General features: G+C 35.8%; 1 protein-coding gene and 1 non-coding gene across 3 annotated transcripts; one reads left to right on the top strand and one right to left on the bottom strand.

Annotated features, from left to right (window-relative positions):
• The first annotated feature begins 4,852 nt into the window (after positions 1 to 4,852).
• LOC145669128 (trypsin alpha-like) lies at positions 4,853 to 105,243 on the top strand. Of its 2 annotated transcripts, none has more exons than XM_081737474.1 (7): positions 4,853 to 5,024; positions 17,622 to 17,710; positions 29,886 to 29,974; positions 32,817 to 32,985; positions 58,534 to 58,653; positions 91,059 to 91,217; positions 104,850 to 105,243. In XM_081737474.1, exons 1-7 carry the CDS (start codon positions 4,946 to 4,948, stop codon positions 105,147 to 105,149), a joined length of 1,005 nt encoding a protein of 334 aa, XP_081593600.1. In that variant the 5' UTR covers positions 4,853 to 4,945; the 3' UTR covers positions 105,150 to 105,243. The 2 variants fall into 2 exon arrangements, with proteins under 2 accessions (XP_081593600.1, XP_081593599.1); XM_081737473.1 differs by having other exon boundaries at positions 4,853 to 5,033.
• On the bottom strand, positions 78,910 to 78,981 carry TRNAP-UGG (transfer RNA proline (anticodon UGG)). Its single transcript has one exon. It is a non-coding gene; the product is annotated as a tRNA-Pro (tRNA).
• Positions 105,244 to 121,942: the final 16,699 nt, after the last annotated feature.

Raw genomic sequence — 121,942 nt, 5'->3', positions numbered from 1 at the left:
CGGTTAGAGATGTTAGTTCTTTTAGTTTTATAATCAGGATAGCTATTATTATAGATATGACAACAATCTTCGACTTCATTTATAACCTGATGCTTTTCACCTATGTGTATAGCTAATCCTCTGGAATTCACATGTTTTCCACAGTGAGGACATGGTAACACATTCTTAGAGTTAGTAGACAAACGGCCATTACTAGGCCTGCTAATGTTGGCAACTGAATCAATCTTAGGTATATTAGATTCACCTGATTCGGCTGATTCAACCGATGGAACACTTGAATCGTACTTTGATGATTCCATTAGTTCATTTTGCATTTTTTGTATTCAATTAAGATGTGTATTAGAAAGAAAGTTGATTTTAAATTTTAAATTTTAAATAACAATGTACAATGACGATGAAAAAGAGAAATGTTGTAGATAGTTTATGATATATACACAGGGTGTCTCCAAAGTCACCTGACCTAGGGCAACTGTTATTATCAGAGTTACAATAAAATGTAAGAGGGAAAACCGTCTCCAAATATGATGCTTTCAATCTAAGGTGAAGGATTTTTTAATTTTTAAATCGGACGAGCCGTTTGTACTGTACACTCTTTATGTGCCCAATGTTAAATGAAAATGAAACGTTGTCATTTACATGGACGCGCAACATAAGTGAATCAAGTAACTATCTTTTGCACTAACGTGTCGATGACCAGCCCCAATTTCAAACCTACTTCAATGTTTATGTATACGAGGGTTGGGGCAAAAGTCGTGGAAACTATTTTTTTCTTGCAGATATGTGAGCGGATCACAAACTTCTATGTATCATGTGGAAGTTATGCATTCATAGTGTGTATGCAGAACAACAGATGGCTCTGTGATAGCTGGTAGTATCACAGCGAGGGCTGTGAAATCAGTCAGTTGGTGAGTGTCGTGCGAGATGGAAGCAACCCGTGTTGAGCAATGCGCTTACATCAAAATAGCCGTTCTCCGAGGGAGAAATACGATGGAATGTCACAGTGAATTAGTGGAAGCCCTTGGGAATAATGCCTAACATACCGGACAGTAGCACGGTGTGTAGGAAAGTTTCAGCAAGGACGTGTGTCAACCAGTGATGAGCGACGTTCGAGACGGCCTGTCAGTGTGCGGACCGACGTGGCACGTGCCGTCATCGAGCAGCTCCTTGATGAAGACAGACTACGGACGCTACTGGAGTTGACGGAGGCAAGTGGCATCGAGAAACGCGCCGTCCACAGGATATTGCGTAATGAGCTGCAACTACGCAAAACCGCATCGCGGTGGGTACCGCATGCACTGACGGAAGTTCAAAGGTGGATGCGCTATGCAATATGCTCCGACCACCTTGCACGCTGGCAACAGGACGGCGATCAATTCTTGTCACGAATGATCGCCATTGATAAATTTTGGGCCAGGGCATACGAACCAGAACTGAAACGTCAATCCGCGGAGTGGCGACATGCTGGATGGCCAAGGAGGCAGAAGTTCCGTCAGAATCCTTCCCCAGTCAAATTAATGGTGATCGTCGCATATGACGTCAGGGGTGTCATTGTTTGCCACTTTGTTCCACATGGCAGAACAGTGACCACACAGTACTACAGGGACTTCCTGGTGCGACAGGTACGACGTGGCATTCGGGAGAAACGTCCGGATCTTGTGGACAGTGCAATAATCCTGCACGACAATGCAAAACCACATAAAGGAGAGTGTGTAGGGCAGCTACTGCGACGTTGGGGATGGGAAGAATCGGAGCACCCTCCGATATATGTATGTATGTATGTATGTATAATATATATATGTATGTATTATAATTTCAATATTTATTCGGGACGCAAATTGGGGAGGCAAAAATGTCATTATTTTTTTTAGGTAGTCGGTTATTTTATTTTACAGTCATTGTCAGGGGCACGGTTTCTCAGTGGTAAGCCCTCTCCCGCTGTTCTAGTAGCTAGTGCGTGCGCCTTTGGTGTACGTGGTCCCGAGATCGATTCCCGGTGGGAGAGCCTTTGGGATTTGAACCGTTCTCTAAGTTTCTGTGTTCGTGTCCCTGTCGAGTCTAATAGTCCTGAACAGCGGTAGAAAGGGAAAATAAGGGCCAGCAAGTTTTTTTTAATGTGATAGAGCGCTTATCTCTGGTGCATGAAGTCCCTGGTTTTATTCCCGGCCAAGTAAATTTGTGATAGACAGCATCGTGTTTATGCGTTTTTCGGTGGACTCCCGTTTCCTTCCACTTGTTCTTTTCATCTATTCTTTCATCATCATTCATTTGCCTTAATCATCATTCATCATCATCATTCATTTGTCGAAAGGGCATTACCGTTGGACGTTAAACTGAAATCGAACACGAGCAAAGTAATTATTTTTCTCAGACAGAACTTCCAAGATTCATTGCTAACACGTATGATCTAAATAATCGGATATATATACATTCAATACAAAAGCATTAAATTAAAAAAAAAAAAGAGAAACAGAAATACAATAACTACTTTGTTTCGTAAAGAAAATCAGGAAACAAAGAAAGCAAGTCATTGTTTATTATATTTATATAAAATGATAATACTTCAGAGGGTTGAACGAAAACTGTAAGTAACCTTCAGTGCCTATTTCTCAAAGCACTAGTCTTGTAATACCTTTTCATAAGTTGTAAAATATAACGAAGCAAAAATCATAGAAGTCATTTCGAAATACTAATGCTGATATCTCTAATTCGTCATCATTTTATGGCAAGTATGTATCACTGCAATTGTAAAATGTTTGAGTTGACTTGATTTTGAGTTTATCGTCACGTTCAGCAGTGAGGCTATATGAGACGTAGACCTACTGATTAACGTGGAATCCGAACCACAGGATTTCGTGAAGGGCGTGACATGAAATACTGTGGTCATCACAACAGGGGTCCAATCATTCTAAACTATTTTACTGGAACATATATTGGTTCGTTCAGCCAGGATTTCGTAACGGGGGGGGGGGGGGAGGCATGACATGAAATTCTGAATGCCCAGAAGCTCGATCAATCTAAACTACTTTACTATCAGCATATATTTGTTTGTTAGCACAGTAAAATGACGATATGTTGGTAAGTATTTTAATAAACTATGAGAAATCTCGAGTAAAATAATAATAATAGTAAAAACGTACTGAAAAAAGATTTTACAATATCTACATCCTTCCTCTGTTCATTCAAATATAACAATTTTCCTTTCATTATGACCCCAACTACAGTATTATAAAAAGTACATATTCAAAATATTTTACAATATCTGCGTTCCTTTCTATGTTGAATCAAATGTTAACAGAACTTTCTTTTCATATAAATTTTTGTTTTTATTATTCTGTCAACTACTGTCTGTTCCAATGACATTTTGAAGGAACAGTAGAAAATTGTTTTTGAAATAACATGTTTAATACTGCAAGGATGCGATGACGAAAACTTACGATAAAAAATGTCCACGTTGTTACAGAACGGTACTATACTTTCGGAAGCTTGAAATCTCCCTTGAAATCTCTCTGACTAGTAGCAGAAATTCTGATAATTCCGTAACTTTTCTAGAAGTATCAAATTCCCTGACTCTTCCAGGATATCTCGCTCATCTCGTCACCATGTATTTCAAGTAATACAAATCTCCTCGTAAGAAAGAGTAACCAAAAGCTTCCTGATTAAAAAAAAAAAAAAATTAACGCGATCCTTCTTTTTCTCATTTCATTTTTTCATTTTTCCTTATTTTTTTCATTTCTGGTCTCGAAGGGGGGCCCCATTGGCTACGTGCTTGGTTACAAGTTTCGAGTTTTGAGAAATGAACACTTGTTCGAAGTCAGGGGCAACCCTAGGCAATTTGCCGCTCCATACAATGACATTACTGGCCGCCTCCCTTTCTTAAGAAAGAACAAATCTTAAAATCCAGGATTTCAAGTAGGCCTATGCTATCCCATCATGAACAACAAAGGGGAGGAAAGCGTACTCGCACTCACAAAGGCATAAACACTACAAATACAATCCGGTTGTTTCTGTTTTTTAACTTTTAGATCTAATAATAATTTATTGTCAGTGAAAGATAAAACAAATACACCTGTAGAGAAAAGATCGTAATCCCTTCTATAGAACTCAATATCGAGCTTCGATCTCAATATAGCAGTTTGCAATTTCAGTTCAACTAGCTCTTTTATCTTATTTCTTGATTTTCCTTCTACATCTATTATTTTTTTAAGAAAATGTTTCCACCTTCAATGACAAAGAACTTGTTTGTGACAAAAACTAGTTTGCATATTAAAACTGTGATAACTAACTAAATGGAACAGGTCTTCGCTACTGTTCAAGAAATGAGTTTTTGTATTTGACAACAATCAAACAATTCATGCTAGAAGATTTGTTTGACCATTTCTTTTAGCGTTGTCTATGTAACCTTAACCAAATGGAACTGTAGCATGATTTATGAATGTAGTATTCAAATAGAAGGTCAACTTAGTAAATCTAATTACTATCATCATGAAGTCTGTTTCCAACAAGAAATATTCATTTTAAATAATATAGTCATGACAGATTTTGCCGCCAGTCAAAACTTGCCTCCTCGTGCAAATGCACGTGTTGCACACACAGAGGCCCTGTTTGCAGTACACGAGGCCAAGTTTCTCTCTAAAGTAAATTGATAATAATTATCATGTATTCTTTACTACCTAGCATTCAGGTGGAAAGTTTTAGAAAAATTTTCCGTTTTCACGCTCTGAAAATATGGTACCCTTAGATATAGGCGACTTGGACGAATGTCTACGCCTTGAAAGATATAAACTTCGATAAAAAGTAGAGAAGAACTGATAAGAAGAAAGATAGAAATATTCTGTTACGCGGAAATAATTTTTACTCTTGAATGAATATTGATATTCTGAAGGAATATTTAATCACCTTTATGTAAATATTTGAAATGACAAAGAATTACAGATTAATATGATAAATGGGAACGTTTTGGAGAATTTTGTTTATAATATCATACGTAGCAACAGAAAACGGTGAAGATTATGACTACATAACTGGTAATTCAAGTAAATACTAAAGTAAATATTCGTGCAGATGAAAAAGAATGTTTCAGATAAAAATAGCTCTGGGAGTTTTTCATTTGCCAATGCCTTGTGAACTTTATTCTATAAGCAACACTATTTTGTTTATTAGCTGCCAATTTCAAATTAACAATAATGTAGAAAGGTACTGACTATAGCCTACATTCCTTCACAAAGTCGCCTCTTAATGCCTTTAACACACCCTTTATTTGCTACTTTTCTTTTTACTAGGTATTATTAAATGATGAAATGGTTATAGTTAAGGAGCCGTACTTCCCGTTTACGGAAGGACGAGGAACGTCATACTTTCAGGAATTATTCATTGACTATCTAGGATGTTAAAAAGTAGGTAATAGAGTGAATTCTTGCCCTTGTACTTAGGGTGTTTTTTCTAGGAATATCTGCTTTTTATATCGTATGGGAATGATAATGTGCCCTTGTTAGTGTATGATTATGTGTGTGGGGGTACGCCTGTGGGGGGGGGGGGATTTGAAAACTTATATCGCATGTTCTGTGCACGTGGATACTTCTTACTGTTGCACTACGTAGAATAATGATTCTATTTGGTGTACAAATGGTAATAGAACTCATATGAAACGCAAATCACTCTGTATTCTCACTCCATGTTGGAGTGTGAATACAACATGATCTGGGTTTGTTGTGTGTTCTATTACCACTTATACATGATATAGAATCATTTCTGTAGGTAGCGCAACAGTAAGATGTATCCTCGTGCACGGGAGATGAGAAGTAGCTGTTCTTAACTATTACCGATGAAATTTATTTCGTAAGACACTAAGGAGAGAGAGATCACGGTAGCCCTGTGGTGAAATGTTCGGGTTAAGGTCCAAAGTGGACGTCCGCTTCCAGGAAAATTTATAAAATTTACAGGGAAAATATGGATAATTTGATCGTTTGTGTGCTTGATAATATATAAGAATCTCAAGAAATCTGTTTATTTGTTATATATAAGCGGTTATAAACATGGGACTATTCGGCGAGCGGAGGGGACAACTTCGCGCAAAGTAACGGAATAGTTGTATTGTGGGAAAGAAATGAGCATTTATATTATCAACATGGCGTGTAATAAGTCTAAGGGTACCTCTGTTCTAGATCCTAACCTAACCTTTCCCCCACCTCGCGATGTAACGAAAGGAAGCCTAAAGTCAGTTAAGAACGTAGAAATTCAAAATTATAAATTTTAATAGCTTTTGTTAAGATTTTGGTAGAAAACTATCGGACGTCCAACTTCGGAATAAATGCCAAATGTTCACATTTGGTGTGAGGGATCCCTGTTTCTATTCCCGACTTACAAGAATTTCTCTCGATTCTCCTACATTCTCATTCCACCAATCCTTTATCATTAATCACTCATGTCCTTTAGCCTAAAGAGCATGACTGTGGAACATAAAACTATACATTTCATTTCATTTCCATTACGGAGATTGGGAGTTTGAGAAAGCGAAGCAAGTGAATATTAGAGGATTAGGGATCGAAGGTGCAGAGTTAGATCTTATTTTGCCAAATAATATAATACGTGCACGATGTTAAAATGAATGGGTGTTTCTAGTCTGGTAAATTGAGGGAGATGACAGGAACGTATAGTACAGAGTGATCACAAAGTCCCGTTAGCCGTATCGCATGTCCACATATTCATTCGCATTGGATTATGTGTAGGATCACGGCAGAGGACAACTTGGAAGTAGTGTGTCTATTCTTTACTATTTATTCCAGAGTGTCTGTGTGTACACCATCGTTTTCGTAACAGAGTATGATTCTTCTCCATGCACGATGTGAAATTCTCGTGAACATTGTTGGTGTGATGGCAGTAAATGCACGTCGAACAGCTTCCTTAAGTTTGTCAACTGTCTCGTAACGTGTGACAGCAACCTTTTATTTTATGAGCCCCATAATGCATTGTCGCAAGTTGTCAGATCAGGATTTCGGGGTGGCCACTGCAAGGTTGCAGCAAATGGACAGAGCCACCTAAAATCCATTTCTCAGGAAGTACTTCATTGACATATTCTCTAATGGCAATAGCATAATGGGCTGGTGCTTTATCTTCCTGGAACCAAACACGACCGAGCAGTACCTGATCTTGCAGATATGGAATAAACCAATCACGTAACATTGTGAGATACGCAGTGTGATTCACAGCACCGTCAAAGAAACATGGACCTACCAAGTAGGCTGCAGACATTGCAGCCCAGATCATGACATGTGATGGGTTGTATTCAAGTTCTTCATAAAAATGTGGATTTTATTTACCCTAGAAATAGATGTTTGTAGTTTTTGCACTGCAATATATTGCATACTTCACTCTTCCGAGAGAAACACTTTCCTCCTTGAAGGAAGAGTTGTAAAGATATCAAGCATTCGCCAAAAAGGCTGCTGACTTTTTTTCATGACACTATTGCTCAATTCGTTTCACAGATGAAGGGTTAAATGCCTTTAATTGCAAATCCTTCGCCTTTTTTTTGTGTGTGTGTGTGTAATGTCGAGTATGGAACACTCAATTCCTGTGACCGCTTACAAAACGACTATTTTGACAAACGTCCTCCACATACGTTTCCAGTCGTGCTGGCGGCCGTCCTGAGGAGGGTTTATCTTTTATGCAACCAGTTTCAAACAACTTTTTCTCCCATCGGAAAATTGTTGGTTTTGGTGGAGTCAAATCATGTTGAATATCTCTCATTGATTTTCTTGTATGGAATGGTACGTGAGCCCATGTGCTCATTCCTATCCGTTCCTCACTGGTGTAAGTAGACTGATCAGCCATGATTTAGATGTATATCAGCACCTGTAACAATAAGAAACAACAATTCATTAACATCTATGTAATACATAGTGAGAAACGGACTTTGTGACTATTCTGTACTTGTAGGATTGATTAAATTTTTCAAAATCCGGTTGCCATTAAGATACAACTTGGATTCTAAAAGTTAGCGGACTCCAATTTATATCTCTTCGTATACAATTCAACATAATCATGTCCAACTCTAGTAGGTCTTTATACAATACGATCTTCGTCTTTACATTAGAATTATCCGCTTTCATATTAGTAGTAGTTTCTATTCTCTTCCTTCATTGCCTTCCTGACACCTACCGCGTTGCTTAGAACACAATTTCTTTAGCAACAATGTCCACTTCTGAATTACAACTGACCACTTTTCTCCTTAATTATTTTCATTTCGAGTGATTGGTTTATCTATCATTCACGCAACTGAATCCATCGATTCTACTTCACACATATTTAGAGAGTTGTGATAGTTTATTATTACAATTCGTAATGTTCACGTTTCTGCTTATAGCCTCTATTGCGAGTTCGAGATAAACAGCTAGCCGAGAGCACATTCACGGGTTAACCAAGCCTTTAGCTTCGGGTATTATATAGCTGACTAGCAGCGTTCACCCCGCTTCGCTGCGGTCACCCCGGAACGCAATAAACTTTGTTACTTAGATAATTTTTACTTTTTCGCTTTCAAGTGATATGATAAAAACCATAGAAGATTGCAGTAAATGTTAACATTATATCGCCTGTCATTTATGTTAACCCGCCCCGCTTCGCTGCGGTCACCTCGGAACGCAATAAACTTTGTTACTTAGATAATTTTTACTTTTTCGCTTTCAAGTGATATGATAAAAACCATAGTAGATTGCAGTAAATGTTAACATTATATCGCCTGTCATTTATGTTAACCCGCCGAGTGACACGGTCATGCGGGTTGCATATAAATACGTTTATTTTTATACCTATGATGAACTAACAAAGGATTTGTACGTTATGGACACTTGAATGGTCAATTATCTCAAGACACTGGTAATTAAAAATTAAAGTGATATGATAAAAACCATCTAGGGTCCAAATCCTAATAACCCCCCAAAAATGAAAGAAATTGGTTCAGCCGTATTAGCGTGATGAGCTAACAAAGGATTTGTGCGTTCTCTTTTATATAATAGATATCCCCACTGCCGCCCATTCATCTGATTCTCGGAAGACTGTTGTTCTACAAATAGTCGCTGGTTGGAACAAGTTCTTCTTCTTGTTTATTGCACTTCGGCGTCCAGTTTCAGCACCGAGGCTACATGAGACGTGAATCTACAGTTCAACGTGGAATCCGAACCACTGTAATACTTTGAATCTTTTATGCTCACACACCGAGAACCGAGCCCAGTACCACGTGTCTCAAAGGTACATACAGCAGCCTCTAGACGAGCGGGGAACATTTGGAAGGACTTGGGATTTACTACCATGAATCAGGACAAATCTTCCACCATTTCTGAACAAAGAAAAGGAAACTCTGATTTTCTTAACCAGTTTGTTCCATTTTACTTTACATACTGAGAACAGGAGCATCGGAGAACTAGTTTTCTTCAACGTTTGGCAATTTTGACGAATATTGCACGATACCTAAATAAATTGAACTTAAAACTATAAGGAAGAGTAAATTTGTCTGATATTATGGAACATACCAATGAATTCAGGAAGAAGCTGAAGCTTTCCCCTTGTGTCTTAGAAAAAAAATAGCTCTTTCCAAATTCAGTCGTTTGACATTAGATTTGACCCATTATTTGATTAATTCTGACACTTCAGTAGTAACAAATTTATAACTATGAACATACTGTAAATTTTCAGGGAGTGTATCGTTTGCTTAGTCTAGAAAAGTTGGTTAATCTATAAGCTAACAGAATTCTTAGCTTTCTAAAACTATCATTATTATTCAAAGTTTATGCGATACTTTTCTGTGAATGGGGCTTTAAATAATTTAGAAATAACTAACTTTACAAAGGAAGTTTGAGCATTATTTAGATACAATTGATACTTGATAAAAATGTTGAAGTTCATTTTTAGATGAACCCGCAATTCGATAAAATCAAAATTCATATACAAGAATCAGATTCCACTTTGGGTTCATACAAGTCATGATAGTTACCTCCATTAAAATTTAAAATATAGCATCACATGAAAGTTACTAGTGTTGTATAGAGGAGAGCAACTTCATTCAAATTCAAAATGAGCAAAATTGCAATTGTACATATTTTGACCAACGTAGTTGATTCAGAGATAAATATATTCGAATTGTGTATAGGTGGGTAGTTTCTAAGTTAATATACCAACGATTTAAACTGTTACGTAATATGAAATAGTGTAATATGAAAAATTATATTACATAAAAATAGCTGTCTAAAGGCTTCCAGAATTGTTAAACGTACATGGAGACTCACAATGTTCATTAGAATTACTTCCAACTACTTAAATGGCGAAAACTTTAGGGGAGCTTGCCCCAGTACCGTACGCCTAACAAGGGACATCACCCAAATGTCCGGCTCCGATTTCAATGACTTTTTTTCTGATAGAGGGCATGCATGCATTATTTGTGATGCATGTTTTCTATTTTTTTAAAAAAAATAATTTTTAAGAGTTGTGATGTGGTTATTAGAAATTACTGCATAAGTCAATTACTATTCTTTGTAAACGAAGTGTTAATGAAAGAACAACCATGTAGATACATATAAGGCCTAGAGGAAGTCGTATGGTAGGTAGGCTATGACATTGACGGCAGTCATCTTGAAATCCGCCATTTTGAATTAAGGTCAAGTGTTTTAAATGGGAATAGGTTAATATGATACACAATTTCGGACTCGAATTTAATCAGGAAGACAATGGTGAAGTTAGTTTTAAGATACGCACATTTGGGGAAAAGTTACAGGCATATTAATTGTTTATACTTACTATGTGCGTAAGTCCCTTACCTCCGCTTGTAACCCGCGTATTAATGATAATAAGTGGATAAAAGATTCGGTAATACATATTATGCCTAGAGGGAAGTGATACGGTAAGAGTATCCTTGACGGCAACCATCTTGAAATCCATCCATTTTGAATTAAAGTGAAGTTTTGAAGAATTAAAACCATAGCATATGACACCTCATTTTAATAGTACATTTTCCCAAAAAGCCAATGGTATGCTTATTTTTGTTCTATAGTTAACCAGTATGAAGTTATGATTGCTTCTAATGTGCACCAAACGTCCATTATTCGATCTCTCAAATTGACAATACTCCTAATTTTCACCACAAGTTTTAAGATTCCAACTGGCACTTTGCAATTGTTGCCATGGCTCATGTTTTCTAAATTTATTACATTTTTTAAGAGGTGCGATTTGCCAGTTCATGAATAGTATTGGAATAAGCATCCAACAATCTTTCTGAATTTTGAAGACTTGCAATGTAATTATTTATTTCCTATACCTGGCGTTCAAAACTCGTTTACTGACATGAACCATCTCAGAACGAAACAACTCCAACTTTGAATTCAGGAAAACCGAAAACTCCTAATGGATAGTAGATGAGACGAAACACCAAATGAAAATTCATGTCAAAAAGGAAAACGAAATAAGATTGTTGTATAATTCAATGGTCTTTTGTTTTGTTATATATTTAATTCTTTACTGTTTATTTATTTATTTTCTGTGGCAATGTTTTAGCTAGTCAGACAAAAATGTCATTCGTTTTCTAGCGATTGTTGTCGAAGGTTCATATTTGTGAGATTTATAATCAGTTTTGATTGGGAACTCGATTAAGTTACACATCTTTATAAACAAATTATCTGTTTTCATATTATGTTCATGGTACAAACAGCGTGTTGGGAACAGTCATATTATGCCTATTTGATATTTTCTATCATTCCTGCTATTCCTTTAAAGTTGTATTTATAAAAATATTTTATTGTTTGTCGTTTACGCATTTTCTGGTAATTTTGTGTTCATATAACAACAATTTCATTTGTATTTCTTTACTTCACATAGATCCATAGGCTTCTCATGTATTCTGGTTTAAAATAAATAATTACATTGCAAGTCTTCAAAATTCAGAAAGTTTGCTGAATGTTTATTCCAACACTGTTCATGAACTGAAAATCGCAACTCTTAAAAAATGTAATAAATTTAGAAAACATGAGCCATGGCAACAATTGCAAAGTGCCAGTTGGAATCTTAAAACTTGTGGTGAATATTAGGAGTATTATCAATTTGAGAGATCGAATAATGGACGTTTGGTGCACATTAGAAGCAGTCCTAAATTCCTACTGGTTAACTATAGAACAAAAATAAGCATACCATTGGCTTTTTGGGAAAATGTACTATTAAAATGAGGTGTCATATGCTATGGTTTTATTTTTCGAAATTTCACTTTAATTCAAAATGGATGGATTTCAAGATGGTTGCCGTCAAGGATACCCTTACCGTATCACTTCCCTCTAGGCATATGCATTACCGAATCTTTTATCCACTTATTATCATTAATACGCGGGTTACAAGCGGAGGTAAGGGACTTATGTACATAGTAAGTATAAACAATTAATATGCCTGTAACTTTTTCCCAAATGTATGTGTCTTAAACCTAACTTCACCATTGTCTTCCTGATTAAATTCTAGCCCGAACCGGACAGATTACTACAAATATCAAAGGGAGGAGTGGTTGTGAATATGCAAACAAATATTATATTGTAGTTGTCAAATACAATTTATTTCCTATGTTAATAGTATTACATTATCCAAATCTTACCATGTTAGGTGACAGGATGAGCTATACTAGTGCTTTCAGTTGAATTTGTCCAGCAGCTCTCCGAACACTACAGTTTCCCGCTAGCAGACTATCTACAGCTTTCTTCACACTTTTTTCGTCCCATTTTCCTTTCTTGTATGTAGCCATCCTTGTGCCAAGTCCCTGAGAATAAATTTCACACTAAATATCTTCTCAACTAAGACTAATTAGGTAATTTCTTCTGTCCGGTACTGTGAACATTCGGAGTATCCGGTGCTGGGACCACACGATCGATTAGAAAAATATTACCAACTAACTACTATGGAATTTTGGGGTTCATTCCCGTTCTGCCTTAAGGCCTTCAGGGACTTTGTAGAAAATATTTTAAATAATCTCTTTTTTAGGCACTGCCTAATTCCCATTCTGCCTAATCTTTGGACACGGGGAAGGGATTTATTCTAGAGAATTTCTCTTTAGTAACTGTAACAGATTCAGGATTTAAAAAATGTTATTTCGATAAAGTTAAGAATTACAGATAACATTTTAGATGCAGGGCAGTTGAAGAAAAAATAACCATCCTTTTATTAGGCTGCGCCTCTGATTCTGCCTCTTGATTTTAATCCAATTGGTCAGAATTTTTCTTCAGTTTTGTTCTCTTGGATTTTGTCCTGCATTCATGATAATGTTTAGTAATACTAGCAGTCTGTAAGAAAAGTTTGGTCAGTTGTTTAGTCTGTAAGAAAAATAACTATATCTTCAAAAAATGAAATGAAATGTAAGTTTACGTCAACGGTTTGAAAACTACGCTTAAAGGTGACGGTGATGATTAGAAATTAATGAAATGGTGGAGTAAAGAAAGTAGGAGGAAACGGGAGAATCCCGAGAAAACCCACGCACATGGTGTTTGTTCACCACAAAGCTCACTTTGCCCAAGCTAGGATCAAACCCAGGCACCATACACCAGAGCTGAACGCCCGACCACTGAAACTATATCTTCAAGTTTCATCATAAATTTTAGATGTTCTACTTGTTCTCAGAAAAATGACTAGGATCCAATTCTGTTATTAACAGTATTATTCACGTCTACTTTAATAAAGATGAAAGTGATTTTTTTTTTAATACCTGCAAGGGAATGGAGAATTATTTGACTGAGTTGCAAGAAAGCCATTGTAACTGAAACAAACATAAAACAACATTTCTTTGGTCTAACATCAAGTCATTTCACAACAAATTTTTACTTAGTTTTCCAGTACAATGGAGTCTAGTTAATCCGAACTAATTTGGACCAAACCCGATTAGCCGGAATAACAGTAAAATCGAGGCTTGAAGCGGGTGAACGGGTCTATTGCATTGTAATACATAGCGTATAGTATTTCAAAATACGTTCTCGACTACAGTATATGTACTGTACTGGAGAAATGTTTAAAAATTTGAAGAAACTTGATGCCTTTATTTTTCCACGTACAGTAGTTACAAATCTTTCCGTTAGGAGTATTATTATCTTTGTATAGTTCACTCTGCAGCTTTACTTTGTTTTCTACGAAAACATGCACTCATTTTCATCTTTTTAGTTATTAATTTCCTAAAACTGCGTATTTTTGCCACAAAAAATCCTCCCGGACCTGTTTGAATTAACCGGATGTTCGGATTAAACATGTTCAGATTACGAGACTCCACTGTAGTTAATCTCCAACATGTTAAGGCTCACAGTACGTAAAAGTTGCCAGAGTTCACATCCTTAAGACATGTTTGGCCATATATTAAGTAAACAATGCAAACGATGCGTAAAGAGTCCTAGTCTTCTACTTCACAACTCCTTTTTCGGCATCAACTTGTCAGCTGATTTGTCTTCTATACGTAATTCTATATTATATGCAATAGTACGCCTATGATACATCCTTCTATTTTCATATTTATATTACCAATATAAATAGAAGCAATACAAAAATTATCAATATCACATATTGAAAGATTTGTATGTTTTTTGTAGAGTTCCCATGAAATCAAAAGCTCAGTTCGCGATAAGGACCGTCTTATGATATTGGATCGAATTAAGTTTGTTTTATGTTTGTTTCAGTTACAATAGCAAACAGCTTTCTTGCAAATGAATCAATCAATTTTCCATTTCTCTGTAGGTCTTTTTTTAAAAATCACATTCATTTTTACTAAAGTAGATTTGAATAACATTGCTAATAACAGAACTGCATATAGTCATTTTTCCAAGAAGAACAAGTAGAATAACATATAAAATTTATGATGAAACTTGAAGAAATAGTTTCAGCAGTCGAGCGTTCACCTCTGGTGCATGGGGCCCTGGGTTTGATACCAGCTTGTGCAAAGTGACCCCATGTCGTAAGCGTCGGTGGACCACCGATGGGCAACTAGCGATATCTTGCCAAAAATTGGCGGCCTCGCAGCGACGATCCACGGTGGCCCCTCTTCCGTTTTGAAAATTATACCACCAGGGGCAGAGACGCGACAAAACGCCAACGAACCACAAAACTACTTCCCCAAAATATGTTAAATCACCTATATGTGTGATTTGTTTACATTAAGGTGAGTCTAAAAACATTTCAAGAAAGTACCCCGGATGGGGCTCGAAGCAGCAACCTTATGATGACTAGGCGGGTGTTCTTCCGACTTCACCACGGAGGCGGTGAAGGCAGCGTCGTTTGTAAAAGGATAAATCGTTGAGATATTTTTAATTTGGTCAATCAGAGTGCTCCTTTAACCATGTATATTAGACGATAACTGTTTGTGATAAGACAAAAATGCGTTCGCCATGTAATTTTATAGCAAAATTACGCGTGTCTATTTACTTTATTTCATAGTTCTCCCATACTCACTTTCTAATGATCGACGACAGTTGCCATCTAAATTCATACAATTATCCCACTTATCTCAAGATTTTTCACTTCATGATGTTGAGGCAGGGGTTATTCTTGACCCCGGAGCTCACTTTAGGAACAGTTCGTCAGGAAAAAAATAATATATAATAATTACAGCATGCACATGACTGGCGATAGTTTGTGTTGGTCCCTTCGTGATTCTCCGCGACAAATCGAAGGAGCGCGGACCAAAACAAAGTCCTCGCTGCTACGCAGTGGTAACTTCAACACCCCGACTCGAGATATCTGTTTCTATTCGATCGTTTCGTTTCGATCGGTGGGACACTAGCAGCAATCCTTCGACACGTCGCTATATCGACGATCGACATTTACCCGCAAGTGGGCCACTGGGTGTTGACGACGTTTACGGCATGAGGTGAGCTTTGTAGTGGACAAACACCATGTGCGTAGGTTTCCTTGGGGTTGTCCCGTTTCCTCCTAGTTTCTTTATTCCACCATTTCGTTAATTTCTAATCATCACCGTTTAATTTAGCCTAGCTTTCATAACCGTGGATGTAAAACTTACATTTCATTTCATTTTTTGAAGATATAGTTATTTTTCTTACAGACTAAATAACTGACCAAACTTTTCTTACAAACTGTTAGAATTACTAAACCGATTATTATGAATGCAGGAAAAAATCCAAGAGAACAAAACCTAAGGAAAATTCTGACCAAATGGATTAAAATCATGAGACAGAATCATAGGCGGAGCCTAATAAAAATGAAATGAAATGAAATTTTGAGTTTTACGTCCCACGGTTATGCCGGTTAAGCTAAAGGAGACGCTGATGATGAGTAATGAATGAAATGGTGGAATGAAGAAAGTGGGAGGAAACGGGAGAACCCCGAGAAAACCCATGCACACGGTTTTTGTCCACCACAAAGTTCACTTGGCGGGAGAAGGGTTTGAACCCGAGACCCCTAGCACCAGAGGTGAACGCTCTACCACTGAGCCACAGCGGCCCCAGCCTAATAAAAGGATGATTATTTTCTTCTTCAAATGTCCTGCATCAAAATGTTATCTGTAATTCTTCACTTTATTGAAATAACATTTTTTTAAATACTGAATACAATTACTAAAGAGAAATTCCCTAGAAGAAATTCCTTCTCCACAGAATTCCCCGTCTCCAAAGACTAGGCTAAACGGGAATTAGGCAGAACGGGAAAACACCAACATTTTAGTTAATGCTTCCACACTATACACTTCTTTATTAAGAAAAATATTTTATTATGAGAATAAAATAAATTTTCTTCACTTAGCAGAAGAGGGTGAAAATCTTCTGTAAAAGTTATATGCATAATGCAAGACAGCAGGGAGGATCAATTTTCAGCGATTTACTTGAGACTGGCGCGCATGACAAGCAAGAGGCGCCAAACACATACCCCCATTGATAAATGCTACAGATGCATGTAGAACAGCTACTGCCTTGCAGCGCCCGAATGCTAAAACTACTACTGTCCGGCACTGGGAACAGTACGATACTGGGGCAAGCTCCCCTCTATACAAAGACTATTTATTTAAATATTGGACTGATGCAGCAAAAATTTTTCTGTTAGTGTTCTTCAGCTAGTTTAGAAGTTGTACAATTACTTCGTTGACATATTTAGAATCAGTCATGAACACTTGAAAGCTTACTGTTAGTAGTAAACCACCTAAGAGGTTAGGTTTGAATCATTTCTCTTTAAAAATTACAAAGGGTGGGAGAAACTTTCTAGTTACGTTGAAACAGGCAATCGCTTTCATATTTTCACTACTTTCTTTCGATGTATCGGAGCCACGTCACGTTGCTCTCTGGTGGCTAACTTCGTTCCCGCAGCTTCATTATTTAGGAGGGAAACTGCTTTTATCAACGTTAAGAATTCTTTCACTTTTATCTTTTTATATTAATCTTTCAATAAAATACCTATTGATATTCGAGTTACTTGCAACTCTTTGAAAAAATAATGAATTTTTCCAGAGCGATAAATTTGTTTTTATTTTAAAAGTACAAGTTCATGAGTAGATCCTGTTTGAACAACGCTATCTAATTGATATCGCCTTATATATGTATATATCTTGATGTCCTTAGTATCTATTGAACATAAAATTGTAGAATTTATAAATAATATTAACACTGGAGTTTTTATTCCTTTTACAGATGAAAATATGGAAACGGAGGAAGCTGTTGATTCTGGTATTAGAATTATAGCCGGTACAGAAGCCAAAGAGGGCGAGTTTCCCTTTTTGGTAGGTATATTCCTTTCTACAAAATTAATTCCATTATCAACTCATCCTATAAACAATTAACTTTCTACTAATGGATAAAGAAAGGACTCCATACTCATAATATAATTTAATTGTTATTATAAGTTACCAATACATATTGTAATGTACCTAAAGCCTGTGGTTGTTTGACATCCTTCTTGAACAAAAACAGATAATATACTGTAGTGCCGCATCAAGACCAGTCAAACTGAACATATGACTTGATACTGTTTCTGGAACAATTAAACTTAACACATTCGAATCGGAGCCCATTCCTGCGTTGTTTCTCCCTGAAGTCGGCAGGTATTGCGACACTTTTCGACTTTTATTAAAAATAGTGTAAAAATGTTAGAGCAAGGAAATATTTATTTTCTTGAAATATGAATCTAGTACTACAGAATACAACATTATCAAACTGTTTTCTCATTTTTGTGTATTTTTTATATTGTTTTATAAACGTACCTTTTTCAGTCATGAAAAAATTCCGACATGCAATATGATTGATTGTAAGTATGCATATATGAACTTTTTTGGCGCATTACAGCCTTTCAAATGTTACAAACTATCAATACAATCATTAGATACTTTGAAATGGCAGAAAGGTATGAGTATGAAGTAAAAATATAGTGCAAGATCGATTATTTCTATTTTTCGCCTGGAGTCGCCCTTTTGTCGTTCGTTCTTTTTGCATTCGCTCTTCTGTCGTGCTACCATTGCCAGGATATGTATAACAATATAAATAAATAAATAAATACGATTCTTGTACCTAAGAAAATATCACAAAGAGATGTTTCCCACCCACTCACATAAATGCATATGCTACAGTCATCCTTATTGGTCACTCGCTACAAGCTAAAAGGAAAGAACTCAACGTCCCTGCTACAGGAGCGCCACCAACATAATCTGGGTCAATATTTGAATCATCAATTTCAGATCCAGAATGAACAGCAAACTCATCAAGCATATTCCATATTTCTTCTTCGGGTAAATCTCACGTTTTGAATCAAACATGCATATAAAGATGCGAGAAACGTATGCCATTTGCACCGAATGCACCTATACCTGGATTTTTTTTTGCAAGTACTAAAAGGATCACAAATATATTAGAAGTCGAAAGTCGTCTACGGATAGCCATCCAATGTTCAGATTAACGGAAATTTCATCACGTCGAGGGAGACGTGATCCGTCCATTCAGGAAAATGAAATCATCTCGGCTATGTGACGTGCTAAGGCTCGAATGTGTTAATTTGCCCCAAAACAAGGCTACAAATCTTAAAAAGAAATAACTGGATATTTATTTAAAAAATAAATAAGAGATTATCAACACTATTACTCAAAGGTTAGTTAATATCAATATATTAACTAGTCAGACAAATTGAAAAAGCAAAAATATTCGGTCAAGTATTTTATTACAATAATAGTGTAAATAGACTTGTAAACGAGAATAATATAACAATTTCAAAAATGTTTTCAATCTTATTTAACAGCAATAAAAAAACAGTAACAATTATATTAATGAAGTTTGATTTACTAATATATTGCGAATATACTAAGAAAATGATAAGCTTAAAACCTTTGTTGTGATGAAATCTTTGTTTTGATGAAACCTTAGTCGACCAAATTATTCCAGGGAAATTTTGAGGGAACACAGTGCACAGGTATTAGGAACAGTTACAAAAATGTAAAGTGTAAACAACAGAAAACTAAGTATTTCTGCTATTATCATACAATCCACACTTCACGCACAGTTCTAATATGCAAAATCAATCGATATCTTCAGTTTAAATTACTGAAAAAGACAGAAAATGACTACTTAAAACTCCAAGTGTGAACCTGTGCTTCGAGTGATCTATTAGAAATATTAAAACGCATTGTTGCACAAGTTGCCTTCGTGGTCAAACGGATTTAGTAATGCAGTAGAAAGTAAGTGTAGAATTAAAAGGCGGTAGTTCGAGCCTGATTACGGAAAGTTTTCTTTCAATATAGGGAACGTTTTTTGAAAAAAAAATCAGATGAACCGTCACGTTTCTAAACTCAATCACATTTACCCGCGATGTCCATCATTTATATACGAAGACGCTAAAATGAGGAACATTAACACTGTTATAATGAGAACAGATTTCTAAATTGAACACCAACCTAAAACCACACGTCAATATGAAAACTATTTATGTCCTGATATGTATTTCTAAATACAGGTATAGCTATCTATCTATCTATCGATATATATATATATATAGTATTGTCGTCCTTAAATAAGTGAAAAAATTGTTTTCATTCTTTGGGTCACTCTGCCATTTTGATCTATCAAATAAAAAAGAGTTACTGTAATTTTTTTAATTTTTAAACTAAGTTTTAGGGGTCACTACTACCTTGTAAAATTTTCATTATTATTAAAACTAGGAATGAGTTAATAATAAAATTTAGTTACAAGGAAATGATATTTAATAAACATCTAAATACATTGCTACTATATAAGAAGAATTAAAAGAAAAACTTAATAAAATACACTCAGTTTTTGCTTCATCTTAAAACATCAAAGTTGATTTCGAGTCCAGATACTTGCATCTAAATTGCTTAACTAACAAGAGTGCTTTTGTTCTTCCCCTTTTGTATGAAGTTTGCTGTACTCTTCAATCAGCGCAACCCCACGCTTAGCTGCGTCATTAATAATCTTTAAGTGAACTATCTATTACCTTGCTTTTCTTCTAAGATTCGTTGTCTTTCCAGGCAGTTACATCTGTTTGTAAAAATTCTGATGGTAGATCCAGGATTTTGAAACACCTCATGGTGTTACTGTATACAAAATCTTGCATGTCCTTTGTAAGAATGACATCAGGATCAATTTGGGCATATTTCAAGGGTTCGTCATTGTCTTCAATTTTTAAAACATCCAACATTTTCCATTAAGTTTCCTCAGGAACATCGTCACTATAAAGGCAAACACAACAAGCTCTTCTGATAGGTACCAAAAATGTCGGAGAAACTTTTTCATTACACACTTTGAAATTTCCTCATTGACACCTTCATAGTCCTTTAAATTTCTCAGAAGTTACAACAGAAGAAACACTGACCAAAGCTTCAACACACACACTGCATTTTAAACTACAATATAAAACGGTTTCGAATATCTAACATTTCCTTCCCCAGACACTATAGAATGGAATAGAGTTATGTTCTATAGTGTCTGATTAAGGATATGTTAGATATCCGAAACCGTTAAATATTATAGTTTAAAATACAGTGTGTGTTAAAGCTTTGGCCAGTGTTTCTTCTGTTACAATATTCAATTCAAAGCCATGGATATTTTCAGAAGTTGCAAGTCATTTCTGGGGTCAGTACAATCAGATGGTGCTTGAAGCCAGCTGTTAACGTGAACTTTCACATCAAATGAGCAAATGTTATGAATTCCTGTTTTTTCTTTGGAAAGCTTGAACTGATCTCTAAATAAGTATATCTTTACCGAGTAAATTGCCTTTGTCATCCATCGGGCTCGATGCATCCCCCTGGAGCTCTAAAATGTATACATCTTTCTGGAACTTTCCCAAGGAATATGATTGTGCTCTAAAAGTTCTTTGTAATCTTCTCGTGGTTGAAACTCCTGAAGTGTTTTTTTGCTTTTTTTTGTTTTAGCAAACTCATTGATATTGGATGCAGTGTTGGTAACATTTTTATGAAGTAAACCGTCAGATATGCTGGGTTTGAAATTATTCTGGCCAATCGAGTTCCACAAACCATTAAATTGCTTAAACAGCAAGATGTCAGACCCTGTTGAAGCTCCAATTGACTTACTAACAACTTCCCCAAGCATAATTTTGAGGATATGATGTCGGCAAGCCAAGTAAAGCATTTTGCTTTATCTTTTGCTCTAGAAGTACACATGATCCACTACGTAACCAAATATTTGGTGATGTTGTATGAAAACACATACATTTCACTTAGTCTGTAACTCTCCAGATTCCAATGTTTCATTAACAGCACAAGCTATTGTTTCCTCTGTTCCTGATTGAACTTTTGGAACAGCTAGTAACGACACAATGCCGTTTCCTAAAACAATAATTTCTAATCTATCAATATTTTCACTCCCTGAAATGTCTTCTAATAGTTTTCCGTCCCAATGAACAGTCTAACGCACACTAACTGAAAATTCACTCTTGAAGTCTTGAGCTCTCTTTTCTCTGCTTTTGATTCTAAGACGGCGAATAGAAGATTTGTTCACAATATACTTGGAAGGGTTGCATACCATCCTTTTAAGTGTACTAGGCAAAACAACGACTGATTTTCTGTCACTTAACTTTGGATTGGAGCTACGTTACTCTCTAAAATATTCTTTCTACCTCTTTTCTTTGGGAGTGGATCACAAGATGAAACCATTTCCTCATTTTCGAACTACATTCCGTTTCAGCTGAACTGTTTCGTTCACATGCATCTGGAGAAAGAGATTGCCTCACTTGCCATAGGCAGCACCCCAATGTATATTTGCTATAGAACTTATACACTGAGGCAGTATAAGGTCTATAGAGAATATACGAATATTTGGTGAGTGAGCTTGGCTCAGTTGGCTGTGTTGTAGACACGTAAAAATGGTCTCCCCCCGACCGAAGTCAACCCGGATCGCATACGAAGTATCTGGTCCAAAAAATGTACGAGTAACTACTCGTTCACAGGCGGGGCCATTATGCATCGATGAGTAACGATTGAGCATTTAACGGGACTAACTTGCTGTCGTGGCACACGTGCAGAACATGGAGCATGGGCGTGGCCGCTCGGGGCAGTTCCGAGGGCGCGCGACCATGAGTCGCTATCATCGACAGAGGTCAAACCCCGCATATCCGGAAGGCACCGAGGAAGCTTCGCGGTCAACGATTGTGCTCTCATCATCAAACATGCATTGTGCTAATTGTAATAAACGTATTGATAAGCTAAAACGTGCACAAAAGCGAATTTTGAATGGACAGTGGTTCTGTAATTCGTGTGCTACGAAAATGTATAGAAGAGACAATGTTCGAAGCCGATCGAGATCAGCTTCCAAATCAGGTTCAAGTGCAAGTTCGGAAATAGAACCCAGTTCGGAGTCAGGCACTGGATCGGACACAGATTGGAATAGTGACTATGTGGTTAGTGCGGATGAAAAGGAAGAAGAGAAAACTCTGAAGCTACCATTCTCTAGAACATCAAAGACGAAATCGAAGTGCTTACTAGGGTGTAAGGGAAAACCGCTACGAAACGTGACAAAAGAGGCAATAACCCAAGTGTTGGTTGAAAAGGCCATAGTCGTTCCTATCGGTACAAGGTTCTGTTGTGATCACTTCGAAAAAGATAACAATTTCAAGCAAGAAGCACTTGAAAAAGTGGTTCAACACAAGATGAGTGAGGACTCAGAGCTGCCAGTAAATGAATGGGTAAACCTCATCACAGGACTAAGAATCGGTAGTTCAGAACATGAGAAGGCAAATGATCCCTTCTAAAAATGTCAGATGTGGAAATGTCACTAGCTACAGGTAGAACTAAAGCTCAGTTTGATGACTTAGTTAGACAATCAAAATTCAATAAGATAGAACTTGGAGTATATCTGAAAATGCTATACACTGGTGAATCCCAAAGATCACTTGGACTAAGATATAAAATGGATAAGACTCGTGTATATAGATGTATTCAGAATGCTCGTCAGTAAATGTGGATGAACTTCGTTCCAAAACATATCAGTGTAAAAATAGAAACACAAGAAGATGCAGATGCTCTTCGAGCTAATCTCAAAAATAACCAATCAATCTTCGCAAATACATTGTACGGAACTAACGATGAATCGATAATAACGGTGTGGGATGGTATGTACTTGTACTTGAATAAGAGCCAAAGAATGTCATACTCTGGACATAAAAAGCGAAACTGTGTAAAGCCAATGGTGATATGTGCTCCGAACGGATACATACAGTTCGTACTAGGAAAATCGGACGATGACTTCTGTAATGGAAACTCGTCAGATGGAGCAGTTTTCCGCATGATAATGAATCAAACCTAGTTCAAGATGTTGTACAAAACAGGTGATGTGTTCGTACTAGACCGAGGATTTTCCCATGTAGCAAATGAGCTTGAAGGATAGGGATTTGTAGTTAAAATACCTGTATCTCACCAAGGAAATAAACAGTTGGATGACATTCAGGCAAATAAATCAAGAGAATGCACAGCTGTCCGTTGGGTAATCGAAAACACGAATCAACACCTTAAAAATATAAGTACTTGGCTAAACAGTTAAGGAGTAGAATGATACGAAGTCTACTTAGAGACACGCCATGCATAACGCGTACGGTAAGAGAAGATACAGAAAGAACGAAGCTCAGGCGGCTCAGAAGCTACTCAGCTTGATCAATGAACGCAACTGGCTAGCTCCGTTAGTTCAGCCGATGAACAAAGTGAGAGCAGCGTTCCAAAAGATGACAGCTGATGAAATACCAGAATTCCCAGAGTTGAGTGAACGAGACATGAACTAGGCTCGAATACATCAAAAGTAGCCAAGTCATACTACTTCGACCACGCGTTCAATGGAGAATATGAGTTCTCGATAGTAAAAGATAATAATCATCCTGACTATGCCGAACATATGCCAGCAATTCCAATGCTTGTAAGAGGCAAAATGCAATCGCGTCATTTGAGCAGTAAGCAATACATGCTGTACATTCTGTGTGACTTGGCTTAGATGGACACAAAGCCATCAAAGCACACTACTGTACTTGCAACAACGGTGCAAGAACTGCAGGTTGCTGCGCACATATAATGGCAGTAATATGGTATCTCGGGTACTATAGACACACTGACGAAACGATACACGTTCCTTCAGACTTCCTAAATAGGCACTTCGACGGAAGTGCAATGCCACCATACGAATCTGACAATAAACCTAGGATGTAAATAGTGTAGATAAAGAAAAACAAACCAAAAAACGACAAAAAATACGACAATCCACACTAAAGTAATAAACTACGAAAATAAAAAAAACATAAAATATAAAAATAAAAAAAACAAAATAAGAAAATAAAAAAAGAAATAAAATAAAAAACTCCAATAAAGTCATACAACTATAAAAAATGTGTAAATATAAAAAAAACAACTGTACATATACATTTTTTCGGCTACCGATTTTCATGTCATGTGATTTTCTCCAGATAATAAGATATACATTTTCAGAAAGCTCTTTGTCCATAGTTTCTTATTTTTAGTTTTTGTTAAACATTTCCGATGTTCACGTACCTAATATCCTAAAAAAATCTATTTTTTTCGCTCCTCCCATAGACCGCCATGTTAATTCAAACCGATTTTTAGGTATGATCCAGATGGTCATCGTACTTACATTTGGTATTAACGTACGCAGAATTGATCGCGCTACAACATATATCAATATCATTATTGTTCGCAATAGGGTGCTACAGCATTACACGGGAGGCAATCTCTTTATGTTCTTTCAAAAAGTAATCTTTTATTATTTTCTTCACGCTCTTTTATTTTTCCCAAACGTGCTCTTCTTTCTTGAATTTGCTTCTTTCTTTACAAATTTCATATCAACATTCCCTTTTTTACAGGGTCGTCTTTTTTTGTCTCTGAAAATCTTTGTCTTCTATTTTCATCATATTGAGAACATTAGCGTGGGTAATATCAAAAATATCTTCCAGAGCCATCTTCCAATCATCTTTCTATTTCAAACTTTCTGAGTGCTTGGCTTTGTTTTCTTTGTTCTTTTTCAGCTGTTGCCACTCTTTGAACATATTTTAAATTTTATCAACCACATGTTTTATTAAAAACTTGTAGAAGTATTAGCCTTTTCCCAATCCTGAATCACATCACTGGCAGCACAGTGGGCTGAGTCCCTTTCCTTTTGTAATGAAGGAAAACACTAAGAACTTCTATATTAGATGGTAACTTTGTATCATTCAGTGATGTGGAGATTTTACCAGCAAGCCAAATATTTGTAGATGTTCTCGTTGCAATGGTTTTCTAACTACTACTTGCCATTATTAAATATCTCAAAGTCCAAACACCAAACAACATGAAATAATTCCGAACTTACTTACTTAACAAAAGAGATAATGGACTTTTGTCCTAAAACATACAACTCTCTTGGGCTGATAAGTTATCTTTTATTAAACTTTAGTGCACTAAGCTAGGCTAAAGTAATGAGACAAAGCAGACTTTATCAAGTTACTGTAAATTAGAATAATATGGTTTTGCAAACAATTTAATATATAGTCTGTAGGAATAGCGTAGAAGAGAACATTTTTCTTCTAAACACACACACACACACACACAACCGCACAAACATTCCAATCCTGCTTCCACTCTCAGCTTGATCCAACAGAGGTGCTCCCATCTGGCTCCCAGGTTTTATCAATTTGGTTGCCAGCTGGTGCGCTCTGATTTTTTTAGAGTAGCCGGAGGACCGAGCCGAAAGCTTGTGAGACCCCATCAGCTTTATTATTTTCAGAGTTTACATGTACAAGTAGAAAATTATCTAGCAAATACACAATACGAGCAATAGGTAACAGATAGTGAGCACGACAGATTTTTTGAGTAAAACAGTATACCATTGCCATATTATCCTAGTAAATGGTGACATTTTGAGAATAGTATAGCATTACAGCAAAGGTCACGGCAAAAAATTCTTGACAAAAATAGGTAAATCCGTCATATTAGTCCATTGGAAAACAATCTCACCAGAAACATCAACCACTGAAAACGATGTTGGCGTAGCATCAACGCAACATTGATGAGTGAAAGTTATTGTACGCCAGATTGGTTGGGATTGTGATTTGGCATGAATGATAATACTTCAAATAAAGTGAAGAAACTTTTTGTGTAACACTCCGTAAGCAATTGAATAAATTAATTACGTTACAAATGAATACCACATAATATATCCTGCCAAAACTTGACGAATACGTTGTGAATGGAAAACCAAAGTAAAAGGGCAGGATTTAACAATATGTAAATAAAGTTCGTCAATGGAAAGTTGAATATTATCAAAATCCACCCAAATACCCAGAAGTAACAACTTTAGAACAGGGGTAAATACTGACTTTTGGACATTGATAGCCCAAGTTGCTTGTGATAGCACTTACAAAGCACGTTGAAGAGAATCTGTAGAATCCAGAAGCAAAATATCGTCATAGTAGACTAAACAGGTCACAAGGTCCCCAATATATTTACGAAGTTTCATTGTGACGAACCGCTGCATAATTTATGGACTGAGACCCCATCCCATGAAAAGACGGGTGAAACGATATGTTGGCACTCTAAAGACATTTCACTCGAAAGAAACGACGAGTATAAAGATCTATGGACACTTGATAAAAACCTTGAGATAAGTCGATCTTGAGCATGTACATATCCGGGATGGCCACTTTGGCAGTATCACGCATTTGGGTAGTGACACATGAAATACATTTTTGAAAAAAAAAAATGTTCATTCCGAACAATCGTAAATCATCCTGACACGGTGTCCTTTCTGAGTGCAATAGAGTGGAAAGGTGTTAACCACTAAGCTGGATTTCTTCGAGTTCCTGTAACACTGGAAGATAGTGGGCACGATTACGATGTATAGCGTTGGGAGTTTGTAAGGGAGGGATGAGATTCACTTCGGCAACACAACAAAAGTCCCTGGTGTGTCAAAATGCACACTAGAAGGCACAATACGCTACACTGTATAATAAGCAATATTAGACTCACTGGAATGTCTTCACTTATAGTGGATCCCTCACTAACACTTTGATTATCACTTCCTGGATCCTGAGGGGTATCTTGCCGGAGCATACCGCTAAATTGTTCAATAAGGTCCCTTCCAAACAGTCTTCTAGGAGATAAAATCATGATTCCTATATCGTCAGGTCATTGACAGCATCAATATTACGTTCCTGCGCAATATATAGAAATAGGGAGCGATGGTCTTCCGGGGACCAGCGCACATCTTCCGGTTGAAGATCCAAATCGACGATCAATTGAGACAATGGATTATGAAGTTCCCAGGGATGATGTGGGATCAAGAGGAGTTCTGGGGGCACTTTCCACCGGGAGAGGGGTCCAAAATTCCACCACATTATTTCTCGGGTTTAGTTGAATTCGATGTCTTCTTTTCCGGTTGCCGAGGACGAGGTCCGAAAGGGCTGAGGCAGCATGGTAAATGTGAGTCTGGAAATGGAGGCCACTGTGGAATTGGCGGCTGGAATTCCCCAGTTGTTTTGTAGGGCAATACAAAAGAGACGGATCCTTTCAATAAGGAAGGCACGGTCCTCTTCAGAGAGCTAATTGACGTAAGTGAAGGCAATATGGATGTGACGCAACTCAATGGCGTTCCTCCGTGCCACCGTAGGATCGTTGAGTCGAGATAGGAGGTACACCATCGCCACGTCGACGTCAAATGTACCACCATAGTTTCGAGGTGGCTGTTCTTGATGCTAATTAAGGAGCTGCTGGTGTGTTTGGGACATTTGCTCGATGTGACAAGTAAGTGCTCGTAAAGAGTCCAGGAGAGAAGTACTGGGATCCGGGGTCTACGGACGTGAAGGTTCACCATCTTGCATTTGCGTTTGAGAAGAAATTGCGTGAGTGTAGGCTGATAAAGCTTCTTAGTTGTAGGTGTGGTGATACCTCACTGCCTCAGTTTTCTTTTGTGACTTTAATTTAAGTAGAATTACAGAGCAAAAGTATACTGAAACATAGAATTATAGGTTACGTTCGAATTATTGCAGGCTGTAAAGTATTACAAAACTAAACAGGCACACATGTATTTTGCACCCGTGCGTACTTACGTTTTTGTTCCTTGGATTTATTTAAATAACAAAATATTCGTTAATAGGTGCTGTTCTGATGTTTGCGCAATTCCTTTGCACCCCACTCCCTTAGGAATGTGACCTGTACGCTCCATGGGTGGCTGCTGCTTAGTTGAGATGAAAGTAGAGGGCAATGTACTGTCTTATTTTAGTAATTTCATTGATAATCAATGTCATTTTCATGTTTACTAGTGTGATTAATTTTAATAGAAAGTTCATTTTAAAAAACTCGGTTACGTTGAAATTTCAAAACATGGTAGTGAACTCTAATTTTTTTTTTTTAAATCTGAAAATTTTATGGAATTCTTGTTCTATAAGAGGGTGACCAGGTAAATTTTAAAAGTTAGGTTTTAAGGACCACCTTAATATATATATATATATATATATATATGGTGTGTGTGTGTGTGTGTGTGTGTGTATGTATACTATTTTCAACTAAATACCCTCGTATTTATCATTAAAAAGTCAGTGTAATTCATAATCCGAATTCTTAAGCGATTTGAACAATCATATAGAAAGCATATTCTGCTTAAAATTAAATTAAATTGAAATTCCTGTAATCTTTAACATCTTAAGTTTCTAATTTATTTACATCGGAAATTTTTCTTGTTTTTACTTTATAGCACGAGTGTTAGCTGCTATGTAAGATACAATTATCTATAAGTAGAATTCAATTAAGAAATCGATATATTTAGAAATTGATATAGTTGCTATAAGATGAAGTTTATGATAACGAAGTGTATAATAATGGTTTTATTTAAAATAGAGTTCGTGTAATGGTGTAACTATTTGCCACGTCAGCCTTGCAATAGTAGGCAGTTCAAACTGTCAATCTTGTCATATTACTTATTTCGCTTCGGTGTTCATGGAATTTAGTATAAAATTAAGAAACATTCATCAACTGATCTGGCAGTGATAACTAGTCAGAAACATATTTTATAAGATTATCTTGAAGCTCGTCTCTGTGGCACACTAAGTTCCATGCTAGCTTCCCGTTGAAACAGGTTTGAATGCATTACGAAAGGTTTGGAACCTTCTTTAAAATATAAGTCGAGGTCTCTTATAGCTGATTACGTAATTCCATAGCATTTGTAGATTTCTGATAGCACAACAAAAATAAAATTAATTTACAAATAGACTTCGTTCAACTTAGAAAATAAGAAAAGAAAAATTTATATGAAGAAAATAAAAACTTCATTTTTTCTAAAGTCTTTGACAAGACATTAGTTACATGACGTGTACTGGATTACTTAATATATTATATATGCTCTGTCTCTTGTGTACACTTTCATTATTGTTCTTATTTCCAAAATTATTATTTTATGGATCATTTTTCATAGGTCAGTTTGTCTTATAACAACAGCCATTATTGTGGAGGAACAATAATAGAAGTCAACTGGGTGCTAACAGCAGCGCACTGCTTTTTCACGTAAGATTTTACATTCCATAATTCCATTCAATTTGAATAAATGAATTTAAAATTTCAATTTTAGACAGTGTGCAAAATACTTTAAATTAAATGCTAAATATATTTAAGATGTTTTCGTTTTCTTAGTTCTATAAAAATATTCATAATTTGTGCTCAAAATTCTATTCTATTAAGTATCCTAGTAAGGTCTGTGGGATTTGATTCAAATGAAAGGCGAAAATGTTAATAAAACGTGACAGATAAATTAGGAGTGATCCTGAACGAAACCAATAACTTGTCTCTATTGCTCGGTTCCTTGGCTCTAAATTTCAAAAGATGATAAACCAAAGACGCCATTCAGTGTCTTAGTTACCTTGTTGAGACATTCTTGTTACAAGGTTACCTAGTGACTGGAACAAATGGCAATATCCGGAGTATATGGAGGATACATTAATGTTTCCCAATAAAACCTGTTAGTGGTATCACGATTATGGAGGCTATGCAGTGTAGCAGTAATTAGAATGTTGGACTACGGTCATCTGCTCCTGAGTTCGACTTCCAAAAGCAGTACCCCGATTTTCTATGTGCTTCTTTTGCGAATCGAATAATGAAGCAAACTGTGGAGTCATGTGAATAAAAACTTGACGGTCACTAGATTCAGAAAGCTCCTGATACGTATGTTGGAGGCAGGGCGATGAGTCACACTGACTACGTGCTCGTGACTAGGTTGGATGTAGTTCTATTGGTCACTTACAGATGGAATTGGAGTAACTTTAGTACTGCGAATGGCTGTAAGGCTAGTATTTTATCATCACAATAACTTTAACAATGTATGACTTTGCGGTGTCCTGAACTAGAAAGAATACACACCAGTTATAGAAGTATTAGTCCCACGATTTAAACAGTTTTAAGAAAAGATTTCAGTTTCTACGAGTATACAGTTATATTGATTATGTGAATAAGTGACATTAATTTGCGATACATTTTGTCCATTTTATTTATTTGCGAAACTGGTGGTGATGCCGAATGGTTTCAGTACTGTTATTAAGCGTTTCCAGAAATGTATCAGATTTTTAAAAAAATAATTTTCGAGTTGAATTGCCATCTTTGGTACCTCGTAGTAAATACTTTGTCGGGATGCGTCCTAGATAGATTCATTTCCGTTTTTAAATTATTTAAGCCGTCGCTGCACTTTCTGTTCGTATAGTACTTTTTTCAGATTTCCTTGTGTATTTTCTTTCCATTTTACTAGCGTTTGTTCCTCATTTAAAGTAGTAAAACACACGGAGATAACTATGCTTGGGGTTTTCACTTTGGGTCAATATTCACTGACGTCCCTGTGTAAAAGTGCCGACCACAATCAACAGGATACAAGATGAAACAGTCATTAACACAGTAATGCCCTAATAGCATGTTGCTTTGCAGCAAGTCTTTCACTATATTTGATTTTAACTTGCTAGATTTTCCGTGCACTGTACACCTGTTGCAGGCGTTTTGAAAGAGTTATCCACAAATGTCATTATTTGATTTTCACTTGCTAGATTTTACTTGCCTCGCAGACTTGCTGCAACTTTGTAGCAAGTGTGTCAGTTCTAGTTTCTACCAACAGGTGGCACAAAGGTCTAATCTTAGAAATCACACCACCAGGTAGCAATTTGTAGTAGGTGCAAAGTATGTGAAGCATTAAAACAAGTGGATAATTAAGATAATTACGTAAGTATCCAGTATGTAGAAATAATTTATATTTTAAAGGTGTATTGTTTGACAAAATTGTTGAGAAAAATATACTGTGTGATTGTTCGTATACAGTAAATGTTTGGTTTGTAAAAGGCATGCAATGCAATGCAAGTGTATACCTGAAGAAAACTAACTACACTCACTTGCTGAAGACCTGTTGTAGACTTTCAATCCAAGTATATACTTGCAGAGAATTACTACAGACTTGCTGTAGACTTGCAGTACAAGTGGTATCCTTGCAAAGACTTGCGTCGAACCTGCACTAACTTGCTGTGCATTTACAGTGCAAGTGGAAACTTGAAGTAGGCTTGCTGTGTAAGTAAACCCCTTGCAGAAACTTGCTTTACAAACTTACCATACAGTTGCACTGCAGGAGTGCTGCAAGTTCGAAGAGTGTCAACTAGGAAGTTTGCATTACACTTGCATCAAACTTGCAGACTTGCATCACATGTCTGTTGCAAGTTTGTCAGATTTGAATTGAAAATCTGCTGCAAGTCATTTTTGCTATCTGGGTGCCCTCGTTTTCTTTTCCACCTGGAAAGAAGAGATGTGCAGAGCATGCTGGCCACCATATGAAACATATATAATATTTTATTTGTATTAATATATGTTTGCTTCTCTAATTTTCGTTTATTCCATTCTCACTAGTTTTTTATATGTTTCTGCCCTGTCATTCTGTATATCTATTTCTGAATATCTATATACAGATCTGGTTTGGTGAAAACGTATTTAAGAACATCCGAAGAATTTATGGATCTGTTTCAAGGTTCTAGATTTTTTTTTAAAAAATGGTAGGAGATTCTGGGACATTATAAACATACTATGAATTTTGTTAAAATAATAGCACTTGTAATAGCCCCGAGTGCCCACACAAGCAGCTGTTAGGGCAGGTAGCCGGTTGCACAGATGCTGGTTGTGGGCTATGGAATCTCACGATTGCCGTAAATTTTGGCGTAGCTGGGCAATGATCGTTCCAGTGGCCAGCTGGCTGAAAATTTTTGTCTAATCATATCCTACACATCTTCAATATAGATTAGGTTCTGGAACCTAGCAAGTGAAAAAGTAAAAGGTTCTAACTGTATGTGTAGCTTCTGATTTTAATTTGTGTATTTTTGGTAATTTTCAGGCCTGGTGAAAGGGTAATTTTAAGCAGAGAATACTTCACGGTGACTGCAGGTATCAGTACCTTGGATGAAAACAGCGTGTTATTTAAACAGGTCAAAGAAGTGGAGGCTTTGTATCCGCATTATAACTATACACCATCCGCAAATGATAATGATGTAGGCTTAGTAAAGGTATTGGGAATTTTATAGCATTTAAGTGAAGTACCAAAACACTAGTAAAATGTTGGGTTTGTTTGCTCATAGAGCTATCCAATTAATTAGTATTTATTTAGTGCTTAAGAATGTTCTAATAGTTAATGTGGAATATTTTATGTATTTTCGTAGAGTATTAGATAGTTATCGCACGATCATCTAGGTATTCATCTGCTCACCTCCATTTCTTTAGGTAGAAATCAAAGGTAAATGTCTTTCCGCAATTTTGCAGAAAATACAATATCCTATTTACTCATATCATACAAATTATATCAGTCTGTAGGTAACGTTAATTCCTAGTAGTACGCAATAAAGCTAACAGGCATCACCACATGCACTTGTGCTACCTGCTTGCTTGAATCTGATTTGTTTATTGTAAAAGGTATTAATATGTAACAGTCTCGCCAACTATCCACTAAAGGTGGATATTTTTTTTACAATAAACGTATTGCTTTGGTCAACGAGTAGTTTCAATCAGATTTAAGTCTGTTAAAATCAAAGCTTGTATACACAATGGAAAATACGTATTACTACCTGCTTGATGATGGTGCTAGTCTGAAGGGAACTTACAGAGTTAAAACTTCTGTAACGATTTAATTCCACCTTCAAAACAACATTGTTTCAATTTAGCTATTTGAACGTGGATAATGACGATACTGAACATGAATGTGCATTCAGGGACTTCGTTTTTTGTTAAGGCAAGTAAAGATTTAGATCTTTCAGTATGCTACAATCTTGACTTATAATGTAGAGAGGTCCGAAGGCTTGGAAGCAACAGCAAGTAATACTTTACCAACTAAGCTATTTGTAGAGTTACTTTTTATACTTGCTATTTTGTCGTTTGATCCTATGACGTCATAATCAACTTCAATACGCATTCTTTCACAAACAGAACATATTATGAAATTTATCATGAGTTCAAATTCTATTATTAAAGCGGGCGAGCTTTATCCAATACTATTTTAACATCTAACCCTTGTAATTAAGACAATAAAACAAGTAATAATAGAGTATAGCGAATAATGATAATATCAACTAAGCTAACAAAATATGAGAAAAATTGTATATAAAAATAAATACGTGGGTAGTTCCAAAAGTACCCGAACTGACGTATAGCTGGCGGTTGTTTGAATAGCATTGTTTTGGTAGAAAGTAGGATCCTTATAAAGCTTAAATTTGAAGTTTGAAGACGTTATGTTGTTTAGCATTTTTTTGTCAGCCATCAATAGTGAACACTCTCAGTGAATTTGTAAACATAGGAAAAAGTGGGTCATAGTTATGTGATACTTTGATATCAAAGCTCTCAATCTAAATAATATTAAAGCTGACCTAGATATTACTTTGGGAGAGTTAGCTCCTTCGTTTACAACAATAAAATATTAGGTGGCAGAGTTTTAACTAGGACATACGATGTGCAAAGGGGAACATCCCAGTCATTGATCTAATGAGTTAACGTCGCCAAATATAATGAAGAAAATCCACAAAATGGTATTGCATAACCGTCTACTGAAAGTGTGCTAGCTAGCAGACATGGTAGACATATCAAAAGGTGCTGTACATTGCATATTGACTGAAAATTAAGACACGATGAAGTTGTGCGCGAGATGGATGTAGCGTTTGGTCACAATGGAACAAAATCATCGTCGTGAGGATGTTTCAATCGAGTATTAGGCGATGTGCACAGCAATAAAGACGAGTTTTGGTGTCAATTCATACCAATGGATGAAACATCGGGTCTTCCCTTTACACCTGAGGCAAAAGAACAATAAATTATCCAGATATAATGGCTGAGAAGCGGTAATGCGAGATCATATAATCTTGCCCTTAGGGCAGAGAAATGACCAATGATGCTGTGAAATTCAATTTCGTCATACGTCAGGTAATTTGGATTTGGTAATTTAATCTGATATGGAAGGCGAATGACATAGCATTCCAGAACTGGATGTCTTTCGCATAGCACAGCTGAGTCATGACACCAGGCGATATGACTGAAAGTTAATACAGGAATGCTTAATAAGTTTTGGGTAGCAATTTAGCATCTAACACCCATGTTGTGCCAGGAAAACGCGTAGGAGATTTAACCTGCGACTTGCTTGCATTGCTAGGTTCTTGAAATGAGTTTCAGGGGAGTTTCGAGTCAAAGTATCTCTCCCAGACTTGTTGCAGGAACGGCTTCTACTAATATGTGAAAATATTCAGAATTTCAGTGTACTTTACAGCATCGTTTCGAGGGGAGGAAAACAAGAGCTTATGTTCTACCAGTATTAACAGTTAATTTTCATTTATTGCAGCAAGTAAGAAAGTTGTTAAGGGTTATTTGTAAGTTTCTGCTGACTTGAAGGATTGTAGTCCGAAGCGACAATAAACAGTGTCATTTGCTTGTTGAAAGAAATACATATAGGCGGTGGGCTCAGCATGTCGGAAGTGTTAAATATATACAGTAATGGGCTTAGAGACGAACACGGAGGTACACGTGTATGAGGAAAGATGAGCCTGGGTAGCATATATTGAAACATATACGATGCGTTTACTTAGAGAGGAATACATGAGGTGAAGGTACAAAGTAGACAAGTGGAGCAACTGTAGTTTACGTAGTAGACAATAATGGCACATTTTATTGAAAGATTTTGTTAAGATCATAAAAACGACAGGATGGAACTCTTGTACTGTTTTGTGATGAATTTATTAGGCGGAGCAGTTGCTTACTGATAGAGAATTTGGGCCGAAAGTCTGATTAGTGTATTGATAATGAATCATAGGCTATACCCTAAGATGTCCATGCAATTGATTTACTAGGCCCTTTTCGAATAACTTCCTAAAGACGGAAGTTAACTGAATCGGCCGATATGAACTGACGTCATGACTGGCCTTATTTGGTTTGAAGAACATGCAGACTTTGGAAACTTTCCACTGTCATGGGTAGCACCCTGTTGTGAGGATGAAATTTTAAATAAAAATAAGTAAGTGATAAATTAGGCCAGTGATTCTGTAAGGGTTGCCGGCCATACCTGGTGCTGTGTTTCGTTTTCTTCTGGGAGCTAAATGAAACTCAATTGGAGTTGTGGGGTTTGTAAGAGGATAATTGCGATCCGTGTGATGTGATACAGATAATTATAAAGAATAGATGAAATGGTACACCATTAAGTTGAAGCGGATATGTAGTTATTGTTTTACCCGTTAGTTGGTGAAATTTCTTCCAATTTCAGGTTTGATGTACTTTGTGTCTCCGCTTTTGGTAAGTGATAATTCAGTACTTTCGTTTGTATGCAGTAAGGTAGTTCTTAATTGCTCTGTGCCATTGCCTGTGGTAAAGTAGCTCTTCCCCATTGCCAGTTTAGTAATATTCTGATATGTGTATAAGATATATAGGTAGCAATTTTGGTTTGTATGGATATATGTTGTCTTCAGGAATGCTTGCATGAGTGGTTACTGTTAAGGTGCGATTAAGATGAGTACGAATATCATATAATTGATATTTAGTATTCGGTACAGCAATATGTGTAATATGCCTGTTAATATTCTGCCTATATGTGTTTCAGTTTACTTGATTATTTCGTTTAATAGTATGGAACTCAGTTGTAGGCCATGGATAACAACCCGTATTCAACGACGTCTAAATTTGAGCATGATCACTGCCTATAGCATCAAGGATTTGTATAGTATAGTCAATGACTATGTTAAGTGATGACATCACATCAGGTGCTGTTTGACTAATGGGTTTGAAATGACTAGGTAATCAGTGTGCGTGTAGATTTAGATGATGAGTTACAGTCAGAAAGGGGGTTGTTCCTCTCGGTTACTGCGACTATGGATGTTCATACCGGCCAAGATTATGACGCATCAGAAGTTCTGTGCTATGCAATTGAAAAAACATCATATGGGATCGGATGCCGCGGTCGTATATAAATTATAGCATCACTGAGAACAATATAGGCTAATATATTGACAAGAGATGTTCCGCATAATTGTTGAATATCTGTGGATGATATTGACGAAATTAAGTAATTTAGAGAAAAACTCAACTGTAATCGCAACCTGTGCTCTTGCGCCAATTTTTGAGTAGTCATGATAATATATTTGATTACCTGGTAGGCGTATTGTTTTAGTGCGGTTTCATTTAATGGAAAGAGACCAATGTGTTCCTTTAATAGTAGCTGTGCTAGTAGAAGTCTGTGTTGTAGGAATGAAAATATTATGTAAAAGCATAATCATAACACCCAAACTGGCAAACACAACTGCTATGGTTTTATATGGTTGTTTCAGGTGGTGTGATTTTAAAATGTCGTGAGTAGGTAGGATGGAGATGGAATTGAAAAAGTGATTTGTTTGTGTCACTAATATTGCGAAGGATATTATTACATTGAAAAGGAAGTATGTTTTGAAGCACTATAGTCAAACAGCGGAGGTCTTCAATACTGATAGGATGTAAGATTGATTGTGCTGGGGCGCCATTTGTTAGAACTCCGGAGAGGTGCTATAAAAGTTCGCCGAGTAGATTCAGCTTGGAGCTTTACATTGCAGTGGTAGCTGTAAGTGGTGTGTGCGTCTTCGCACGCACATGTACGAGATTGTTATTGTAGGTTTTTACATAACCTTGTGTCTTGTTGGTCACAACAGCGGCCACATTTAGGTTGATTAGGGTAAGGGCTTATAAAATGAGAGTTTTAAACTTGACTTGACATCTCTCACATTTGAGAGGTACCGGTCTGGGAGTTTTAGATGGTTCCACCTTATTAATATTCTTGTAAATGTGTACAGCATAAGCTAATAAATGATCAATAGCTTCCTAATATTGTGATAATGCAGAAACCATATAGATAGGGAAGAATTGTTTTTGATACAAATGCATTTATCAACATTGATACCCTTTTGAAGAAGTTCTTGACGAACTTCGTTATCTGTAAATTCTAGTAGGATGCCACGAGTGACCATGGAAAACATTGATATCTTCTTGAAATTTGGATGCTGCTTAATCGTAGAGTTGGTTTTCATCTTGTTTGGAATTTGTTCAATTTGGAGTTTTGAATTTTTTCAAAAGATCTCGTAAGACGCCTTATTTCTCAAGTAGGTGCTAACTAGGATCTTTTGATTTGATGATATAGGAGTTTTGATTATGTATGATATCGATAATGGAACATATTTAATGATTTGAAGGAAGATCATCTTTGGATGCATGTGCTTTGCGTCAAAATCGGTATCCAAGAAGTTGTAAATCAGGTGTGGAGCCTTGCTACCAGGTGCTGTGGATGCTCGAGAACTTGATGAATAGTGTCCATTTGGTTATCATCAACAGGAGTTGGCTGATCATTAAATTGTATTTCACCCCAAAGTACTAAACCAGTTGACCTCCCAATAAAAAGTGTCTAGTGTGACCGGGTTTGCTAGTCCCAGCAATGATTGAAGCCATTGAAAATTGGGAGTGTCAAATTGCTGAGGAAGATTTATGTGCATTTGGTCGCAAGGACTGACAAGCAAAGACGACCCGATTGGATGGCCGTCTGAGTGCTTATAAAGTAAATCAGGAGATCTACTTAACAATAACATCGATGTTCTAGATCAGTCCGGTTGCTACTGCAAAGCCTCCTTCTTGTCTTGAACAGGAAAGGAGATACCCGAACGAATCGGGGGAAAAGATGTTCCTTTATACAATTACTACAGCTCTATGTAGCAGTATTTGGAATATCTGTTCACAAGTTTGAATGGTTACGAGTGAAATATAATTGGTAAAACTATATTTTCACTATCTTATTTAACACTTTAACTACAAATATCAATTCCTTTTGTATTTCATCATCCCATATTTGGAACATCCTTACCCAATATTATTGTACTATTTTTCAGCTGCTCTCAGCTGTTGACTAATTTTGTCTTTTATGATGTTACTTACATATAATCAATTACTGTACACCGAACACCAATAATTATTAAAGTAAACTGCAATGCACCAATACGCAATGCTTGACAAAAGTTTATCTTCATTTTCGTCTCCAAAGATAGACATAGTCTTATTTATTCGATATTCAGTTACTTTATCCTAATCGCTGGTCGCTGAATTTAATTTGCTTTTACAAATGCCGAATTACTGGTAATCTTCAGTTGCTTTAGGTAAAGCATTCCATCTCTTGGCCCTGATCTGTCACAAACTATTTTACTAATGCAGAGTGTTCAAAAAGTCTCTATACACCTGAATCGTGGCAAGTCAAAGTCGCATTCAAAGTCACATTAAATAAAATTTTATGCGAAGGTTTGCAATACTACTATATTATCGCCTTGCGTGAAGTTCCTTTTTTAGATTCCAGTCGGCAAAGTGACGTTGAAGTGATTGTTGCATCTAGTTAGCGGTCTCTGAAGCAATGGTGTTACTTTGGAACAACGAATATTCCTGGTTGAACATCTGTTCCGTGAACAAGGTGAGTACAAACAGACAGTCAAAGATAAGTTTGCAGCTAGGTTTCCGAATACACCTGTTCCGAATCGTCACACTGTAAGGGCACTGATTTAGATAAATTTAGAGACATTGGAATGGTAATGGACTATGATCGAAGTGGTAGACCGTCAGTGCTCGATGAATTAAAAATGCTTCTTCATATCGGATTTATATAGGGGCTACACATATCGGATGCAATGCAACGTAGCCCCCATAAACCACTTCAAAAACTTGCCCAGGAAGAAGCAATGAGTGTTGGTACGGCACAAAAGGCGTTTCGTAAGAAACTGCGTCTTATCCCGTATAAGGTGAGAGCGGTGCAGCAGATACTTCGTCCCGACAGTGTAAAACGAATGTAGTATTGTGAATGGTTTACACGGTTTGTTATGGACAAGTCTGACGATGTTTTGGATATTTTTTTTTTTTTTTTTTTTTTTTTTACTGATGAGGCCTGGTTCCATTTATCAGGTTACGTCAATGCCCAGAACTCACGTTTGTGGTGTGCAGAAAACCCACGTGTTGTCCACATGAATAACTTGTGAGAGTATTTGAGAACAAGAAGAAACGTGTGCAAGCATGTTTGGAGGCTCATGGAAGACATTTCCAACATTTGCTGGGAAAATGTGTGTGTATATGCTACGCCCTGTACATAGTGCTTTTATGCCATAAAATATAATAAATTTTAAGTAAAATAATTTTCTCGCTGCTTTGAATATGTGACAATTCAGGTGTATAAAGACTTTTTGAACGCTCTGTATGTTATAATAGTAAAGTAATTAAGTAGAGAAATTTTAATATTATTCTTTTCTTCGTAATATTTTTAAAAGTGTTCAAGAATTGACGCAGAATTGATGATCACCTTATAAGCAATGGGTAAGCGAATTATTTGCAGCTAAGGATTTGCTTAATATGGGTTCAATTAAGTATAAAATAATTTTATTTCGTTTACTTTTAATTTAGCTCCGTTTTCTAGTTTAAAAGAATTTTAGATATTCATGAGCTAAAGATATTTTATGTAAATCTAATTTCTTGTTCTATACTTATTTTGAAATTCTGTTGATCATAATCATTGGTCATTATTGACATAATGAAGCTGTAGGAAATCATGAAAATTTCAGTGTTCAATATGTCTAAAAAATGAATATTTACTTTCTACATTAGTTGTGGTGTTTTATTAAAATCGTATGATTGTGCAGTATATTTATTGTTTATCCTAATCAAGTCTTCCCTATGAGCCTATTAATCACACCTTATTCATGATTGAAAACCTTAAGAGATTTAGTATATTTATTTCTCGTAATATGACAATTGCTGTATTCTTAAGCAAAATTAAAGTAGTTTCTAGCTTTAAACTCATCTATATTCTAAGAAAAAGATATCTAACGTTGGTTATATTAGCAATAAATAATTACATTACGTTTTGTACTGGTGCCCAGGTTCTTATTGATTTTTCTTCGTGGTAAGATACATGACGCCTCGAACACAAACAAAAGGGAAGATCATTGTTATATGTTGGAAAGAGCACACATCTATTATATCACAAACGGAAATGTATGTTTTTCGAGGGATAGTATCTTACGTCTCTTACCATGAGAATGAAATCGGAGCGCATCCCTTTCTACCACCTCGCGATTCAATTGAACTTTTTAAAGGTCAAACCCCTAAAACTCAATAAATGTATTATAGTTCCCTTTGCAGTTCACACAAGGCACTATAGAAATATTATAAAACTTAACAAAAAGAAAAAAATAAAAGTAGGTTCTTTCACAAATTGAAGAGAATCAAGTACAATTTTACAAACATAAAAGCCATTTTGAATTTTTCTATTAATGAAAATTATGAATATGTTTACAACTGAAAATTAAATTGAGTTATCTTCAATTATAGTCCATAAACAGCTATGGTCAACGAGATTAAAGTTATTTTGTGCGTAGTTAGCATGTTAGCTTCTGTCATTTTTATTTCTGGAACTAAATGTAATTAAAATAACTTTTCTTTACAAATAAAATACCCATCTTTAGTTCTGAACAAAAGAGGGACCATAGTTCAAAATGTTACTATGCCATTACATTTCGTTACGTAAATAAATAAATAAAAAAAACAATACATTTACATTTGAAAATGTCGAAGACAAGTGACCAACATTATGAACAATTCCGTAAAAAATCAAGCAATTTTTTTATACTAAAACAAATTACAATGAAGTTCAAGATGCTGGAAGTTAGCAAAAATATTTGTCCTTATATGCTGAAATACAAGTTTCTTGAATAGATAAAAGTGAAATCTTTAAGTTTTAAGTCCCACGGTTTCGCCGGCTTGACTAAAGGAGACAGTTATGATGAGAAACGAATGAAATGGAGGAATTAATGAAATGGGAGAACCCACTTGCATGGTGTTTATCCACCACACAGCTTAATTGGTGCGAGCTAGGATCGAACCAAGGACCACATGCACCAGAGGTGAACGTTCTACCACTGAGCCACTACGGTCTCTTGATTAGGTAAGAAAGTTCACTTTGAAATATATATGTTGAATTCGATTCTCGACAGAATCTGAAATATGTTAAGAACTTTAAACCTCGAGGAACTCAACAGAAGCTTGACGTTCCATACAAAGTGACTAAACTAGCGATAACTGCGGAGAGTAGCTCACTTAACCTGTCCCTGTTTCCTGCTCGTATAAATCAATCTAATTGCATTATAAGTAATGCTGGATTTTAGGTCAAAATATATTTTTAATTTTTTTCATTAGCAAGTGAAGCAACTGATCAAATTTAATGATGCCAAACATAACCTACTTTGCTTGTTAAAACGGAAGCCTCTGCATCAATTTTTTTTAAAAAAGATTTTTGAATATTTCTGAAGGATGACAGAATGTTTGTTGTGATACATACATATTACACAACAAGCGATACGAATAAAATTTGATTATGAAGCAAATAGTCTGCAGAGCCCTTTCTAGAAAATCCGCTATTAGTTTAGCGCCGCGTTCAGCAACGAGGCTTATGAAATAAGGACCTACAGCTTAGCGTGGGATCCGAACCATGGAGCTTACGCTGAGAATTGAACTTCGTTTATAGAATAAAAAGTATTTGACCATAGTTAGTTCTTACCCGTTGGGGTTGCAAAGAACATTGGATTATACTTCGTATTAAGAAGTAGTGTATAAAACTGGTTACGAATTTCGTGACATGGAAGCAGTCAGACCGGTAACCTGGTATGACCGAACAGACCTGGGTAGAACGAAAGATACACATGGAAAATTTGTATGAGTCTATTAATGTAGTTGTGACTCTTAGTGCTTGTCTAGTGATTAGCGCATGAGCCTTTGGTGCATATAATCACGGATGGGATTGCTGCTAGGAGATCACTAAAACCTTACTTTAAGTAGCATGCATGTTCATTAATAATCCGTCTCCTTTAACCTAAAGGGCTTAACTGTGGGAAATTAAACTAATTTTTCATTAATATTCATTTCATTTTTAAATGTAACTGAAGCAAACACGATTCTGCTTGTTCTTCTCACTAAATCTGTAATTGTCTTTCTCTTTTAATGTGTGTATCAAAACATTACACTGGAAGATAACTGCAAGGTATAAATGCATGAGAAGCACAGAAAAGATAAATTATATGATTTTCTTTTAAGAGATCGCCAACATTTAATCAATCGAGGTCGTAAAATTTGTCATGTAGAATATAAGTGCTGAGTCCAAACAGTGTTTTGTTATATCTTTTTGTGTAGTGCGTGTTCAAAAGCGTTGTATTACTTTTAGTATAAGAAAACGAATAAACGTAAAATTAGATTTGAAGTGGTGAAGACGTTGTAGATCAAGACATGAAATAAAATAAAATGAATTCTTTCAAATTTACGTCCCACAGTCTTGCCGCTTAGACTAAAGGAGACGGTGATGATGAGAGATGAATGAATATGGTGGAACGAAGAAAGTGGGAGGAAACGCGAAAACCCCAAGAAAACCCAGGCACGCGGTGTTTGTCCACAAAGTTCACTTGGCGGGAGCAGGGTTTGAACCCAGGACCGCAAGCACCAGAGGTGAACGTTCTACCAATGAGCCACCGCGGCCACTACACATGTCCCACGGGAAAACAAACATGTGAATATTCGATCTAGAATAATGGAAACATCGTTAATCCTATAAAATGCTGCAGATTTGATATTTCGGTTACTTCCAGACCATCAGGTTTGTCTGTTTTCTTTTCTTTTTTGGGTTACCGGATCTATCAGAATGAGGGCGGGAGTGAAAGCAATGCCCGACTAGGGTGACGTGGATAATATCCGTGCATGTGCCAAAATCTGTTTCTTATTGAGTTTTAATGCTAAACTTCACTTCAAGCTCCATAACGTTCCCCGTGTGCAGCCACCTCAAATTTTGTATTTCGACATACTTGACCATTCTCTAAATGGTCTCGAAGTTTGGGAGCGTGCGCTAGCTGAGTATTTGTTAATTATCTCGGGTTCGGCTTTTAGCATGTTATTTCATTACATTGTACCAAATTTCACAATAATAAATCCCCACGTTAAGCGAATTTTCATATCCAGGCTCCTAACTATGAAAACATTTACGATCACTCCAACCCCAATCATTTCACAGATTCAACCTGTTGCATATAAGTTATTAGGACGTAAAATTGAATGTAGTTTATACGAAAAAGACTTTTATGCATTGCAAAACCTATAACGCCCAAATATTCACCACAAACTTATAGTTGTATCGACATAAACAAAAAGTGTGGAGCAGGAAACTAATTTACACAAAACTCTAAAGAGGCTAAATGAAGAGGTACGAACTGGTCGAGCGGTTTGGGTCAATAGTCTATCAATCATAAGTTTATGTGTTCAAACCCAGTAGGAAGTATCGGTTTCGTTTTTTCCCCTTAAAAGTGCATTCCTATTTTCATCAGAGGACTGAAAACATTTCTTTGAATAAATCTTTGGCAACTACTTTTCTCTCAAATTCGATTATATGAATTGCAAATCTAAAATCCAAAACTGAAAACAAAATATTAAGTATGTTCAATATTTCATTATTATCCTTTGATTTGTAATGAAAAATTAATTATAAGCATTGATGATTTCAGAAGATTCTTCCCGGGTAATGGTCAATATATGAATGAGAGGAAATTGATAGAACATTATTAGTCCACTTTGAGCATGATCGAAGATATGGCCACGAATTTATGATGACAGGGTCTCAAATTCTCCCACAGGTCATGCCCTGAAGTCATCACTGTTTTAAAGGTTTCCTTAACAAATACCTAGGTAGAATATTACATTTATTTCTCGTTTTACGTTTTGAAATGACAAAATCATAATTTTAAAGATAATTATAATACGATAAGCGTAAAGGTTTATAGAACTAATGAAATAAATAGTATTGCGTAAGTTATCGGTTTCTAATCGGATTAAAACTAGAATATTAGTTTGCATCGCACTTTAAAGTAAATCCTGTCTGTATATAATTCTTACTGGAAAGCATGTTTAACTCCAATTACTTAATCAATATTTTTAATAATATATTTTTATTGTAATATTTATGCTATTCGATGTCATATACTCTTCATTTCCCAAAGCGAAACCTCGCAAATGTATAGTGGGCTAGTGAATATTATCAAAAAAAAATATCATTTAGTTTACTTAAATACTGCATTGCCTGATTTGAAATTCGTATTTTTAACTAATAATAATAATAATAATAATAATAATAATAATAATAATAATAATAATAATAATAATAATAATAATAATAATAATAATAATAATAATAATAATAATAAAATCATAGCCATATCTTATAAGTATTTGAGGCTCACTCAAAAAATGAATTCAACGTGGTCTCTATTCGAAGTTCTATTTATTCGAATCCGATAGAAATACAAAGAGAAACTTCAAGAATAGGTAAAAGAAAAATGTTACTTTGGTGGGAATGGAACTAACCTCTAAGAGTTCCTTTCAAGTTACAAATGCCTTAGACACTTTGTTTCTTGTCTTTAAATTAACTGATTCACTGAACGTATCTGAGTAAGTTGTCTTTATTTTCTACTCGGTTAGACACGTTTTACAATCATTTCCTTTAAGCTTGAACGACAGGAACACAAATGCAAAAACATTTAGGTAAATTTAAATTTCCCCCGCCGGTAATTGAACCGGGAACCCCGTACACCAATGGCACACGTACTAACCACTATACCAGCGATAAGAACAAATGAAATATGTTTTGAAGTGTCTGAAATTTATGCCTATTTCGCCCTAATGTAATATGTCTAGTGATGTTTTTATGTTTGCCGTATTCGTTACTTTGAGGAATGATATATGTTATTTATATAGGTTCTATTACGTATTCGTCCATAAATACTATATAAATTATCAGAATTATTCATGATCTTTCATGGAAATTCGCTGGTGCATGCACAGTAGACGGACAGTGTACTTGAAAGGTGAGTTCAACAGAGATTATGCGGGAGATCCGGGTTCGATTCCCGGCGGTAGCTCATGTGGTTCGGATACCACGTTAATCAGTAGGTCCACGTCTCATATAGCCACGCTGCTGAACGGAACGTAAAACTCAAAAATCAATCAATCAATCAACAGAGATTATGTATTTCGCCGACATTATTTAATAGCTATATAGAAGAGATAGCGAAAACAAGTGTACCTAATGAAGATGGAATTTCGGTAGGAGATGAAATGATGATATGTATACGGTTTGGAGTTGATATAGTTGTTGCAGAATCTAAAAAGAAAATTAATAAGATGTAGAAAACTTAAGAAAGGCTTCTGAAGGATATATAGGATGAAAATAAATGTTAGAAGGACAAAATCCATCGTGATTGAAACGAAGCGATCGGTGTCAAATATAGAAATAGGAGCGGGAGGAAAGAGCAAATGACTAGTTTCCGATTCTGAGTAGTATTATTAGTGATGATATGACATGCGAACGTGAAATAAAAGCAAGGATAGAAATGGCCAATGAAGCCTTTAGGATGGAAAATACTATTTTGTGGGACCTTGAATAGAGTTGAAAAAAGACTCATGAAATGCTTCGTGTACTGTATTTTACTGTATTTTATAAGGCAGATTCATGGACATTATGCAAAAATGATGATAAGCAACTGAAGGCTTTCGAAATATGTGCGTGGAGAAGAATGGAGAGAAATAGCTGGGTCGAGAGGAAAACGAATGAGAGGATGTTAGAAATGGAAGGAGAAAAATATTATTAAGAAGAGGAAGAAAAACTGGTTGGGATATTGGTTAAGAAGGAACTGTATCATGAGGGATGTGCTAGAGGGTATGGTGGCAGGAAGGAGAGGGAGGGGATTAATTAGACTATATAGAAATAGAATTAGGCTATTGGCGATATCAAAACAGAAAAATCGTATGTGACGATGGAAAGGTTAATAGATGGTCGTGGAGCATGGCAGTTTCTCAGTCGGGGTAAATGACCCGCTGGTAATGGCGGAATACTTCCGATATAATTATGTCGATGATGCACAGTAGAAACAGAAAAAATCCACTTTACTGTCATTGCTAATACGAATTACAATGCAAATTTCTATAGGCTGGCTGTCAAACGGAAGCAGTGGTTCCCAACCTGATGACGCGCAGCTTCCTCCTGGTTAAGCATGAAGAGGGAGTAAGGGGCGAAAGCTACTGGCAGAAATGAATTGTAAAATAAGTAAATAAAGCACCACTTATAATGACCGTTTAAAAAATAATACTGTACTAGGAAGGTATGCTAAAGACTTGCTTTAAATAAATATAAATACCTGACTATTATTATTATTATTATTATTATTATTATTATTATTATTATTATTATTATTATTATTATTATTATTATTATTATTATTATTATTATTATTATTATTATTATTATTGGTCTCCCACTTCTTGGCCGAGATGTGAAATAACCACCACCTTCTTCATATCACTACTTCAATTTCTTCACTGTTTTCTTGTCACAGCCCATATCCCTAGCTATCTGAATGGCCGTTTGTCCCATAGTTACACGACCTATGATTTCCCGCTCTCACAGTAAGAGATAGTTCTCTACAGCCTTTAGAGCAAGGCGTTTTGACAGCCTATAGAAATTCGAATTGTGATTCGTATTAACAATGACAGTAAAGTGGATTTTTCTGTTTCTACTGTGCATCATCGGCATCATTATATCAAGTATTGCGACATTACCAGCGGGTCACTTACCGCGGCTGAGAAACTGCCATGCTCCACGATCTTCTACTAACCTTTCCATCTTCACATACGATTTTTCTGTTTTGATATCGCCAATAGCCTAATCCTGTTTCTATATAGTCTAATTAATCCCCTCCCTCTCTTTCCTGCCACCATACCCTCTAGGACATCCCTCATGATACAGTTCCTTCTTAACCAATATCCCAACCAGTTTTTCTTCCTCTTCTTAATAATATTTTTCTCTTTCCATTTCTAACACCATCTCATTCGTTTCCCTCTCGACCCAGCTTTTTCTCTCCATTCTTCTCCACGCACATATTTCGAAAGCCTTCAGTTGCTTATCATCATTTTTGCATAATGTCCATGAATCTGCCTTATAAATACAGTAAAATACAGTACACGAAGCATTTCATGAGTCTTTTTTCAACTCCATTCAAGGTCCCACAAAATAGTATTTTCTTCATCCTAAAGGCTTCTTTGTCCATTTCTATCCTTGCTTTTATTTCACGTTCGCATGTCATATCATCACTAATAATACTACTCAGAATCGGAAACTAGTCATTTGCTCTTTCCTCCCGCTCCTATTTCTATATTTGACACCGATCGCTTCGTTTCAATCACGATGGATTTTGTTTTTCTAACATTTATTTTTATCCCATATTCTTCAGAAGCCTTTCTTAAGTTTTCTACATGTTATTAATTTTCTTTTTAGATTCTGTAACAACAACTATATCAACCCCAAACCGTATACACCTCATCATTTCATCTCCTAGCGAAATTCCATCTTCATTAGGTAGATTCGTTTTCGCTATCTTTTCTATATATCTATTAAATAATGTCGGCGAAATACATAAACTCTGTTGAACTCACATTCCAATTACACCGTCCGTCTACTATGCATGCACCAGCGAATTTCCATGAAAAATCATGAATAATTCTGATAATTTATATAGTATTTATGGACGAATACGTAATAGAACCTATATAAATAACATATATCATTCCTCAAAGTAACGAATACGGCAGACATAAAAACATCACTAGACATATTACATCAGGGCGAAATAGGCATAAATTTCAGACACTTCAAAACATATTTCATTTGTTCTTATCGCTGGTATAGTGATTAGTACGTGTGCCATTGGTGTACGGGGTTCCCGGTTCAATTACCGGCGGGGGAAATTTAAATTTACCTAAATGTTTTTGCATTTGTGTTCCTGTCGTTCAAGCTTAAAGGAAATGATTGTAAAACGTGTCTAACCGAGTAGAAAATAAAGACAACTTACTCAGATACGTTCAGTGAATCAGTTAATTTAAAGACAAGAAACAAAGTGTCTAAGGCATTTGTAACTTGAAAGGAACTCTTAGAGGTTAGTTCCATTCCCACCAAAGTAACATTTTTCTTTTACCTATTCTTGAAGTTTCTCTTTGTATTTCTATCGGATTCGAATAAATAGAACTTCGAATAGAGACCACGTTGAATTCATTTTTTGAGTGAGCCTCAAATACTTATAAGATATGGCTATGATTTTATTATTATTATTATTATTATTATTATTATTATTATTATTATTATTATTATTATTATTATTATTAGTTAAAAATACGAATTTCAAATCAGGCAATGCAGTATTTACGTAAACTAAATGATAATTTTTTTTGATAATATTCACTAGCCCACTATACATTTGCGAGGTTTCGCTTTGGGAAATGAAGTGTATATGACATCGAATAGCATAAATATTACAATAAAAATATATTATTAAAAATATTGATTAAGTAATTGGAGTTAAACATGCTTTCCAGTAAGAATTATATACAGACAGGATTTACTTTAAAGTGCGATGCAAACGAATATTCTAGTTTTAATCCGATTAGAAACCGATAACTTACGCAATACTATTTACTTCATTAGTTCTATAAACCTTTACGCTTATCGTATTATAATTATCTTTAAAATTATGATTTTGTCATTTCAAAACGTAGAACGAGAAATAAATGTAATATTCTACCTAGGTATTTGTTAAGGAAACCTTTAAAACAGTGATGACTTCAGGGCATGACCTGTGGGAGAATTTAAGACCCTGTCATCATAAATTCGTGGCCATATCTTCGATCATGCTCAAAGTGGACTAATAATGTTCTATCAATTTCCTCTCATTCAGATATTGACCATTACCCGGGAAGAATCTTCTGAAATCATCAATGCTTATAATTAATTTTTCATTACAAATCAAAGGATAATAATGAAATATTGAACATACTTAATATTTTGTTTTCAGTTTTGGATTTTAGATTTGCAATTCATATAATCGAATTAGAGAGAAAAGTAGTTGCCAAAGATTTATTCAAAGAAATGTTTTCAGTCCTCTGATGAAAATAGGAACACACTTTTAAGGGGAAAGAAACGAAACCGATACTTCCTACGGGGTTTGAACACATAAACTTATGATTGATAGACTATTGACCCAAACCGCCCGACCAGTTCGTACGTCTTCATTTAGCTTCTTTAGACTTTTGTGTAAATTAGTTTCCTGCTCCAACTTTTTTTCTTTTCTTTTTCTTTTTTTTTTTCGTTTATGGTGAAACAATTATAAGTTTGTGGTGAATATTTGGGCGTTACAGGTCTTGCAATGCATAAAGATCTTTTTCGTATAAACTACATTCAATTTTACGTCCTAATAACTTATATGCAACAGGTTGAATCTGTGAAATGATTGGGGTTGGAGTGATCGTAAATGTTTTCATAGTTAGGAGCCTGGATATGCAAACCCGCTTAACTTGGGGATTTACTATTTTGAAATTTGGTACATCCTAAGCGTGGAAAGGATGATTAAAAATATGCGCGAAAAATAGTGCATCCAACGTTTCTCTTATCATAGGAAGATGAAACTCGGCGTATATTAACTCTTCATTAAACATGTGTAACCACATGCTCCACCATTTTCGAAAATTCCCCCTCTAAGAGAAAAGAAGGGAATATTCATTTTTGTAATCATAAATTATCCAAAGCGAGTAAACGTTTAACTGTTTAAAGTGAATCTTGAAGATAATTTGGAGTTGGATTCCCTTGATTCTTTATCATTTCTTTGTGGTTGAAATGCTATTCTATTAGGAATGGGTTTCAATATTCCGCAAATAATATTTCCCATAACTTATTGTTTTCGTTCGAAGAACGGGGATTTCAACTAGATGGTCTCTGTCTTTTAAAGATTTCCCCAGCCAATATTTTAAAAGGTATCGTGTACTCAATTTTTTTTTATTTTGAGAATATAAATTTAACGGCCTCTTAAGCTCATTTAGGATCCTAAAACCAAACCTTATGCATGATAGAAATCCAAAGATTTATTATGGGTCGCAACGGTTCAGCGAGAGATCAACTTTTATACCCGATTTGTGAGTTGGATCTATTTTTGGATTAGCGTGGAAATTGCTCCATACATGGTATTTAAGTTAATTGGGACCCTCCACAGATCACAAACCAATCATCTTTCCAAAACTTTGAGCTATAAGATTGATGGGTTGGTTGATTGAGAGTTTTGGATTCCTTTCAGCAGGGAGATTATATGACATATGAACCAACAGCTTAGCTTGATATCCTAAACCAAATCAGCTTCCACCAAGAATTAATCTGCCGGTTGGGGTGATTCCATAAAATGTTACATTTCTTTTCAATCTCACGTAAGTATTCCCAAATAGAATATGAAGTTTCAGTATACATACTGTCTTTCCACTCATTAAGAACACTAGGTTATTAATCATACCCTTATTATATAATGGAATTTCTTTCTCAACATTCTGAAAAATCTAGTAATGAGAATAGAATATACTAATATGTTTTCTTTTATTTTTTATACACACTATTATTTCATTGATCAAAATTTTGTTATAAAAGTGTTTTCACTTCACAGTTAAGCAGGGGCGTCGTTAAGGGGGTGTAAGGGGGGAGCCTCCTCCCAAAGTTACCAATTTCTTGGCAAGTTGGCAAATTAAAATACCTAGTTGGCAATTTGAAGAATGCCGTTCTGTTCAATTGACTTATCTGGTTTAACATTTTCTAAGCTACCCAATTGCTGTAAATTATTATCAGTTCTTTTATAGACTTGGTATAAATTTTGTATGGTTTCCTATCTTGAAATGAATTGATATATTCGTTTATAGCTTTTTTACTTGTTCCAAGTGATCACACTTTACTTTTGTTCATTTGATATTCCTAAACATTTTGAAGAATCTTTAATAAAAAATCGAGAAATTGTACCACTGACAAAAGTAGAATAGAGAAGGTGTGCAAAATTAAAGCAAAGACAGAAGAGGAATTTCGGTGGTCGGTACGTTGGACGCAAAAACATTTGATACAAGAGCTTATACAAGACAACAGGCAGATTGTGGAGAAGAGAATAATAAGAATTGATATTAATAAAACAAGAACAAGACAGTGATTGGTTAGTATAAACTTACTTATAGTATGTTAATTTGACAAACTTAAGAGTTTTCTTTCTAATAGTAAAATGTCAAAGAGGAGTAGATTTTGATACCAGAGTGAATATATTGTGTAACCGTGTCTGCTTTGTGTGTAAATTAACCTTTCGCTTCGAAACAAAAGGTGATCACTTTAATATAGAGGATAACAATAGCTTATTTCTAGGGATGGGCACGAGCGAGTTCGAGCGAGTTTTCTTTGAAACTCGACTCCACTCGAAATAGACATCTTTGAGCTCGACTCGAGAACTCAGCTCGAAAATTTTTTTCCAACTGGACTCGAATGCGGATCGGGTTTCGAGTTGAGCCAAAACGAACCAATTCGAGCTAAAGCCTCTGTGTGGTTCCAAGTACTCTCTTCAAGTATCCTACGTAGACAATATAATTATTATCAATGGTACTACTACTACAACTTACTATTATTATTATTATTATTATTATTATTATTATTATTATTATTATTATTATTATTATTATTATTATTATTATTATTATTATTATTATTATTATTATTACAACGCCGTGTATAACCATGAAAGGTAGGCTGCTTCTATCTTAATACTGAAAATTGGTTGACTGTCGATCTCGGTTATCGAGAAATCTTTAGGAGGCAAGGACATCGGTCATGAGGTTTTGGGTTTGAGTTCTGGAGGAGCAAGTATTCGGGGTCAAGCCAAAAATTGTTAAAAGTAATAGGGCGCCGGCCAAACATGTTCAAAACTGATCGGCCCGGGTTTAGGTCTCCTCAACGGCTCGAGCGGTTCGTCTCACAGCTCATTCACTATCGAGCCGAACCGAGAAATGACTCGAGCCAAAAGCTCACCCAACTAAACTGGCTCGAACCTATGACTCATCCGAGCGGAACCGAACTGAGCTGATTGCTCTCCCAACTGAGCCGGTTCGAGTCATCGACTCAGTTGAGCTGAGTCGAACCGAGTCGATGGACTAGTTTCAACAAAACTGGCTCAAGAGGATGGTTCACATGAGCCGAGTTAGTGGCTCATCCCAACCGAGCAGGCTCGAGTCATCGGCTCAATTGAGCCGAGTCAGTGGCTTGTCCCAACCAAGCCGATAGCTCATCCCAATCAAGCCAGCTCGAGCCGTTCGTTCAAGTTGGAACAGATCCGAGCCAGTTGATATCACTTCCCGGGTTGGGCTTCTGCTTGGGCTAAAACATTCGACCGTGCAGGTCTCAGCTTTGATGGTAAGTACTACATACTTATATTGGCCCTCACGACATTTGAGGCTGTTTCGTTATAAAAATGTATTGTCTTCTCGTTATCGAGACGAGATGAGACACAATAAAAGTACCCCACAAGATGCATTAAAAGTACGAGACAAGATGCACCCCTGTCGTGAGCAACACTAAAAGTATTAAACATTACTGTTTACATTTCTCATGGTTTTCACTTCCAGTCTAATCAGGCCATGATTTCAAAACGAATTAAAATGAGCTGAACAAGCGAGCCATTTATCTAACTCGACTTGACTCGAAACTCGACTTCAAAACAGTGACTCGACTCGAGAAAATTTCCTAGCTCGACTCGTGCCCATCCGTACTTATTTCAGTTCTGTTTTGTAGTAAGGCTTTCTATTTACAGGGCTTTTCGAGTAGGAAGAACTGAACAAAAGTGTGTCTTGGGAATGGTATCACCAGTGTTTTGTGTAAGGGGGCGACGACCCCGGGAGAAGAAGTAAAGGGGGCGCAAAGAGAACGAAAGAAAAAGAAAGAAAGAAAAAAAATACTTGAAATATTACTACTATGTACTTAAATCCTCTTTCTGCTTTAGGAAGTGGTCCAATAATGTTACTCATGTTAGGAAAATATATGTGCACATATATAAAATGGAAGGAAAAAGTAATAAAAAGTGTTTAAAATCAAGGAAAAGCAGGGTTTATTTTTGATTTTTTTTTTTGCGCTTCGCGATTCGTCTGTCGACCTCACTCATATATGCGGGGTCGCCGTCGTATACTCTCGCTCCGGGCACTGATTTTCCAAGTTATGGAACTGGGACACAATAGTTTTCTGGAGGGGGTTGTTTGATGGGGGCAAGCTACAATGGATGAGTCAAGTCATCTTGTCGCTTACCCTGTGAACCTAAGTACATGATTCCAAAAGTCACATTTTGGGAGCCAAACAATACTTCTGCTGGGTAAAAGCATGGACCGGTGTGTGTTTCACTTCATTTTCATGCAAATGTGTAGCCTTTTTTACTTTATTTTTAATCCCGTAGTTGCTTCTTTCGGAATGTTAAACAAAATTTGCAGTTGTTCTTTTCTTTATAGTATTTATAAGTCAAAGCATTACGTAACCATTGTATGTCACTTATGTAGCTCATAGAGCCGCAACTGTGGGGGAGCAAGCGAGGCACGTGCCCCAGGCGCGTGGTTGGAGGGGCGCCTAAAAGGGAAGTTACATATTATTATTTTTCTTGCTACCTCTGATGCATGGGGTCCCGGGTTCAAACCCTGCTCTCGCCAAGTGAACTTTGTGGTGGACAAACACCGTGTGCTTGTGTTTCCTCAGGGATCTCCCGGTTTCTCTCACTTTCTTCATTCCACCATTTCATTCATTTCTCATCATCACCGTCTCCTTTAGCCTAGCCGGCATAAATGTGGGACGTAAAACTCAAAGATAAAAAAAAACAAAGATATTTTTCTTGCTGGTATCTAATACTTTTCATCAGAGTGCGAAATCATAAGATCGAAGTGGGAGAGACTGGAGAACAGAAGAAAGAAAGCTCTGCTCACTTCTCGTGAGGATTGACTGGCGGGGATCAGCTAAACTAGCCGTGAGTTGTCAAATTAACAGTTATGCATCGTAGGCGATGATAATGATCCTGAGTTGAGGTGTGAAGTTGGACTCGAAACCGAAGGGTGTTCGACGACTGTTCGTATTCGTATATCAGATGGGGCATGAAATGGCACGAATATGAAAATAAGGTTGCTGTAAAGTTTTCCACAGGGTTGGTAAAAGTGAGACTAAGAGTTTCGAAACACTTGGCAATTTTTTATCAAGACTTGGTAATTTCAAGTTTCATGCCCCCTCCCCCTCAATCTTGTAATACTCGCTACGCCGCGGCAGTTAAGACGGGAATTTCAAAGAACGCCTGAGGTAACATTGGTTTTCCCTTTCGCCCTATAGCGTTCAATGGTGACTCACTGAGCAAGTGGTTGTATGTTACTACACCTAAAAGAATTCACGCTTGTCATATTAGTTTTTTTTTTCAAAAAGGAAAACATAAAATTATATTTGTAAATGTAAACAGTAATTTGGTTCTTTACGAAAATAAAACTAACAGCACTGACAATAATGAAACATTATTTTTTTTAAAAAAAGCCAATACAAAATCTTATTCTGATGTTTAATACACGGTCTCATATTCATTCATTCAGTGAGATATTTCGTCTGTGGTTTTATAGTCAGCAAAGGTTTCTGAAACTAGAGGCTCTTTTATAGTGACCAGAATTTTAACTTGTAAGAATGGAACGCATATAAATAGAGGGGAGGTCTGTCAACCTCTGATTTCCAAATTGCATTGGGAGCCAGCAGTTTTTCAGTTACAAAATACACATGTAACGCATTAAAAAGTTTAAATCTCTCAAAGACGTTTAAAAGTTACAGATGGGATCTAACATGAAATGAAATGAAACTTTTGATTTAAAGTCATACTATCTACTAAAGTCAAGGGCGCCGATCCTGGGGACGAGGGGCCCCGGGCCCCCTCAGAGCTCATGTAGGCCCCCTCATTGTATTTGTAAATTTACAATATTTTGCATAATTTGAATGGAATTTGTCTTAAAATTCTCATATATGCTTTCTGCATCTGAAAGCCCCCCCTCCCCAATTTACAGAGAAATAGGCGCCCTTGACTAAAGTCATACTGAAGTCATAAAGACTTTATATTATTACCTTAGAAAAAATAAGAAATAATCAAACAAAATGAATTTATATCTAAAGCTCTAATTCTACATTAAATAGCTATTCCGTCGACGAAAAGAAAAAATATATTTGATGAAAATTCGAACATGGATCAGGTGATTTCTAGGTGAGAACGTTACATACTACGCCATTTACTCACCCAGTGCATTCCTGTTGTAAACTTTAACCATGCAAGTCACTTTTATGTTTTTATGTGGAACTTACTATGTAACAGTTTTTCTGTTTTCCCTGCTTGCTTCACTATTTGTGTTATGTATTGTGTAAACTGCATTGACAAACGTAATATATTTTGTTATTTTACAAGGATCCCTGTTTTAAAAGTTCTTATAAGGTCAATTACATTATTAAGCGAACAGATTTTCTCCTATCTTCAAGGGGAAAAAGACTATCTAGCGAAAACATGGATTGTCTTTTGTGTCAAATAATAGCACCAATAGTATTCCGAGTGTACAAAGAAATAAATGAAACGTGATAAATGAAATTGATGAAATACAAATTTTAACGTTATGAAATCAGCAGACATTACAAGGAACATACACTATGTGATCAAGACTATCCGGACACCTGGCTGAAAATGACTTACAAGTTCGTGGCGCCCTCCATCGGTACTGCTGGAATTCAATATGGTGTTGACCCACACTTAGCGTTGATGACAGCTTCCACTCTCGCAGGTATACTTTCAATCAGGTGCTGGAAGGATTCTTGGAGAATGGCAGCTCATTCTTCACGGAGTGCTGAACTGAGGAGAGATATCGATGTAGGTCGGTGAGGCCTGGCACAAAGTTGGTGTTCCAAAACATCCCAAAGATGTTCTAGAGGATTTAAGTCAGGACTCTGTGCAGGCCAGTCGTGTAACCACTCCGCCACAGCCATGCAGTATGAACAGGTGCTCGATCTGTTGAAAGATACAATCGCCATCCCCGAATTGCTCTTCAACAGTGGGAAGCAAGAAAGTGCTTAAAACATCAATGTAGGCCTGCGCTGTGAGAATCCCACGCAAAATAACAAGGAATGCAAGCCCCCTCCAAGAAAAACGCGACCACACCATAACACTGCCACCTCCGAATTTTACTGTTGGCACTGCACATTCTGACAGATGACGTTCACCGGGCATTCGCCATACCCACACCCTGCCATCGGATCGCCACATTGTGTACTGTGATTCTTCATTCCACACGTTTTTCCACTGTTCAATCGTCCAAAGTTTACGCTCCTTACACCAAGCGAGACGTCGTTTGGCATTCGCCTGCGTGATGTGTGGCTTATGAGCAGCCGCTCGATCATGAAATCCAAGTTTTCTGACCTCACGCCTAACTGTCATAGTACTTTGAGTGGATCCTGATACAGTTTGGAATTCCTGTGTGATGGTCTGGATAGATGTCTACCTATTACATTTTACGACCCTCTTCAACTGTCAGCGGTCTCTGTCAGTCAACAGACGAGGTCGGCCTATACACTTTTGTGCTGTACGTGTCCCTTCAGATTTCCACTTCACTATCAACATCAGGCACAGTATACCTAGGGATGTTTAGGAGTGAGGAAATCTCGCGTACAGACTTATGACACAAGTGACACCCAATCACCTGACCCCGTTCGAAGTCCGTGAGTTCCGCGGAGCACCTCATTCTGCTTTCTCACGATGTCTAATGACTATTGAGGTCGCTGATAATGAGTACCTGACAGTAGGTGGCAGCAGAATGCACCTAATATGGAAAACGTATGTTTTTTGGGGGTCTCTGGATACTTTTGATCACATAGTGTAGTAATTTCCAGTTGAACATTTTAGTTGAAGAAAAATAAAATGAAATATTTAAGTTTTGCGTTCCACTATTATACCGGCTAGACTAAAGGAGACGATGATGATAAGAAATGAATGAAATAGTGAAATGAGGAAATAGGAGAACACCGAGAATAAAACACACACACGATGTTTCTTCACCACAAAACTCGCTTCGCGCGAGCTGGGCTCGAACCAAGGGCCGAATGCTGCAGAGGTAAACGCTCTAGCACTGAGCCACAGCGTCCCCTAGTTAATCAAAAACTTCTTAGTGCGAAAACCAGACACATGTGCATAAACCTAGACAAACAATACTGGAAATTTGAAGAATACTGGTACTAAGGCGACTTCTACGGAAAATTCAGAGAAGTGATCATACGAACTAAAGTAAATATCAAGAGAAAGCTAAAAAAAAAAAAAAAAAAAAAAAAGTAGAAACAGCAAAGATTTGGCCTTAGCAACAATACAACTACAAATTTTAATACTTAAACCTCTGAAAATGTTAACAAATTCATACGAACAACACGAGAAATTTATACGAGCAATCAATAGTGATCTTTTCAAATAATGACTTGTATATGTGTGTGTCTTTACGTAAAATAATTTATATTAAATTGCGATTCGTTCCCAAATAGTATAAGTGTTCAAAGGTTATAGTAAGAATGATTAATTTTAATGTTTCTCCGTTGTTTTCAGATTAAAAATGGTTTTATATTTAGTCAGAAAGTATCGGCTGCTTCTTTACCTAATGAGAACACAGATGACATTTGTATGCCTGGTGAAAATTGTGTGGCCATGGGTTGGGGAGTTTCAGTAGTAAGTATTTGAGTAAACTCGACTTGTATATGTGTGTGTCTTTACGTAAAATAATTTATATTAAATTGCGATTCGTGTCTTGCACAAGTGTAATTACACTTGTTAAACCGAACTTAAATTAACGAAATCACTTAATGTATTACTTGTTAGCCTTGCAAACTATGTCATGCGTAAGTGTCGGAAGTCCTAGAGAACGGCTTTGTCCGTCTGTCCACGGTTACCATAGCGAAAACAATAAGAGACATCGAGAAATAGTTTTTAACAATCGATTCAGTGTCCCAAGAGAGTTTTATCCGCACCGTTAATACTCTATATTAACCAAAACTGGTATAAAATTAACCGTTTTTGCTTTCAGTGTTGATCACTATAGATCAAAAACGGTAGCAAATAATGACAAGCTGTTTTCTTTCTTTTTTCCCTTCTTTCTTTTTCGAATCAATTCACCATCTGTATAAGGAATGCCCCACAATTGCCCATAACATGAGGCCAAAACCAGTAGTTTATGGAAATTTCCGTTATTTTTGGTTTTGATATTGACTTCATAGAGCAAAAAGAGTAAGAGATATGGAAGAGTGGTTATTTGAAATCGATTCAGTGTACCAAGAATAGGTTTCGTCTACTCCATTACTACACTATTGAAACTGAAAGAGGTAGAAATCAATCGTTTACGGTTTCAAAATTGGAGGCGCTGTGGCTCAGTGGTAGAGAGTTCACCTCCGGTGCTTGTTGTCCCTGGTTTGATCCCAGTTCGCGCCTTGTGGACTTTGTGGTGCACAAACGCCGTGTTCATGGGTTTTCTCGGGGTTCTCCCGTTTCCGCCCACTTTCTTAATTCCAGCATTTCATTCATTTCTCATCTTCACGGTCTCCTTTAGCCAACCGGCATAACGTGGGACGTGAAACTCAAAAACTTCATTTCATTTTTTCCGGTCTCAAAATTGATCACCATAGAACAAAAAGTATTTTTTTGAATTGATTCAACGTCTAAAGAAAAGATACCATTTCCGTCCATATTATTCTACTGAAATCGGGAGTGGTAAAAATTTACTACCACTTTCAATTTCAACGTTGATTACCACACACGTTAACCGGTAATATATAGCAACAACCAGTTTTCTTTTCGGGGTCGAATTAGCATTTCAAGTAAAGATACTGTCTCCACCTGTAGAACTCGACTAAAAATTTATATGTACGTGGTAAAAAAAAAAAAAAAAAAAAAAAACTACCACATCCAGTTTCAACGTCGATCACCATAGAACAAAACGTAAAAAATAACTAAAACGTTTTGTGGAATCGATTCAGCCTCTCAAGCCCATACAGTTTCCATTTGTAATACTATACAAACCCGAAAGTTGTAGAAATTTACTAGTACTTCGTGATCTTATATTGATCTCTATACAGAAAGAACAATTTGAGACTCACTGTCAGAAGCAAAGGGTACCGTACCGCATATTACTGTACTAAAACTTTCATAGTACTATCGATTTTAACATTGATCGCCATACAACAAACAAGAGCTTTCTTGAAATCAACCCAGCATCTCAGGAAAACGTACCATCTCCTCCCGTAGTACTATACGTAAAGTGAAAGCAGTCGAAATTTACTGAAAACGGAGAGAGATATGCAGAGGTTTTCTTGGAATCCATTCAGTCCCAAGAATATGTTCCATCTGCTCTATTAATCCTCTATTCAAAATGGAAGTGACAGAAATAAACTATTTCGGTTTCAACGTTGATCGTCATAAAACAAAAACGGCAATACATAATTTCAAATGTGTATTTTCGGAATCGATTCAGCATCTCAGTAAAAGATTTGTTCTCTAGGCGCATTATTGTACTAAAATCGGAAGTGATAAAATATTTACTTGTAATTTCGGTATCAATGTTGATCTTTACTGAACAGAAACGATAATAGATATCGAGAAGCGGTTGTTCGGAATACATTCAGCGTCAGAAGACTAGGCCCCATCTCCTTTGGCAACCATTTATTCAAACTGGAAATGATAGAAACACGACCGGCCCAGAAGCAAAATGTTGTATGTGCAAGAATGAGTTTTAGCGCCCCTTATAATGAAAATGTGTATAGAAAATCCTCCAATGCTTTCAAGCAACATTTGTATTTGTTCAACAAAAATTAACATATTCAAATGACTAAAATTTAAATTTTTACCATATTACCTTTTGGATCAAAAGATCCTATATATTTCAGGCAAAAATTTTCTTGTACTCCTTATATCTGCAGAATATATTTAGTGTAGCCAAACCCAAACTATCACTTAACTCAGGATGATGTGCTCATTCCGTAAAAAATACGAAAACTCGATTTACAGACCGTTCAAAAATTTTGTGCCCCTGATCCTAAATCGCATCAAAAGATCCAATATATTTGAATCAAAATTTTGTTGCACGCCTTATATCTGGAGAACTAGACATAGTGTAGCCAAACCTAAACTATTACTTAACATACGATGTCACTTAGTCACTTAATCACTATTACTTAACTCACTTAGTCAGTATGATGTGCTTATTTTGTAAAAATACGAAAACTCGATTTAGGGTCCTTTCAAAAATTTTGTGGCCCTTGATCCAAAAACTAATTTGGCCAAGATCGCAATCTTTTGATCCATTTTTGAACCATTCCTAAAATTCTTGGCCAAGATCACAATCTTTTATCCATTTTTTAGGATCATTCCTGAAATTCTTGTTATATTTTTCCTCATTTCGGCGCCCCTTTCAAAAGCGCATGTGTGCGACCGCGCACGTCACACACGCCTTAGGCCGGCCCTGGATAGAAGTAATGTATATCCGGTTTCAACACTTATCACTATACAAGAAAACATTATTAGACTTAATAACGGTATAATAGATATGGACAAACGGTTTATTATAATCAACTGAGTTACTTAAGAAAATATTATCTTTTCTTCTTCTTATCTCTACTATGATTGGAACTGGTAGAAATTTACTAACTTGTTTCTCATTATCCCTTTATTAAACCGGAAGTTATAGATGTGTTCAAATGTTGAATTTGCGTCGTTTCGAACCATAGTTCATAACTGTGAGATAAAACTCACTCCTATTAATTTTTATATTTGAAATTCACATCACTCATGTAGGCTCTGAAAATACAGGAAATTCTACAAACTGCGAGTTTTTGTTTTAAAAGTCGCACAATTATTTTCCGAGAGTAAGGGAAGCGATGATGATGATATGCACGAAATGGTTTCAAAATAGTGATTCGGCCACAGAATCGTGGACATATATGCTAAGTCTTTTATATGTTACAATTATAGTGTAGTCTAGAATCAGCAGCTAAAATCATTTCATTACTTGTTAAACAAATAACGTTTATGCAAAACCAACTGTATCACAGATCGCTGAAACAACTGGGTGGTAAAGAAACTTCTATAGATGTCTGAGCACTCGTAGCACTTTCTACTACTTCTTAGATTCGTGTTCTAGACGAGCAGAATCTACAGATACCAGCATGGGCGGCGATTAGGGGAGCAAAGGGGAGCAGTTGCCCCCCCCCCCACTTTTTTGAAATGACCCTATAATATATATAGTTTCAGTTGGAAATGTAAAATTTTTGTATGTATTAGTGGTTCATAGAAAAAATAGTGGCATATAATATTTGCCGTTACGTGAGTAGGTATTGGTTGTCTTCCCGTGGAGTTAAGAAAGCTTCAGGAATTGCGTATTAATTACCACGTAAAATGAACCAAAAATTAACCTATTGGAGCGCAACAGTTTGAGCGTACTTCCATATCTTCTTACAAGGGTTCGATACAGGGGTGTCATTTAGAGGAGGCAGGAGGTGGCAATCGCCCCCTCCAAAAGTTTGAGGAATACATATAATTTAACGATTGTCTACTAATATGCTAGTACAAAACGTGAAGTACCTTTAGTGCTCTTGCTTCCCTCAAGCGAAATCTGAAATGACGCACCTGGTTCGATAAGAGTAAGTTAGCCGCTTTAAAACTAACTGACCAGGGATGATATCGAAACAGCACCTTGAATTTGGAGACATTCTATTTATTTCCTGATAGGACTTCTCGAGCAAGTTCCAAAACAGGTGTTCGTTTCTTGCCCGGAAGTGACCCCGCCTTTTCAGGGGCTAAAATATATAGAATATTTTGACCTATTTTCTATAGCAGGTGTACATAAAGTACGTTGCTACCCCTAAAAGTTGAAACCTATGCTAACACGCCAAAACACCGGTTTCATCATTGTAAAAGCATAATTTAACGAAGTGAAAATATTTGCCCCAGGGTCTCCGCAGGGTCCCAGGTGGGGTCCAACTGAAAATTTGCAATTGAAAAGAGGGGCAAGTAGCATATCGTTTGAAAGCTAGTGTTAAAAGAAAAACGATAACAGAAGTTTCACAGCTCTAATCAAACTCTGTGCGAAATGGCGGAAGATTCAAAATTTTAAAAACAGTCTGTAGCTAACAGTGCATGGCCACCACTAGAATTTCAAAACTGTGATACAGGTGTCAAACTTCTAAAACACGTGTTTCATTATGTGAAAAGTGCTATTTATCGAAATGATAATGTTTACCCCAGGGTCCCCGCAGGATCCCAGGTGGGGTCTAACTCAAAATTGGCAATTAAAAGAGGGGCAAGTAGCATATCGTTTGAAAGCTAGTGTTAAAAGAAAAACGATAACAGAAGTTTCACAGCTCTAATCAAACTCTGTGCGAAATGGCGGAGAATTCAAAATTTTAAAAACAATCTGCAGTTAACAGTGCATTGGCCACCACTAGAATTCCAAAACGGTGATACAGGTGTCAAAATTCTAAATCATGTGTTACAGTATTTAAAACATGCAATTTATCTAAATGAAAATGTTTGCCCCAGGGCCCTCGTAGGGTCCCGCGCGGAGTCTACCTCGAAGTTTTCATTTGGAAAGGCTTCAAAAAGTATATCGTTTATAAGCTATCGTTCTTCAACTTTCCGACGACCCGTCTGGTAGAAGCAGCCTAGAAGATATGGCTCCGTCGAATGTTGTTTGCTGAAGCTTGGCTTTTGTTCTGGTCTATGTATGAGAGCCACGTAAGTCACACGCCACGGTCGTAGCAACGTGGTAGCTCCCAGGACTGTATCTTTGTTATGCAGGTATGAGGGCCATATGCATGACGATCACTCTAGGGAGTGATAGTGAGGCTTGAGTGACTCGTGGAGGGGTGCGGCCATGCTATTGTTCATGAAGAAGTGATAAAAGCACAGTGGTTGGAGACACCAACTGCACTGAATAAAACTCTTCTCCATGCAGTGTTCGTCGTCCGGAATCGAACATGTCGAGAAAGCTGGATCCTTTGTGTGGAAACTGAAAGACAAGTCTCTCACTGACTGGTAACTAAAATCATCAGGAAGGTCGATGTATCCACATTTGCCGAAAGCGTAATTGATCATATCTTGGAATCTGGGTGATTCCAACTGATTTCGTGTTACCCCAATCAAGTGAGTACTGGAATACCGATTTGTCATGTCTAGCTTGTCTCCAAGTCCTTCATTTCGAACATGCTTGTAAGAATTTCTGTAAAGAATATATCCCACATCGAGTGGCTGTCCATATGAAGTAAAGCCTGGAGTGATTGTTTCTGGATGTAAGTCAGGACACTCTTGATACAAGTCCGGATCTCTCATGATGGCTGCGTCGTCCTTCAACAAAAGACACGAAGTTTCAACGTCTCGAACAAGATGTGGAAGGTATTCCTTGAATATTGCCTTTGTCATCATTCCTGACTTGTTGGCTCTGATTATGACTCCAGGGATCTGAGGGATTTTACATTGGACCCTTAATCCAAATTTCCCGGATAGCACAATGACATTTGGGCCCACGAGCTTTCCTGATGCCAAAATCGCTTCCTGGACTCTGTAAGAATGTGTCACTTTTGATTCACATCTTACTTGAATTTCGACATTTTCTACTCTACGTTGAGTTAGAATTCGTGGTGTTAGTAATTCATAATTGAATCCACTTTGATCAAGATTCACAATTTGATCAAGGTTGTAGTTATCCTCCTCAATCTCCCGCCTGATTTGTTGAATGTAGCCGTCGAATTCGTTTGAACGTTCCAGTGCTTTTGTTCTGGCTGCCATTGTCATGATTTTTGTGATTTTCCTGGAACCCCAGTTCATTTCTCTCAATAGTCGGCGGATCCAGAATCGGGATACCTTGAAACCAGTAACCCCTAGCTTCTGCGATGTTTCCAAGGCTTCCACGGCAATGTCTTCTTCAGTGATCCTTTAAAAAATCGGAGCAGCGCGTTGATTTTTGCACCATGCTTTGACAGATTCTCGGAGTTCTGCCAGCTTGGTCCGCTTGGATGCCTTGTCCAGGAATAGTTTCATCCGAATTATGTCACTTTTACAGATGTCAACTCTTGCCACACGTTTCGCATCCTTGAGTTTGCGACCACTGGATGCATTCTTATAAACTGCTACAGTATCCCTCAATTTCGTTTCACTCCATGATCTCCAAAATGTGGTTTCCTGAGAAGGATTTGGGTCCAGGTAGTCGTAATCAGAATCGCCTTCGGTACCCGAAGCAGTTCCTTGTTGACTTGATGTCGTGTCCAAGGACTGGAATTGAGTATTATCTTCGAACGTAACATAATCGTCTACGGTCATTGTAATGTCCTGGAGAACAGAGTTTGTCAGCATCAACTTGATGAGCTTGTGAACCTTCTTTGCAATCCAGAGAATCAATTTTCTAGATGTAAGTCAAAGTTATTGGAAATTGACTAACACAACTTTTCATTCAAGCTAATCACAGGCTATAAGTCGGAGTTGCTGGCTTTCTAAATTCGTCATTGCAAACGTCCAATGTATAGAAATGAAAACGTATGTCCTGGAGTTCCTATATGCGGGCAGCGGCCAAACTACACATTTTCAAATGGGTTAAGTAGTATTTTCATTCCAAGTTTCTCAAAACAGAGCGTATGAAACCAATTTTTCGTCTCTACGCCAATCCTGTGCAAAATGGTGGGGTGTTTACACTACGTCTACATGCTGAATCTTTAAGTTCATGACCACCTCTTACACCTAAAGCTTTGAAACAAATGTCGAACTATGTGGTTCTTCACATCAAAACGACACTTGTAAATGCAAAACAGCCACTTAGTCGAGAGGTTTCTAGATCGCTTCTACCAGACCACGTGGCTGTTTTGCAACGGTAAGTTCTAGCGGGATAGCTTTCAAACGATATGCTACGTGCACCTCTTTTTAATTGCCAATTTTGAGTTGGACCCCACCTGGGACCCTGGGGAGACCCTGGGGTAAACATTATCATTTCGATAAATAGCACTTTTCAAATAATGAAACACGTGTTTTAGAATTTTGATACCTGTTTCACTGTTTTGGAATTGTAGTGGTGGCCATGCACTGTTAGCTGCAGACTGTTTTCAAATTTTGAATCTTCCGCCATTTCGAACAGAGTTTGATTAGAGCTGTGAGACTTCTGTTATCGTTTTTCTTTTGACGCTAGCTTTCAAACGATATGCTACTTGCCCCTCTTTTCAATTGCAAATTTTCAGTTGGACCCCATCTGGGACCCTGCGGAGACCCTGGGGCAAATATTTTCACTTCGTTAAGTTATGCTTTTACAATGATGAAACAGGTGTTTTGGCGTGTTAGGATAGGTTTCAACTAGAAAATAGGTCAAAATGTTCAATATTTTTTAGCCCCTGTAAAGAAGCGGGCAAGAAACGAACACCTGTTTTGGAACTTGTTCGAGAAGTCCTATCAGGAAATAAATAGAATGTCTCCAAATTCAAGGTGCAGTTTCGATATCATCCCTGGTGAGATAACATTTTGCAAAAAAAAAAAAAAAAAGTAATTTTTCACAAGTTATTCTTTAATTGCAGAAAAGTTGTTAGTTCCTAAAATATGTTTTCTTCTTTCTAATTGCAACAAACATTTTGATGTGATTTTCTTTGTTTAATATCTTGTTCAGCAGCAAGGTTATATGAGACGTGGACCTACTGATTAACATGGACTCCAAACCGCATGACCTCCCGCTGGGAGTTGAACCCGGGCCTTCCACGCCAAAGGCGCGTACGCTAACCGCATAACCACGAAGGAGCTCAGTAAGGCATATTAATTAAAAAGAGAGTAATAAGAAACAACTTCTACTTTTCCCATTCTTTTGCAGTGTAATATATGAGCGAAGTGGTGTATTTAAGAGTGTGCGAGTGCATATACAATTAAATTTAGTGAATTCAACATAATTCTAGGTTTTAGGATTATTTTGTATAACAAGTGTGGAGTGATTCTAAGTATTGTTGTCTTCTGATGTGTTCCAAGAAATTGAAAACTGCACAGAACGGGATACGACGAACATGTTTCAGGAAGCTGCAAAAATATTTCTTTAAATATCGCAGCATATGCTTGTAGTATTTACTGTCTTTCAAAGAGTAATAACATACATATAATAGCATGCAAGGAATTAAAGATATAAGTTGTTCATTAATCCCAAGTTTCAATATAATTTCTGCACAAGGCTCATTACTCATTACTATGGTTAATATTATCCTTTCTATTTATTTGTTTTGCAAATTTGTTATTAAATAATCTGATTACACCAATGATTCAACCTGGTAAAATGCAGGAAATCGCAGATAAAATACAGAAATATAACATTGAAATACTAGCAATACAGGGATTAAGATGGGTAGGTTACGGAAGAATCGATAAGTCAAATATCACTCCTGTTTACGGTGGGGGAGAGAAAAGAGGAGCTAAGGGTACCGGGTTTATAATTAGTAAAAATGTAGAAAGTCGTTGCTAACGTATACTCCAATAAGCGAAAGGATGTGCAAGGTTAGATTAAAAAGTAAATTTCAGAACATATCGATTGTCTCAGTGTGCGCTTCCACAGAAGATGACGATGACAAAGAAAAAGAAGAATTTCACGAATAACTACAATAGTTCAGTGCATTTAGGTTTTGACCCGAAATTTTATAATAACAAGATGTTCACATTGTTGTTCTAAACAACACATTCAAAGTCCCAGAAAATCCCACTCGGGGAAACCAAGATATTACGTCATCAAGAGCCGACGACAGAATTTATCCCATAATTTTGAAACGTAGTTGGGATGGATATATGGATGCTATGACCAAAGCAAGGCCGAAGGATACGAAACATCAGCCGTTTTGCCTCCACTTTTGTGAATTTTGCCTCAGGAAACCCAAGTACAATTTACACTTGTCTCCTGAATGCAGTGGAGCAATGCATGAAAATGAATCAAAAATCCTGTGTTGTGACATTTGATCAGCCACTATATGTTAAAGCCATACACATGGTTCTACTAGCAGAAAAAGACAGCTCTCTCTTGTGCGTGATTGTGGCCCTTGGTGGTTTTCACCTATTTATGTCATTTCTCAGTGGTGTTGGAAACATTATGGCTGGTGGCAGTTTTGAAGAGCTGTGGGGGACCATCTACCCAAAGAACACAGTAGCCCACATGATGACTAGGCATGCATATGCTCCAGCTATTCGTGTGCATTTTCTGACTCAGGTTTCGCTTGCAAAGCTGTTACTAAATGAAATGAATGTAAATAAAGATCTTACTCATAGACTGAAAAGTGTGCACTTAGATGTACTTCGAGGTACATTGTCACAGGAAAGCACGTTTCAATGTCTACTGGACATTCAATATATGTTACACGAACCATTACACAATGTATCTGTCTCAAATCAAACTGGAAAACTATGGGCGCAATGCATCGATACGGTTAATATTATGCGTCTCTTCATTAGAGTAGAATGTTCAGGTGATTGGAGCCTTCAGCTTTATAGTGTCCAATGTATGATCCCTTTCTTGCATGCTGTAGGCCACTTCAATTATGCAAAGTCTGCCCACATTTGCTTGCAACAAATACCGAAACTAGAAACAATCATGAGTCCTGAAGAATTTGAAAATTTGTGAAGCATAGCTATTTTACAATTAGAAGATTTTGGCCAGAAATATGGACAGATATGACAATCGAACAAGCATTAATGAGTACGATGAAGACTGCAGGTGGATTAACATGTGGTCGAGGAATGACCGAAAATGTGGTTTCGCGCTAGGTCTGTGCAATGGCTGCATCAACACATGTTATAGAAGCCTTCGATATCTTCACCGATGTTTTATTTATTTATTTATTTATTTCAGAAAACAACAGGCGGATGCCTAATTACAGTTTTCCATCATGATAATATAATTTAAAATACATATATGATAACAAAATAATACGATAGCAAAATACTTCAAAATACATATAACATGATCTACACCTTATTTATTTAGAGTAAAATTGTCTATAGTTAAAAATGTCTATCTCTGGGTCCTTTTCTGACATCTTATTATACAATAAACACATTTTTCTGACAGGCGATACATCCAATGCATTAGTCCTTTGCGCTGAGAGATGGAATATGCTATTATGGGGTCTAGTTGCTCTATGTGGGACGTGAAGTTTGATTTCTGATAGTAAATATTCTGAATCTACTGTACTATGAATTATTTTATGTAAGAAAGATAAAATGAAGTGAGTCCTCCTGCTTTCAAGTGATTGTAATGAATATTTGTTTCGAAGATCTTCATACTTCTCAAATTTCGAATATATCCCTGTTTCTTTATATGTTAAAAAGCGCACAAATTTATTTTGAATGTTTTCGATTTTACTTGTATATTTCTTACTATTAGAACCCCATATTATCGCTGCATATTCCACCTTAGACCTTACATAGGCAATGTATAATGTTTTGAGGACATCGGTGTTAGAAAAATTACTTCCTAATCTCATCACAAAGCCAAGGTTCCTAAAGGCCTCACCAACTACTCTGTTGACATGAATATCAAATGATAGGTTTGACTGCAGAGTGACTCCAAGATCAGTTATATAATCCACTCTTTCAATTGGTGTTTGATTAATAGTATACACATTGCGGACACAGTTCATTTTCCTGGTGTATGATACTACTTTACATTTTTTAATATTTAACAGCAATTTGTTTGATTCACACCATTGGAAAATAGAATTTATGTCGCTTTGCAAAGAAATAGCGTCTAACTCCGTGGAGATACTACGATAGATTTTTAAATCGTCAGCAAACAATAGTTTGTGGGAGGATGTTATTACAGGTGGTAAATCATTAACAAATAATATAAATAATAGAGGTCCTAAGTTCGATCCCTGAGGCACACCAGAGTCTACGACATATTCCTCAGTTAGAATATTTTTGTATCGAACGCGATGTTTGAGTTGACAAAGATAGGACGCTATAAATTGTTGGAGGTTTCGTGAAAAATTGAATGTTACAAGTTTGCTTACAAGGGACATCACCCAATTGTCCGGCTCCGATTTCAATGAAATTTTTATTGCTGATAGAGGACATGTATTCATTACTTGTGATGACAGAAATTTTTGCCATGGTGCATGTTTTCTATTTTTTAATAATTTTTAAAAGTTGTGATGTGGTTAATAGAGATTACTGCAGAAGTCCCTTACTACCCTTTGTAAACGAAGTGTTAAGGAAAGAACAACCATGTAGATACATATAGGGCATAGGCAGAGGTCGTATGGTACGTATGACCTTGACGGCAGCCATCTTGAAATCCGCCATTTTGAATTAAGGTCATATTTTTTAAATGGAAATAGGGTAATATGATACATAATTTCGGGCTAGAATTTAATCAGAAAGACAATGGTGAAGTTAGTTTTAAGGTGCGCTCATTTGGGGACGCTTGAGGTGCGCTCAAGTCCGTTACCTCCGCTTCTAACCAGCGTATTAATGATAATAAGTGGATAAAGGTTTCGGTAATACATATTATGGCTAGAGGGAAGTGATACGATAAGGGTATCATTGACGGCAGCCATCTTGAAATCCGCCATTTTGAATTAAAGTGAAGTTTTGAAAAATGAAAACCATAGCATGTGGCACCTAATTTTAATAGTAAATTTTCCCCAGAAGCCTATGGTATGCTTATTTTTGTTCTATAGTTAACTAGTATGAATTTATGACTCTTCTAATGAGCACGAAACGTCCATTATTCGATCCTTCAAATTGGCAACACTCCTAATTTTCACCGCATGTTTTAAGATTCCAACTGGCACTTTGCAATTGTTGCCATGGCTCATGTTTTCTAAATTTATTGCATTTTTTTAAGAGTTGCGATTTGTCAGCTCATGAATAGTGTTGGGATAAGCATCCAGCGATCTTTCTGAATTTTGAAGACTCGCTATGTAATTATTAATTTAATAGTCAATATAATCATTTATTTTAACCCAGAGTACATGAGGAACCTATGGACCTATGTGACGTAAAGAAATACAAATAAAATTATAACAAATTGGTGTTACACGAACTCAAATTAGCATGAAATGTGGCCTACATGTTGCGCAAACGATAAACAGTATTTTTTTTAAAAAAATAAATACAACTTTACAACTTTAAAGGAACAGCAGCAATGATAGAAAATATCAAAGAGACATAATATGACTGTTCCCAACACACTGTTTGTACCATGAACAAAATATGAAAACAGGTAACTTGTTTATAAAGAGGTGTAACTTAATCGAGTTCCCGATCAATACAGATTATAAATCTTACAAACTTGAACCATCGACAACAATCGCTAGAAAACGAACGACTTTTTTGTCTGACTAGCTAAAATATTGCCATAGAAAATAAATACATATACAATAAACAAATAAATATAAAACAAAACAAAAGACCATTGATTTACACAAAAATCATATTTCTTTTTCTTTTTTGAAGTGAATTTTCATTTGATTTCTCGTCTTATCTACTATCCATTACAAGCTACGTCTTCGGTATTACCTGAAAGCAAAGTTGAAGTTCTTTCGTTGTGTGACGATTCATGTCAGTAAACGAGTTTTTGAAGGGAAGGTATAGGAAATAAATAATTACATTGCCTAGGAAATTAATAATTACATGGCAAGTCTTCAAAATTCAGAAAGATTGCTGGATGCTTATCCCAACACTATTCATGAACTGACAAATCGCAACTCTTAAAAAAATGTAATAAATTTAGAAAACATGAGCCATGGCAACAATTGCAAAGTGCCAGTTGGAATCTTAAAACATGCGGTGAAAATTAGGAGTGTTGCCAATTTGAAAGATCGAATAATGGACGTTTCATGCTCATTAGAAGAGTCATAACTTCACACTAGTTAACTATAGAACAAAAATAAGCACACCATAGGCTTTTGGGGAAAATTTACTATTAAAATTAGGTACCACATGCTATGGTTTTCATTTTTCAAAACTTCACTTTAATTCAAAATGGCGGATTTCAAGATGGCTGCCGTCAATGATACCCTTATCGTATCACTTCCCTCTAGCCATAATATGTATTACCGAAACCTTTATCCACTTATTATCATTAATACGCTGGTTAGAAGCGGAGGTAACGGACTTACGCAGATAGTAAGCATAAACAATTAATATACCTGTAACTTTTCCCCAAATGGGCGCATCTTAAAACTAACTTCACCATTGTCTTCCTGATTAAATTCTAGCCCGAAATTATGTATCATATTACCCTATTTCCATTCAAAAAATTTGACCTTAATTCAAAATGGCGGATTTCAAGATGGCTGCCGTCAAGGTCATACGTACCATACGACCTCTGCCTATGCCCTATATGTATCTACATGGTTGTTCTTTCATTAACACTTCGTTTACAAAGGGTAGTAAGGGACTTCTGCAGTAATCTCTATTAACCACATCACAACTTTTAAAAATTATTAAAAAATAGAAAACTTGCACCATGGCAAAAATTTCTGTCATCACAAGTAACGAATACATGTCCTCTATCAGCAATAAAAATTTCATTGAAATCGGAGCCGGACAATTGGGTGATGTCCCTTGTTAGAAGTATATCGTGATTAATTACGTCGAACGCCTTGGAGAAATCTGTATAAATTACATCTACTTGTTCCTTTTTATCAACTTGATTAGCTATAAAATGTGTAAGTTCTGAGAGATTAGTTACAGTTGACCTCTTTGGCATGAAACCATGTTGAAAGGGAGATATTACTGACCGTACATGTGAGTAAATTTTTTCATATATAATAATTTCAAATACCTTAGATGGGGCAGATAGCAGTGTTACCGGTCGATAATTTTTTATTTGGTCATTAGGACAACCTGTCTTGGGAATGGGACAGACGTCACCAATCTTCCATTTCATAGGAAACGTAGAAGAAGCTATTAACTTGTTAAAAATAACCTGTAGGGGATGTTTCAGTATTTCTGAGCAGCCTTTAATGATATACGGTGGTATTTTATCCGGCCCACAAGATGACCGTGGCTTAAGTTTTTTAATAGCATTCTCAACATCTTCGATGTCTATAAAGTTAATATTTAATTTATCCAGAATTTCCGAATTATTGTATTGCTCCATAGAAATAAGATTATAACTTGATTTATTGTGTGTTACTTGAAAATTTGCCATAAATGCATTTGCAATAGCAGCATCGTCACTCAAAGTTTGATCGTTATAGTGAAACAAATTACTTCCCGAATTACTCTTTTTATTCTTAACATACGTCCAGAAAGTCTTAGGATTGCTTATAATATTGGCCTCACAGTTGTTTAAGTATGCATTGTATGCCTTGGAAATTTCTGTTTTCGAAAGAGCTCTCAATTCTTTAAATTTGTTGTAGTGATACAGTGCGTCCCAAGAACCCTGCTTCCATTTCTTATGGTGATATGATTTGCTCTTAATTAATCTAATTATGTCACTTGAAAACCAAATAGGATAATTGAATTTAGCTCTTTTTTTCGGAATGCACCGGTCAAAAATAGAATAGAGTATGTTATAGAAACAATCCACAGAGATGATTTCATTACAACGTCCGAACAACACGTTGAACTGAGAGAATATCGGGAAGCCAGGGACAATAAGGATCTTCACGGATCTTCACGGAGCTGCACTCCCACAATCCTTTTAAAATCTTGTCAAATCTTTTGGTTTCCATATCTACTGGCTTGGTGGGCGATGAAAATGTGAATTGTGATGGAGGTCAAGATCGAGGTGTAGCTGCAATTAAATCAATTGTGAGTCAAGCTTTAGTGACATCCATCTGAAGCGAAGAGACAAGGTTCTATCGCTTGCAAGTGTAGCCAAAACTATAAAATAAAATAAAAAAATAAATAAAAGAGAGAGAGATGTTGAAGTTAACCATAACCAACTTTTTCATCGTATTCTACGTGTCATGCGAATCGATGAGGAGTTGGCCGAATACTTGACGTACTAGTTAGCCGCAAGACCTGCTCTTTTTGATGGTGTTTCAATGCGAAAAGGCAAGAAATTAGCATTGATCGCTGTTTCGGAGGAACCTGCTCCTTCTGGGAACATGTTACCATTAGTTCCACGCTCATTAATGATTCTTCTGTCTAACAATTATTGTTTGTTATGTGGTAAGTTTCATGGTTGAAGGTTAACTTGTTTCACTTTATAATCATAAACATTTTGTTTCGCAAGACAATCATATATATTTTGTTTCTATAAGGTATAACCTATACATCAGAAGACATCATAGCAGTTCTGCTAAAATATTTTGCATAAACTGATATATATTATATATATGTATATTATTGTTCTCGTGGCTGGATTGTACATTCTTTCCTTTTTTTTATTTTTTAGTATTTTTTTTCTTTTATTTTTTCTCTTTCCATGTTTTATTTTTCTTCTTTGTAAAGTCGTGTTACCATCAATTATGTAAGTCAAGAAGGTATGTTGTGGGTGTATGCCTGTGTACTTTCATATAAATAAATAAATAAATAAATAAATAAATAAATAAATAAATAAAACACCTCCAGAAAGAATTGAACTGAAAATATAATTTATTTTTTTAATATTTATTTTAAAAAGGAATTGCTTCAAAAGAAAACAATATGGATCAGTTGAACCATTAAATAGAGAAATGTTTCAGTATTGGAAAATTAAGTTTTAGAAAAATTAAAACGTACATCTGCCTCTTACGAACATTCCGTAAGCTATATGTTTCACACTTATATATTGTAGAAATATAACAGAAGTCATCCCGAATATTGCAACTATTATTTGCAATACAAATTACGTTTACTTCCGTTTACAACGTCATAAATGATTTTGATGCGCTCATTTTTAAAGATAGTCGCTTACTGTGAGTTCTACATTAAATTGGCTAGCTCCGTTATTTTTAGAGGTAGAACAATGGTTTTGAGCTCGTTGGAAAGATCTTAACACAGCGAATAACGATTACTTCAACACATCGGCAAAGAACCACAAATAACTCATATCAGTGGAAGAACTCACTTCAAAATACAACTAGCGAGAATGGGTGGGGACTCGTACAGTTCTGCGAAAGAAACAAAATGAATATTAGCAGTACATTCTTCGAAAGAAAAGAAATACACAAAGGAGCATGGAAATCACTGGACAACAATACTGTTAACCCTTTCCGGATCCTGGCTTTTTGGGCTATTTTTTAGACTTTCAGTCAAGCAGCTACTGTATCCTCACTATTTATCCTAGGATCATGGTTCATACCCCATTCTCTTCAGAATAGAGCTGGCTTTCGAATGGTACCACTTGCATGCTCATACCATATACCAGAAGCGGGAAAAAATGTCAAAGTGAAAATTTCGGAGGGAAAATTTTTTTCTCGAACTTTGGCCCCCTCTGGACCCCCCCTGGGTGATCGTAGCCATCAAAAAAAATCTGATAAATAGTACTTGGTATACTGAATGTGTGTGCCAAATTTCAAGTTTCTATCTTGAATAGTAAGGGCGGGAGAATTTTTATAAAAAATTCCCACAATGCCCCAAAGTACCATAAAACACTATGATCTCAGGCAAAAAAATCCTGAGATATCCCTAATTACCCTAGGACTATAATCCGCCAATCATTCTCTTCAGAATAGAACTGTCTTTCAGGCGGTACCATTCACATGTCTCCATCATGTATCTAAGGCGGGAAATTCCTGAAAAAAGGGATTTTTGGGGGCAAATTTTCCCTTTTTTCAACTTTTGCCCCTCTGGACCCCCCTGTTTTTACGCAGAAATCGAAAAAAACTTCTGTTAAATACTACTCGGTGGACTGAATGTTTGCAAAATTTCAATCTTCTACGTGAAAAAATAGGCCTGCCAGAAAAAAATTCCCTACCATGCCCCACTTTTACCCTATACAGATGTATATTTGGATAAAAATTCACTGAGACGGCCCTAATTACCTTAGAATAATAATTCGACCGTCGTTCTCTTCAGAATGGAACTGCCTTTCAGACGGTATGACTCACGTGGCCCTATCATGTATGTAAGGCGGGAAAATGACGAAAAACGGGATTTTTGGGGTAAAAATCCCTATTTTTACCCCTTTGCCCCTCTGGTTCCCCCCTGTTTTAGTACTGACATCGGAACAAAAAATCTGGTAAATACTATTCGGTGGACTGAATGTTTGTGCAAAATTTCAATCTTCTACGTAGAAAAATAAGCCCGCCAAAAAATATTGAACATACGCTTAGAAAATGAGAAAAGAAATTTTTGATTTATGACGTCATCACCTCCTATGTCTGGACGCAGGACGATCTGAAACCATACGTAATGTCTTCTGCAAGGCGTCTGGACTTGGGAAACAAAAAAAAAAAAAAAAAAAAAACGGACGAAAAAGCTCAAATAGAAGAGAAATAACGCAATGTACCATGAAAAGTGCATATGGTACAAATTGTACCATAGGATCCCGAAAAGGTTAACCAAATTCATCATATATAATAATAGACCATAGGCGCGCAACTTCAACAATAGGCGTACGGACACTTCGAGGGAGAAACTGTGACAGCGACCATTATTTGGTGAGCATTAATACGATAAAGATTAGCTAACATAGCAATAAGCAAAGGAAGGAAGAGCACTAAGTTGAACATTGATGAACTAAAAAAAATAACAATAGAGAAACATACGAGAAAAACATGAACGAGAAACTTAAAAGCACTCAAAACAGTAAACATTGATGAAATGTGGAACAAAGTGGAGAGATGCGTTGTAAATGTAGCAAAAGAAATACTCGGGGAAAAGAAACACGAAAAAAGAAAAGAGTGATTCGATGAAGAATGCAAACAAGCCATAGAGAAAAAAAAGCTAGAAGGAAAATCCTACAACGAGATAGGAGAATGCACTACCAGGAATATGATGAGAGAAGGAAAGAAGCAACAAAAATGTGCAGAAGGAAAGAGTGGATGGAGAGCAAATTGAAAGAAATAGAGAAGTGCAGGGTAGAACAACACACAAGGAGAATGCTATCAAGGAAGGAGGAACTGGTTTTGCACCAGCAATGTAGATGTGCAAGGACCAGTGTTGGGTCAGTTACTTGTAAAAATGTAACGCGTTACAAGTTACTTTACTTTCTCTTAAAATGTAACGCGCTATTATTATTATTATTATTATTATTATTATTATTATTATTATTATTATTATTATTATTATTATTATTATTATTATTATTATTATTAGTATTAGTATTATTATTATTATTTACACATTACAAATTTAATGCTATTACTGCTTTCACGAAGAAAAAAATACAAATTCTCTCAAGAGGGGATGAATAAAGTTGGGAATAGTGACTTGCGTTTTGCAGCTTGTTCCATGTGCTTATTAATTTTGCTGTAACTGTTTTAATTGGCGTTAACCCTTAAGAGATCCGGCTTTTTTTGGCTGTTTTTTAGACTTTGAGTCAAGCAGCTACTGCATCGTCACTATTTATCCTAGGATCATGGTTCATACCTCATTCTCTTCAGAATGGAGCTGGCTTTCAAATGATACCACTTGCATGCATATACCAGGAGCGGCAAAAAGATGTCAAAGGGAAAATTTTGGAGGGAAAATTTTTTCTCGCACTTTGGGTCCCCCTGGAGCGACCCTGTGTGAACGTAGCCATCTAAAAAAAATCTGATAAACAGTACTTGGCATACTGAATGTGTGTGCCAAATTTCAAGTTTCTACCTTGAATACCAAGGGCGGGAGAAATTTTATCAAGAATTCCCACCATGCCCCAAATTACCCTAAAACACCATGATCTCAGGTAAAACATTTCCTGAGACATCCCTAATTACCCTAGGGTCATGTTTCGCCCATCATTCTCTTCAGAATAGAACTGCCTTTCAGGCGGTATGACTCACGTGTCTCCATCATATATCTAAGGCGGGAAAATGAGGAAAAACGGGATTTTTTGGGTCTAAATATCCTTTTTTCAACTTTTAGCCCCCCTGGACCCCCCGGTTTTAACGCAGAGATCTGAAAAAAAATCTGGTAAATACTACTCGGTGGGCTGAATGTTTATGCACAATTCCAATTTTCCAGGTGCAAAAATAAGCCCGCCAAAAAAAAAAATATACCGACAATGTCCCATATTCCCGTATACAGAGGGAAATTTTTAAACATTCCCTGAGACATCCCTAATTACCCTAGGGTCATGTTTCGCCCATCATTCTCTTGAGATTAGCACTGCCTTTCAGGCATTACCATTCACTTGTCTCCATTATGTATCTAAGGCGGGAAAATCCCGTGAAAGGGATTTTTTGGTAAATATTTCCCCTTTTCAACGTTTAGCCCCTCTGTACCCCCCTGTTTTAACGCAGAAATCTGAAAAAATCTGGTAAATACTACTCGGTGGACTGAATGTTTGTGAAAAATTTCAATCTTCTACGTGCAAAAATAAGAACGCCAAAAATACTTTACATAAACCCCCCAAAAAGTGTTACACGAAAATATAAATTTTAGACTTATGACGTCATCACTTCCTATGTCTCGACACAGGAAGGTGTGAAACGATCCGTAATGTCTTCTGGAATGCCTCTGGACTTGAAAAAAAAAAAAAAACGGACGAAAAAGCTCAAATAGGAGAGTTATAACGCAATGTACCATGAAACACCCCGTATGGTACAAATTGTACCATGGGATCCCCAAAGGGTTAAGAGCAGCGCGAGTTAACTACTGTTTACATATTCTGCCCTACTCCGACTACTCGATATGATGTAACGAGCATGGAAATGGAAACACTGACCTCACGATCTGTCTTTACTCATGACAACTTATGGCACATTGCCTGAGCTAATTCGTTTAGTCAGTCCTAACAGATGAGTAAAATTATGTGATGCTTGATATAGTACAATATTAAAGAACTCTCAATGTTGTCTGAGGATTTATACCCATTTTATAGCTGAAACTTTAACATAACAATGATCAAAAATGTAAGGGCTCGTACGGGATTTGAACCCGGGACCTCTCGCACCCAAAGCGAGAATCATACCCCTAGACCAACGAGCCATATGCTATACAGCTGAGTTTTAGCTTTAATAGTGAAAACTGTTTTCTCGGAATGACAGAGAAAGTTGTTACTACACCTTGCAATGTTCTACTTATGACTTTCAGTGAATTTTCATGTACTGTATAGAAGACATGTTGGTAAACTTCATTTCTGGACTAAGAAAAGTTTTACGCGTAAATCGCCATTTATTGAACATAAATGGTAATAGTATACAAGAGGACCTCATTATGTCCAGTGCATGTGCATACTTCCTACTGTTGCACTACGTATGAAAATGATTTTATTACATGTAGAAGTGGTAATAGAACACGCAAGAGACCCAGATCATGTTGTATTCACACTCCAATATGAAGTGTGAATACAACATGATCTGGGTCTCTTCCGTGTTCTATTACTACTTCTACATGTAATAAAATCATTTTTATACATAGTGCAACAGTAAGAAGCATCCACGTGCACGTGACATGCGATATGTGTTTCAAATGCCCCACATATACTCATACAAAATGTACAAGGGCACATTATTATTCTTCGCATACCATATAAAAAAACACATTCTTAGAACAACATCTGTAAGTACAAGGGCCATTTTAAGAATGCAATAAAAATTAGGGAGGGAGTACCAAGCGAAAAAGCGCACATATAGCCCGAAGTACAAGGGCTATATTATTGTTAATCACGATATATAAAGGTTTGGAAAAGTTAATGCCTACAATGACCTGCTGAGCAACATAGAAGTGCTTACCGGCAACGTGCTGTAATTTTAATACATTAAACTATCAATCAACAGAAAAAATCACTTATTATCTCCAATACAAGATCTGCAATACAAGATTTTAAAGCACAAATATAAAAAAAGATTAAGATCGCACATTTACTTCACGATCCACGCACTTTACTTACTTACACGTACAAACATCACCATTTTCATCTTCTTCCTACCGTACTGCCACCTGCAGAACACAAAGCACAAGCTCCGTCAATATACGCAGAACCAAACAAAAAAAAAAAAAAAAAAAATGGCACCCCCATGTAGGCGGAACCTCTGTGTAGAACTGCAGGACGTTATACGGCCCGCAAGAAAATCCCGAAAATGCAAATTACCAATAAGCGAAAGTAACAAAAAAAAAAAAAAAAAAAAACGCGAGCTCAGAAAAACCTCTACGGAATGAGCCCAAACCTTCACGAAACAACCCTTGAAAACAACCCTTCAAAAATCGGTAATCAATCACGGTAGACCTGCTACTACTGCATACAACTCTCAAACAGTTGAAGAGAGTTCACCGAGCATCAAAATAAACAAGTTGTACGATCCCAAAAGTGAAATACATACGTTGTTCTTTATATTCGTACCACCACAAAAGTGAACGACACTCGCTTTTTTACCCCATTTTTAAGTTCCTAGATGTTCAGTGAATAATCTGTAAAAGACTGCACTTCGTGCGTCCTCGGGAAGTAACGAGGCACTGTCGTATACTATATCCACATAAATTTAATACATGGAGATATTTATATGTATATTGCACTGATTTTTTTTCTGTTAATTAGACTATAAAGTATGTCTTCAAACTCAAATCCGTACGCCATTGATGATCTGGGTAAAATTTCCCGACAAATGTTCTAATTCCTAGTTATTAGAAAAGTATGGGTAACGAAAGTAAGAGAAATGCTCTTTAAAAAACAGTGACTGGTAAAAGAAAAAAACAAATTTAATACTAAAGCATTTACACAGAAGTTCCAAGGAGTAATAAAAATAGACAATTCAAACGAATGTTCATAAAATAAGTAAATAGACGGAATTCAAGCTGTTTGCTGTAGATGAAGTTATTAAGTATAGGACTCTATACATTTCTCAAAGAAACAATTAAGTTAGCTATATCAGACGAGAATAGTGGGGCAAAAGAAACCGGACTTTGTTCAAAAAAATAAATTTATTAAGTTTTATTACATATTTTTGTTCAGTTTCCTTCAAATGCAAGTACAAATTTTTACTTGACAACTATATGAACATTTTAATGTAATGTAACATTGACTAAAATGCCATACTGCGTTTCTCGTAGGGATGGGCACGAGTGAATTCGAGCAAGTTTTCTTTGAAACTCGATTCGACTAGAAACAGATATCTTTGAGCTCGACCCGAGAACTCGGCTTGAAAAATTTCCTCCAACTCGACTCGAATTCGGGTCGAGTTTCGATTTGAGTCGAATCAAATCTGGTGTATAGTTTCGAGTACTCTCTTCAAGTATCTTACATAGACAATATAATTATTATCAATTGTACCTTACTACTACAACTTTTTCTTCTTCTTCTTCTTCTTCTTCTTATTCTTATTCTTATTCTTCTTCTTCTTCTTCTTCTTATTATTATTATTATTATTATTATTATTATTATTGTTATTATTATAATTATTATTATTATTATTATTATTATTATTATTATTATTATTATTATTATTATTAACTTAATAAATAATTGCAGTAACAGTGTCAATGAAACCACTGACCATTTATATAATTTAATTTATTCTGTATTTAACGAGCATGTATCTAAGAAGTCAATTGGTTGTAAACAAAAATATAAGGATCCATGGATGACGCGAGAACTGAAAGCACTAATAAACAAAAAAACTAAATATTTTGTTAAAGCCAAAAGAGCAAATGATGACGTATGGTATCAGAGATATTCAGACCTAAGGAAACTTGTAAAAAAGAAATACATTGAAGCAAGAAAATCTTATTATTCAGATTTAGAAAATAGTATGTTTAAGAACAGCTCATATTTTTGGAACGTTTTTAAAAAGTCTGACTGTAAACAAGTACCTAAGCAAATAAATTGTAATGGTATGCTAATTCAAGACACTATCGAAATTGCTGAAGTATTTAAGAGTGTATTTTATGAAGCTTTTAACTTAGAAGTAGGTCAAGAGGTATTGCCTGAGAATATCGTTAGTAATAGTGCTCTAATCGGAATTCCTACCGTTACTGATTTAGATGTAATGGAAGCAATTAAACTAATTAAACCGAACACTACTCCAGGTCCAGATAATATTCCTTATTATGTAATAAAAGCTTGTGCAACTGCACTTTCAACTAATTTAGCAAAAATATTTAACGTTTCATTACGTACAGGTGTGTATCCTTCAATGTGGAAGCAAGTATATGTTGTTCCGGTATATAAATCAGGTGATAGACAGATTGCAAGTAACTACAGGCCAATAACTCTTGTCAATGCATTCTCGAAGATATTTGAACTAATTGTCCATAAACACATATATTTTAATGTAAGAAATATCTTAAATGAGTCTCAACATGGTTTTTATAAGGGCAAGTCAATTGTAACGAATCTAATTCATTTTGCAGACTTTACCTATAACGCACTGAAAAATAAATTGCAAGTCGATGTAATATACATAGATATATCAAAAGCTTTTGACTCTGTCAGTCATAAGTATCTCATTAGCAAGTTATCAAATATTGGTTTATCACCTTTGTACACTCGTTGGTTTGAAAGCTATCTGTCAAACAGAACTTACGAAGTTAAAATCGGACCTGTACATTCTAGTGTAGGCTATGTAAAAAAACGGAATACCACAAGGGTCGCCCTTGGGCCCTCTCTTATTTTCTTTATTTTTAAATGACCTGACAGAAAAAATAAAATACTCTAAAATTCTCCTATATGCTGACGATATGAAGTTGTTCAGACTAGTCAACAATGAGTTCGATAATTATTTACTGCAACAAGACTTAAATGCAGTAAACACGTGGTGTAGACATAATTTTCTAAAAATTAATGATAAGAAAACAAAATTTATGACATACACCAATAAAACTCAATATTATGTCAGTAAATATGGGGTCAACGGTGTACAAATTGAGAAAATAAGCATTATTAAAGACCTAGGTATTACATTTGACAGTCAGTTAAAGTTTTCTAATCATATAAACTGTATTGTACAAGGTGCCAGAAGGATAATAGGTTTTATTTTTAAACAGTGGCCTGTATTTGAAAGAGAGAAAACGTATGTATTTCTATATAAATTACTTGTAAGACCAAAATTAGAATTTGGTTCGGTAATTTGGAACAGCATTTCTAAAACTTTGACAAACAAGATTGAATCTGTGCAAAAATGTTTTATTCGACTGCTATGTTTTAAAATGAAAATGAGCTATTACTCACATAGTTATGAATATTGGATTGATTATTGGGGTATAGAAAGCCTTATGAATAGACGAAAAAATTTCGACAGAGCATGCATGCAAAAAATACTAGATAACATTTATATCAGTGAATATTGTTTACAAAACATAGGTTTTAAGGTGCCAAATCATAGCATAAGAAATACCATGATTTTAGTTCCTCTGAATTGGAAATGTGAAATTTTAAAAAGATTGACACATTCTTTAAGCTCATTTTAGACTTATTGTATTAAGCAATGTGAAAGTTTTATGTGATCTGACTAATAGTTTTTAATCAATGACGTTTAGAAACATTAAGCCAAATGTAATTTTATGACTGCTGTTCTTAGCTTCTTGTTGTTTTAGATGGATGGAAAACTTGATAACTTTTACTGCGTTGACAAGGAATTATTCTGCTTAGCTGACTTTTATCTACATTGTGTTTTATATTAGTACCCTTCTTTTTATTGTTTTATTTCTTATTATTTATTTTTAGTAGTATCATCATTCCATTGCATACTCTGATACCAAGTGCTGTATTTTTGCCAAAAGCTGTTCTCGGCACTAAAATAAAGATTATTATTATTATTATTATTATTATTATTATTATTATTATTATAACGACACTGTGTATAAACACGAAAGGCGGTTTATATATGAATACTAAAAAAGTAGTTGATTGCCAACCTCGGTAGTCGTGAAGTCTAGGAGTAAAGGACATTGTTCACGAGTTTCTGAATTTGGGCTGAGGGTCTAGGTTGAGTATTCGGGCTCGAGCCAAACGTTGTTAAAAGTTATAGGGCACTGGCCAAACATCTTCAAAACTGCTCGGCCCGGGTTTAGAATTGTCAACGACTCGAGCAGCTCGGCTCACAGCTCATTCACTATCGACTCAAACCGAAAAGTGAGTTGAGCCAACAACTCACCCAACCGAGTCGGCTAGAGCCCTTCGCTCAGTTAAGTCGAACCGAGCAGATGGCTTATCCCAACCAAGCCAGCTCGAGCCGATGGTTCACCCCAAGCGAGTCGGCTCGAGCCATCGGCTTAGTTAAGCCGAGCCGAGCCGAGCTTGTTATAAAAATCTCTTGTAGTCTCGCTATCGAGACGAGACGAGATGCGAGCAGTGTCCCCTCTCGTGGGCAACACTAAAAGTATTCCATATTACTGCTTAGCTTACATTTCTCATGGCTTTCGCTTTCCAGTGTAATCAGCCCATGATTTCAAAACGAGTTAAAACGAGCGAGCCATTTATCAAACTCGACTCGACTCGAAACTCGACGCCAAAAACAGTGAATCGGTTCGGAACTCGACTCGAGAATATTACTTTTGACTCGACTCGAAACTCGACTTGGATTCGAGTCGAGTTTTAGGTTGACTCGTGCCCATCCCTATGCGTTAGAAAAAATGATTGCTTGTTATTATTCTGCTAAACTAATTATATAATAATAACAATGTTGCTATGTAAAATTAAAAATACAGAATATAGAGAAACATTACACTACAACTGACGAAATGAGAACACATGAACTGGGGGTGAATCAAAATTGCCAATAACTCCAAAATCGATACATGCTTTTTAAAGCTAGTTGTTCCAAACTCTATAATCCACAGGACCCTAGGATCCGCAAACTGATCTGAAAGAACTCCAATATTACAAACCATCAACAAACTATTTTCTAGTAATAAAGTAGGCCTGCTCATCAGAACAGAGTTTATTTACATTAACCCTTTACTGTATATCGTTAATTATGGTACCCTAGTTGTTGACAAAATTTCCCGCCGGGGCACCACTTTACTTTTAAATTCTGTTCAGCAGTGGCGTACTTACATTTTGTTTCTGTGGGGCTTTGCCTGAAAATGTGAAAATTCTGCAAGATATTTTATATACTTTACTATAGTAAGTAAGATTTCGGGGGCGGCTTAAGCCCGGAAGCCCCACCCTTAAATACGCCACTGCTGTTCACCATCATCTTCAGCTTTTAAGAAAAAGTATTCTTTCAAATGTTCGAACAATAAAATATTTTCGTTCTCCATCTTTATAAAAACAACACAATTCAAAGTAAAATAGACTACCAGTACCATTGCACTCGTAGTTCACTCACTGAATGTATTGATTTGGAGCTGTCAAAATCTAAGACAAAATCTTCCAAGTGCTTGCAATCAGTACACGTGATTTCCCTGAGGCTGTCCTCATTTTCCAAAAGCAGGAAGTGGCACTATATTTTGTTATGTAAATAAACAAATCAAATTGTATCTATGAATGTATTTGCAAGCATACCAACGTAAAGTTCGTAAGGCGAAACGGGAAAATGCATATCGAGATTTCCCGTTCCGCCTTAATTAAGATGAAAAGTGATAACAGGTTTTACATACTAATTTCATTGCTAGAGGTCCTAAGGCGAACCGGGAAAAGGCGAATAGTGCAGGAATTGTCGGTCACTGACATCGTTCATGCTCCATTGTTCCATTCTGATAAATTCACTTACAGGAAAGAAACATTTGTTTCCGAAGAAAAATATACATATATTGTAGTTACTCATCCGAAATGTAACGCGAAAAAGTAACGCAAACTAGTTACGTTACTTAAAAATTTATAACGCGTTACCGTTACAGTTACTTTGGAAAAAATGTAACGCGTTACTAGGAAACGTTACTTAAACAGTAACGCGTTACTTGCGTTACGTTACTTCCCAAGACTGGCAAGGACAAAAAGGGCAAGATAATAGAATCAAGAGAGAAATGCGTGGATAGATGGGTCGAATACCTTAGAAAACAACTGAATGCGGAGGAGCAACAAAGCATAGAAAACGAAGAACTCAGTGGAATCACTGCCAACATAAGGAGCAATGATAAGGAATCCACCAGAGAGGAATGCGTTGATTTTGAGGTTAATGTTCCGTTCAGCAGCGAGGCTATACGAGACGTGGACCTACTGATTAATCTGGAATCCCAACCACATGAGCTTCCGCGGGGAATCGAACCTGGGTCTCCTACGCCAAAGGCGCGTACGCTAGCCGATAGAGAAAACCATCAATATGCTGAAGGAGGACAAACCACCAGGTGAAGTGAAATGATTAGAGCAGGAGAAGAAGAACTAAAAAGTAAAAGTTACACTCTAATTGGATAAATCTGAAGAAAGGAGCAAATCTCGGAAAAATGGGAATGCGGAGTTATCTACCCTATTCATAAGAAAAGCGATAAACTTTACTGCCACAATTACAGAAGGATCACCTTACTCAATACAGCATCTAAAATATTCTCTAATATATTGTTCAATAGAATAAAGAAAGTGGCCGAAGAAGAAATTGGAGAGTATCAATCCGGATTTAGGCCTGGAAGAAATACAATAGGACACAGATCTTGGAAAAATTCCCTGAGTACAATATTGACTTACATTTACTCTTCATAGATTACAGAAAGGCATTCGATAATCTTACGCGAAGTAAAATTTACGAAGCTCTAAGTGGGATTGGCATAACAAGAAAGATGGTAAGACTAATAAAACTCACACTGGATAGAACAACAGCAAGGGTATTAATTCAAGGAGAAATGTAGACGAAATTTGGAATTAAAAACAGGAGTAAGGCAAGGAGATGCGTTGTCTGCATTAAATTTCAACATAGTACTTCGGGACGTTGTTGGACAAATAACAGGACAGGATAATATTTTACATAAATCAATGCAACTAATAGTGTATGCTGATGACATACTGATAATAGCCCGAACCGTACAAAGTCTAAAAGAAACTTTTGAGCAATTTGATCAACTATCCCGAATCAAGGGGCTCCGAATTAATGAAGAAAAAACGAAATATATGAGAATTTCCCGTACAGAAAAGCACACCAATGAGCAAGAACTAAAGTTAAATAATTATAGTTTTGAGAGTGTCAAACAGTTCAACTATTTAGGATACTTAATAACGAATGACCATGATGTAATGAAGACAGGCTGGTAACAAATGTTATTACAAATACGAAAAACTGTTCAGAAGCAAATTACTATCTAGAGAAACAAAAGTGAGAATGTACGTACAAAACTCTAATAAGACCGGTGGTGACTTATGGTTGCGAAGCGTGGAAATTCACATGCAGATCTGCAGAACAGCTGTTAATATTTGAAAGGAAAATTTTAAGAAGAATTTTCGGGTCAGTAAAGAATGATAATTACACATATAAACAAAGATATAACCACGAAATAGACCAGCTGATCAACAACGAAAAAATAGTACACATAGCAGAGTCACACAGAATCAAGTGGATAGGGCATGGCATCCAAATGAACAATACAAGGATCCCAAACCAGATGGTCAACCAGAATATAATTATAATCGGAAGACAGAGAGCGAGAGGACGACTCGGATAGATGGTTGAAAGGTATCGGGGAAGACCTGCGTATAATGGGTTTTCGGGGATGGAAAGACAGAGCTAGATACAAGATCCAATGGCGAAACGTTGTTAAGGATGCCCTAGCCCACAATGTGCTGTAGCACAAAAGAAGAAGAAGAAGAAGAATCTGTTCACACAATTTTTTAGACAGAATTTTAAGATGTTCATAACCAAGGAATCAAATATCTTATTACATTTTGGTTGTTTAAGAGCACCTACTTGCATTGCTCTTGTCAATTTGCTTAATAAAATATGAAATACGATATAACATGTTTTCACTGAAAAAGGTAGTATCCTATTAGTTATACAGACTTTCGTTAAACAAGTGTTAGAAACAACCAGTGAAACTAACATGCTATAAAAATATTCAGATCATGTCTTTCCCCCCCCCCCCACTTTTAATTTCCAATCGCCGCCGCTGGATACCAGGGTAAAATGTTATTTATTTACTATCTCTTCACAAAAGGCTAAATCTACGTTACAACTGACACTAGATAAGAGCGGGAATCCTTTTCACTAAACGAAGTATTGTAAACCTCGAAGTAAACTAAACCAAGACCACAACATGAGGGACACTTGTCGTGGGATTAACTGGGTGTGCATTTCCAACTTTGGATCCAGATTGTACTTGGTACAGATTTGTTGGAGCGGAGTCTCGTTTCCTGCTGTTTTCCTAAATATAATGAACATCTCAATTACTTTTCTCTTATGAGTTCCCACTCAACTCCAGCTCCTCTGCACTTCATGAGAAAACAGATGCAAGCTGGGAGAGTAATACACGTGCTTTCGTATCACATACCGTTGAATAATTTGCTGCGTTAGGCTAGTTAAAAGTAATTAATTTTGTTCACTGCCTTCGTTCAGAAAAGAGACATTCCGCACTGTAATCATAAGGATGGTGAGAAACAAAATAATGAATGCAAATATAAGGTAAAATATAGCTTGTTTAAGCAAATATTGAAATTTAAATTCTGATACTGCTAATTATTACAATTTTAAAGTTGCTACAAAAGTTGTTAAAGTATTTGAAATTCTTATAATATACTTAGTGAATAATACTGCATAATAATCTTGGTATTGAGCAATTGAAATATCATGAGATTAACAGCTTATTCAAATTTTAGCCAACAAATTATATCCACTTCCAAGTACTTGAGTGGCTTTTAACATATGGTCACTTTTTATTGTAATATTAATTATCACTTTCCCTTTCCTTTTCTTTTTTCCTGTGATCTCAGAATTGTATTGAAAACTTTTCCACTACGTCATTTTTATTTTTACTTATCGCCGTGGTGCTTTCTTTAGTAAAACATTAAAAATTGACTTCTGTATGCTGATAGTTTGCGAGATGAAATAAATTCATACTGGCGACAATGAGAAGAAGTGAAATGATACTTGGTCGCTAATGAAGATCCAAGGTGGTGAAATATATTCTTCCATTTTAACATCTCGAATCCAAATGCTGGTAGATATCACTTTCTGACTGCTTTCTAGGTGAAACTCTGATGACAGACACACCAAAGTATAAAATAAGTATAAAAATCATGTATAATAAAAAAATCAAATAAGTATATCACGATATTGTTAACTGTTCGTGAAGTGTCATTAGTCAAAAAACATTGAGATCCACTGCTATATGGTATAGTTATAAACTATTCAAACTTACTGAATTCGAACTGCATCGGTACAAAGGTCAACATATATAATGTGTCATACTGTAGAAAACCTGAAGTGTATGTTGATATTTTGTATTAGAGTTTACTTTAATATATATGGTTTTCTTTGTGAACATGTAGTAAAAGAATGAATACACTAGTGTGGCAAGATAAAGAAATAAGTTATTATGCTTCTATGTTACGCTGAAAGATAGTGTACACTCATTCTTCAGTTTTAAGGAGCTCCATTTAACGGGTATCGGAACTGACGGACAAAATCTGGAGCAGCCGACTCAGTTTAAAGTTGCTCATTTGAAACTTAAAAAGTTGAATTTAGTGTATTATAATGTATATGTACAAAGCATAGATATTTTGCACTACCAGATTGGGTAGTGTACTTGATTAAAAGCATAGCACCATTTTATTTCTCTTTCTTTCATTATGTTATTATGGATGTCATTCACTATATTCTTAATGTTGAAAATTACAGAAAATCAGGAACATCATATCGTTCTTATCCTTTTCTTATCCTTGAAACAAGGGAAGATAGTAGAAGATCTTTATTTTCTCTCAACTCTTCCGTATCTGAAATGATACATTCTGTTAAGTTTGATATAGTAAAGATTTCCTATTATCGGAATTCTTTCCTTATATAACTAACACGTATGCCATAATCAGACTAACTCAACAGTTTATATAACCATCCAAGACAACCTGTTAAGTGTAATGTACACGTGTTACATATCTAATTTGCATACTAATTTTAAAATACATAATATTATATATGTATATCATGCATGGCCTTTTACATACAGTATAGCTCTATTTAACGAATAAATTTGGGATTTTTTCTTAAATGAAGCTTTTCACTATATATTGATTCAATCAACAAGAAGTGAGTCTCATAAAGATGAGTTCAGTACGTTGATAAGATTTTAAAATTTTAACATATTTTGTGATTTTATAACATTAGTTTGAATGAGTCTCTTTTGCATTTCTAAGAATTATTTATTTAAAAAATTACAAATTAAATATATTTGAATAAAAATAGAAAAAAATATTTCTTGCAACATATTGTTAAATGACAAACCACTGAGTGTAAGCTATTGTTTGTATAAATATTTACGATGCAGATGACAAAGAAGCATGATAATTTAAGGAGCAATCAGTTCCCGTCAAGTGGGCTTTTTGGTGAACAAACACCGTGAATGCACTTTACTTGCATTTCCCCTGTTTTTTTCACTTTTATTATTCCACCATTGTCATACATATCATCATAATCGCCTCTCTTAATCTTGGTGCATAATCGTGGGATTTTAAACTGAAACACGAGCAAGAATAATAGTGACAGTAGTAATAATGAAGTCCCTTTAACTTTATATCATTATATTGCTAACAACATCCAGGTACTGCATAGGTAATCTTAGTGTTACTATCTTAGACATCTTCATATTGCGATTTGCAAACCAAGACTTCTCATTACTTTAATAACAATATACGTAGAAAACGGCATTATATATTTATTTTTGATTGCTTCATGTCAAAAACGTTAGCTAAAATGTCTAAAAGAGTGCTTGGAGGCGAATTCCGGACTGAAATAGTATCTTCGCTAAGCTATCATCTCATGTCCCTTGTCAAATTACAACCCGAAATCTCTTGGAGAAGGTAACTGTAATTAATAAATGGGTTAAACACATTTTGTTCAATGAAAGAAGTGAAATGTATTATTATACATCTAAGTTTTCGTTAGCAACCGAGTATATATTTGGTTGTAAAATATTAGTGGTTTGTTTCGCATAGTGAATAATGGGTTATAATACATACATATTTTACTTATGATATGTGTTTCTTTTACTTTCAGAAGGGAGTTTCGGTTCCTACCAAAAAACTTCAAAAGATAGTTGTTACAATACTTGCAAGGGAAAATTGCAGTATAATGTTAGATAAGAAGAAAGTGATATACGATATTAAACAAATAATCTGTAGTGCACCTCCGCCTATTCCTATGGGCACGTGTCAGGTATTTATAGCTAAAAATGAATATACTGAGCATGATTCATTATTTGATATAAATCTAAAGTTGTGAGGTAAATATAATTTTAGTTAGTTAAGATACTACCCTATAATCCACAAAATTGAAATTTAATGTTAAATACGAGAAGTAAGGCTAATCATTTCTAAGACTTACCAACAATTACGGTGAGAGATAAAAATATACTAGAACCACCACCATTTATCCAGTAAATTATTCTTCCTACTATACGAGAACACGAAAGGAAACCATGTATATATGTACAAATAATACATTAAACTTAAAGACTATCATATTTCACCCAATTCTGCTTTGTCAAAGAATTGACAATCAGTCATTATCACTATCATAGATATTCTGCCATTATTGACAGGTCACTTGCTCCAACTGAGTATCTTCCATGCTTCACGGTCTTCCGCTAACCTTTTCGTCTTCACGTCAGTAGCGTAGCGTGGTATTCCGAAGTGGGGATGCCAAAGTTAGTCACTTGCATGACACAATACTATTGCAATCAACAATGCATAGCTATTCCGAGGGGAAATATAGGGTTATGAAAAATTTAGAAGAGAAGCCTCCCTAATTGGTGGCCTACTGGGACATACAGAAGCAAGTGCGTGGATTAGGGTAGAAGCCAATAAGCAATTGTCTCAGCTTCTTCCTGCTACTAGTGTTGTGACGAGAAAACTAGACCCTACTGTTGTATAAACATTGTTTCAAGTGTAGTTCCCTTGTGCAGCTTTTTTCTCCGCATACCATACTTCAATCTCGTTCTTGAAAAAGTCGCCCCTACAAATTTCGGGTCCGGAACTCAGGCCCCCATTCGTGAATATGGGCCTGAGTGTATACGTATATCATTTGTAGATGCAAATACAAAGTACTTAAACCAACTCTGCGTATGTATTTCGTTGTAAGATATCCAGATACTGAAGGCAGTTGAGTAAAGCTGTCTTCAACATTCGGGGGACGGGTAAGACCGTTCCCATATTTTTTAAAAAAGTGATGTCCAAATATTTATGAAGTTGAAAAACAATGCTGTGTAGGATCAGGGGAGCAGAGTTGTCTTCAACATTGGGAGGAGAGTAGATTTGAGGGAGGAGGGCATATCTGAGGCTTTTCTGGGGGGAGGGGAGATGAGACTCAAATTACAGTAGATAAATCTGATTTCTGAGGTGAACCTGTTGTAGGCGATGTAGATGAAATTGTAGTACATATCAGTATTAAAAATCAGTGCCGTGAACACATTCTGTAATCTGAATACATGCATATTTATAATTGATATGTTTCTACTTATGTATCCACAATGATTCAAATTAAAATTTTAGGACACTTGTTTTGTAATAATATAAATAATGACTTCCCCAAAAGTACGGAAGAAAATCAACTATGTATGGCACAACAATACTCTTATTTGAGCAAAATTATAATGATCACAATACATGAATTAAACAAATAGTTGAAAATAGACTAACAATAATTAATGACAATGAAATATTAAAGAATACGATTTTTTTTTTAAAAAAATGAAACAAGTCAAGGTACATGAATTTCATCTCACTTTCCTTTGTGCAGTCACATACAAATCTTCACAATTTCAAATCGGATTAATAGGAAACACAGTCCCCTTGTTCCACGATTGGAGGGGACATGTTCCCTTCATCTTCCCGGGATATGTGCCAGTGACTGAAGGGCCCAAGGGGCGGGCAGTGCTGGCTCTCTTGACCTACTAGATCGGTGACCGTGATTCTACAGAATGCTTATGTTTATGCTTGTGTGTGTAAGTTCCCTCAAAGAGTTTCTGGCAACGCCACTGGACATACTGTATATTTATGAAGAAGATTAATAATTTGCCTTTAATTACGATTACAATTACGATGCATTTCATTACGATTAAAGCATAACTATTCTTATACTATTATTTACATAACCGACTTGCTTCAAAAAGACAATTAACTAACCATTTCTGTTTTGTCCTATCTCCTTGATAGCGCTCGTACGTTCTGTACAGAAACTATAGCTTAGCTCAAAATAGATAGAGTTGGAATACTTGAATATGCCAGCGTATATCTAAAGCAAAATATAGAGTTGCAGGGATGTGAAAGGAAGTAGTTGGGCATGCGCATTCGACAGAAAGCAGACGGAAACCCCGTTGCTTGCAGTAGGCCTGGAAGCCCAAGGAACATAGCATACGACAAGAGGAAAGACAGAAAATGTGCATCTGAGGGACGCGCATGCGTAGGTTCCGCTTGTCACAGTAAGGCGAGACGGTGAGAGAGCGCATCCAGAAGATTGCAATGGGAATAATTGTGATAATAACAAGCAATCAATTTATATATAATGAAATACGTATGTTTTTCTTATTAACAGGGGATGCCGGGCATACCGGCGTTCCCTTATGCTACGCCGCTGCTTCACGTACGATTTTTCCGTTTCGTTGCCATGAATTGTAGTCTCCTTCGCCCCTCCCTCTCTTTCCTGCCACCATACCCTCTATCACGTCCCTCATGCTACCGTTCCTTCTTATCCGATGTTCCAACCAGTTTCTCTTCCTCTTCTTAATAATATCTAAAAGTGTTCTTTTCTCCTCACCATTTCCGATACCGTCTCATTCGTTTCCCGTTCTACCCTGTTAATTCACTCCATTCTTCTCCACACTCACATTTCGAAAGCTTCCAGTCATTTCGCATAATTTGCGTAATGCTCTTATTTCGAACTCATACAGTACAATACTCCATGCGAAGTATTTTATGAGTCTTTTTTTCAACTCTTTATTCAAGATCCCACAAAATAATATTTTCTTCCTCCTAAAGGCTTCTTTTGTCATTCCTATTTTTACTTTTATTTCACATTCACATTTCATATCATTACTAATAATTAGAGCAACCCACATTATGCTTTATTTTTTATTTAATTATGCTTTATTTTTTCCAAATTATGCTTTACTGTTAATTTCAATCATTGTTTTACATTAATCCTGTAACTATTCTAAATATCTTGATCTATTTATTAATATTTTATGCAACCAGTTTCTTTCATATTTAATGTACTTTCTACCTAATGCACTGCAAAAAGATATGCTTTACTCGAGTCAGTTTTTTCTATCACTTGCGTGCGCCTTAGAGGTGCATATATACAAAAAGGGAAAGTAAAATATGTCACCAAAAAGTACAGAAAGTGCTCAAGTTCAAGAGGTACACAGAACAATATAGTGTGGAGTTCTTGTATACTATTCATTGTTGACGGAAAGTTTTCTTCTTCTTTTCTTCACATCAAAGGATTACAGCGAAAAGTTACAGAAATAAAAATAAGCTTTTCATTGTTGCATTGTTGTTCTCAATGATTTTGCAATGTAAATATAGGTTTTCAAAATATATTAATACGGTATGTTAAACTTGCAGTTAAACATAATTTTCCATAAATTATGCTTTATGTTTTATTTTCTAAAATTATGCTTTATTATGCTTTTAAAATTAGTTTCTTCTGGACCCTTACACAACCACAACCATGTTCAAGATACCAACCATATGTGTAAATTGCTGTTATGTTTTCAATGCTTTTTATGCTTTTGGGTTGCTCTACTAATAATACTACCCGGATATCGAAAACTATTAACCTGTTTCATTTTCTCCCCTCTTCTATATTTGACACCGAGCTCCAAACACCATGGGTTTTGCCTTTCTAATATTTACTTTCATCCCATATTCTTCAAAACCCTTCCTCAAGTTTTCTAACAGTGACTTTTTCATCAGATTACGCAACAAGCGCCATATCATCAGCAAACTGTATACACCTAACCATTCTATTTCCTACTGAAGTGTCGTCTTTATTTCGTAGGCTTTTTCTTTATTAGTAGTCGGAAATATATGTCTCTCCTTCAGTATTAGACACACAAAGCTGAAATTTCGGAACATTGTCCCAGGTCTGTGTAGCCTCTCTAATTTTAGACAAAATATTTTAACTCAACCCATTTGCTAATCTTATTTGTTGTAAGTTTTGAAATATGCAACAATTGATGAGTTTCATGTAATAAGGGCATAAGTCTGAGATATTCATTTTGAGAAAAACGTTGTTGAAAATTTAAGTAGTTTTTTCCTTACATTAAACAATATTGTAATATGCAGCATTTTATTACTGTTGTTGGACTGTACACGACTGCATTGTGGTGGTTAGAGGTAAATGAACAGCTTTTGGCGGATAGAAAGAGTGTTATCAGTTGATGAACGATGTTTTCACGCTACTCTGGTTCATATTACTCTTAACTCAAAGAGCTGCCCTGACCTCCAGAATCTAGATATTGAGTTGAAATTTTGACAGGAGGGTAAACAAGCATGGTAAAAGCCACTTATGCATTTGATGCAAAAAGGGTGTAACCTCGCTTACGCCCTTATTACATCAAACTCCTCAATTTATAGTAGCCTAACAGAAAGCAAGAAAAGCTTCTCAGTGTGTTGTTTCAGACTGTTTTACTGGTGCGTTCGAAAATTCAATAGTGAGCATAAAGCAATTCAGTGATTAATTGTACCGTGTCCTGCGAAAACGAACTAAGCGCCACTTTCATACTTTTAAGAAAATCACGTATAAAGGTTGATGTCCAGCATAAAGGTTGATGTCCACTTTTGATTAATGTAGCCGTAATCAAAAGTGAAATTATGTTTCTTTTTTTGGAAAGGTGTTGGTTTTCCTCTCTTTTCGATTGTGCAAAACGTTCTAATGCTTATAAGCAACCAATCGTCGCATTTACGTGAATTTTCAAAGTTTGGCGCTTAGTTCATTTTTGCATAACACGGTACAATTGTCCTCCAGTATTACGAACTGGCACACAGGAAGAAATTTACAATATATTACACAAAATAGCTTTGCCAACCCAGTATTATCAGAGATGGAGCGTTGATATCTTTCTTGATGATATGACACCTTATGTTATAATGTTTTAAATTACAAAACTTATTACTAACTCTCAATATAATCTAAAAATTATATTTCTGTACGTCTGTTTTAGTACATAATTAATATGATAGCCAACTTTAGAACGAAATACAAGTTGCTTTTCTATTGTTGTCACTATTTTACAAATAACGGTTCCTTTGTTTTATGTGGAAATAGGAAAGTGTCTTTTGGTGCTACAAAATCTTTCCCTAACTTTTTAAATCTTTAACTTGAAATAATGTTTTTCAGCTCGTTCAGTTAAACCTAATTGCAACATGGTGGGCTTCAATTATAGTCTTCATTTTTAATACCCCAAAGATTTCGTCTCTGTTGCAGGTGAAACTTGTGTAGTCGATGAGAACGCTAAAAACACTTCCATTACTCTTGTTTTATGGACACAACGGGCCTTATTCAGAGCCGTTATTACATGTGATTATTGTCATACTAACCACTTTACTAATCAGTGAATCATGCAGTAGTCAAGTCTATGGCACTAATCATATGTCAAAACGATTCTACATAAGGCCCAACTAAGTCTTACTTATCAATTACTTGCTCATATTCGGTCCATTTTACATTCAAAGCAAGATATGGTAACATGCTACCAAGTATTTACAAGGCCACGTAATTATCTTGGATAATGTAACCACATCAATTACTTCCTTATGTAATTCTTAGAAGTCAGAATATTCGTAAAGGTGTGCTCAGAATTAGGATAGCTACACAATGTATACCTTCTTTCCATGCAGCCAATTAGAATGTATATTGCTAAAATATTCCTACTGCGTTAGAAAGCTGATACCTTTTGCTTCATATTTTGGCATGATACGCCTGAATGTTTTTATTCAAAGAAGAACTTGTAATTTTTATGAGTCAGAAACAAATGAGTTGTTACTTACTCTGGAGCAATGAATTCAACTCTCATCACTGTTGATGCCATTACAAACTGTTAATTGTACACAAACATTGCTTCACATCGCCATTATCATTATAAGTATTCTACCAATATTGGCAGGTCACTAGCCGTAACTGTGAAGCTTCCATGTTCCACAGTCCGCTAATATCTTCGTCTTCCGTACAATTTTTTTCTGTTTTGATATTGTCCATTAATTGTAGCCTTCTTCGTCCCTTCCCTCTCTTTCCTACCACCATACACTCTAGCACGTGCTTCATGTTACAATTCCCTCTAAGCCCTTCCCCAACCAGTTTCTCTTCCTCTTCTAAATAATACCGAAAATTGTTCCTTTTTCCCCCACGATTTCAAACACTATCTCATTCGCTTTCCGCTCGACCCAGCTAATTCTCATTTTGAAAACTTACAATCGTTTTAGTCATTTTTGCGTAATATGCATGTTTCTGTCCCTTACACTACAGTAAAATACAGTACACAAAGCATTTTATCAATCTTTTTCTTTCGCCATTCCTATCCTTGTTTTTATTTTACGTTTGCCTTTCAAATTAACAATACTACCTACGCATCGACAACTAGTCACCTGTTCTATTTTCTGCCCTCGTATGCCTATTTGCTCTATCTTCTACTGAAATATTATATGAGCCCTTTTTTAGTATCTCTTCTAGATAGATATAAACTAATGTTTTGGAGAGAAATATCCCCGTCGAACTCCCTCTCCAATTGCACTCTCCTCTTTTTTTTCCTCTCCTATGTGCAGGCTTTTCATAGGTGTTTGATCTTTCAATTCTTTAGAACTCCCAACAATAATTCCCAGTTTACGCTGTCAAAAGCATTTTCTAAATCAATAGGTACTACACGGACTATTTTCTCCTTTTTATAAACCTTTCACCGATTACCGTTACTAAAGGTAACACTTCCCAAGTGTAACACTCTTATTATCATAAAATTTGGCAGGTAGATACTACACATAAAATAAACGAATACGTGTTTTTTTTTAATTTTCTGCGGAAAACCGGTTTTAGGGGGCAAAAACTCCCACCCAAAATTTTGAAAGTTGACGCCCGAAAGTCAAAAACAGGTGGACTGAAGTGAACGAAATTGTGCACAGATATTGTCGACCAAAAATCAAGGAACAGGGGTTTCGTATTTTCCTGGAAGAAACGGTTGGGTCTGGCAGGGACCCCACCAAACCTTTGGTCACTAAATATCCAAAGTGCTAGTAACAGTATGTCAGATGTAGTAAAGGACATGAAGAATTGCAACAAAACTTTGTGTATGGACAATATACAAAAAATAAACGAATACGTTTTTTTATTTTCTGCGGAAAAACGGTTTTAGGGGGCAAAAGCTCCCACCCAAAATTTTGAAAGTTGACGCCCGAAAGGCCGAAAGAAGTCAACGGAAGTGAACAAAATTATGCACAGATATTGTAGACGAAAAATGAGGGAATACGGATTTTGTATTTTCCTGGAAAAAACGGTTGGGTGGGGCACGGACCCCTCCAAACCTTTGATCATGAAATATCAAAAGTGCTAATAACAGTATATCAGAAATGCCTAAAGGACATGAAGAATTGGAACAAAACTTTGTGTAGGGACAATAAGCAAAAAATAAACGAATACGTTTTTTTTTCTGCCGAAAAATGGTTTTAGGGGCAAAACCCCCCACTCAGAATTTTGGAATTTCACTCCCGAAACGCAGGAAGAAGTGGACCGAAGTAAATGAAATTGTGCACAAATATTGTAGAGGTAAGATGAGGGAATACGTATTTCGTATTTTCCTGAAAAGAAAAAACAACTGTTGAGTGGACCGAGGCGTTGAGTGGCGGAAGGAGTTTACCGAAGCGAATGAAATTGTATGTAGATATTGGATATGTAAAATAAGTTCTTTCGTGTTTCACAAGTGTCTCCGTCCGATTTCTTCAAATTTGGCAGATCAACAACAAGCTCAAACAGTAGGCCTATAGTATTTCAGGAGACACCTTTAAGCCTTACAATGTTTTTCCGCATAAACAAAGACAATTGTCGATTAATTTTCTCGTTGCTGTTGATGTGCCAAATTTGAAGCAAAACCGATAGGGACACTTGGGAAACACGAAAGGCCTTATTTTACATAGGGTCTATACAATATCTACACACAATTTCATTTGCTTCGGTCTATTTCCTGCGCTATTACGGTAGTATTTACTTCTTTTTCGGAGGGGGCCTAGGCCCCAACATTGTTTTTCCGCACAAATTAAAACACGTTTCATTTACTGTTTTGCAAATTGTCCCTATACGAAGTTTCGTTGCAATTCTCCATACTCTTTAGGAACTTCTGACGTATACTTATTTGCACTTTGATATTTCGTAATCAACGGTTTAGAAGGTCCGTGACCCACTCAACTGCTTGTTTCCAGGAAAATACGGAGCCCAATTACCTCGACTTACGACTACAATAACGGTGCACAATTTCATTGAATTTGGTGCACTTCTTCTTGTCTTTTGGGCCTCAAATTTCAAAATTAAGGTCGGGGCTTTTGCCCCCTAAAACCGTTTTTCCGCAGAAAATAAACCCGCAATCATTTATTTTTTGTGTATTGCCCTACACAATATGTCGTTCCAATTCTTCATGTCCTTTAAGCACTTCTGACATAATGTTATTAACACTTTTGATATTTCACGATCAAAGTTTTGGAGGGGTCTGTGTCCCACCCAAACGATTTACTTTTTTCAGGAAAATACGAAACCCGTATTCCTTCATTTTATGTCTACAACATCTGTGCACGATTTCATTCACTTTGGTTCACTTCTTCTGGCCTTTCGGGCGTGAAATTCAAAAATTTTGAATTGGAGGTTTTGCCCCCTGAAGCCGTTTCTGTACAGAAAATAAGAAAAACATGTATTCGTTTGTTTTATGTGTAATACCTACCTGTCAAATTTTATGAAAATCGGAGTGTTACACTTGGGAAGTGTTACTTGTAAGTCAATTTTAAACCCGAACTCTACAGTTTTTCTTCCATACAACTTTCAGTCCAGTATGCGCAGCATGATTTTTGCTGCAACGAGTATGAGACCAATAGTTCTATAGCCCTCACATCTCTCGGAGTTTGATTTTTTAGCCAAAGGTATCATGATCGTCTTCGAAAAATTATTTTGGCCACTCTCGTGATTTATGTAGTTCATTGCAGACTTGGACTAATTGTTTTTTGCTCTTGTCTCCCATGTTCTTAGTGAATTCGATTGGTATAATGTCTATAACGGTTGCCTTTCCATTATCTCTATCCCCGAAGGATATTAAACGGTTTATCACTCTTGTGTACTTCAATTTCTACTTCAACTACTGTGCCACGCTGTATAATCATCTTCCTGAGACTTCGCTCCTCTCACTGACTACCTTCCAATTCTTATTTTCTATTGTCATCATAATAACCCATTGTTTACCTAAGAGTTCCATAGATTTCCCTTCCTTGTACATTTTCCCGTATTTTTCAATACTTTCTAATTGTGTTATGTACTTACATCTTCTGTTGTAAATGCCCCCCGTTGCTCTTTCTTTTTCCCCTTGTAAGTCGTTGCCTCTGGATTTGATAAAATTAGTTGGTGTCATATCAAAGAAGCTCCATATTGCCTGTTTCATGTTTCCTTTATAATCAAGTCATATAAAAGTATTGAGTCTTTTAGTCACTAGATGACATTAGTGTCTGAAATCTCAGGGTATAAGAATCGAAGCAAGTCCGATCTAAGTCATTTGACAACAGACAGTTGAAGCCCCTAAATGTGCAAGAAGTTTTGGAATTCTTATAATCAGAGGAAAGATAGAAGTACGAGTGCCATTTCAGCTTAATCGGCTCTGATTGGTTGAGAGACTCACATGATGATTCTGATGTATGTTAATAGATGTCACATTAAGGTATCTATGTCATAGAAATTATGTTGAGGAAAGTGACAGCCAACTCTAGACTGGAAAGCTCAAAACGAGGCCTATATAGAACTTAAACCTAAATACCACAAGAACTAACTAAACTAACTCACTCAAACCTAAATAACTTAATATCCAAGCCATATGAGCTCTCACAGAGAATCGAACTCAACGACTTAGTATATCATAACTAAAATATATAGCCGTGTGCGTTAACGCCAAAAAGGCCAAATTCATACATTTTCCTAGATACCTTTTCATGTAACTTTAGTATAAGGAACAGACATAATACTACTGCACTGTGTACTCATTTTGTGATATTTTAAAAGGTTCTTATTAGCGTGTACTAATACTGTCAATTTTAAATCAATCGTATCATTTAATTATTTAATTATTTATTTTCTCGTAATAAATTAGTCGTAGAAAGAATGTAAACATTCCATTCATTAAAAATTTGTACTTGTAAGAGTAATATTCATTATCTGGATAATATTCATAGAATAATATTCATTAAGTGTTTGCGTAGAAATATTGTAAAACTGTGAAACTAAATTTCATAGTAAACTTCATTTTTATGTAGACGTTCGTAATTCATTGCGCTTTCATTTTCTAAGGAAACTCGTTGCTAATAAAATCTTAACATACAAGTCTTTAAAAGCTCGTTGTAATAATTTATTTCATAATTGAAAATTGTATTTACATTTTCTATGAAATTATTGAGATAAAGTCTGTTTCATAATAATTAATTCTTCTAACATGTTTTGTGTTTTGTTTCAATTCCTGTTATTAAAAAGGTATTTTATACAAATACCTTTTGTATACAAAAGGTGTACAGATATTAAAATTTCCAAACTATAAGAGCTATCCCAACTATAAGATGTTTCTGTTATTACTGGTAGCATCGTTTTCTAACTTTTTTACTTATTTACATTATCCTAATAAAATTAGTCATTTATTTAAGAGAAAACTTCTTTCCGATTCAATAAGTAGTTTCTGAAGGAAACTTCGTTAAACTATTTAAGAGCTTTGCATCAATAATATCATGTCCTGAGTTATTTATATTCTGTTAACTTTTCTCCTTCTCAGAAATAGTTACTCCTATCACTTTTCATATTAAAAGTACTCGATCTTGAAATTTTCATAGAGTTACTCTTAAGACAAACGTAGTTTGCAAAGAATATAAAAGTTGTTCCCAAATTACTAAAGTAATTTAAATACGAGTATTTATAAATTATTTCGGAAGCAATGAGCAACATCTCAAGAAACTAGTTCTTACAAAGACAGAAGACAGTTTGAAATACATTATTGTTTATGTACATTTTTTCATCTTTTTTATGAAACACGTTTTATTACTTATTCTCTTAGAAGTCCATTTTCACTTCATAATTTTTAATTTTTTAAAAAATGAAATTAGGTTTTTATTGTTTTCAGCTCACTAAGTAATTCTAAAGAAAACTCGTCATTAAAGTTAAGAGGTTCATATTATTTTAACGGATTGTTTTTCAAAGTTCAGCACTATTCTTAAAATTCTCGTAATAGAGTTACTCGTAACACTAACATAGTTTGGAAACAAATAATATGTTTCGAAACCAATTAAGTAATTCAAATATTTAAAAACTATTGAAAACCAATGAGTAATTTCTGAAGAAACATGTTCTTAGAAAGACAAAAGTCATTTATAAACTATTAAAATGTTTAACACATTATTTTATAAGATTTCATTTAACATGTTTTTTTATTCCTTCATAACTTGATTTACATAGGTTAGTTATATTTCCTTAATAAAATTTGCCGTTTATTTAAGAGAAAATTGTGTTTTCAATTCACTAAGTAATTCTAGAAGAAAACTCATTATTAAATTATTTGAGATGTTCATATTATAACGAATCGTTTCTCAAAGTTGAACACTTATTTTTAAAACTGTCGTAATACAATTACTTTTAAGACAAACCGTAGTTTGAAAGTAATAAAAATGTATTTTCAATCCAATAAAATTAATTCCAACATTTATAATGTTTTTATTTTTATTAAAATATATTCATATAAGTGAAGAATAAGCTACACTTTTTCAAATAATTAATACACTATTCGCATTAAATAATAATTATTGATAAAAGTTGTAAAATTATTTGTTTATATGCTCATAAGAAGAGAAGGAAACTTCTTTCATAAGTTATGTAAATAAATTCAAGTTTGTATACACATGAACAGTCTAAGGTACTTAATTACCTCTTCGACTTTTACTGGAAATCCAGGATATAACACAGTTTATAATGTTTCATTTCACAGGACTTTATTTGTCTTCCCTGTCAGGTTAGTGATGGCTTCTTATATAAAAATATCATGTGACTTTCTAGATTGACACAATGTATCATTTTCTAACTAGTCTTGATTTAGGGTTAGGATTTAGGGTTTAGATTTCTGGACTTTCAGCATCTAAGGCGATTTAGCTCGTCACGTTTCAGGGATGACGTCCCATGCCGAGCATCCCGTGACAAGTTCCCTGACTATCCGGGGAAAGGGGAAGGAAGAAAGGATTGGGGAATGAAGGAAGCAGTCTTGGACATAAAATTTAGGTACCACCACGGCATTTGCCTGATGTGAATGAGGAAAGGCCAGGAAAACCTCATTCAGGGTTCCTATTCCACGGCCCCGGGAGCTTCAAAATTCGGGAGGAGAAAAGAAAACATTTATATAAAATGGAAGGAAAAAGTAATAAAAAGTGCTCAAAATCAAGGAAAAGCAGGGTTTATTTTTGAAAATGTTATTGCACTTCGGGTCAACAATGGTGGCGTTTCGCTGATGGTCTATAGACTTCACTCATATGTACGGGGGGAGGGCACCGTCGTATACTCTCGCCCCGAGCACTGATTTTCAACGGCACGGCACTGCTCATGTAGACTCATCTTCCTTTTAAATTTCGAAATCAAGGTATAAATCTGAATTATCAATTTCACCTTTGAAACGGGATATAAACTGTACTCTTCTAAAATTTTTGATATTTTTTCTATATTCAGATTACTTGCTTCAAACGAGACAACTTTTGTAAAATTAAGTAGTTTTCGAAACAAAATATTCCACTATATTATCGAATGTTGTGCAGTCAAACGCAGAAAGTTGATCACAACAATCAACCTGCAAAAGTTCGTTTATTCTTCGCTGGATATCAAATGAATAGTAGACCTATTTCGTCAAGGACTGGATCTCATCAAGTATTTATCACGGGCAACAACCGACTGCGACCCATAGTAAGGTACATAGGGACTATTACGTAAAAAAACGAGATAGCGTTTTGGAATATAATACATACAAAACGAGTTTGACTCGGACTTAGAATTGAAAGTGTTAATTTGAGTGTGTTGTCAGCACTCATGCGAAGCACATGTCCATACAAATTGTTGAACAAAGCATTTCTTATACTTATCCATATTTTATAAAAATATTATCATCTTATTTACATTAGCATAAAAGTACTGTATTTAGAAAAAATGGAATTAAATGTAATAATAAATTTTTGTCATCATTCTACGTAACCAAGTAAAGTTTAAAAATTTTAACAAGTCAAATTTTAAAACTGATGATACAGTAAATTTTTAAAAGGTGATGAAGACACAATTTTAAAAATAGTCATCTGAGGAAACTCAAGTTTAAAAAAAAATAAGCAAAATTATCATCGATAAATTGGTATGAATTGCTATATGGTATCATTATTAGGTCTTGTATTGAAGTCACTTTATTTGGAATTGTTGATCTTGGTTCTAATATTCTTTTTGTAATAATGAAATTTTTGTATATGATTTTTATTAACTGATGGAGATAAGCAGCTTAAAACAATCATGTCTTTTATCTATAAAATTAATTCTTATTTTCTAATCCAATAATAGGGTGATTCTGGAGGGCCACTTGTCTGTAGAAACATTGTTGTAGGAGTGATTTCATGGGGATTGGACTGTGCATCAACTAAGTATCCTGAAATATATATGTCAACTGAACTATTTGTACCATGGATAAACACAATAATGGTTGATGATACAAAACGCTCAGTTGGTGGCCTACCTGTTGAAGACAATAACATTGAGAAAAAATTCTTCTTTAATGAAGCAGCACCTATATCAAGTGATTGGTTATCATTCGCATGGAAAGCTTTGCTGGAATTAGTTTTATTATCTAACCGCATTCTCTGAAATTGTATCAAACATTTATGTTAGGAACTATTATGACAATGAGAACGTGGCATAATTTTGTAATAAGAAAATGATTAAAATGTTATTTATGAAATTATTCTTTATATTTTCATATTCATTAATATACAAATATTTATAAAACGAAATAGGATGGGAGTATTATTGAGTGTACAAGAACACTTTCTTCCAAGAAAAATTATTTATCTTAGCGCCAGTGTTCAATTGACCCTACATGAGTTTGGGCTAATCAAGCTCTTTTCTAGGCCAGACAGTATTCCACTGGGACTGGCTGGGCTAGTAACGTTTAGCGTTTGTGCTAATCTAGTTCCAGGGATATGGGCACTTAAAATTTCCTAAAAGTAAAATTGGTGGTATTTATTTGGTGATATCTTCACTATTATCTTTAATCTTGCTGATATTCTTATTGGACTAGGTAGTAGTCTTGGTGGACTCATGGGACAGATACAGCTTCCCAAAATGTTTAGGACAAACTTCACGCCAACCCTACAAAATTTTGTTTTAGTCGAAATGTTTATTGGGACCATTTGGGTTGGTTCGGCTAGCAACTTTTTTGCGTTTGAGCTACTCTAGTTCCAGGGATATTGGCACTTAAAATTTAGACAAAGTAAAATTACTGCTTTCTGTTTTGGAAATATTGTAACTGCTTCCCGGTTCCATATATATTCTTCCCCGACTACAGAATGCTCTTACAGAAAAATACATTTTCTTTTCTTTATATGTTCAAAAAAACGTAAGTTACGAGTACGTCATTTCTTTCATGGGAATAATACTAAAACTCTTTCTGTTGATTAAATAACATTGGTCAGAAACCAAATCCCTTTAGTTCGTCCTAGACAACAGAACAAATCATATTTCCATTGCAATCCTATTTCCTGAGTGCTCCAAATATAGGAAAGATGGATTGCTAATTGAATTTTATTTGAACTTGAAAACAGTTATATTTACGTTATCTATAAACATTTAGTGATGTTTTAATCATTTTAAAATAATGAGTTACAAACTCTTCAATGTACACTCGTGTCCAAAATTATTGTCGCATGTCTATAAATATGTTGTTGTAGGAATATAATTTGATAACGAATTCGTCCGGTATTTCTTATAATGTTAGTATGTGTATAATCGGCAAAGGCATGTATGTAGCAAATTTCATGTTAAAAGAGCTGTAAATAAGAACAATAAAACGAAAATAAAACTTTCTTGTTCATTTAGCAACATTTTGTTTTACTCATTCTAATTTTCGTATTTATAATTCTTTTTCTATGAAATTTACCACAAATATACATTTCCCGATTATACACATAGTATCAGTATTAAAAGTACCCTGCAAAATCATTATCAAATTATATTCTTACAATAAGACTGTTATAGATATGCGACAATCATTTTGGACATGAGTGTACATGAGAAACTGTGGCCAGTAACTGTATCACGAGATGCAGTTCTTAAATGAGGAAATTAAAGTTGCAAGGACTGAATTTTTTACTTGGAGTGTTATTGACATGTGCTCTACACAGGGTTGAAAAAAAACATGTTTTTTTTTTAAAAAAAAACAAAAAGAACGTTTTTTATGTTTAAAACATGTTTTTTTTTTGTTTAAAACGTTTTAAACGTTTAAAACAAAGTACTGTGTTTTAAACAAAAAAAACATGTTTAAAATGTTTATTTTGTTTAAAACAATAATCTAAATACGCATATATATTACATTTTTACACTCTTAGGTATTGCTTGCCACCTATATTCAACCGCTAGATCAAATTTCGGGAACTTCCCTAATCTCGATCCGCCCAAATGTTCAATTCCGGAGAAAGAAATCGGGATTTTCCCGATCTCCGTTCACCCAATATGTAGTTTAGTTTCTTTGTGTTACGTTCGTTCTACAGGTCGTCCGCATTCTTAATCTTTAAACGCCCATTGACGCAACTGCTGTGTCAGGGCTTTAAACCTCAATGGCTCAGTCTTAAACCTCAAATTAAGGCTGGAAGATGGTTTTGGTACCAATTTATTCCTGAAAGATGCAGCTTTGCTGGTGTGCATTTTATGAATATGGGAGGAGGGTAAATATCGTGTTTTTTTCAACAGTTTTTTTGGGGGGGCTATTCCCCCTCTTGGGGGATAGATTCATAAAAATTGTTACGTGACGCAATGAAGTAGGCCACTACATGGTAATATCGTGTATTTGTACTTCTTGCTTATATGGGGGAGAAGGGAGGGGGCAAAGTTAGCCAATTTTTGGAGTTTAAATTTTTTGACGTAAATTACATTTATTTTTACAACAAACATCAATAGCTCAGCCTCTAATTAAGCTAGAAAGATGATTTGGTACCAAAGTATTTTTGAGGGATGAAGCTTTCCGTCAGTTTCATTTTATGTATATAGGGGGTACGTATGTACGGGCGAGAAAGGGAGGATGAAGTTAGTTTTTTAATTTTTCATCAGGTTTTGGCGGGTATTCCTCCCCCCTTTGTGGTACATCCATAAAAATTAGTATGTGAAGCAATGAGGTAGTCCTCTACATGATAGTAACCTGTATGTGTACTTGTTGTTTATAGATGAAGAGGGGGTCAAATTTGGTTAATTTACATGTATATTTTCGGGACGGTCCCATATAACTCAAGATATATTTCACTGAAGTGGTCTAGAAGCATAATTCTTGTTCGCATACATGATGTGTGCAACAAAAATGATTTGCATATGGACGTGGTACTAGTGGGGGAGGGGAGAGAATGTCTAATTCAATGAATGTTTTCTGCGCATATTTTTTTTTTTTTTTTTTTTGAAAATATTTCCTACATAAAACGAATTCATTACGCAATGGCTACCATTTCTTACATTATTGTCACAAGTATGTGGCCTACGCATTCATCATTTTGTCAGCGTAGGGTGGCTGCAAGGGTTGCCAGGGCCCCGCAAAGTCAATATTTTCAAATTTTTAATGATTTTTTATGTCTGTTCTTTTTCTACGAATAGGGCGGGAATTTCTCGAATGTTACCTCATTGGAATTTGTGGTCTATAAGCTTTCCAATGGTGTATAACTCATGACAGTGATAATTAGGGAGGTCACCAGAGCCCCGAACGTGAGATTCTACCATTTTGTTAAAATCCCTGGCGGGCGTCTAGAGTTAATTGTGTTGTTATGCCGTAGACATTAATCATTATTAGCTACCCATGTTGCAGATAGAGATGTATCTTGAAAACTGTTTAGTTAAAATATGTCATTTGCTCCTTGTAGGCTAGTCACTGCTCTTTTCTATGAGTTGTATTGTATTTGTCAGAGCATTTCTTCTAGCTTATGATGTGAGAACTCTTCATTATTATGGAAATGATAGTGATCAAAAAATACCCAAGTTTTGAATTCGTGAATTTGGATCTTAGAATAGAGTATAGTGTGTTTAACCTCCGTTATTCTTGGAAATTAAGAAATGTTGAAATACTTCATTTGAATTTCTGTTGGTTTAGTTATACGCACATTGATGTGCAGAATTTCGTTCAGTAATTGCTGTTATAATAAGAATATAACTCTGTTTGTAATTTACTCCATGCACAAATCCTACGGAGGATGGGTTGTTTGTTAGAAAATTAAATTAACTTACTCAATCTGATATTTTAGTTGTTTTAAACATGTTCAACCACCATCGAAAAAAAACACGTTTAAAACATTTTGTTTAAAACGTTTAAAACAAACTGAATAAAACAACAGCCCTCGTTTTAAACATGTTTTAAACACTTGTTTTAAACATTTTGTTTTAAACATATCAATCCTGGCTCTACATACGCAATTTCATTTACTCACTCTGAGTAATAAATCAATCTATTGTGAACCTTTCAGGATTTTTCCGGTTTGGAGAACAACACAAAAGCCATACTTTGAAAAACCATTTTTGCTTTTAGTGCGCATCTATACTCCAAAGAATCAGCCTCGCTTGGTTGTATGTACACGAACAAAAGTGCATTCACACTTCCATTTTCATATCCTGCAACTTAGACAACCAATAATACTGTTAAGGTTGGTTGGTTGAGAACAACACAAGGCGTTCTACAAGAGCAATAGTTTGAAATATATCATTGTAGCAAACAGCAAAAAATAGAAAAATATCCTTGCCTCTCAAACGAATAAAAAAATCAGGTAAAACACTCCTTTCAGTATCTACAGAGCGATTGGTATCATAAGAAAGTCACAAAGAAATCTTATTTAACGATAGACATGCGAAGGAAAAATCAATGTTGGTCAAACATTCATTTTATTTCACAGGTTATAGTATTTTGTAAAATCTCTAAATGTTTTACATTATTACTATTATTATTATCTTTCATTAACACATTAAAGCTAACAAGAATATTTTCTGAAGTTATATTAATAGTTCCCAATGTGTTCTGAAAATGAAACAGAAAAATAAAAATAAAAAGAAAGACAATCTAAGAAAGTAAAAACAAGATATGCAGTGTCTTACACTTCAATTTGCGAAAACGATTGCAACAGTAGAAAACATGTCATATGTTTCAAATATGACATAAGCAGTTAGCGTACGCGCCTTTGGCGTGGGAGATCCAGGTTCGGTTCCTGGTGGGAGCTCATGTGATTCGGATTCCACGTTAATCAGTAGGTCCACGTCTCATATAGCCCCGCTGCTGAACGGGACGTTAAACTCAAACTCAACTCAAATATGGCAAATAGTCATATTTTGTGTGCACATGAGTTTGTGCAATTTAATCCCCAATTAATGATACAAGCATGGTTTTATTAGAAGCATGTACGACATCAAAAAATACGAGTTTTTTCTTGTAATATGCCGTAATATATCAGTCACTATCCCTTATTATATTCTAAGTAATCGATAACTGTAATTTCGTAAAGAAGAATAAACAAAAATGAATTAAAACATAATCAAATACGAATATCGATGAATGTTTGGATATGAATATTTCAATTGGAGATATCTCCACTCCCTCTTTCTCTCGGTTAACACACGCATGATTCTTGCATCTCATCTCTAGTTGGAGATCTTTGAATAAAGAGAAGTCATCATACACCTTGCAAGAAGAAATTAAATTTAAATTTAAAGTTAAAGTATTAAATTGCCTTACAGTGGATTAGAACCCGCGACCACACGGTTTCTAACCTAGTGCCTATAACACTTCGGCTATACTTACACTTCTTCCGACATCTCCTAACTTGAGTGTTATGTCATGAAATGATGGTCGGAGGAAGAAAGAACGGAAACAAAAGATTGATTAAAAATATAAATAAACAAAGAAACTTTCGGTTTGCCGAATAAAGGCTTAAGTAGCGAGGTCTCCTTTAGGAAAACCCTTTTAAAGAAACTTTGAGTGTGAAACAGTTTGTTTTTCTACCATATAATCCTGTGTGTCTTGGTAGATATTCAATTAATTACGCTAAAATTAAAAGGAGCGTCTTGAGAGGTATAATAATATATTACTATCTGTCAAAAAGATTTTTGTCGTGGGTCTACATTGTCTAACCCTTCTTGAAATCGGTGTTATGAATCGTGGCGGACATAAATCCTTGACTAGGTAATGGCGATTGCTTTGGAACCAAACGCGAGTAGATGAGTAAAATTGAAGTTGAACCTAGAGTAATTGTAATAAAAGGTGTTTTTATTGTTTCTGGTCCTATCGAGTCTTGAATAACATATCAAAAGTCTACAAAAAATCTGACTACAGGAAAGCCGCCATTTTGGACCGCCATCTTGGATATTTTCATAAGCCATTTTGATCAGTTTTTAAAAAAATATTTTCGCAATGAATCAAGCTAGAGACTTAGTTCTTGTCCCAAATTAAAGCTAATAAAGAATAGAATCACGAAAATGTACAACTGGTATAATTGTATGCAGAATTATTTAAACATGGTTACTGTTAAGCTGAAAACGTTGTTGAGTTGGTCTTATTTTGTCACTTTCATGGCTAATAAGTATGAAATCCTCAGAGATACTGGAAAACACCCCGAAATAAAAATTAATAGATAAGTCTTACCTTTCCATCGACACCAAAACTGTTTATCTATGTCTGAAAATAAGGGAGCTACCTGGTTTTATATTATAGAAGGTGTTGTATTTTGAGTCAGTCAGATACACAATTCAGATTCTGTGTTTAGACATCAAAACAAGAAGGAAATTGGCAGAAACAACAAATGATGACTCTCAGAGCCTGAGTCAACTGGTTCAGAACGATGAACATCATACTATATCATTTGTGGTTTTTCTCCCTATTATCAAGATGGATCCAACCAATGAGTCTTGCATTCTGTCAACGTTGTTATTTATAGCAAAGCAACCAAATTCCCATAGTAACCTTTGATTAGCCTTTGTACTTAAAAGCAGTTGGAATCGTAAGCAAGGAATCACGTGATAGTCCGTTAAAGAAATTTATCCTCAGACTAGGAGGTCTGCACACAATTACGAATTCCGTTGGGTGCATTGGTTTTATCACGACAGGACCCGGTTTGGCTGAACTTTTGGAGGTTGTGAATGCAGGAAACACAGTGAAGCATATGCCGTCGGGCAAAGCAATTGTCAGAGCTATTCGTGGGCATATACTGCTGTCATCAGTCCTTAATACTATTTTAGCTCAGGAATCAGTTATACAGAACCTGAAAGCAGATATAATCATAGCATGATTAATATTTGAAAGACTTCTGAAAGAAGAAATTTTGACTTTCGAAATTCCTAATGATGCAATCAGTAGGCTTTGCAAAAGGGTACAGGATTTAAAAAATGGAACTGAAAACCAGCAGAACAGCTGCACTGTGGATGGTGTGCATTGAAATGGTCGATATCCTGAATTCATTTATTAAAACTGAAAGAACAGGCAATTATGAAATGCATTTACATACGGTAAATGAAATGCTTTATTTTTTCGCAGCATGTGGCCACAATTCGTATGCATGTTCAGCACGAATATACCCACAAAACATGTTAGAATTTGAAAATGTGGCTGCAAATGTACACGCCGCTCTCATGAGTGAACTACACGTTAAGGCGGAGTAATAGGTTTTGGGCCGGACTCTCCACGGATTTTATAATTGAGCAGGTACTAATGAGGAACATAAAAGGCATTAGCAATGCGTTAACACATGGTTAAAGGATGACACAAGAGCAGCAGCTCGTATGGATAATGTTGCGACCCATTTGTGCACTCCTCGACCAGGGGATGCAAGTTTCCTGGGATTTAACAGGCGATGACTGAGCAACATACAACTCTGACCAAATCCCACATGAAGAGAGATAACGACGAAGCACAAAAAATATGGAATTTGTGAAACAACTCAGTTCTTTCCATCCTGACCAAAATCTAAGAAACGTAATTACAGGCATCATAAACAAATCCTGAAATGGCTAGAGAACTAGTTAACAGAATTCTTGTTCATATTAACGACAAATTGGTTACACAATTTTCATTTAAGAGAAACAAAATGATGAAACCAATGAGGCCAGTACAGGTAGTTAAGACGAAGGATTAGACATTTTACACGGACCCTCTACTTCTTTTAAAGCGCTTTCTCATTTGCACAAAAAGCAGTGAATTCGATTTGAAACATGTTTTCCATTACGAGCTATGTACAATATCAGCTTCGATATTTGACACACATGAACTTATGACAGATTCTGGAAAGGCCCAGCTTAGAACATACTTGCGCGGCTAATGCCAGACAACCCCTACAATACCAGAAAATCTGTACTATGTCATTGATGGTGAGTGGTTGTTTAACCGTTTCCCTTGGAATAACCAACAAACATTTGAAGCACTCTTCCTTTCATATGTACAATATGTTAAGTCAAAGTTCGGGCAAGCAACTATCATATTTGATACCTACCAAGAAGAACACTTATCAACTAAGTCTCAGGCTCACTGCAAATGCAACAGAGGTCTGTAGGGACAAAAGTGCATGTAACTCAGTCGACCGTTCTCGCTATCACCAAGGACATATTCTTGAGCAACAAAGAGAAGAAACATACTTTTGTAACACTGTTGGCTGAGTAGTTTACGGAAGCTAGATATGGTATCAAACTTGCTTCTGGTGAGGCAGATGTCCTGATTGTAAAACAAGCTATCCAAAGATCGCAAGGTGTGTCCGACAGCAATTATTGGTGAAAACGCTGACCTTCCAGTCATGTTAATCCACTATTTCGACAATAAATTCAATGATGTCTTCCTGTGTCGTGAACCAAAGAAAGGTTCCAAAAGTGTGTTGGTCTACGACATTAGGACAATGAAACAAACACTGGGTGATACCGTGTGCTCACACATACTTTTCGCTCATGCTCTACTGGGATGAGACACTCCATCCTAACAATATGGGTTAGGGAAACGGCATTCCATCCTACTCGTGCGAAAGAACGAGAGTGTCCGAGAATAGGCCGCAATCTTCAGAACTGCAGGGAGAACACACGAACAAATCAAGACATTTGACAATAAAGCTATGGAGTGGCTATATATGTGTCGAATTGGTCAACCTTTCAATGACACTACGACGGTAGCTCGGGTTCGGTGTTAAGTTATTCTAAATAGATTGGGATTCGAATCAATATATTTCGGAGCAGGAATACTGAGATGTGAAAAAGATAAGGGTTTTCCCCGTTTACCCACCGTCACTGACGGGACCACGTGATACAGTGACGACTGAACATTAACTTTCTGTTATCGATCGTCTCACATAGCCTTGGTTCGGATAATACACATGTCTCTAATAACCTCGAGAATAATCTACAGAATGAAAATGTAAATAACTTGATAACTCAATGGTTGTCCAGGAAACCAGCGCAAAGCTGTACCGCACTACGTCAACTCCACGATACACAAATTAACCTAAAGTTTACATAATTATATTCAACTTTTCCTTGAGATCCTTTTAGTTAATACAACATTACAACACATTTCAATAATAAATACGTGGTAATTCACATATTGAACACATCAATAGCACTATGCATACTAACTGATAATTTTAGCAACAAGTGACTTTTATGTACATATTTACTTCAATCGGACCAAAGAAAGATTAAGTGCTGTATGTAACATTTTCAATTTGTAAGCACAATATTATTCTGCACTATAAACACAAACGATGTGGGTATTAATATTTACTTATAGGCCCAATGCTAACGGTCGAAATACGCGCGCGTTTATGATTTCGCACTGTCCGAGTCGCGTAAGTAATAGCGGAAGTGAAGTTGATGATCCATGGTGAGAAGTTTAAATTCTCTTCTTCTTATAGCTGGACTCTCCAGGTATACTAATATTTTTCCATGGGTCGGGCTGCACAAGTTTATTAAGCACATCACTCATCTTATACTTTTCATATGGTAATATTTCCAGGATGCATTTTTAGAACTAGTTTGACGATAGTAAACAAACTACTGTATTTTGAAATGTTAACATGAGTTGTGGTATTTTAGATGCACTTGAAATATCATTAGTGGGCTTCACTTAAGGCACATAGCACAATCGTCTCTCCTTCGTAGTGTTCCAAAACCCACTGTTCGCGCTCTTTGTGAAAGCTAAGCTTCTCTCACAATGAAGGTGCATGAACACACTGATAAGACGAACGATAGTTAACACAAAACACTTAGTTTTTAGGTAGTTGCTTTACTGATAAAAATTGATTGGGTAATTATTACATTATTGAAAGCACATTAACCACATTTAAACACGTGGCACTATGAATAATCATATTTGTCACTAAATATACAAATTATAAATGTAGTTCGTCACTGCCTTTTAGCTTCGCAATTCAGCTTGGGTAGGAGGGGGAAGAAATTAAGCTGAGCCGAATTTTTCTTCAATATTAGGCCATACGAAGAGAGAAGTGGGCGAGAAACCACGCACACACATCGAAAGACTTATGAGCGAGGAGCTTCGCAGCTCTGTTGATTTCCAAGAATTTTGTCTGGCTGCACACTGATTCTACAAAATTCTCTCCCATATACGAGGGTTAATTAAAAGATTTATAACGCTTACGTTATAACACATAAGTGTATCTCCAAAACAGTTAAATCGACAGCTCAAGTTACGTCTTTGAAAATGCCTGCTACTACCACTCTCTTCGTGTATATCTTCAGGTTCAGGCCTGGCTTTTCAATGACCTCGATTCGCTCCAGTGGGGTTGGGAACTCCGTGATGGATATCTGTTATCACTGAAGATAGCCCAACTCTCTGCAATTGAACAGTTGTTGAAGTTCTCAAAATGTGGCTACTCTACAACTCTTTCTATCATGCAATGCAACTGCAAGAAACATGACCTTAACTGTTCAAGTGTCTGCTCTGAATGCCGTGGAATCACATGTCATAATATAACAGGTGGGAAGGAAGTTGAACCGGAAAGCGATGATGACTAATTCTGGTGTCAGTGCTTCACTTGTTGCTTCGTCTAATTGTGACTGAAGAAAGATACTTTTGTTTGATTGTACCTTTTCCTTTTCAATCATGATAAATTTTGAAAAGAGTATATATTATTCTTCCTGGTCTTCACTGAGTTACTTTTGTATTTTTGGTTCATTTCAAAGCAACCATAAAAACTGGATTGTTCATTTTAACATATTTCCAAGTTAAATAGAAAGCTCTCTTTTTGTTCATCTATATTTGTTACAACAACTTTCTATGTTAATAAAAAATAATCTGTATATAAAATATTCATTAATAGTGATAATGTTAGTGGCCTTGATAAACGTACGTTATCGTTGAAGTAGTCAAGTTGGCAGTGTAATATACTTTTACAAGAACAATGATAACAGTTAATTTTTACATTTTTTCGCATTTTGTGTTAACATAATGAAAAAAAAAACGTAAAAATTCACTGTTATCGTAACGGCATATACGTTTCCTACGTGATGTTTTGTACGAAATAAGGTAAATGAAACATATTAAATTTTAGATGTAATTGTAGTTTGTTGAAAATCCATGTTTATCGAGTTATAGTTACTCTTTCTTTATCCAGTGATCCAAAATGTTATTTGTTGTTTCTGCCAAATTATTTCTTATTTTGATGTCTAAACACAGTACCTGAATTACATAAATGACTAACTCAAAATACAACACCTTCTATCACATAAAACCACGTAGGTACCTTATTTTCAGACATAGATAACAGTCTTGGTGTCGATGGAAAGGTAAGACTAGTATCTTTTATTTTATTTCGGGATGTTTTCCACGATCTCTGAGGATTTCATAGTTATTAGCCATAAAAGTGACAAAATAAGACCAACTCAAAAACGTTTTTAGCATAACAATATAGATATTTAAATACTTCAGCATACAATTATACCAATTGTACATTTTCGTGATTCTATTGTTTATTAGCTTCGCTTTGGAACAAGAACCAAGTATCTAGCTTGATTCATTGCGAAGATACTACAAAAAAACTGATCAAAATGGTTTATGAAAATATCCAAAATGCCTACTTTCCCATAGTCAGATTTTGGTAGACTTTTGATGTTATTCAGGAGACTCAATAGGACCAGAAATAATAAAAATACCTTTTATTACAATTACTTCTAGGTTACCGCATTGTTTGGCCTAAATTTACTCGTCTAGAGTATGAGAATTAAATCTGTCATATCCGTAGTTTGGTGTGGAGAAGAATCTAAATTGTGAACCAAAGGTCTGAGAACAACTCAAGTTATTAATATAAACTTTTCCAAATATTATTGACTTATATCATAATAAAAGAAGTGCGAAAGACTCTTTGAAACGAAAGAAAAATAACGTATAAGTTTGTAACTGGGGTAAAGAAACCTAACGTAACCACACTAAACACGAACCACTCGTCCCGTAGTTAGTTGTCATGGCGTTCGGTCAGTAATCTGAAAGTACTCGGGTCAAATCCCAAGCTGATACGTTTTCCTTTTATTAGTTTAGACTTTTTCCTGGCAATTGATCGGCGATGACACACGTTCTATTACCTTTATATATTTGAATACTTGGATATTTTAATACTTGAACTATCAAATCTTAAGGAAGAAAAATAATTATATCGTAGAAAATTAAAAGTTAGTAGCTTATTATCGCTCAGGTCATACAGTTACAAGCAGGAACTTGACATTCGCACGAATATTGCGGTTTGTTTAGTGTTGCCCACGAGAAGAGGAATTTCGCTTCTCGTTACAAGAACAAAACAAACAAAATCGAGACGAGAATTAACGTTTACATTCGAAACGGAACAAATTAACTCAAATTATCGTCTCGCTTGGGAGATGAGAATCGAGAAGAGACGAAAAGTATCGTAAATATTTCTCGCCTTATGTCGATTCTCGCAATAGTGTATGCCCATTCCTTAAGTAATAATTGCTCCGTAGACTGAATCTAGTATGCTATTTTGTTACTATGTATTTCGTAGCTCACCGATTTATGTTCTGTGTAGGATTTTTTTAGTAAAGCTTTTTACTACTTCTATATATCTTAAAAGTTAGTTTATTATATGCCTTAGTGTTCACTGATATTCGGTTATTTTTATTATATTTATTTTCCTTGAAACGTACGGTAGAACACTTTCTACATAAAACTTAAGTGGAACGCTTTAGTTTAATATTTGGGTAATTGCAGAAATGTGTTCTAGAGGTCCGGACCGCATCCCCGAAATCCCAACTTTTCTGTCAGCTTTCCCTAATTTTATGGCAACTTTAAAAGTTATTATTATTATTATTATTATTATTATTATTATTATTATTATTATTATTATTATTATTATTATTATTATTATTATTATTATTATTATTGAAGTTTTGTGAATTTAATGGTTCACCCTATACCAAAAAGCTTAAGCGCCTTCTTTATGGTTGTTTCAGTCGTAACCCACTCTGCTCTTGAGCTTATGTTCCTCGATCTATCCGAGCTTCCCCCTGTGTGTATTGTGTATTGGACAAAGTCCGTGTGTTGGGGTTCTCTCGGGGTTCTGTTTCCTCCCACTTTCTTCATTCCACTATTTCTTTCATTCTCATCATCCATGTCTCCTTTAGCTTATTCGGCATAATCATGGAAAGTAAAACTTAAAAACAAATTTTCGTACGGCTCATGTAAGTTCAGTTGCCCTACTTTCTACATGAAAGTTTACTAGAAACCTTTCATTTAACATTTAGCTACTTGTAGGAACGTATCCAGGGGTATGTCGTGATGGTACTGACACTTCTCTCTAATTCCGACTATTTTGTAACTTTTGTCTAATGTTAGGGGCGATTTTACAAATTCTAATACAATATCCTCATACGGAATTTGTATTCTATATTATTGTTCTTCTTCTTCTTCTTCTTCTTCTTCTTCTTCTTCTTATTATTATTATTATTATTATTATTATTATTATTATTATTATTATTATTATTATTATTGCTGAAGATTTGAGACCTCAATATTACGTCCAGTTCCAACAAGGTTGAAGACATTTTCGGGTGTTTCAGTGGTACACTCCTGTTCAAATAAATTGTTCAGACCTAAGTCCAAAAAAGTAAGCCTAGATCCGTCACAATTCTCGCAGATTTATACGGAGGAAATTGCATTTTCCCTCTTTTCTTTATATAGGCGCTAGGTGCAAGCCGTAGGTATGCCGCCAGTGAACTTGTGAAATTTGAAGATCGAGTGTTTGAAACTCGGTCTATGTTTCATTTTTTTTTTTAACATGAAGATGTGATGAAATAATTAAAAGTATAATACTTTATTCATATGTAAGTTGCAAATGTAATGATTTGATATTAAAAGTGGTGTTTAGTGCCTATATTGCATGTTTGTTTACAATTAGTTAAAAAAAAAATACTTATAAGACTTCTCGGTTTAAAATTTCTAGAATAATCAGTGACACTTGAATGGGTGAAATTAGACTGACAATGAGAAAGCAAACTTTGGTAAATGAACTTCGGGGCCATTTTTGCAAGGTTATAGTGCAAATTTAAATTGTTCATATTACAAACTGGGAGAGCGCAGTGGCCTAATATAGCAGAGAAATTGCATCTTAAAGTTTTCGACTTGCCCATATATCGTACGTTGCGCAAATTTATTAAGTGACGGCGTGGCAGAATCAATAGCATTAGGGACTCATGTGCGAGGAGTCCCGGTTTCGAGTCGTGTTGGAGTCACTTTTTTGCTTCAAACAATAAAGTAGCTACTTGTAGCTATAAATGAAATGTTAATTCACCATATGCTTATAATGAATTAAAGCAATAGAAATATTCAAATTAGTTGTAAGATGTTTCAATCTTCCATGTCAACTAGCAACGAAATGTAATCTATTTCGTAAATATATTGATATCACGATTGATATTATGGTTACCACAGTCGTTGTGTAAAAATTGTTCTTGACGTTTCCTGTCTACATCTGTTGACAGTCTGACAAGGTACATTCGCGAAGTGTCCTCTCGGGATTCATGTAAAACTGATTTAAATACAAAGTCCTCCGCGGCCCAAAGCGTATTGTACTAATTTTAGCGGGTAATTTGCATATTTATCAGCCTTCATATACCCGGAATTCAATGATACACTACTATAACGCTCGGTCACAAAATTTCTTTTAGTTTCTTTAGATGTAACTGAACATGAATGTAGGCATATGCAAAACAAATTGGATCAATTACTGCTTCTCTGACACGTGTTATCCACATCCGCCGCCATATTGGATCCGCCATATTGGATTCAACTTTCGGTTTTTTAAACGGGAATAGGTGCATGTGATACATCAAATTCATATAAAATTTTCTCGGAAATTCATTGGTGAAGTGAGGTTTACGGAAGCTTGTACCAAGAGCGAGATATTACATGTTAAATCCCTCTAGGCACTTCGCGAATAGACATTGCAGAGAAATATCAGTTACTCTTACGGTTTTGATGTTAACAAATCAAAACAATTTCTAACTGGAAAAGTACTGTAGGTATAAACAAACTCTCTACAACTTTGGTGTCATAACATTACAACATTTGTGGGTGATTGTTATTACTTCCATGTTGTACTATAACAAAGAAGTATTGTATTACGAACAAAATACATAAGTAAATCTAGATACGACCAGATTTTGGTGAAGATCTAGCATATCCTATTTACGTCTGTGTCTGTATGTATGTACGTTCAGAAAACATTTCGTCAACAATAAATCACGTAAAAGATCACATATACGTACGGGGCTCTGCACAACTTTTTAATGGTTGAATTTGAGAAGTGCCTCACATTTAACATGCAATATCTTGCAAATGGTACAAGCTACCGTACAACTGGCTACACCAATAACTGTCCGAGAAAATTTTGTATGAATTTGATATATTACATGTTCCTATTCTCATTTGAAAAACCGAAAGTTGAATCCAATGTGGCGGATCCAAGATGGCTGCCGGTGTGGATAACACATGTCAGAGAAGCAGTAATTGATCCAATTTGTTTTGCATATGTTCACATTCATGTTCAGTTACATCTAAAGAAACTAAAAGCAATTTTGTGACCAAGAGTTATAGTAGTGTATGAATTCCGGATATATGAAGGCCCATAAATATACAAATTACCTGTATGGGTCGCTAAAATTAGTACAATACACTTTCGGCCGGGGAGAACTTTGCATTTAAATCAATTTTAGACGAATCCTGAGGGGACACTTCGCGAATGTACCTTGTGAGAATTACAAAGGTGATGAGAAGGAAATACCCTTGGTACTACTGAATGTCACTATAACCAAATGAGATTTCCCCCTTATTCCCGTGGCAATAAGCGATGAAAATCTTTCTCCAACATTGAGGGGAGAACGGGTAAGACCGTTCCCATATTTTTTTAAAGGGATGTTCAAAATATATATGAAGTTGAAAAATAATACTGTGGAGGATCATGGGAGCAGAGTTCTCTTCAAAATTGAGAGGCGGGCAGATTTGAGGCTTATTCTGGGGGGATATTAAATTCATTTCATTTTCCGTTGTGGCAATCGGACGTAAATCATCACATTTCTCCCCAAAACTCACATTTCAAATCGGATTATTAGGAGGATAGTCGCTAAGTTCCAAGATTGGAGGAGACATATCCCTCTCATCCCCCGTGCCATTTGCGCCAGTGCTTGTAATACACACACTGTCAAAAGATGAAGGCACTAAGCATCAAGAACATTTTTTACACAACGACTGTAGTAACCATAATATAACTCGTGATATTAATATATTTTCGAAATAGATTACATTTCGTTGCTTGTTAACATTGACCATTGAAGATTTTAACACTATGGATATTTTTGTATGAATTCTTTATAAACATATGGTGAATTAACATTTTACTTGTAGCTTCAAGTGGTTACTTTATTGGTTAAAGCAGAAAACAAAATGTTGACTCCAGCGGGACTAGAATCCGGGACCCTTCGCACGTGAGTGCCAGATGCTACTGATTCTACCATGCTGTCACTTGATAAATTTGCGCAATGTACGATATATGGGGCGAGTCGAAAATTTTAAGATGCTTTTTCTATGCTATATTAGGGCATTGCGCTCTCCCATTTTGTAATATAAACAATTTAAATGTGCATTTTCACCTTGCAAAGAATGGCCCCGTAGCTCATTTACCAAAGTCTGCCTTCTCCTTGTGAGATAAATGCAAATAAGCATACAGAAAATGAAAGGAGAAATTAAAATAAATTGTTTCTTTACAGGGTCTGAGGGTGAATTGCCTTATAAGAGATACTTTGGAAGGATTAGTGTCTAAGCCCGAAGAATAAGCCTTATGTATTCATGAATTGTTTGCTTAATACGTTACATTTTTACTGTCAGACAGTACGAATCAACGTTGTAGACATGTGTCGTCATGTTGTTAGTATTT

Source organism: Thermobia domestica, chromosome 13, assembly GCF_964235325.1.
Source record: "Thermobia domestica chromosome 13, izTheDome1.hap1.1, whole genome shotgun sequence".
In the NCBI taxonomy this organism is placed as follows: domain Eukaryota; kingdom Metazoa; phylum Arthropoda; class Insecta; order Zygentoma; family Lepismatidae; genus Thermobia; species Thermobia domestica.
Note: the sequence above shows the minus strand (reverse complement) of the source record. Positions and strands in the feature narration are given on the sequence as shown.

What these genes read in the sequence shown, in the direction of transcription:
- LOC145669128 (XM_081737473.1), top strand. Translation starts at nt 4,946, where the DNA reads ATGGGAACGTTTTGGAGAATTTTGTTTATAATATCATACGTAGCAACA. An exon ending in ATGATGTAGGCTTAGTAAAG is followed by an intron (nt 32,986 to 58,533) that starts GTATTGGGAATT and finishes CGTTGTTTTCAG; the next exon opens with ATTAAAAATGGTTTTATATT. An exon ending in TGGGTTGGGGAGTTTCAGTA is followed by an intron (nt 58,654 to 91,058) that starts GTAAGTATTTGA and finishes TTTTACTTTCAG; the next exon opens with AAGGGAGTTTCGGTTCCTAC.